The sequence below is a fragment of the Coregonus clupeaformis genome, chromosome 1, assembly GCF_020615455.1.
Source record: "Coregonus clupeaformis isolate EN_2021a chromosome 1, ASM2061545v1, whole genome shotgun sequence".
Taxonomy (NCBI): Eukaryota; Metazoa; Chordata; class Actinopteri; order Salmoniformes; family Salmonidae; genus Coregonus; species Coregonus clupeaformis.
Genome location: NC_059192.1, coordinates 40,031,333 through 40,175,511, shown reverse-complemented (window position 1 = coordinate 40,175,511; position 144,179 = coordinate 40,031,333). Strand labels below are relative to the sequence as shown.

Genomic DNA, 144,179 nt, shown 5'->3' with positions numbered 1-144,179 from the left:
CTGGTCCGGCCTGTTCCTTCTCCTCGCACCAAGCCAGTGGTGCATGTGTCCAGTCCGGCGCGGCCCGTGCCTGTTCCACCGGTGCCTGGTTCGGCACCGGTCAGCTGCTTTACTCCGGAGCCAGAGCAGTCCGCTCCACCGGTGCCCAGTTCTGCTCCAGTCAGCTGCTCCACTCCGGAGCCAGAGCAATCCGCTTCACCGGGGTCCAGTCCAGCTCCGGTCAGCGGCTCCAGTCCGGAGCCAGAGCAGTCCGCTCCACCGGTGCCTGATCCTGGACCAGACAGGACTGGCAAAAAGTGCTCTTCACTGATGAGTAGCGGTTTTATCTCACCAGGGGTGATGGTCGGATTCGCGTTTATCGTCGAAGGAATGAGCGTTACACCGAGGCCTCTACTCTGGAGTGGGATCGATTTGGAGGTGGAGGGTCCGTCATGGTCTGGGGCGGTGTGTCACAGCATCATCGGACTGAGCTTGTTGTCATTGCAGGCAATCTCAACGCTGTGCGTTACAGGGAAGAAATCCTCCTCCCTCATGTGGTACCCTTCCTGCAGGCTCATCCTGACATGACCCTCCAGCATGACAATCCCATCAGCCATACTGCTCGTTCTGTGCGTGATTTGCTGCAAGACAGGAATGTCAGTGTTCTGCAATGGCCAGCGAAGAGCCCGGATCTCAATCCTATTGAGCACGTCTGGGACCTGTTGGATCGAAGGGTGAGGGCTAGGGCCATTCCCCCCAGAAATGTCCGGGTACTTGCAGGTGCCTTGGTGGAAGAGTGGGGTAACATCTCACAGCAAGAACAGGCAAATCTGGTGCAGTCCATGAGGAGGAGACACACTGCAGTACTTAATGCAGCTGGTGGCCACACGAGATACTGACTGTTACTTTTGATTTTGACCCCCCCTTTGTTCAGGGACACATTATTCCATTTCTGTTAGTCACATGTCTGTGGAACTTGTTCAGTTTATGTCTCAGTTGTTGAATCTTGTTATGTTCATACAAATATTTACACATGTTAAGTTTGCTGAAAATAAACGCAGCTGACAGTGAGAGGACGTTTCTTTTTTTGCTGAGTTTATATTTCCCTTGACGTAGTGATGCTGAATGTCAAAAATGGCTCAACTTACCCCACTCTTTCCTATCCATCAACCCATGCAACACACACCCATAAAAACATTTCCCAACATCCCCTGGAAAAACACATCCCTGCTCTTCTGAGACTAAAGCCTAATTTATACCTTATGCAAGTACACAACGCAAGCACGCAATTATCTAATTACAATGTCTGTTCTGCGTACTTGCGTAGCAAACATACTGAAATGTGTGCACCCCTACGCAGGATCACCATTTTGAGTAGTTCATTGAGTTATTGCGTTGCATACTTGCATAAGGTATAAATTAGGCTTCAGCATGAACGCAAGACAGGACATGCATCAGTTCAACTCACACACGTGGGTGCGCACATGCACACACACCAGTGTTTGATACTTATGGTTTCTTTAGAATTCTAAAGCATGACTAAGATATAGGCTATTAACACATTTCTGTCTCTGTTCTTGCTCTCACTAACATCTGCTCTCTGACAGCCATCCTGTTTGGATCTACCCACAGTGGAATGACACCTGTGGACTTTGGGTAAGGTATGGGACCTGTACGGCTTACCGTATTGGGGAATGCATTTTTGTTAACAGTACGGGGTAGCAAAGTAAGATTTATCAGGATTGCATTGTCGACTGCCAACAAGTGTAAAAAAGGATGGGACTTTGGGTTGCTTCCAGAGTCCTAATGTGGAAAGTTGTCATTAGGTCACTGAATGACTTCCTTTCCCTACTAATAGTGCTGCTATCTACAACACAGATCAGAGAGCTGCATGCAGAGGGGAGTATTGTGTATGTGTGTTTGTCTCTGTGTGTGTGTGTAGGGCTATTGCAACAAAACAAAAATCCACTAACCCCAAGGTAAATAGAGAGTTGAGGTTGGTGGGTTGATATTTGAAAGGAGAGTGTGTAAGTGAGTCGTGGTAATGATTTGGGAGGCAAGAGAAGAAAGGGGTCATTGAGATTGTGGTTTAGCATTGAGGGAGGAGGTGGGAGGAGGGAGCCTAGGGGCAAGGGGGGGGGTTGAGGTTATTTGGGGGTGGATGGAAAAAAAGAGGGAGCAGACTGAAAGAGAGGAAAGGGCCAGGGAGCCTTGTCCCTTCCTTCTGGAACCTTCCCCTCCCTCTAACAGAATAGAGAACAGTATGAAATTCTTTAACCCTGTTTAGCACCACAGAAAGAACCAGATATAAATAATGACACTCACAGAGAAATCTGTACTCCCTCTCCCCTTTCCCCCTTTTCTTGTGCCTTTCTCTCTCTCTGGGCAATCAGTACCCTGGTGACAGAGCCATCGTACCACCCATCAATCAGCTCTCTGCCATGAGTGTATGTGTAAGTGTGTGTGTAGCTTCTTCCAGAAGGTTCCCAGTCACCATGTGTTTGTGTGACAGCAGCAATGATGACTTCATCATATGAGACAGGGCTGAGGGGTGTGTGCGTGTGTATGTGTGTTAGGGGGTTGGTGGTGGCAGCAGCATGGGGGGAGGGGGAGGTAGGATGGGGGTATGGGCCTTTAAATCTTATGGGACCTCAAATGCCTTCAAACATTGAGAATATATAAACAACTCACTCTGTTACCTCCAGTTAGGTATGCAGTTAGACAGAGTGTTGCAAAAGATACACAACCAAACATACAATGACCATGTGCTTTTTAAGCATAATTTTTGCTTTAATTAACCTGTTACACTAGTGGAAATTGGCCTATATGGATAGGGCCAAATTGAAATGGTCCTAACAGAAGAACTATAAAAAGCATATGCATGACCATGGTAGCAATTGAAAGAGAACACTGAGATTGTGGAAATGATCAGACCAAAGGTGAGGACACAACAGTTCACCTGACACAAGACTGAATCCAAATATCACACTGTTGATTTTATGTACATTTTACATTTACTGTACTTTTCACAGCATTTGTCAATAACAAGAGCTGAAAACACTCTGGATACATTCAGTAAAATAGTAAGAATATTCATAGACATTTTGGAGTAGGTGCAAGATAAGAAAATATGATTACACGGGTTTGAGTGAGATGTCTAACTGGTGTCTCCAAGTGGCCACACAACTCTCCAAACTGTGCACAGTTCCTAAGTAATTTCAATGCACTTTTATGACTCAAAGAAAGAGCCTTCAAATATAAGGTGCTTTTTTTTTGCGCTCCTAGCTTTGCCATTGAGGAACTGAAGCAAGCACACTTGTAGTTTTTTGTTTGGAACACAGCCCTGTGTCACCACCATCACACAATTACTGTTATTGTTTACGCAATCCAAAAACGTTCCATTATAAATCACAATCTGGGTCAGGTGAGCATTACTTGAAAGCTTATTGTATTGGCAACATGGCTGGCTAAGTTATAAAATGTGATCTTACAGTGTTAGGCTTTTAAAAGGCACTTTAGACAAACAGTTTGCAATTTTGGTGCACATAGACCGGAGTCATGAGTGCATTCAAGTGCGTGTTCCATGGGAAATGTTATTTACAATACAATACAACAAATATAGGCTCATTGGGCCCGAATCCGACTTAGGAAATTACGCCTTTCTTATGCACACCTTTCCTACGTATTTCTCAGTAGTTGGTATTCAGACTTACCTTATGAAGGTGCGTAATGGGCTTTGCAGGTGTGGCTCCCTTGATGCGCTGAATAAATGTAATTCAACACTGAAAACCCTCCCATTTTTCTCGTGGAGTTTTCACTCAATAGGGTTTTTAGTACATTTATCTTAAGCCATCCTTTACATACGGTGTACCTTTAATTAGAATTTTGTCGACAGACTAGAATACATAGAGAGAACGGGTTCAGAAAAAAGACATCAATAGCTAAGTTTCCATCCAATTGGCAACAGATTTTCATTTGGATATTCAAAATTTAGCATAAAAACAATATGCACATTTTCTCACCAGATTGACTTGTTGGGGATAAACGGCTGGGCATGATGATGTAGTGCACATAAAAATACCCTTTACGGTTAAATTCCCATGTACTGGATAAAAAATGCAAGTTAAATGGGTTTCAATCGCATTTTCAACTCTACTGATGTTTTTTTCACAAATTTTTTTTGCATTATATAGCGAGTGTGCCCATTATGGTATTGGCACATGCGCTCTAGCCAATAGCTCGCAGATACATTGCGCGTATAGCCTACATGATGAGTTTATTATTGGCAAAAGAGTTAGATTATTTTTATTTGTCAAACGGCAGCCAAGCATCAATGATCATGTCACCAGGATAAGACCCTCGATATTTATTGGAAAGGAGCACCAAGCTCGCACCTTGCACTTTCACCACCCTGTGACGTTCATCATAATTAATTTAATCTGTATCCTAATAAATTGCATGCCTTCCTGACAAGTCGTAATGGGAGGACCACAAAACATGTCATCGCGTGACTCCAAGTTTACTTCGATATGATAGTTATTATATCAATATTTGCGCATAAAAGCATTTCCACCGATATTTCTTGCATAATTAATTTTACAGACACAAAAAGATCCCACCTTGTGTAGCGTATTTTGTTTTGTTGACATTTGGAAAGTTTACCAACACATTTTCTGTTTCCATCAGGCCTGTCATGACATTTTTTATCCGACATGTACTTTACTCGCATAAAACAATTAGATGGAAACCTGGTTAATGAAAGAATGCCATCTTCGCCATCTTCGTCTCCATTACAGCACCAACTGGTAGATAAATAAATATTCTGATCTTGTAGATTAGTTAGGCCCATTTTAGGATTAGGAATGTACAGTGGGGAAAAAATGTATTTAGTCAGCCACCTATTGTGCAAGTTCTCCCACTTAAAAAGATGAGAGAGGCCTGTAATTTTCATCATAGGTACACGTCAACTATGACAGACAAATTGAGAAAATAAAATCCAGAAAATCACATTGTAGGATTTTTTATGAATTTATTTGCAAATTATGGTGGAAAATAAGTATTTGGTCACCTACAAACAAGCAAGGTTTCTGGCTCTCACAGACCTGTAACTTCTTCTTTAAGAGGCTCCTCTGTCCTCCACTCGTTACCTGTATTAATGGCACCTGTTTGAACTTGTTATCATTATAAAAGACACCTGTCCACAACCTCAAACAGTCACACTCCAAACTCCACTATGGCCAAGACCAAAGAGCTGTCAAAGGACACCAGAAACAAAATTGTAGACCTGCACCAGGCTGGGAAGACTGAATCTGCAATAGGTAAGCAGCTTGGTTTGAAGAAATCAACTGTGGGAGCAATTATTAGGAAATGGAAGACATACAAGACCACTGATAATCTCCCCTCGATCTGGGGCTCCACGCAAGATCTCACCCCGTGGGGTCAAAACGATCACAAGAACGGTGAGCAAAAATCCCAGAACCACACGGGGGGACCTAGTGAATGACCTGCAGAGAGCTGGGACCAAAGTAACAAAGCCTACCATCAGTAACACACTACGCCGCCAGGGACTCAAATCCTGCAGTGCCAGACATGTCCCCCTGCTTAAGCCAGTACATGTCCAGGCCCGTCTGAAGTTTGCTAGAGTGCATTTGGATGATCCAGAAGAGGATTGGGAGAATGTCATATGGTCAGATGAAACCAAAATATAACTTTTTGGTAAAAACTCAACTCGGTCGTGTTTGGAGGACAAAGAATGCTGAGTTGCATCCAAAGAACACCATACCTACTGTGAAGCATGGGGGTGGAAACATCATGCTTTGGGGCTGTTTTTTCTGCAAAGGGACCAGGACGACTGATCCGTGTAAAGGAAAGAATGAATGGGGCCATGTATCGTGAGATTTTGACTGAAAACCTCCTTCCATCAGCAAGGGCATTGAAGATGAAACGTGGCTGGGTCTTTCAGCATGACAATGATCCCAAACACACCGCCCGGGCAACGAAGGAGTGGCTTCGTAAGAAGCATTTCAAGGTCCTGGAGTGGCCTAGCCAGTCTCCAGATCTCAACCCCATAGAAAATCTTTGGAGGGAGTTGAAAGTCACTGTTGCCCAGCGACAGCCCCAAAACATCTAGAGGAGATCTGCATGGAGGAATGGGCCAAAATACCAGCAACAGTGTGTGAAAACCTTGTGAAGACTTACAGAAAACGTTTGACCTGTGTCATTGCCAACAAAGGGTATATAACAAAGTATTGAGAAACTTTTATTGACCAAATACTTATTTTCCACCATAATTTGCAAATAAATTCATAAAAAATCCTACAATGTGATTTTCTGGATTTTTGTCCCTCATTTTGTCTGTCATAGTTGACGTGTACCTATGATGAAAATTACAGGCCTCTCTCATCTTTTTAAGTGGGAGAACTTGCACAATTGGTGGCTGACTAAATACTTGTTTTCCCCACTGTATGTATGAATCATAAAAAAAAAGAGGTTTGGAGAGCCTTTGGTGGTTTGATTCATCCTGAAAGTTATAATATTCAAATTCAATCCATGAAATATTGGAAGGTGGAAAAAAAGTGTACAATAGGGGTTGAACAATAGTCCTATAAATCTACCCTAGTTCTCACTAACAATGGAACTTTATGACAATAAGGTCATTGTGAACCGTGCTCGAAGCTCCAGGTTTAACCTGCTACGTGTGGTCTGAGTTCCATAATGATTCAAATAGGCTACATGTCCCAAATTATTTCACAATGTTAGCCTAATATGATCCACTAATGCTAGCGACCCTTAGGAACAATTTACACGGTCATGACAGAGGAAAGAAAGGGACGCAATACATGTCATGTTGATATGATTTTCAGTTTGCTTCCATATGTCTGGTTTCACATTCGTCTTCAGGGATCATAAGGGAAAATCATCTAAAACAATTGCTATGTGTATTTACAATCCCCTTCTTCAAACGGATTACTAATTTACCTAGCTCTTATCAATAGCTCTTATACATTTAGAAATTACAGTGCATGGAGAATGCTGTTATTTCTATCTGAAAAAAGAAAGTAGATGCTTTTTCCACTTGGAACCGGCAGGTTCGCTCAACCTTATTCATGGTTTCTTCGCGCATAAAGGTGGGGGCATTTAGTCAAGGTCAGAATATGGTTTATCTGTAGACACACCTCCGCCACACCTTCATTTCTTAGCTCTCCACCCCAAACAAATAGCGGGTGAATAGCATGCTATTCTCATGCTTAAGCTCAAGGTCAGAATACGCATAGAAAGAAAAGTGCAAAAAAAAGAATTACGTTCCATTTACGCGCGCTTAACTCGGGTCAGAATCGGGGCCCTTCTGTTCAGGACAACCCAAGGTATAATGTATGTCATCTTTGTAACTGTGGATCAAACATAGCGATCATAAAGGTTGATACTGTAACTGACATGAGTTTTCAAATATGGAAATGTTAAGTGTGCATTTGGACTCATGGGTGTGTGGTTTGCTTGTATGACATCAAACAGTATTTATTATAATCCTCAATGTTTCATCTTTCAGAACACATCGACTCCTCTCAATTTACAGCATTTCCCTCACTCAGACAACAACAAATGTGCAAAAGTATCCCAATTAGAGGGAGGGATGGGGGAATCTTCTTGTTGCGCACAGTGCTCAAGTTTATAACATCTGTCAGTCAAAACCCATACAGCTTTGTGAACCGGAGAACCTGAGCTCTAGCGTCATGTATAGCATGTTACTGTACATCCACTGGGTTCCAATTAAGGCACTTATCAATGACAAAATGTACAATTTTCAATCTGTATACAGGATGACAGGGACTGTGAGTGAAAAGGGCTACATTGTAAAATAACCCTTATGATTTTGTGTGAAATATATAAATATGGTGACCTTTGTAGACTAAATAGGGTACACATATAAATGGCTTTGATCCAAAAATCTGTTTTGAATCAACAACAACAGGCCTCATTGTCTGGCCCTTCAGCTGTTCACAGTTGATTTCCTCTTACTCCCTTCAGTGTTGTTGGTAGAGCGTGTAATAATGGGGTGACTCTGTAATAGTGCTGGGAACAACACAGCGCTTCATGGGCACCATTATGGACACATAAATGGAGAAGCAGCATAAATATGCCCTGTTACACCTATAGGGGGTGGAGGTGAGGGGGTGGGCACAAGCCAAGACAGCCAGGTATTGACTGCTCCTTTCTACCTTTTTAGTGTTTGGAGAACAATAAAAACAAGGAGTTGGCTGAAGCAGACTTACACTGACTAATAACATAGAAATGGTGAAATAGAAAAACACTCACCAAAACAACTTCTAAATCCACTGTAAACAAAGACACAATGACTCTTCTTGTTACAGCTTTAAACAAAAAGTGTCTTTAAGAGTGGTGTTGCAGTGGTGAGTCTCTCTAACCGCAAGTCAAGAAAAGAGCAAGCCCTCCACAGACATCTGAGTGACAGCAACAAGACAGTTGATCACCTGCCGGTGTCTGTGGCTGGGGGACAGCGGTATAATTATGCGCTGGGTTGGGGGGTAGATTCTCCCAGCTCCCAGCCAAGAACATATCTTTCTCTGCCCCCTGAGAAGCTCTCAAACCTGGGGTGGCTCTGGAGAATGCTGGGGTGAAGGCTTTAGACATGGAGGTCTTTTCTCTTTTTCTCTCTTTCTGTCTCAGACCCCTAGTGCTGAACTGAGACCCTAGGCAAATACAGATACGCATAGAAAACTTCTCACTTCCCTAGTGACTGTGTTCACACACACACTCATGTGCACGCATGCACACTCGACGCACACACACTCTGTCCATCTCTCCTGCATGTTTTCCAAGAGTCTAATTAAACCATGTTCCCGGGCTCTACTCCTCTCCTCCTCTATTCTTTCCTTTCCACTCTCTATCTCTTTCTCTCTCTGATTAATGTCTAAGCTCGTTAGCGGTGACTGATTGATCACAGCAACAAACGACTTTGGCCCTAATTCGGTCAAGGACACTGATCTGCCTAACCAATCTACCAATCCAGCTGCAGTGGCAGAACGCTACAGGGTGTGCAGGCTAGCAGGGTCGTTGCTGCAGGGCTGGAACTAATGCATGCACATCCTGTAGCTATACAGGACCATGTAGGATTGAAGAACACACTGGAATACTGTAGTAAGTAGAATAGTAACTTACCTTCTACTTAGTCAGAGCAGGAACGTTTCCTCTATACCAGCAGGCCTCTCATCTAAAGAAAAATGATATTCTGTTAATTGAAGAGGTTTAACATCATATTAATCTTGCAAATGAATACAGAAAATGTGTGTGTGTGCGTATTTTTGTGTGTGTGCGAGAGCGAGAGCGAGAGAAAGAAAGAGTGAGAGATTGTCACGTCCTGACCTATAGAACTCTAGTTTGTTGAGTCAGGGTGTGGAAATCTATGTTAGAAATTCTATGTTGATGTTCTAGTTTTCAATTTAATATGTCTGGCCGGGTATGAGTCCCAATCAGAGGCAGCTGTCGCTCGTTGTCTCTGATTGGGGATCATACTTAGGTAGCCTATTGCGGGATATTGTTCCTGTTAGGCTGGTATGTGTATAGCCCTTTGGACTTCACGTTACGTTGTTTCTTGTTTTGTTGAATGTTTATTTAGTTAATAAACATGTACGCTTTTCACACTGCACCTTGGTCTGACCCGTTTCTCAACGATCGTGACAGAGATTCATTAAATCTGTTCTTAGTATATATAATTATAGCTAAAATGACATCCCCATTTTTCACATAAATGTGTATGTGAAACCCAGTGTGTTTGTGTCATTGAGTTTGAATCTACAGAACCTGGTTGGTGTTTCTGGCGTGGAGAAACCAGTTCCCTTGCAACACTACCTGGTACGACTCTGAGAGAAAGAAACAGAAAGGGTATGAACAAAATGACCCCCCCCAAAAAATCACCAACCATTCAAAGTTATTTGAATGTATTATATTTTTCTAGCAAAGTATTCTAGTGAAAATCTGTTTGAAAAATATGACAATGAGTATCACAGCAGCACTTCTTTGTCTCATGTGTTTTACATTAGAAAGTGTTCACAGCCGGAGGCAGTGGGTGTGTTTGTTTGTATGTGTATGTGGCTCTTTGCCTACTCTCTTATGTGCTCTATGCTTAACCTTTCAGGAAGACTCAACTCAAGCATGAGAAAAACAACCAGCATATGCTTCACTGGTGCTAACACTAAAAGTGCTGCTGTTCACAAATCCCCACCCGCACAGCCGGGAGAGATGTGAGTATGTGGACGGGAAAATGTGTGTGTGTCTCTGACCTTTTAGTCCCCCCAGGCACCACTAAAGCGCATTGGCGGAAGCTATGTGTGTACAGCATATGTTATAGAGAGGGGGGGAAAACGCTCGCTTAGAAAGCTGTCTGCAGGGCTACCAGCAGAGAAAGAGTGGCTCTGAACTTACCTATGGTGTGTGTGTGATCTTTTCTGTGCACTGAGGCATACACTAGCCTTATCCCTGCTAATAGAAATGAACATTCGCCACACCTTTAACATTTAAAGCTAAAGTGTAAAGTTCACTGGATAAAAACATCACAGTGTGTGCGTGTGTATGTGTTCGCCACCAGGGAAAAGCAGTGTTTCAAAAAGGTCAAGGCAACTAAGGTAAAACATTTTCATTCTCTCTGAAATGCCACCAAGACATTAAAATTAGTCATGTTGCTGTACTAAAGTGAATGTCATGTGTAGCAGTAATGAAACATCACAGTCCTTCATGTTGTCATATTTAGTACCACATTTGAAGATGTCCTGCTCTTTCTCTCACTGGTAGTCTAATTTGCGTTTGGCTGAGAGCTGTATTCATTGGGGGTGTGTGTGTGTGAGCTGTTTAAAAGAGCGTAAGCGGCTTGCGACCTGTCACTCCCCTTCCAACCACAAACACACGTCCCTCTCCTACACACCACATCCCCACAATTAACCTGTCACTACTTCTTTAATTCCAGCGACAACACCCTCTCTTCCCTCCCTCCTTTTTCTTTCTCTTCTCCTCGTGGTGGGCAGGAACTGGTGGTGTGCTGGCCTATCTGCGCACACCACACACACTTGTCAGGCTTGCAGGTATGAATATAAGGTGACAACTCCTGTGTGTTGGTAGGCTAGCAGCAGATTAGGGCAATGTGCTTGTCTGTATGTGTGTGTTATTGTATGTTTGTGTGTGTAGTTGGGTTTGGCATGTCCAAATGTGGCCACTTCAACCATGTTAGTGTGACAGGACAGTAATTGAGGGGTTGGGGGTACAGGGAAAGGCGAAGGGGAGGGTGAGAGGTCTGATGTTAATGAAAGCAGCTATCTTTGCTGTCAAGTTAGATAGCAGGACCACCTATCACTGGCCTGTGTGTGTGTGTGAGATCAGTGCTGTCAGGTTATATAGCGTGGCCGACGTTCACTGTCCAATCTGATGGCCTCTTTGCAGGCAGTCAACCTGGTCACTTCATATCAGTGTGAGGGAAGTGTGTGTGTGCACTGGTTAAAAGAACATGTGTGTGTGTGTTGCCATCATTGGGCCCATGGCAGAAGGAGAGATCCATATAGACAGTAAAGCCTGATCTAAATCCTGAAGTGACTGTAGCACTAACTCATATTGCATGTTCAATCTTGTTATCTTATCTCATATTTTTTGGTGAAAATCAGCCCCAAACCCCTCTACCTTCTTCTTATAACTCATAACAACATCCGGACTAGGGCGCTACAGAACACTGAGATATAATCCTTTTTCTGTCGTGGAATAATTTAATAAATTCATATTGCCTCAGCATGTTCCTCTGTTTACAGTCAAATGTTCTTTAAAAACACATTATATATCACCACCTTTGTTAAGAATGACTCTTTTACACCTTAATATGAAAACGGATAATTCTGACTATATAATATATCTTAAATGAAAATGCATTAAAAAAGTTACACTTTAATATTGTTATGCTACAGTGATCTCAGTTTAGTCCAGCCTTTAATCTATACGTAATTGGCAAGCCTAAATAACTTCAGGAGCAAAATTTTCTTAAAAAGTCTGATAATAAATTGCATGGAGTAACGCTGTGTGCAATAATGGTGTTTAACATTATTTAATTTTTTTATGACTACCCCATCTCTGTACCCCATACATACAGTTATCTGTAAGGTCCCTCAGTCAGAATTTCAAGCACAGATTCAACAACGACCAAGGAGGTTTTCCAATGCCTGACAAAGAAGGCCAAATATTGGGTGGGTGGGTGGGTGGGTGGGTGGGTGGGGGGGAAGCAGACATTGAATATCCCTTTGAGCATGGTGAAGTTATTAATTACACTTTGGATGGTGTATCAATACACCCAGTCCCATCCTTCCTAACTCAGTTGATGAAGAGGAAGGAAACCGCTCTGGGATTTCACCATGAGGCTAATGGTGATTTTATACCAGTTAAAGAGTTAAATGGCTGTGATAAGAGAACTGCTGGATCGAATCCTCGAGCTGACAAGGTAAAAATCTGTTGTTCTGCCCCTGAGCAAGGCAGTTAACCCACTGCTCCCTGGGTGCCAATGACATGGACGTTGATTAAGGCAACCCCCCGCACCTCTCTTGATTCAGAGGGGTTGGGTTAAATGCGGAAGACACATTTCAGTTGGATGCATTCAGTTGTATAACTGACTAGGTATCCCCCTTTCCCTTTCCAATACTAACCTAAATGACGGCGTGAAAAGAAGGAAGCCGTTACAGAATTAGAATATTCCAAGAACATGCATCCTGTTTGCAATAAGGCACAAAAGTAATACAGCAAAAAATGTGACAAAGAAATTAACTTTTTGTCCTGAATATAAAGCATTATGTTTGGGGCAAATCCAACAAAACACATCACTGAGTATCACTCTTCATATTTTCAAGCATGGTGGTGGCTGCATAATGTTATGGGTATGCTAATAATCGGCAAGGAATAGGGAGTTTTTTAGGATAAAAAGAAAAGGAATAGAGCTAAGCAAAGGCAAAGTCCTAGAGGAAAACCTGGTTCAATCTGCTTTCCAACAGACACTGGGAAACAAATCAGCATTCAGCAGGACAATAACCTAAAACACAAGGCCAAATATACACTGGAGTTACTTACCAAGACAACATGGAATGTTCCTGAGTGGCCTAGTTACAGTTTTGACTTAAATTGGCTTGAAACTCTATGGCAAGACTTGAAAATCGCTGTCTAGCAATGATCAACAACCAACTTGACAGAGTTTGAAGGATTTTAAAAAGAATAATGGGCAAATATTGCACAATCCAGGTTTGCAAAGCTCTTAGACTTACCCAGAAAGACTCACAGCTGTAATCGCTGCCAAAGGTGATTCTAATTAAGTGATAATACCCGAGAAGCCGGTGTTTGGAGGATATGTTGGCACTGCAATCCAACTACGGCTAACTTACAGTCACGTCGAACAATGCAGCAAGAATAACAACAGTAGCTGCATTTGCATTTGTTTAAGCTGTTTTCTAGTGACATTTATTTGGATACATCAATAACAATGAGCTATTGAAACACGACTTCGCCTGGCATAGAAAATGTGCTCTCTCGTCAGGACACTGTTGTTCTGAGCAGCTAGCCAACAACACAGCTAACACAATCATTTCAAACTGAAGCTGGAAAGACTGCAAACTAGCTGCACTTCGTTTCGTTTGACCTTTTTTCAATTTACATTTCTTTGTATATATCCATAACAATTATACCAGCTGATTCATGAGTTCGACTGGCTGAGAAATGCTGCCTGCCTGTCTGTCTCGTCCCGACTCCTGACACGTTCATTACTATGGGACAGCTGGATATCGAATTTGAATATTGAAACAATGTTGCAAATGTCGAAGAGACAGACAGCAAGGTTTATACAAATCTCCGCTGTTGAAAACTAAATGTTAGTCTGAAAGAAATGTGAGATGCTTTTTACAGTGGAGATCAAGTTTATAAATTGCCTGGCTGGGCTGATGAGACAGTGGATTGCGCAGTCAGATGGAACAGAGTAAATAGGCATTTTAATGTCCTAGATTTAGCCGGTGGTAACTTGTGGAATAGACACCAGCTGGAATGCGGTTTTAACCAATCAGCATTCAGGATTAGAACCACCCGTTGTATAACATGTATTGACTCAGGGGGTTGAATACTTATCTAATCAAAATATGAGTGTTTCATTTTCCATTACAAAAAATTACTATTAAATCCATTTTGATCCCACTTTGTAACACAACAAAATGTGGAAAAAGTAAAGAGGTGTGAATACTTTCTGAAGGCACTGTACACACACACACACACACACACTTATTTCCTCTGACCCTCCTGGACACACACACATGCTAATTTCCCATGACTCTGCAGGACAATATGCTCTCTGTCATTTCCGAGGTCATTATGGCCGGCCTTGCGCTCACCTCACACACCGCATTATGATAATGTAGTCTGATGACTACTCAACTGAACCAGTGGGCCAGAACACATTCACTGTCACGGTATCTGTCTCTGACGAAATACCATAAACAGAATAATCAGAAAGGGTGGATTCCATAAATAGGTTTGATCAAAATAATTATTTATTTTAGTCCACGAAATGGCTTAATCTGGTTCTTTGAAATCGTTCCTAAGAGGCCCAGTTTTACAGAAAAATATGCATTGTGCATTGCTCATGAGTCATTTGAAATGCATTTATAATGGAAGGAAGTGTTACCCAACTTCGGTACTGGCAGCTCTTACCTCTTGCACACACTGGACGGTTCAGAAGCTAGTATCTCAATGCAGGACTTAATGATCTGAGAGATAAAAACACAGAAGACAGTGGGTAATTATGCGGGTAGACGTATTGTAGGCCTATAAACAGGACTTATTTACTATGAAAAGACATGGTTAAATTGTTATTAGATAACTATGAACTGATAGATACACTTGTTCTATGGATACATTTTAAACAAGGACATCTAAACCATTTCTGTATGTATTGTATTGAATTAATTGAAGTAACAAAGACTATCCTTTGTTTTTTGGCATTAATACCATACGTACTGAGTCGATGATGCCCCTGAGGGCTTGGAAACAGACATGAAATACATGCTCCAGGGTGTCTGCTATAGTGGCCAGCTACAGAACACACAACACACACATAAACAGAAGATAAACTTGTTTTACAGCAGATAATCACAGACAAAATTGATTATTGTGTGTGTGTGTGTGTCAGTTATCTCCGTCTTGTTGAACTTTGACTCCACACAGTAAACTATGGCTCAAAGCGTCTGTGCCCTCTGCGCCTGAATGGAGAAAACACACACAGCTCTGATCTGTTAGCACCATCTTTGAATTTAAAGTAGAATTAGCAACGGTTATCGGAATTGTTCAAAGGTTAAAGAAAACTATTCTAATATATGCATCAGTTGGACAATGGGTGAAGATACTTCAAACCTTTTGAATGTTTAAAATCCTTCAGATATTGACTGAATTATAGCACATAAAATATTGTACTGGCATGGACAAATAATGGAGTTCAGGCATTTTACTGAGAATTCAGGTATTCAATTCATTGTTAAAGTTCACTTTCTTTTCTTATAATGCACTCATATATACCTTTTCTTAGTATATTAGGTATGTTTTTTATACTTTGGTGATAAAATAAAGTGCCTTATAAAGATATATATATATTTTTAAATGTGCCTCATTTGCATATATACACTGGGCATATTTGCATATATAAATTAATTAATATAAAGGGGTTGAAAAGGGTTTCAACCACCCAAAATTTGCTCTGTCTAGGCCTATCTGCACTGTCTAGACTGCCTCATTAATTACTGTTGTTGTGATGTTCTTTTGCATAATATAACAAGTGTGTCAAGCGAAGGATACCCACATTGTTTGCAAGATCAGACATAATACCACTATAATCCGAGTGTTGATTTTTAGAAGTAGATTTTTTTTCAGAAACCCTAGACCCACTCCAATTTGTATACCGCCCCAACAGATCCACAGATGATGCAATCTCTATTGCACTCCACATTGCCCTTTCCCACCTGGACAAAAGGAACACCTACGTGAGAATGCTATTCATTGACTACAGCTCAGCGTTCAACACCAAAGTGCCCTCAAAGCTCATCACTAAGCTAAGGACCCTGGGACTAAACACCTCCCTCTGCAACTGGATCCTGGACTTTCTGACGGGCCGCCCCCAGGTGGAAAGGGTAGGTAAAAACACATCTGCCACGCAGATCCTCAACACGGGGGCCCCTCAGGGGTGCGTGCTCAGTCCCCTCCTGTACTCCCTGTTCACCCATGACTGCATGGCCAGGCATGACTCCAACACCATCATTAAGTTTGCCGACGACACAACTTATCCCAACCATCCAAGAACAGTTTGGTGACGACCAATGCCTTTTCCAGCATGATGGAGCACCTTGCCATAAGGCAAAAGTGATAACTAAGTGGCTCGGGGGAACAAAACATCGAAATGTTGGGTCCATGGCCAGGAAACTCCTCAGACCTAAATCCCATTGAGAACTTGTGGTCGATCCTCAAGACGCGGGTGGACAAACAAAAACCCACAAATTCTGACAAACTCCAAGCATTGATTATGCAAGAATGGGCTGCCATCAGTCAGGATGTGGCCCAGAAGTTAATTAACAGCATGCCAGGGCGGATTGCAGAGGTCTTGAAAAAGAAGGGTATATTGACTCTTTGCATAAACTTCATGTAATTGTCAATAAAAGCCTTTGATACTTATGGAATGCTTGTAATTATACTTCAATACCATAGTAACATCTGACAAAAATATCTCATAACACTGAAGCAGCAAACTTTGTGAAGACCAATACTTGTGTCATTCTCAAAACTTTTGACCACGACTGTACGGTTGCTGTGTTCAGTATGTCTGTATGTATTTAGTTAACCACACTAAAGGCAGTGGGGTACTGGCATTGTGCGTTCTCTGGTTATCATTAGTATGTCTCTACAGCAGACATTTCATAAGATGTACGCTCTCAGTCAATGATGGAAGTCATTTCATCTAAATGATGCATGTGTGAGGCTCCTTTACGGGCCGTGTGTGTGTGTTTTCTGTATAAGATAACATTTGCTGACTGTCTGGGACTTCTTTTAGTCTGCTCCTCTGCTATACTCTGTATATAACTGGAAAATTAAGTTGTAATACACTGATAGATGAATTTGTATGTTTAATGTAATGACTAAAATATTCCTCCACGATACTGTATAACTGTGTAAACTGTTAGAGTTATAAGACAATAAAACCACTAACAGGGAAGGGGGGTAGAAACTGTTGGAGACAAACATTCCATAGGAAGGGGGGACCTAGAAACTGTTAAACTTAAACATTCTATACCAGGGGTGTCAAACCTCCGGCCCACGGGCCGGATCAGGCCCGCAAATGGGTTTAATCCGGCCCGCGAGATGATTTTGTAAAGTATAAAAATGCGCTGCAATTTTTCAATAAAATAAACTGCTGTTCCAATTGCGTCCACTGGATGGCGCAATAGCAATTGTGTTAAGCAAGCAAACTGTTTATACCGGGGCAGAGCAAGTAGGTCAAGTCTGTGTTTACTCACAGCCGAGACATCAGTGACGCTGCAGTGAAAGCTAGCTACCTCATTGCTAATGAAATCGCAGTGGCTTCAAAACCATTTAGTGAGGGTGAATTTGTAAAAACATGCATGATGAAGGCAGCTGAGATTGTGTGCCCTGAAAAGCGTCAGGCTTTTGTAAATATCAGCCTGACAAGAAACACAGTTGCAGACAGGATTTCCGATCTTTCAGTGGATTTGGACAGCCAGTTGAAGCAAAAAGTAAAGTCATTTATTGCGTTTTGGGTTGCAATTGATGAAAGCATGGACATTACAGATGTTGCACAACTGGCCATTTTCATCCGCGGAGTTGATGACACATTGACCGTCACCGAGGAGTTCGTGGAGTTGGTGCCGATGACAGATACAACGACAGCAGCTGATATTTTTACCGCACTCGTCGGCGCGCTGGACAGGGTCGGAGTGGACTGGTCCCGCGCTGTCAGCCTGGCTACAGATGGTGCGCCCTCAATGATCGGGAAAAAAGCAGGCGTTGTGACAAAGTTCAGAGAGAAAGTGCAATCTGCAAATGGAGGATGTGATTTTTTGACTTTTCACTGTATTTTGCACCAGGAGGCTTTGTGTTGCAAGTCATTAAAGATGGATAACGTCATGAAGGTGGTCATCCAAACTGTTAATTTCATCCGATCCAGAAGCCTGAATCACTGTCAGTTTGACAGCCTTCTCAGAGAGAAAGACCACATCTATGGCCTGCCATACCACACTGAGGTAAGATGGTTAAGCCGAGGTGCTGAGGCGTTTCTTTGATTTACGAGAAGAAATTGAACAGTGTTAGAATTCCCTTCCGCAGAATGGATGCAGGACCTTACATTTATGGTGGATGTTACAGAGCACCTGAATAACTTGAACAAACAGCTGCAAGGGCGCAACAAAGTTGTCACGCAGTATTATGACAGCATACGTTCTTTCAAGTTGAAGCTGTCATTGTGGGAGACGCAACTTGCCGGTGGTGATGCAGCTCACTTCCCCTGTCTGAAAAATGTGTGCGCGACCCAACATGTGGCAGACATGAAGCGGTTCAAAGATAAAATAACGGGACTGTTACGGGAGTTTGAGCAACGCTTTCAGATTTTTGGTGAACTGGAGAAAGACTTCAACGTTTTTTGCTCGTCATTCACCGTGAATCCCTCTGATCTGCCCGTCAGCATCCAACTTGAAATAATAGACTTGCAGTGTGACTCGGATTTGAAGGGCAAATTTGCCGCAGCTGGCTTGGACACATTTAATCAGAATCTCTTGCCAGGTTACCCCAACTTGACAGCCCTCGCTGCAAAACTGTTGTGCATGTTTGGAACCACATCTTTGTGAACAAGTTCTCTGTAATGAGCATAAATAAAACAAAGCTGCGCTCAAGGCTCACGCACAAGCACTTGAATCACATCCTGAAGTTGGCTGCCACTCAGGATGTGACGCCTGATATTGATGCACTGGTGAAAGCTAAAAGATGCCAGGTATCAGGAGTCAAATAAACTATGCAACCCCACTTAAAGTGCTACATGAGACACCCTGATATAGTTCTGTGATCTGTGATATACTTCTGTGAATCACTGAGGCATTGTGTGTTTGTGTGTTCTTTGTCCTCAGAACTTTCAAATAACTTGAGGTGTTTTATGATTAATAGTGATGTTGTGCTTTTGGACACACTGTCCTCAGGCTCCAGCTTTATGTTTATATGTTTTTATGTTGATGTGCTATTGTTTTTAATTGATTTTATTTTATTTGTATATTTAACCTATTCTTGACTCTGTGGTTCTTGCACTTGTTTGGGGAACAGGATTTCATTCTTTTTATCTACATTTCTGCCTGAGAAATGACCCCCTGATATAGTTCTGTGATCTGTGAAACAGTTCTGTTAATCACTGAGGCATTGTGTGTTTGTGTTCTTTTTCTTTAGAATTTTCAAATAAACTTGACGTGTTTTATGATTAATAGTGATGTTGTGCTTGTACTATTTTGGACACACTGTCCTCAGGCTCCAGCTTTATGTTGTATGTTGATCGTATTAAAACAAAGAAAACAATCTGAAGTTGTTGTTTTTAAGTTATATATACCATGATTTTTCCGGTCCGGACCACTTGGGAATAGATTTTCCTCCATGTGGCCCCTGAGCTAAAATGAGTTTGACACCCCTGTTCTATACTGTGGAAAGTCACAGGCCGCCTAAAGGTGGGCGGAGCAAGTTCCTTTGTGTGAACACATATAAAAAGACTGTGTGGGTTTTTAGCGGGAGAGCGCTCTCTGAATAAAAGGACTGATCAATTGCAGACTGGGAATTTGTTTAATTCTTCGATAACCAGAGCCTTACAACCTCTGGGAATTATTCAAAGCTTAAGTGATAGTTGAGTTCAACCATTGAGATAACAAAATTCTCGTGACATACACACATCACAGTATACTTAGGTGCTGGGTCAGAAACATAAAGGATCATAAACATGACCGAATAAAGGCCTTTCTACACCTCACAGGAAGCTAAAACACACTAATACTTGAGGATTATTCTGAGGTCACTGCTTGGCATTTAAGGCTCCCAAACCCCAGACAGAGAGACAGACAACAACATGGAGACACTGTACCAGGCAATTGGTGGTGTGCGTGCTTGTGTTTTTGTGTGTGTGTGTGTGTGTGTGTGAAGCATTGCCATGCGTGGCATCCCAGGCCACCTCAGGCCTGTGTTAAACTTTCAGGATTAAAGAGGAACGTGTAAAGGCTGGCTAACAGATGTTGGCAGTGGCACAACAATACAAAAGGCACAACAGAGGAAATATATACAAATGTCCATTATTCCTTGCATAGAGAGGCATGTTGCACACCCTTTGGTTTTCTCATATAATTATTCAAACTTTTCATTTATATATTTTATTCTGAGAAAACCAAAGGGTGTGCAACATGCCTCTCTATGCAAGGAATAATGGACAGCATGGAAGGTCGGTGACATTTAAGATTAGGGAGGACGTTATGCTGTATAGCAGCCACATACAGCATCATCACTTTGCTCGTTGTATAATTCCTTCTTGCATCTATGTGCTTTCCTCCTCTCACCTTTTCCCTTCGCTTGTGGACTTCAGTGCACAACACAACAGCTGTCTGTGACCAGGCAAAAAAAAACTCTCCAAGCCAAACCTTTATACCATAACTACTAACTGCTACACAGCCTACATCGTTGTCACCTTATTAACATTATAGTCAACAAACTAGAACTAACGTGTTAGTAAACCCACAATCCAATCCATTTGTACAATCATGTAGTACAGTGTACAGCAAGCAGTTCAGCAGTTACACCAGCAGGCCCCGGTGGCAATAAATTAATAAAACCGAAAGCTTAAGTTCCTCGGTGTCCACATCACTTAGGACTTAATATGATCCTCTCACACCAAAACAGCAGTGAAAAAGGCACGGCAACGCCTCTTCTCCCTCAGGAGGCTGAAATGATTTGACATGGCCCCTCAGATCCTCACAACCGTAAGCTATTTTCTGAAATTAGCTTGCCATTAACTTGTAAATATTGATCTTGTTGTGAGTTTATTTTCTTGTAATAATGAATGACAACTGAATACAGACTTGTCAATAGACGTAGTATAAACCAGCCTTTAGTCTTGAAATCTTTGGTTGTTTAGTACACGACCGTACTCACTGTTTACCACATGGCCTCACATTTTAATCCTGAAAGAGATGGGTGGGGCTAAGGCTTAAGAGGGTGTGAATGATGCTGAATGGGTGTAGACAAAGAAGTGCTCTCCAGTACGAAAACATTCAAGGGCCATTTTCTCAAAAGTGGGGTTACAAGTTTATCAACTTTCAAAGCAGAATTACTTTCCCATTGTTCCTCAATTGTAGTGTATGATATACCATTTTCTAGCTCTGAGTCTCTACTTTCATCCACGGTAAAAAACACAATTTCAAATGTTGCTACATAAGACCAAATTGAGCTGGTCGGTCACATATTGACTGGCTGCATCACTGTTTGGTATGCCTATAGCACTGCCCTCGATCGCATGGCGCTACAGAGGGTTGTGCGGACAGCCCAGTACATCACTGGGGCCGAGCTCCCTGCCATCCATGACCTCTATATCAGGCGGTGTGAAAAGAAGGCCCGGAAAATCGTCAAAGACCCCAACCCCCCAAGACAGACTATTTTCTCTGCTGCCGCATGACAAGAGGTACCGGTGCATCAAGTCTGACACAAACAGGCTCTTGAACAGCTTCTATCCCCAAGCAATATGACTGATAAATAGCTAACAAAATAGCTAAAAGGAATGAGGTTACCTTTTATCTTTATTGAACTTTTATTTCAATTATTGCACTGTCACTCCAACACACACACTAACTCCATCATTTGCTCACTCACACAGAATACACTATATGACCAAAAGTATGTGGACACCTGCTCGTCGAACATCTCATTCCAAAATCATGGGCATTAATATGGAGTTGCTTCCCCCTTTGCTGCTATATCAGCCTCCACTCTTCTGGGAAGGCTTTCAACTAGGTGTTAAAACATTGCTGCGGGGACTTTCTTCCATTCAGCCACAACAGAATTAGTGAGGTCGGGCACTGATGTTGGGTGATTAGGCCTGGCTCTCAGTCGGCGTTCCAATTCATCCCAAAGGTGTTCGATGGGGTTGAGGTCAGGGCTCTGTGCAGGCCAGCTAAATTCTTCCACACCGATCTCCTACAAAACATTTCTGTATGGACCTCACTTGGTGCACGGGGGCAATGCCATGCTGAAACAGCAAAGGGCCCAAACTGTTGCCACAAAGTTGGAAGCACAGAGTCGTCTAGAATATCATTGTATGCTGTAGCGTTAAGATCTCTCTTCACTGGAACTAAAGGGCCTAGGGCGAACCATGAAAAACAGCCCCAGACCATTATTCCTCCTGCACCAAACTTTACAGTTGACATTACGCATTGGGGCAGGTAGCATTCTCCTGGCATCCGCCAAACTCAGATTCCTCCTTTGGCCTGCCAGATGGTTAAGCATGATTCATCACTCCAGAGAACGGGTTTCCACTGCTCCAGAGTCCAATGGAGGCGAGCTTTACACCACTCCAGCCGACGCTTGGCATTGTGATCTTAGGCTTGTGTGCGGCTGCTCAGCTGTTGGAAACCCATTTCATGAAGCTCTCAACGAACAGTTCTTGTGCTGATGTTGCTTCCAGAGGCAGTTTGGAACTCGGTAGTGAGTGTTGCAACCGAGGACAGACCATTTTTACGTGTTACGTGCTGCAGCACTCGCCGGTCCCGTTAGGCCACACAAGGTCACAGAATGGGATAAAAATCGTCTGTCCTCAGTTCGAACACTCACTACCGAGTTCCAAACTGCCTCTGGAAACAACGTCAGCACAACAGCTGTTCGTCGGGAGCTTCATGAAATGGTTTTCCATGGCCGAGCAGCAATGCCAAGCGTCGGCCGGAGTGCTGTAAAGCTTGCCGCCATTGGACTCTGGAGCAGTGGAAACGCGTTCTCTGGAGTGATGAATCACACTTCACCTTCTGGCAGTCCAGCGGACAAATCTGGGTTAGGCGGATGCCAGGAGAATGCTACCTGCCCCAATGCATTGTGCCAACTGTAAAGTTAGGTGGAGGAGGAATAATGGTCTGGGGCTGTTTTTCATTGTTCTGGCTAGGCCCCTTAGTTCCAGTGAAGGGAAATCTTAACGCTACAGCATACAATGACATTCTAGACGATTCTGTGCTTCCAACTTTGTGGCAACAGTTTGGGGAAGGCCCTTTCCTGTTTCAGCATGACAATGCCCCTGTGCACAAAGCAAGGTCCATACAGAAATGGTTTGTCGAGATCGGTGTGGAATAACTTGACTGGCCTACACAGAGCCCTGACCTCAACCCCATCGAACACCTTTGGGATGAATTGGAACGCCGACTGCGAGCAAGGCGTAATCGCCCAACATCAGTGCCCGACCTCACTAATGCTCTTGTGGCTGAATGGAAGCAAGTCCCCGCAGCAATGTTCCAACATCTAGTGGAAAGCCTTCCCAGAAGAGTGGAGGCTGTTATAGCAGCAAATGCCCATGATTTTGGAATGAGATGTTTCGACAAGCAGGTGTCCACATACTTTTGGTCATGTAGTGTATCTTGGCGAAGGATAAATGCTCACTAACAGGGATGTAAGCAAATTTGTGAACACATTTGGGAGAAAAAAAGCTTTTTGTGCGTATGGAAAACTTCCCGAGATCTTTTATTTCAGCTCATGAAGCATGGGACAAACACTTTACATATTGTGTTTGTATTTTTGTTCAGTATATATCAAAGGTTAGAGGACAACTTATAGAAGACATCCATCTACATTTTGGATTGTTCCATTTAGTTTCAAGTGGGTAGCCAACGTGGAAAGTTAAAAACAACACTTTTGTTAATCACTCATATCGATATCAATTAGAAATCAATAGAGCGGGGGCAAACATTTGAATCTGACAATAATTAGTATATCCCTGGTTAGAAGAGAATTTGCTGAAGACAGTCATCCAAATTCTAGAATGTCGGATGGACGTTTTGGGAGGCTGCCGAAACGGGAAAGGAAACAAATCAGTTGCTTTGTTATTTAACTTCAACGAATCACGACCAGCCATAGGATATCAATCGTGACAAGGGATGGCAGTTATTTGAGTGATAGTTTGACTCTCAAATCCATGTATAGGTGTGAGGCCAGAGATTTTTATACAGAGAGCTCCTCGAATGTTCCCTGCTATTTGAATGTATGGCGAATATCAAATCTCAAAACAACTTAACCACGGTAACTAATGGTCACATTAAAGTTAATTCCAGGCTCTCTCCTATTCAATAAATAGAATAAAAAACGATACAAAAAGTTACCATATTATATATAGCATAGGCCACACTCATGTTTTTCGTTTTTTATCGAGGAAATATATGTGATTAAAATAGTTTTAATGACAACAGAAAAGCAGCAGCAGTGAAGTCCACAAAGCATATTGCATGTACAGTAACTAAAAGATACCAAAAACAATTTAGTTCAATCAACGTAACCTAAATATGTGGCTGTCCATGGTTCTGATGTCTGTGTGCATGTGTGAACGCGCACGCACACATGCACACAGAAATCAGAACCATGGAGAAACGCCAAAACCATCCTCTCTTTCATGTTGACGAAATGGTCTATCACTCTGTCATACAGTACACGCTTTTATTTTTTGTTGTATACCATCCTCTCTTTCATGTTGACGAAATGGTCTATCACTCTGTCATACAGTACACGCTTTTATTTTTTGTTGTCCTAGGCTACCTGGCTAAAATGCTGACTAGCTAGCCTAACTTCCATTCATGGGCAACATTATCTAGTTAACATTATCCTTCTACATCTAGCTACATATTGAACTTCCATCCTCTCAGGCCAGGAGCACAACAATGTATGAATTAATGGTTGAATCAGAATCGCCGTTATAATCATTGGCCAGTACGGAGAATTAAGTAAAACCACAAGTCCAAATCCCTATCTCCATCCATTGCTAATTTAGGAAAGGGCCAATTTTAGCTAGCTGGCTAGCTAGCCACAGGAGGGCAACAACACAACCAGAAGCAACAATTCAAGTTTTTCTGTCAATGAGGTATGCTCTCAATGATAGGAGTGGCGCCAAATCCAAGCTGGCTTCCCTTGACACTTAACTTGGTGCGCCAGGACCATTCCCAGTTGAGCTCAACGCTGATTGACTAATTTGTTATACTTTTTTTGTGAAGGGATGCCAGATGCTCGGGCGGCAACAATGTCATACTCGTTTGGACCAGACAGCATCAGATAGACGGCCTACACGTAGAGAGACAGAGGGGCGCTGTTTCGATCGCTTGGATACTTTCTCCTGTGAGATACATTCAGCCTCTTGCGCATTGATGGGAAACTATGAAACACATTTATTTATTTATTTTAATTTTTGGAATTTTTGGGGGGCATCCATGAATACACGGCACTGCAGAAAAGTTACTGGTGGCATAGCCTGTCTCAGGGAGGTTTTGTAGATACACTCTAAAAATTAGAGGTTTAACAAGGGTTCTTCTAAGATCCTCAAAGTTCTTCGAAGAACCTTATGGTTCTTGGCACTGAAAATGGCCCCCAAAAGGTTATTCCAAGAACCCCATAGGAGGTGGGGTTCATCGAGGAACCTCCTTAGTTGGTGGGGGTTCTTGCAGGAACCTAACTGCCCAACTGAAACATTTGGATTTGAAAGGACAGCAGGTGTAGGCACTTAACTGAAAAATGTAAAGATCTCCTCAATTTAAGGTAAGGTTTGTCCCTTGTATAATCTAAATTGATATTGTTTTATGATGATACCATCTGTCTTTTCATATTTGTTCAAATCTTTCTAAAACAGAAAATTGACACAATTCAATGGATATCAATCAACAAAGAGGTAAGAATATGTAGGCTATAATAATATGTTGAAGGCTAGCTGTATTGGGTGCAGATGACTGAACTGCTCATTTTTGTGTCTGTGTCTGCAGAGATACAGACGAGGAGGCGTACAAAGGGATGTCAATTTGTATTGGTATGTTATGCTGATCACATTTACCATCCTACTCCCTTACCTCTTCAATGAATATCCCATAGGCCTCTACATTATGGACTAGGTATGTGTATGAAAACCATTATCAAAACAGTTTTTTTCATTCACATTTACCACAAAAACCAAGGTATGAATACTGTCTTGTGCATGTTTTGTTTATCATCTGTATAATTACAACAACAAAACACATTCACAGACTTCACCCTCCCTACACCTCTGATGAATATAACAGGACACCTGTTCGATCACCATGCACTGAAAATCATTCTGGCTATGGATACAGAGAACATCAATACATTAACATCAACACACCAGAGGATATACCCATTGAACTTGGGGCTCTGCTGGGAGTTTACCTCATATTTGCTTTGCCACAAAAATCATAATAAACACTGACAACTAAAATATTGTTATTGTTGTTATTGTTATGCATATTATTATTATTATTTATATAATAGGGGAGGGGTAGTTCAAAGATTAACCCCAAAAGGTTATTCGAGGATCCATTAAAATGGGTTCTTTGAAGAATTCCCACATTTCCAACAACATCAGGGCTAAAGACACTCGAATGGCAGCTTTCGCCATCTTTCCGGGACAGTTTTGTAGACTAATACCGCAAACCAAGCCCGTCTTTACCTCGGCTTCCTCGCCTCAAGCAGCTCCTGGCGGGGTTGTGGAGGACAGGACTCAGCTTAAGATAGGCACGCAACAGCCAGCATATTTCCCTTTTTCGGTAAAAAAACTAATCATGTGAAAAATAAAAAATTGTCATAATGAATATATCCCGATAAGCCTATACCACGGTTGGAAGTTGAATAGCCTACAAACTATCAACAACATTTCACTATGCTCAAGAAAGTACCATTTTCTCTAGCCTCGTAATGACCAGACTTAATTTGGACTTCAACATTAATTGCCTTGCATAAAAAGTACATAATGAGATCCACAATTATTTTAGTTGCTGCATATCCTTTGAGATGGTGGGGCATTAGATTAGATGGCAAAAAATGGTTTCACATAAAAATAAAAATATTGTTATGCTTGGTGAAAGTTGCAATTAGACCTACATAAATTGATTTGAAATTAAATTAAATTTAAAAAGACGAGGGCACACCAGTTAGCGGCAGTGGCTAGGCACACACCCAGGGGCAAAGATTTAATTGATGCCACAATCACCAATTAGTGTAATCCGGGTGATACCAGTGTTGGAGGAGAGGTGTCCTGACATCTTATTGTTGTCTGGTTAGAGAGAGCAACTTTCTGGTGAAACGCTGTTAATTAACGATTCATCCAAAATGTCTGATAAAACAAGGATGCTGAATTGATTGGATTGTAGCCTATGGATGCAAAAACTTAAGACACATTTCCTACATATTCCATACAATTTATAAATGTCCCTATACACATCATATTTCAATGAAAGTGCATGAAATTAACTAAATAATGATTGGTCTATAGTGAATTAATTTGAGTTTCAGGAAATGCATTAGCTCTGTAGAAGTTACTGTACATTGCATATGAGAGAAACACAAATTGGCCTCTCACTGGGGTGATAATAATGATAGGCTACTGAGGGGCAAAATGTAAAATGTAGCATTATTAAATGCCATCTTATCCACAGGGCAAATACATTATTCATAACATTTAACTGGAAATGTTTTTTTTAAATCTAATGAGCATTTAGTGGATTATTCTGCATCAAGGGTTTAGTTGGGGTAAATGAGTAATCTCTTCCAGGCTGAGGAATTAGTGAAATAACTACCAATAACTACCTACTATTACAATGAGGGATGTCAACATTAACTTGAAATGTTTATTATATTTTTCACTATCCCTCATACATAGGACTTCTGCATACAGTTGGATGTAAATGAATTTTTAAATAGGACCACTTCGAAATATTGTGGCGAGTGTTCTGTGGATTTCAAATATAATTCTTATGCAATTGAACATATATGTATAGTAATCAAGCTTTTTCTTTGAGTTCCATTTTGAGAAAATCATGGCTTTGATTTGTCAAGGCAGAGCGCGCGTGTGTGCGTGCGTGCGTGCGTGTCAGCACGCCTCACTGCACCTGCCGCTGATAGGGATAAGTGTGTGTGAGCGGAGCAGAAAGGCAGTAACGAGGCAGACACTGTCGTGATCACTCGCTCTCAGATGCTAACAGCAACCAAAGGAAGGAAGGAAGGAGAATCGTTATACCGGCCAGAGTGCGCCTGCGGATGACCAGCCTCCTCGCGGACATAACACACTCTACCTCCACGACCAGCCGGTGAGTGATATGCAGGTGCAACACACAGTTTTGGGGTCTCTTGGATTAGTTGTTTTTTTCCTGAAAAGGGAAAGTGTTATTTTTAGCAAAGCCTTATACCAAGACAGGTGTTTGTTTGTGATTTGAAACCTTGTCTTAAAATCGGATGTTTATCGGACATTTTTACTACATTTATTGGAAATAGACCTAAAGCCCAATATAAATGTGTTCTATTTAATGTGTATATTGTAGTGTATTTGATATATCCAGAGGAAATATTCCTTATTCATCAAAAGCCTATTGCCTACACTAAAATGGACAATGTCCAACCCAAGTGAATAGACCAACACCTGTGAATGGACATTGTTTACAACGAAACTGCAGACGCGTGTAGACAGAAGAGGCAGTTGCAGTGCAGATGGGAAGACAATGAAACAAACCGACTGAAAACCTGAGACAAAGGGCGCTAGAAGTCAAACCCATATGCCTGCTCAATGTTTAGGTCAGAGGAAATTTTTCTGAATGACATAATACATCAAGAATTTGCCACAAAAAATATATATTTAAATAAATGTCAGATAATGTTGAATAAAAACCTATCAATGTCATCGCTCTCATAAACCAGGTCACCCGTGATACAAGTCAGTATTCCATGTCTGATGATGTCGGGAGATGACTTGAAAACCGGCCACTAGGGGCAACAGTGAGCACTTATCTTCAAGTAGGTTTGGGTTTTGCAAGGGTGTTGAATGGAGGATGGGCGTAAGCATCTGCCTCTGATTACAAAGGTTGCAAGTTTGAATCCAGTGATATAAAGTTGATTGAGATATTTGTTTTAAGCCTATTCCAAACCTTAACCCTTACCTTAACCATTCAGAGTTAATGCCTAACCTTAAGATTTCGGAGTTAATGCCTAAACTTATCCTTAAACACTTCAAAATTTGACGTTTGTAACAACTTCGAAATTTGACATTTGAGAAACATGGATGAATGTCTAATTCTGATGTGAGACTGTGAGAGCTAGTTGTTGTCATGGGGTTATGAACTCTCAAATATGTGGTTTTAGAAAATAAAAATGATATAAAATTGAGCGTGATTCAAATGTTGGCATAATACAGATATGATTAATTCACCACAAAATATATTCCTATAGGCCTAATTGTATCTGGAGTCTGCACTATTTGCTATGAAAAATTAAGAGATTTCTGATGGAAAACAATTAATATTTTGATAAAATGCATATTTATTCAGAGAAATATAAATAAATTAAAACCTCTATTCATCACTTTTATAATGGTCTCAACAGTAAAGAATTGTAGAATGCACAGTAAAATACCTTAAATGTGTTTTACAGAATAAATGCTGTAGATTGAACTGCATTATAGGTAAAATGCTGAAAAATACAGTTATTAACTGTAATTGGAAACCTCCTGTAGAAATTACTCTAAAATACTGTATTCTTTACAGTGATAGCTTATGCCTACTGTACATTCAAATGTTCAGTTTCAGGTGCCCACATAATAATCACCTACATAATAATTGTTGTAAAACTAACAGCAATGTACCATATTTATTTACAGTAAATATGGTACAGTTAATTGCAATGCACTCTGGGTGATTTCAGGCATAACTGGTAAATGATACCGTCAATTCCAATGAATTGTTGGTTTAACAGTATATTACTTTTAAAAAGTACTGTATTTCAAATTGTACTGTATTCCACCACACATAATACAGTACCCTACTGTCGTTTTGGAGTGCCAAAATCCTTTTGCCCAATAGTGGGTGCATGGTAAAGTGAGTTTCTGGCTCATTAACATATTTTGAGGAGTGCCTTGTAAGAGGCTACATTTGTTGCACCTGTGACTGAAAGTGCTGTATTAGTGCCCCAACAATTAAATGTTTATAGGGACAGATCGGTTTGATGCTTGCTGCCACTCCAATTTGCCATGCCCTTGGTCTATTTGGCCTTGTAGTAACTGCAAGTTTGGAAGCCTTTGTTAAGGCCTCCATAAGTGCAAGTGATTCATACCCACACACATTATATATATATATATACATACATACAGTTGAAGTCGGAAGTTTACATACACTTAGGTTGGAGTCATTAAAACTCGTTTTTCAACCACTCCACAAATTTCTTGTTAACAAACTATAGTTTTGGCAAGTTGGTTAGGACATCGACTTTGTGCATGACACAAGTAATTTTTCCAACAATTGTTTACAGACAGATTATTTCACTTATAATTCACTGTATCACAATTCCAGTGGGTCAGAAGTTTACATACACTATGTTGACTGTGCCTTTAAACAGCTTGGATAATTCCAGAAAATTATGTCATGGCTTTAAAAGCTTCTGATAGGCTAATTGACATCATTTGAGTCAATTGGAGGGGTACCTGTGGATGTATTTTAAGGCCTACCTTCAAACTCATTGCCTCTTTGCTTGACATCATGGGAAAATCAAAAGAAATCAGCCAAGACCACAGAAAAAAGATTGTAGACCTCCACAAGTCTGGTTCATCCTTGGGAGCAATTTCCAAACGCCTGAAGGTACCACGTTCATCTGTACAAACAATAGTGCGCAAGTATAAACACCATGGGACCACACAGCCGTCATACCGCTCAGGAAGGAGACGCGTTCGGTCACCTAGATATGAACGTACTTTGATGTGAAAAGTGCAAATCAATCCCAGAACAACAGCAAAGGACCTTGTGAAGATGCTGGAGGAAACAGGTACAAAAGTATTTATATCCACAGTGAAACGAGTCCAAATCGACAAAACCTGAAAGGCCGCTCAGCAAGGATGAACCCACTGCTCCAAAACCTCCGTAAAAAAGCCAGACTACGGTTTGCAACTGCACATGGGGACAAAGATTGTACTTTTTGGAGAAATGTCCTCTGGTCTGATGAAACAAAAATAGAACTGTTTGGTCATAATGACCATCGTTATGTTTGGAGGAAAAAGGGGGTCGCTTGCAAGCTGAAGAACACCATCCCAACAGTGAAGCACGGGGGTGGCAGCATCATGCTGTGGGTGTGCTTTGCTGCGGGAGGGACAGGTGCACTTCACAAAATAGATGGCAAAATTATGTGGATATATTGAAGAAACATCTCAAGACATCAGTCAGGAAGTTAAAGCTTGGTCGCAAATGGGTCTTTCAAATGGACAATGACCCCAAGCATACTTCCAAAGTTGTGGCAAAATGGTTTAAGGACAACAAAGTCAAGGTATTGGAGTGGCCATCACAAAGCCCTGACCGCAATCCTATAGAACATTTGTGGGCAGAACTGAAAAAGCGTGTGCGAGCAAGAAGGCCTACAAACCTGACTCAGTTACACCAGCTCTGTCAGGAGGAATGGGCCAAAATTCACCCAACTTATTGTGGGAAGCTTGTGGAAGGCTACCCAAAACGTTTGACCCATGTTAAACAATTTAAAGGCAATGCTACCAAATACTAATTGAGTGTGTGTAAACTTCTGACCCACTGGGAATGTGATGAAATAAATAAAAGCTGAAATAAATAATTATTTCTACTATTATTGTGACATTTCACATTCTTAAAATAAAGTGGTGATCCTAACTGACCTAAGACAGGGAATTTTTACTTTTATATTGTGAAAAACTAAGTTTAAATGTATTTGGCTAAGGTGTATGTAAACTTCGGACTTCAACTATATATATATATACACACACTACCGTTCAAAAGTTTGGGGTCAGTTAGAAATGTCCTTGTTGTCATTTTTTTTGTCCATTAAAGTAACATCAAATTGCCAGTTGAGGACCTGTGAGGCGCCTGTTTCTCAAACTAGACACTCTAATGTATTTGTCCTCTTGCTCAATTGTGCACCGGGGCCTCCCACTCCTCTTTCTATTCTGGTTAGAGCCAGTTTGCGCTGTTCTGTGAAGGGAGTAGTACACAGCGTTGTACGAGATCTATCTTCAGTTTCTAGGCAATTTCTCGCATAGAATAGCCTTCATTTCTCAGAACAAGAATAGACTGACGAGTGTCTGAAGAAAGTTATTTGTTTCTGGCCATTTTGAGCCTGTAATCGAACCCACAATTGCTGATGCTCCAGATACTCAACTAGTCTCAAGAAGGCCAGTTTTATTGCTTCTTTAATCAGCACAACAGTTTTCAGCTGTGCTAATATAATTGCAAAATAGTTTTCTAATGATCAATTAGCCTTTTAAAATGATAAACTTTGATTAGCAAACACAACGTGCCATTGGAACACAGGACTGATGGTTGCTGATAATGGGCCTCTGTACGCCTATGTAGATATTCCATTAAAAATCTGCAGTTTCCAGCTACAATAGCCATTTACAACATTAACAATGTCTACACTGTATTTCTGATCAATTTTATGTTATTTTAATGGACAAAAAAATTGCTTTTCTTTCAAAAACAAGGACATTTCTAAGTGACCCCAAACTTTTGAACGGTTGTGTGTGTATTTATGTATGCATGTATGCATGCATGCATACATACATACATATATATATATATATATATATATATATACAGACAGACAGACAGACAGACAGACAGACACATATAATTGATATGCTGTAATATGAAAACACATTAAACATTTTATATACACTGCTCAAAAAAATAAAGGGAACACTTAAAACAACACAATGTAACTCCAAGTCAATCACACTTCTGTTAAATCAAACTGTCCACTTAGGAAGCAACACTGATTGACAATAAATTTCACATGCTGTTGTGCAAATGGAATAGACAACAGGTGAAAATTATAGGCAATTAGCAAGACACCCCCAATAAAGGACTGGTTTTGCAGGTGGTGACCACAGACCACTTCTCAGTTCCTATGCTTCCTGGCTGATGTTTTGGTCACTTTTGAATGCTGGCGGTGCTTTCACTCTAGTGGTAGCATGAGACGGAGTCTACAACCCACACAAGTGGCTCAGGTAGTGCAGCTCATCCAGGATGGCACATCAATGCGGGCTGTGGCAAGAAGGTTTGCTGTGTCTGTCAGCGTAGTGTCCAGAGCATGGAGGCGCTACCAGGAGACAGGCCAGTACATCAGGAGATGTGGAGGAGGCCGTAGGAGGGCAACAACCCAGCAGCAGGACTGCTACCTCCACCTTTGTGCAAGGAGGAGCAGGAGGAGCACTGCCAGAGCCCTGCAATATGACCTCCAGCAGGCCACAAATGTGCATGTGTCTTCTCAAACGGTCAGAAACAGACTCCATGAGGGTGGTATGAGGGCCCGACATCCAGAGGTGGGGGTTGTGCTTACAGCCCAACACTGTGCAGGACGTTTGGCATTTGCCAGAGAACACCAAGATTGGCAAATTCGCCACTGGCGCCCTGTGCTCTTCACAGATGAAAGCAGGTTCACACTGAGCACATGTGACAGACGTGACAGAGTCTGGAGACGCCGTGGAGAATGTTCTGCTGCCTGCAACATCCTCCAGCATGACCGGTTTGGCGGTGGGTCAGTCATGGTGTGGGGTGGCATTTCTTTGGGGGGCCGCACAGCCCTCCATGTGCTCGCCAGAGGTAGCCTGACTGCCATTAGGTACCGAGATGAGATCCTCAGACCCCTTGAGACTATATGCTGGTACGGTTGGCCCTGGGTTCCTCCTAATGCAAGACAATGCTAGACCTCATGTGGCTGGAGTGTGTCAGCAGTTCCTGCAAGAGGAAGGCATTGATGCTATGGACTGGCCCGCCCGTTCCCCAGACCTGAATCCAATTGAGCACATCTGGGACATCATGTCTCGCTCCATCCACCAACGCCACGTTGCACCACAGACTGTCCAGGAGTTGGCAGATGCTTTAGTCCAGGTCTGGGAGGAGATCCCTCAGGAGACCATCCGCCACCTCATCAGGAGCATGCCCAGGCGTTGTAGGGAGGTCATACAGGCACGTGGAGGCCACACACACTACTGAGCCTCATTTTGACTTGTTTTAAGGACATTACATCAAAGTTGGATCAGCCTGTAGTGTGGTTTTCCACTTTAATTTTGAGGGTGACTCCAAATCCAGACCTCCATGGGTTGATACATTTGATTTCCATTGATAATTTTTTTGTGATTTTGTTGTCAGCACATTCAACTATGTAAAGAAAAAAGTATTTAAAAGATTATTTCATTCATTCAGATCTAAGATGTGTTCCCTTCATTTTTTTGAGCAGTGTATATTTGATACGCTGTAATATGAAAACACATTACCTAGCAGCCAACCTGCTCACACTAATCCCATGCAATTAGAGTAAAATACTGTAAAAAATAAACCCGCCTCCCCTCAATGAATTTAATTCATTCATACATTCATTAATTCATTACAATTACTGAAAGAAAAATTACAGTAAGTTTTGGTACCGTAAAACTGATAATGGTAACATGCTGTACTGTGCATTTACAGCATTATACTGGCAGCATATTACTGTAATTATATAATACAGCTGTGTTGCTGTAATGATTACAGTTGTCTTACTGTAAAACATTTTACAGCATTCCTGCTGTAAAGCAAAATAACAGTATTTAGGGAAAAGTTTTACACTGTATTTATATCGGCCTACTAATTTGGGATCATGCATGTTTCAGCCTAATATATTAATTTATTATAATATAAGAATGCAATACATTTTAACAACTCTTTCGCAAAAGCATCATCATATTCAAAATCTCGATTCATCACCTTTAAAATGTCCTACACTTTGGAATAACAATCATTTTAATAATGTATTATTAACGTATATCATCTTCCTACAGACAAACCATGGACCATAATTTTTTACCTCATTCCCTCTGGACCAGTGAGGGTAAATTCCTCCACCCCCACGCGACAGTCCTCTACTCCAGCGTACATGTCACATGCAATATCCCTGCTGGGGCACAGTTCGGCCCGTGCATCCTTCAGAACACGTTCTATGACACCATCGCCTTTATAGCGCTAAAATCCTGCGACAAGAGAAGCAAATCATACGTGTTCAGGGTAAGTTAATTTTATATTTAATAACACAATTTGGCTTGCAAGCTGGGATACCACGCAGAGACATAAGGATGCCACACAGAGACTCATAGGCTAAATCAAAATCTTCTTAAAAAATATAAACAACAAAATGGCTTGTTCTACAATTAGATATTTTTGTTGATATAGACATTCAGTCATCCATATACCAGTGGGAAATGATTGACCAGCCATTACATTTACACCTTTACAAATTCCAATCAATTCAATGTTTTCACCATGATTGAGGAGAGGCGATACTCATTTAAATATTGACAATGATGTCTCTATGAATGAATATTCATAATTATTTCTCTGAACAGGTGGACCCAGAGGCTATGCGGAGCTCTGCTCTCGTGCTGTCCTGGCTGCGGCTGGTGCAGGCAGCACGTGACCGGGAGGAGCAGAACACCGAAGCGTTCCTGAAGGGAGGCCAGCTGTATTTCCGGACCACCAGGGACATCCATCAGGAAGAGGAATTGTTGGTGTGGTATGACCAGGAGCTGTCACATCTACTGGGCTTCACTGACATCTCAACCAGAGGACATAATGCCGGTGAGAGAAATAGAGAAACTTGGGAAAGTGCTATAGAAATACAGCTCTTTATCAGCACCCTAACCAAAAAGATCCTATCCTGTAGGATTTTATCTTATAGGATTCAATACAAGAATCCAATGGAAGAATCCTATCAGATTTTGGAACCAGTCCTATTGGAATCCTATGGGATTCTATCCCATAGGACTGGTTACAAAATCTGCTAGGGTTTTTCTATTGGATTCTTGTATTGAAATCTTATTCAATAAAATCCCATAGGAATCCAATAGGACTGGTTGCAAAATCTGGTACGATTTGTCTATTGAATTATTGTATTGGAATCCTATAAGATAAAATTCTATAGTATCCCATAGGAGTCCAATAGGACTGGTTCCAAAATCTGGTACGATTTGTCTATTGAATTATTGTATTGGAATCCTATAAGACAAAATCCTATAGTATCCCATAGGAGTCCAATAGGACTGGTTTCAAAATCTGATAGGATTGAATCACTCCCATATTGTGCTGTTATGTTGAAGAGGTTGAGAACCTCAGGGAATTATTACTGGTGTGAGTAGGCGAAGAGATGAAGATTGTGCTCTGTAGAGACATGGGAGAGAGACTGTTCCTCAGTTTACTGGTCTGATTGCAGTTTAACATAAATGTTCAGGTTTCTGTGCCATATTTAGCTGTGAGATTGTCTAATAAAGCTCCATATTACATTATTTTAGCGCTAAGTTCCTGTACGTGGACTGTATGTGTTACTACATTACACAACCTCACGTTTTGACCACAGATTAGTGATGTTAGTATAAACATTTATAGTAATCACTACACAAAATGGATTGCTTAAAACAGATCAATATCATTGGTTTTGTACCGTTGATTCTGTCATACGCGCCGGCGGTCGAATTCTACTATCATTTTCAAACTCAAATGGCAGGGAAAATTCGGGGCGCACGCTCTATAAAACTTGCTTGCATCACACCAATACATACATTTGAGAGTCAAACTATCACTCAAATAACAGCCGACCCTTGTCACTATTGATATCCAATGGCGGGTCGTGATTCGTTGAAGTTAAATAACAAAGCAACTGATTTGTTTCCTTACCCGTTTTAGCAGCCTTACACAACTTCCATCCGACATTCTAGAATTTAGATGATTTTCTTCAGCAAATTCTCTTCTAACCATTGCTATTCAAATTATTCTCAGATTAAGTGTGGCCTTTGAATAGTGTTAGTTTAAACAGTGCATACACACCAAATGTCTGCCACTGCTCTATAGATTTCAAATGTATATGAGTGATTAACAAAATAGTGTTGCGTTTAGCTTTCTGTGTTGGCGACCCACTTGAAACAAAATGCAACAATCCAAAATGTAGCTGGCTGTCTTCTACAAGTTGTCCTCTAACCAGTGATATACATATTATTCCCAGATATTTGTTGTTGTTGTGAGGTTAGTTTGAACAGGATGTGCAACCCGACTCCCCCCTCTTGTTCTATTGATTTCAACATGACATCAATATGAGTGATTGATTGACAAATAAGTGTTGTGTTGTGTTTCCGTTTCGGTAACCCCCAAATCAAAATGCATCACTCCAAAATGTAGCTGGTTGTCTTTAGCAGATTCTTCTCTAACAAGAGTTGCAAACAATATTTCCAATTTCACATGTGGTTTTTGAGTTGTGTTAGTTTCAACAGTGCATGCAACCTGATTTCCCCCTAATCAATATGAGTGATTAATTGCCACTTGTCAAAGCAACAGGTGGGGAGCTGAACTTGGTAGTTAATTAACACTGCAAGACCTGCTAGCTGTGATGTCATCAATCACTCTTAAAGGGACAGCTTTCTTAAAGGTGAATAAAACAGAAATTAATATAGAACTGTTGTTTCCGATCAACAAAAATATTGTTATTAATGTTGTTGTATTGTACTGGAACTTATGACAACAATTTATAATTTATTGGGTTCAATTTAGAAAAAAAGTTCTAACAGGATTCTGATTGGGGTGACAAAATCCTACAAGAATGATCAAAACCTATAGGATCCAATCGGACTACATTTGATTTCCAATAGGAAAGAAAGTACTCCAATAGGATTCTGATAGAGGTGACACAAAACCCTATAGGAATGTGAGAATCCTATAGGATTCTATTGGAAAAACAATTAATCCTATAGGATATTTTGACAAGGGCATCCGCATCTTTTTCATGATCATCCTCAAAAGATAGGCCTACTAATGTTACCCTTGTTGTTTTGTTGTTTCAGAATTTGTCAGGAGTTTTGTTGTAGCCTGTGCGTAAATGCGTAATGGAACTGACAAAATGAAGAGACGTACTGAAAATGTTCAAACATATGTGGACTATTGTTATTTATTTACATTATGTCTGACTTCATTTTGCAACAATGTGTTTTGTAATATACATATTAACTAACAAAATGTATATATCTTCACAGAGCTCAAATGCGCAAAATGTAACCAGGTCTTCAAGAACGAGCATCCCTACTTGGCCCACTGCCGCTTCCTGTGCGCGCAGGTGAAGAATGACATGCCGAGCAGAGAGGCCTACGAACACAAACACATGGAAATAAAGCGGCAACACCGCATCACAGACTTCCACAACATCGCCAGGGATCTGGAACGTAAAAAATCCAGCGCCAGCGAGGAAGCAGAGATTTCTCTGCGGAAAAGGAAGCACCAGGAGACGGATTACCCCCGATGGAGGAAACCGGTGTTACTGGAGAAAACCAATATCTTGAATGACAACATCACACAGATAACCAGAGACTACCACCTCATTGCGCCAGAGTCAACTGGCTCTGCCTTGAAACTGAAGGCGGAGAAGTACCATCTCAAAAGGGACCGAGTGGAATGTAAAAATAGTGCGTTTACAGAAGTAGGAGCAGCGAAAATTAGTTTCATACACGAACAAGAAAAACCAACAGATTCTGAGACAGTGATGGAGATGAGCTCTGGTTTGAACTCAAACAGCAGTGTGTTTTCATTCGTTCTGCGCAGTGGACAGGAGGAGCAGAAAAGTGCTTTCTGTAAACCCAGTAAAAGGACTTCTTCTAACCGCTCTACAGCTCACCCATCCAACACACCTGCCCCATCGAACTGCCTAGAGGACGTGAGAGACATTTTTACCTCAAAGACTGTTCTGGGATACAACAATTTGTTGGCATCTAATATGTTGAATGGTGATTTACCTGGCGCACAGACCCTACCCACACCGGTTACTGGCAACGCTTTTCCCTACCCTCCAGAGCACTGGTCCAGGAGCATTGGAGCCCAACTACAAAGCACGTCATCGATTCTTCCTCCAACATTTAGCTCCTTTGGGGTGTCAGTGCAGAACTGGTGCGCCAAGTGTAACCTCTCCTTCCGCATGACTTCAGACCTGGTGTTCCACATGCGCTCCCACCACAAGAATGAGTTTGCGGCGGAGTCCCAGGTGAGGAGGCGAGAGGAGAAACTCACCTGCCCTATCTGCCACGAGTTCTTCCGGGAACGGCACCACCTGTCACGCCACATGACGTCTCACAATTAAAGCCTATTGGACATGTGAAAACGGGTATTTAATGAAAACGACATCGGACATTCTGTATGTAATTACAAGAGTAGACCTGAGTAATTAAACATTTAATGACAATTTGAAGTCACGAACAGCTGAATGTAGGAATATTGTTGATCATTGTCCTGTTGTGTAGGTTGGAAAATTACATATGTCTGAACTGTGCCTTGTGAAACTCACGGTCGACTGGAGAGAGACTGAAGGTCGCTTAATTGCAGCTCTTGCTATAGACCCTTTATTGTTAAACATGTTTTCAATGTCTGTTGCTCATTGTTTGACTGGACATACAGTATTACCAGAGCTTGTACAGAGATGTGTAGATTCATTTAGCTGTTTTTGATGAAAAACATCAAAACCAAACTCTACTAGCACTGTGTCTTTATACTTAGGCCTACATAAAGACATTTTGTGTGAAACATATGGACCTTGTATTACTTGACCCACTAGATTCACTGGGGTCACCCATACATGTGACCACATAGGCCCACAACCTGAACTATTTCAACCATTTCATTTTCATGACCTGAAAGGGGACATGCATTGCTGAATAAAGATATTATATTTCACCTAACAGATGAAAATGACTGCAAATAACACAGTGTATAATAATATGGAAACATTTATATATTTGAAAAACCATTTTAGCAAGCTGTTGAGCGTTTGAGACGGCATTGCCTTTAGTGGTCCTCTGTAGCTCAATTGGTAGAGCATGGCGCTTGTAATGCCAGGGTAGTGGGTTCGATCCCCGGGACCACCCATATGTAAAAATGTATGCACACATGACTGTAAGTCGCTTTGGATAAAAGCTAAATGGCATATTATTATTATTATTATTATTATTATTATTCCCTTCTATTCCAACAGGTGGCATCAGACACCAATGTTCCTCAAACGCAGCGGCCAGTGAGTTAAGTAGTTCAATCCCATTCCAAGATACTTGTTGGCCTTTTCAACTTGTTTAATGAAGGCGGGTAATGACTCCAATGAGGCCAAGTGGGGATAGTACCAAAACCAACAATAAAATTGTTATACAGTATTAGGCCATTCATTATAGTTGTAAAAAACCCATTCCACCTGGACCATCACTCACAATAGTCTGACTCATGTCTTTATTTGTCACTCATCAAGCTTATAATCTAGAATTTACATGCTGACAGCGAGAGCAGCTCTTAATCAATCACTTAATCTGTTAATTAGCACAATATCTGGTTAATCATGCTGAACATTAAACACTGAACCTAATGGCTGGTTACGGTAGCCCTAAGGGGCAAATTAATTATTTGTCTGGACCCTGAAGACAAATAGAACCAATATTGAATGGCACACAAGGTCAACTCTTTGGCAATTTCTCACATTGACAAAGCTGGAAAGATTACATTCTTATCAGTTTTACTAGATGGAACTCACCTCTAGAGTGCGATCTTTCCACATGATTGAACAGGCCCAACAGGCCCAATTCCATTTCAGTAACATTTCAACCTGCCCAAGTCCCTTTCCCCTGCCGTAAGTGTTCACAGATCTGAAAGAAGAGTGATGTCTCCAGGGTGGAGCTTTACATTTTTACATTTTAGTCATTTAGCAGACGCTCTTATCCAGAACAACTTACAGTTAGTGAGCGCATACATTTTTCACACTGGCCCCCAGTGGGAATCGAACCCACAACCCTGGAATTGCAAGGACCATGCTCTACCAACTGAGCTACAGGAGGCCTGTTGCTGACACCTATCTAGTCACTTTACATAGGCCTAGTGAACTGAACACCATAGGGTAGGCATAGAGGTTAGGGGTTGAAATGGAAGCATCACTTTGTAGTGATTCATTTTAAGAAAGAAAGCCTTTTGTTTTACCAAAGTGACCTGATGATATCTTGTTGCAGAGATATAACTTGTTTTGAGTCTTCATAACAGCTGATGAAAAACATACAGTACCAGTCAAGGGTTTTTCTTTATTCAGTCAAACAATGATAGTTCTGTTTCAGACATTATAGAATAAATGTGAATGTGATTATATAAACCGACACAATATTAGTCCTCCTAATTAACAAAACGACGATTCACCTCGGGTTCTCATCACCTGCGGAAAGAGCCGTTTCAGGCGAGCACAGAAAATCCTCTGTCATCTCATAATAGCTGCCTTCATATCCTCCATTAATTGAGCCGCCTCCATTTGGAAACCCAAATATTGCCCTTGGTCCTCCCGGCTAAACTGCACTTTATTTATAAAACAGGAGTACTGTAGTTTTTCCTTGAACTGAGGCTTTGAACCCCCCCCATTATTTTATATGCACAAATGGTCTAGTGTGAAAAGATGATTGCCCAAATTATTCTCAGCATGATTTAAAAGTAGGGTACAGGGAATTTAGAGAACTCCTTCAAGTTGAATCCCGGGGCGCAACTTTCACTGGGGACTGGGGGGACATGACCCCCCACATTCTGAAATTGCATGTTTGTCCCCCCCCAGTTTTATCATTGCACTGTGATACAAAACGTGGCTCCGGTGTGCTTTAGAACCATGCGGACGCCTCAGAGCGGTCAGGTAGGCTGTTTTCGTTTCAGCCGGCTGGATATAGGACTGCACAGACACCACAGAGCAGAGTGTGCGGACAGGCTGTGTGAAGATAGAGCTTCTGAAAGGCTGGCGTATAGGACCAGCATGGGAGAGATGAACAGAGGCAGCTGCTGCCTGTGTTAAGCTTCAACTCAGAGTTGTAAAAACAAGCAGAGTAGAAACTGGCTACTCTTTAGTTGACTGATCTAGCTGGCAAAGTATATGCTGTTTCACAGAAAGAAAATGTTTATTCCCAGTGCTGAGCTAGTAGTGTAACTGACATGTTACATCCCTTCTTGACTGAAGTGAATGAACTACTAGCAGCTAGTTATTACATTTTAGACTTTTTAGCAGACGCTCTTATCCAGAGCGACTTATAGTTAGTGAGTGCATACATTTTCATACTGGCCCCCCGTGGGAATCAAACCCACAACCCTGGCGTTGCCAGCGCCAGTTCAGCTCTAGCTAGCCTGTAGCTACAGTATCTGTCAGGTAGCACTATCTAACAGCTGTTGTGTGTATGAAAATGTTTTGTAGCCTTTGTTTTATACAGTTTCAACAAAAGTACATTTGATGATGTAGCATTGTACCATTAGCTAGCAGAGCTAGCCAAAAGTTGGCTAACTTTAGCGAGCTAGCTAGCTCACTAACTTTAGCTATTATTTTTGCCTCAATCGCACCTAAAGTGAAGCAAACGATTAAACAAACTATTCTGACGTTTTTTCAGCGCAATGTCAGTTTTTATTAGTAAGTATAGCAATGCAACGTTATTGATCTGTCAGTTTCCCTAGCTAATTCCCTACTTTTCACACTGACACGGTATCAACAGCTCTACAGGCTTCACTGTCATGGTGCACAGTCAGTACACAACACTATGCTCATCATGTCTTAGCAGGATCAGATGGTGACAGGTGTCAGATACATCACTTTATTTTCTCTGTGCAGCAAACACTGGACAAGCAAGAAGCTTCATAGATTGAAACTATTTTAAGGCAGTCTGACAAACTTCTCAAGTTGATTTCCAAACTGTATCAAGGGTTGATAGAGGCTTTTCCCGATGACACAAAACATGTAAAACAAAAATGTGAGGAAGACCTGGGAGACGCTATTGATGATGCTGAATGGATACAGATATGTTAGAATGCCCAGTCATGTTCATATAATCTCAGACATAAATTACTGCAGTTTAAGACCATCCATAGAATTTACTATTTGCCAGTGAAACTGAACATCATGCACACAGAAATGCAATTATTCTGCTGGAGGTGTAAAACACAAAAAGGGACATATTTGCATATGTTATGATCTTGTGAAGGTAGGCTGAATTCTGGCAAAGAGTATGTACTTTTACCTCAGCAGGTCTACAGATTCTCCCTTCTCCCTGTTTTTGTTTGCTTGGAAATGTTGATACTGGAGACTGTTATCAGAAGAAACTGTGTAACTTAGAATTTATAGTGGCTAAGAAATGCATTCCCATTAATTGGAAGGTTGGTTATCCTCCCACAATGGATGGAAGAAATTTAAAGTTATGTATCACTAGATTTGATTTATTACAAGATTAAGGATATACTGTGCAACTTTCATAAGGTCTGGATGCCTTATATGGAATACAGTATGACAAAAGGAGTCTGTATTGAAAACATGCCCACGTCAGGGGAGATACCTATTTAGGCAATCCCTAGCTGCTGGGCTGCTCAGTCCTGGCCCTGGGGTTCTGACGTACTGTTGGTTGACACTTTGGCATTGGCCTAACACACATGAAACCAACAATTAATGTTTCACTAAGATCCTAAAGCTGAGTGGGGTGTGTTGGGTTGGGGCACTGCAGGGCGGTGGACCCCTAGGGACAGGACAGGGTGACCCAGCTATATTGTGTGCAGGTAAAAAGAGCTCTACAGTACTATTAGGCCTATGATATGAATTATATGGAAGGTGTACTGTTTCTGTGTGTTTAATGTGTAGGTGTATGTGTGTTTTTATAAGACTTTTGTTTTCCAAACCTTTGCTTGAGACATTTAAAAAAAGATGGGAAGGAAGTTGTGTTGGGGAGAGAGTTGAGTTATTGACTAGACTGGTGGGGGTTGGGCTTGCAGGTGGCTCGGGCTGGCTGGGCGGTCTGGCTGAAATTTGATGTAGAGGATGTCTTAATAAAGACAAAAGTATTTTAACTTTGTAAGAGTTGTTCATTTGTTAGGCTATTGGTTAAAGGTGCAACACTACTGATTATGGAATTATCATTGATCTAGTTCAGTATTATCAATCACTTAAACATATTTAATAATGATCTCTTACCTAGCTTGATGAATGGGCATTTTTGCTTACTTTATGTTGTTCTAAATAGAGGTGGCTAGAAAGGCCATGGGTCATATAAGATTGTGTAGAAATGCAGGAAATGAGCTTTAGATGCCCCCAACAATGGGAGGACCCCCAGACCCCCCACCAAGTTATGTCCCCCCCCACTTCTAAAACCAAAGTTGCACCCCTGGATCTCACTACTACCCTGATTGAACTCATCAGTCTGTCAACTTAGGGAATGTCAAGGCTACTGTTTGTGGTGTCAAGATCATGAACCTTTAAAAAGTAGATTCGCCTAGAAAAGATAGCAGAAGCTATCATGTCAGATACGCACAAACAAGGCATGCGCATGAACGAACAACACAACAAAATGTACCTTTTGAAAACAAAGTTGCAAACTTTAGAAGAGAAATTGGACCAGCAAGAAAACCGAATGAGACGTAACAACATGAGAATATTGTATTTACTAGAAGACAAGGAAAAAGGGACCTTTACAGTTATGAGGTCAAACTGATATCAGAGTAACTTGAGGTGGGTATATCACCAGTTGATCTGGAACGATGCAATAGGATCGGCGTAAAACAGAAGAACGCTAAATACCCATGCAGAGTAATCTTCAAACAATGGAACAATCAGACCAAAGTCAACATTCTGAAGTCACAAGCGGGAAAGGAGATTAGAATCCAAGGCTAGACAATTCGATTAGTCCAGGACCTGTCTGCAAAGCTGAGAAAGAAACGTAAAGAATGCCTGCCAATCAGACAGTCACTGGAGGAAAATGGGATCAAATCTCAACTCTGCCTCCCAGCAGTGCTGTGGGTATGGAAGGGAACGCAAAGGATGGAATTCACAAGCGCTGATGAAGCCTTAATCAAGCTGCAAAAAACCTTTCCAGTCGATGGCCCCAGGTAACTGTTCTGCTCTATGAGGTAATGATAGAAGTAGCCGATGCCAACGGGCTACATGGACACTTATAAGACAATTCAAAAGGGGAAATATAACATGTACAGCGCCTTCAGAAAGTATTCAGACCCCTTGACTTTTTCCACATTTTGTTTAGGTTACAGCCTTATTATAACATGTATTACATTGTTTTTTCTCTCATCAATCTACACACAATAGCCCATAATGACAAAGCAAAAATACGTTTTTAGAAATGTTTGCTAATTTATAAACAAAACAAAATTTCACATTTACATAAGTATTCAGACCCTTTACTCAGTACTTTGTTGAAGCACCTTTGGCAGCGATTACAGCCTCAAGTCTTCTTGGGTATGACGCTACAAGCTTGGCACACCTGTGTTTGGGGAGTTTCTCCCATTCTTCTTTGCAAATCATCTCAAGCTCTGTCAGGTTGGATGGGGAGCGTTGCTGCACAGCTATTTTCTGGTCTCTTCAGATATGTTTGATCAAGTCCGGGCTCTGGCTGGGCCACTCAAGGACATTCAGAGACTTGTCCCGATGCCACTCCTGCGTTGTCTTGGCTGTGTGCTTAGGATCGTTGTCCTGTTGGAAGCTGAACCTTCGCCCCAGTCTGAGGTCCTGAGCACTCTGGAGCAGGTTTTCATCAAGTATCTCTCTGTACGTTGCTCCGTTCATCTTTCCCTCGATCCTGACTAGTCTCCCAGTCCCTGCCACTGAAAAACATCCCCACAGCATGATGCTGCCACCACCATGCTTCACCGTAGGGATAGTACCAGGTTACCTCCAGACGTGTCGCTTGGCATTCAGGCCAAAGAGTTCAATCTTCGTTTCATCAGACCAGAGAATATTGTTTCTCATGGTCTGTGAGTCTTTAGGTGCCTTTTGGCAAACTCCAAGCGGGCTGTCATGTGCCTTTTATTGAGGAGTGGCGTCCGTCTGGCCACTCTACCATAAAGGCCTGATTGGTGGAGTGCTGCAGAGATGGTTGTCTTTCTGTAAGGTTCTCCCATCTCCACAGAGGAACTCTAGAGCTCTGTCAGAATGACCATCGGGTTCTTGGTCACCTCCCTGACCAAGGCCCTTCTCCCCCGACTGCTCAGTTTGGCCTGGCGGACAGCTCTAGGAAGAGTCTTAGTGGTTCCAAACTTCTTCCATTTAAGAATGATGGAGGCCACTGTGTTCTTGGGGACCTTCAATGCTGCAGAAATGTTTTGGTAACCTTCCCCAGATCTGTACCTCGACACAATCCTGTCTCGGAGCTCTACGGACAATTCCTTCGACCTCATGGCTTGGTTTTTGCTCTGACATGTACTGTCAACTGTGGGACCTTATATAGACAGGTGTGTGCATTTCCAAATCATGTCCAATCAATTGAATTTACCACAGGTGGACTCCAATCAAGTTGTAGAAACATCTCATGGATGATCAATGGAAACAGGATGCACCTGAGCTCAATTTCGAGTCTCATAGCAAAGGGTCTGAATACTTATGTAAATAAGGTATTTCTGTTTTTTATTTGTAATACATTTGCAAAAATTTATAAAAACCAGTTTTTCCTTTGTCATTATGGGGTGTTGTGTGTAGATTGATGAGGAAAAAAAAGAATTTAATACATTTTAGAATAAGGCTGTAATCTAACAAAATGTGGAAAAAGTCAAGGGGACTGAATACTTTCCGAAGGTACTGTATATCAATAACTGTTCTGTGGATGTGTCTGTGTATGTGTGGGTGTGTGTGGCTGTGTGTATATGAATGGATATGTGAGAGAGGTGTGAGGGAGGGTGAATATGTGTAGCAGGGTGGGAGAGAATGGGCATGTGTGGATGCATAGTCTGTATACTGAGTGTACAAAACATTAAGAACACCTGCACTTTCCATGACATACTGACCTGGTGATTCCAGGTGAAAGCTATGATCCCTTATTGATGTCACCTGTTAAATCCACTTCAATCAGTGTAGATGAAGGGATGGAGACAGGTTAAATAAGGATGTTTAAGCCTTGAGACAATTGAGACATGGATTGTGTATGTGTGCCATTCGGAGGGTGAATGGGCAAGACAAAATATGTAAGTGCCTTTGAACAGGTTATTGGTAATAGGTGCCAGGCATACCGGTTTGTGTCAAGAACTGCAACGCTGCTGTGTTTTTCACGCCCTTGTGTATCAAGAATGGTCCACCACCCAAAGGACATCCAGCCAATTTGACACAACTGTGGGAAGCATTGGAGTCAACATGGGACAGCATCTCTGTGGAACGCTTTCGACTCCTTGTAGAGTCCATGCCCTGACGAATTGAGGCTGTTCTGAGGGCAACTCAATATTAGGAAGGTGTTGTTCATGTTTTGTACACTCAGTGTATGTTGTATGTGAATGAATGAGAATGGACGAGTAAGTCAATGTATTGATGGATGTAAATGGGTTTGAGATGAAGGGAGAGTGGGAAAAGATGGGAGGTTGGGACAAGTGGCCTCATGGGTGGAATGTTCTGAATAGTATTTTTCATAGTTTCATAATTAATAAACATTTTAAAAAACCTGCCGAAAATCCATTGGTTTTGTTGTTTTTCAGTCTTCTGTGATTTATATAAAGAGGTAACATTGTGGTACAAACTTAAAATTGAATACATTTCAACTCTATATCTGACATTATACAGTTGTCTTATTTTTCTGAAGCCCATAACCATGTGTGTGAGATGTATACTTTTGTTTCAAAGTAGATATGTTTAAGACTACCAGGAATCACTTTGTGTGACCCTGATTTAGCCCACTGCAGTAAAAGGTTAATAACAATTTTTAAAGCTTCTGTGAAAATCTATATAAATCAGAATTAAATAACAGTTGGATTGATCCTACCGCCTTCTTAGACTCAATAACCCTGAAGCAACTATCAGCAGACAAAAAATAATCAGTAAAAATAAAAATCACCCCCCAAAAAAATATTATACCCTGTAAAACCATTCGCGCGGAGAAAAGCACCAGGTATGGACAGCTTTCCCAATTCTATTTGACATTCTGGGACAAAGTAGCGCCCTTATTTACAAATAATCAGTGCTTCTGAGTTCCATGTATCAAACAGTTATTTAACTTATATTAAAACCAGGAAAATAGCCCCGTGTAGCTCAGTTGGTAGAGCATGGTGTTTGCAACGCCAGGGTTGTGGGTTCGATTCCCACGGGGGTCCAGTATGAAAAAATTAATACAAATAAAATGTATGCACTCACTAACTGTAAGTTGCTCTGGATAACAGCGTCTGCTAAATGACTAAAATGTAAAATCTGGAGAGTCCCCTGCAGATTACAGACCCATAAGTTTAGAAAATTGTGACAATAAAATAATAACAAAACTCATAAGCAACAGAATGGCAAAAGTCTTGCCAGACTTGATACATATTAATCAAACAGGGTTAATAAAAAATTTACTCTTATAAACAAATACAAGAACATGTTTCAGTATACTACAATACGCTAAACAACTAAATGTAGATTTATCAATAATGTCTGTTAATGCCAAAAAGGCTTTTGACCGTCTTGAATGGCCTGTTCTATCAAAAACATTGGAATCCTTCAACTTTCCAGCTGAAATAATACAATTCATTAAAATATTATCTAAATATCCTAAAGCAAACATATACACAAATAATACATTATCTGATTAAATTTCTTTAGAAAGGGACACGAGACAGAGATGTCCTCTCTCCCCCTTCCTGTTTGCACTGGTAATTGAACCGCTTGCAGAAAGAATTTGACAGGACCCAAACATAACAGGTATCAGTATTGGTAAACATGACTATAAACTAAACTTATTTGCCGACGATCTCTTGATATACCCGACTAATATTGAAAAGTCAATGCCCCCTTGTTAAAAATATTTTCAGAATACTCTAAAATCTTAGGATATAAAATATACGTGGAAGAAAATGAAATAATGGCAATAGGAAAAAGAAAAATAATAACTCATGATCTACAGCAATCCTTTAAGTGGACCACAAAAAATATTAAATACTTAGGATGCTTAATAAGTGACAACAAACAACAAATATATAAAGTTAATTTATCCCATTACTCAACAACATGAAAGCAGATCTAATTAAATGGAACAGCCTTCCCATAAATCTTACAGGTAGAATAAACCTCTTTAGAATTTATTTTCAGTAATACCAATTACCCCACTGAAGACATTCTTTTAAAAAGTATAGTTGGCCATAACAGACTTTATATGGGCAAATAAAACTCCTAGAATAAATAGGAAAGTTCTTACAACTCGCTATCCAAGGCTTTTACAATATATTGTTAAATGCACTAAAGAGGAGCAATGGGTACATATTGAAGATGCGCATGTTCATCCCCAGAATCTTTTCAAGTGTCTGTTTTCAAAGGATGGAGCTAAGAACATTAACAACTTCATAGTTAAGAACACTATAACAATATGGAAGAAAAAATAATAATTCTACAAGAACCAATATCACTCTCTAAAAACACACCCCTATGGAACATTTCTTGGATAGCTTTTCAGAATTCACAGACAAATTAGCCCACAGGGAAAACTAAAGGCATAGAAACCGTAAACGACTTGGTAATATGAAATATATACAATTATTTCCATGACAGAATTAAAAGGCAATTTTGGACTGACAAATGTAGACATTTTCAAATACATGCAACTTAAAAGTTTTACATCACAAAATTTCGATCTGGTATCTTTTGGATATCAGAGCAATGTTGAGAAACTTCTACTTGAGTCAGAAAAGGATACTCTTATGATAGGTAAGATTTACAAAACCTTGCAGAAAGCCTATCCAACTGACAATCTCTTAGAAAAAAATATAAACTATTGGAACCAAGACTTAAGAATAACTGATATTGGCACAAGATGGAGGGAGTGTTGGAACATAACTAACTAAATTATAGTTAAAGAAAATGTATGCTTATTCCAGTATAAACTAATGTACAGAGTTTATTAGACAAGAGACTAAATCAGTGACTCAATGATTCTTGCCTTCTGGGAGTGCTATAAAGTCCAAAAGTTAGAAAGTTGTCTGTCAGAAGTTTTACAATATAAATGTACTTTTAATCTGTCTTTCTACATAGAGTGGGAAAAAAAAGGATTTAGTCAGCTACCAATTGTGCAAGTTCTCCCACTTAAAAAGATGAGAGAGGCCTGTAATTTTTCATCATAGGTACACGTCAACTATGACAGACAAATTGAGAAAAAAAATCCAGAAAATCACATTGTAGGATTTTTAATGAATTTATTTGCAAATTATGGTGGAAAATAAGTATTTGGTCATCTACAAACAAGCAAGATTTCTGGCTCTCACAGACCTGTAACTTCTTCTTTAAGAGGCTCCTCTGTCCTCCACTCGTTACCTGTATTAATGGCACCTGTTTGAACTTGTTATCAGTATAAAAGACACCTGTCCACAACCTCAAACAGTTACACTCCAAACTCCACTATGGCCAAGACCAAAGAGCTGTCAAAGGACACCAGAAACAAAATTGTAGACCTGCACCAGGCTGGGAAGACTGAATCTGCAATAGGTAAGCAGCTTGGTTTGAAGAAATCAACTGTGGGAGCAATTATTAGGAAATGGAAGACATACAAGACCACTGATAATCTCCCTCGATCTGGGGCTTAACGCAAGATCTCACCCTGTGGGGTCAAAATGATCACAAGAACGGTGAGCACAAATCAAAGAACCACACGGGGGGACCTAGTCAATGACCTGCAGAGAGCTGGGACCAAAGTAACAAAGCCTACCATCAGTAACACACTACGCCGCCAGGGACTCAAATCCTGCAGTGCCAGACGTGTCCCCCTGCTTAAGCCAGTACATGTCCAGGCCCGTCTGAAGTTTGCTAGAGTGCATTTGGATGATCCAGAAGAGGATTGGGAGAATGCCATATGGTCAGATGAAACCAAAATATAACTTTTTGGTAAAAACTCAACTCGGTCGTGTTTGGAGGACAAAGAATGCTGAGTTGCATCCAAAGAACACCATACCTACTGTGAAGCATGGGGGTGGAAACATCATGCTTTGGGGCTGTTTTTCTGCAAAGGGACCAGGACGACTGATCCGTGTAAAGGAAAGAATGAATGGGGCCATGTATCGTGAGATTTTGAGTGGAAACCTCCTTCCATCAGCAAGGGCATTGAAGATGAAACGTGGCTGGGTCTTTCAGCATGACAATGATCCCAAACACACCGCCCGGGCAACGAAGGAGTGGCTTCGAAAGAAGCATTTCAAGGTCCTGGAGTGGCCTAGCCAGTCTCCAGATCTCAACCCCATAGAAAATCTTTGGAGGGAGTTGAAAGTCCGTGTTGCCCAGCGACAGCCCCAAAACATCACTGCTCTAGAGGAGATCTGCATGGAGGAATGGGCCAAAATACCAGCAACAGGGTGTGAAAACCTTGTTAAGACTTACAGAAAACTTTTGACCTGTGTCATTGCCAACAAAGGGTATATAACAAAGTATTGCAAAACTTTTGTTAATGACCAAATACTTATTTTCCACCATAATTTGCAAATAAATTCGTTAAAAATCCTACAATGTGATTTTCTGGATTTTTTTCTCATTTTGTCTGTCATAGTTGACGTGTACCTATGATGAAAATTACAGGTCTCTCTCATCTTTTTAAGTGGGAGAACTTGCACAATTGGTGGCTGACTAAATACTTTTTTTCCCCACTGTATTTCAAGACATGGCATATGAGGGTGCGGTGAGATACCCAATGAGTTGGACTGTACTTTTTTCATCAATCATTTTGAAAAAACTTTTGCTTAAAAACTAGAAATCAAATGACCCTCCATTGTTAACACAGTGGATTAATCAAATGCATTATTTGGGCTACAGAGAGAGGAAGAATTGTGCAGTTTGAAGCTACAGTGCCTTCAGAAACTATTCACACCGCTTGACTTTTTCCACATTCTATGTTACAGCCTGAATTTATTAAGTCAAAAAAAAATGTCACTGGCCTACACACAATACCCCATAATGTTTAAGTGGAATTATGTTTTTTCAAAATGTTTACAAATTAATTAAAAATGAAAAGCTGAAATGTCTTGAGTCAATACGTATTCAACCCCTTTTTTATGGCAAGCCTAAATAAGTTCAGGAGTAAAAATGTGCTTAACAAGTCACATAATAACTTGAATGGACTCACTCTGATTGCAATAATGGTGTTTAACATGATTTTTGAATGACTACATAATTTCTGTACCACACACATACAGTTCTGTAAGGTCCCTCAACCGAGGAGTGAATTTCAAGCACAGATTCAACCACAAAGCCCAGGGAGATTTTCCAATGCCTCGCAAAAAGGGCACCTATTGATAGATGAGTAAAAAAAAAAAAAAAGTTGACATTTAATATCTCTTTGAGCATGGTGAAGTTATTAATTACACTGGATGGTGTATCAATACAACCAGTCACTGCAAAGATACAGGCGTCCTTCCTAACTCAATTGCCGAAGAGGAAGGAAATCGCTCAGGGATTTCACCATGAGAACAATGGTGACTTTAAAACAGTTACAGAGTTGAATGGCTGTAATAGGAGAAAACTGAGGATGGATTAAAAACATTGTAGTTTCTCTACAATACTAACCTAATTGACAGAGTGAAAAGAAGGAAGCCTGTACAGATAAAAACATATTCCAAAACATGCATTCTGTTTGCAACAAGGCATGCACTAAAGTAATACTTTAGAGCTTGAAGAATTTAGAAAAGATAATGAGCAAATGTTGCACAATCCAGGTGTGGAAAGCTCTTAGAGACTTACCCAGAAAGACTCCCAGCTGTAATCGCTGCCAAAGGTGCTTCTACAAAGTATTGACTCAGGGGTGTGAATACTTATGTAAATAAGATATTTCTGTATTTATTTTTCAATAAATTTGCAAACATTTCTAAAAACATGTTTTCACTTTGTCATTATGGGCAGTGCTTAATTTGTAAATCGGAAGGTGCCGGAACAGAAATTGAGCGCTAGAGTGGGGTGAGCTGGGGAGTTCTGAGGTTCCGGAATGCATGAAAAAAAACCCGAACCCTTATAATAAAGCATTGCATGCATATCATCGCATTTGCTAGTGGCATAGAGCAGTAGAGTAGAGGCACTTACAGAAGTTGCACACATGGAGAACATTTTTAGTAGCCTAGGGTCTGGGAAAAATGTGGCCTTTTATGAATGCATTTCATGCAATTCTACTTCATTTTACATGACTGGAGACTTTGGCAGAATCTTTTTTTATACCGCACAAATGATGGAAATGGCAGGCTTCTTTGACACTGACAAACTGAAAATCTGAGATAAATAAAAAACGACCTTGTCTTGAATCCATCAATAGCCTAGGCCTACAGTGGCTTGCGAAAGTATTCACCCCCCTTGGCATTTTTCCTATTTTGTTGCCTTACAACCTAGAATTTTTGGGGGGTTTGTATCATTTGATTTACACAACATGCCTACCACTTTGAAGATGCAAAATAATTTTTTTGTGAAACAAACAAGAAATAAGACAAAAAAACAGAAAACTTGAGCGTGCATAACTATTCACCCCCCAAAAGTCAATACTATGTAGAGCCACCTTTGGCAGCAATTACAGCTGCCAGTCTCTATGGGTATGTCTCTATAAGCTTGGCACATCTAGCCACTGGGATTTTTGACCATTCTTCAAGGCAAAACTGCTCCAACTCCTTCAAGTTGGATGGGTTCCGCTAGTGTACAGCAATCTTTAAGTCATACCACAGATTCTCAATTGGATTGAGGTCTGGGCTTTGACTAGGCCATTCTAAGACATTTAAATGTTTCCCCTGAAACCACTCAAGTGTTGCTTTAGCAGTATGCTTAGGGTCATTGTCCTGCTGGAAGGTGAACCTCCGTCCCAGTCTCAAATCTCTGGAAGACTGAAACAGGTTTCCCTCAAGAATTTCCTTGTATTTAGCGCCATCATCATTCCTTCAATTCTGACCAGTTTCCCAGTCCCTGCCGATGAAAAACATCCCCATAGCATGATGCTGCCTCCACCATGCTTCACTGTGGGGATGGTGTTCTCGGGGTGATGAGAGGTGTTGGGTTTGCGCCAGACATAGCGTTTTCCTTGATGGCCAAAAAGCTCAATTTTAGTCTCATCTGACCAGAGTACCTTCTTCCATATGTTTGGGGAGTTCCCACATGCCTTTTGGCGAACACCAAATGTGTTTGCTTATTTCTTTCTTTAAGCAATGGCTTTTTTCTGGCCACTCATCCGTAAAGCCCAGCTCTGTGAAGTGTACGGCTTAAAGTGGTCCCATGGACAGATACTCCAATCTCCGCTGTGGAGCTTTTCAGCTCCTTCAGGGTTATCTTTGGTCTCTTTGTTGCCTCTCTGATGAATACCTTCCTTGCCTGGTCTGTGAGTTTTGGTGGGCGGCCCTCTCTTGGCAGGTTTGTTGTGGTGCCATATACTTTCAATTTTTTTATAATGGATTTAATAGTGCTCCGTGGGATGTTCAAAGTTTCTGATATTTTTTTATAACCCAACCTTGATCTGTACTTCTCCACAACTTTGTCCCTGACCTGTTTGCAGAGCTACTTGGTCTTCATGGTGCCGCTTGCTTGGTGGTGCCCCTTGCTTAGTGGTGTTGCAGACTCTGGGGCCTTTCAAAACAGGTGTATATATACTGAGATCATGTGACAGATCATGTGACAGTTAGATTGCACACAGGTGGACTTTATCCTCTCTGCCACGTTCCACTTCCTGTTCGACTGGCGACCGCGGCCAAGCGCCTGGTTCTGCAAACGCTACAAAACCCCGGCCTGTCGATCTTTACTCCTCCACCCTGCTTCCTCCATCCACCTCCTGCTTCGCTCTGACCCCTCTGGGTCAGAGGTCAATCCAGGGTCTCAGGGGTCGTTACTAGGCAACGTGACCTTTCACCCCCACCGCAGAGGGTCGTGGCAGATGAAGGACGTGACCGCGGCGATAAAGGAGGCCAGGGAAAAGGGCAGCCATTTTGTGTCAGTGGAGGTGGACTTTGGGCTGCAGTACCACAGAAAACCAGAGGACACGCTGTCTGGGGCCAGCCTACCTTATTTGTTGGTGTAAGCTGACGACCAGGAGCTAGATGAGCCCAACAGTTTGGCACAGACTTTACAGAGGTATGACCCTGAGGCGGAGGAAGAGTCTCCTCACAGTTCTCTTCTTCACGCTAAACCGGGGTCAAAGGATCATGTGAGAAGGGAGGTACCATCCCTCCCATACTACATCCAGAACAACGAACTGCCAGAGGTGGAGTTCAAGCCTAGCAGATCCATGAAAGAGGACCCGTTTGAAACTGCCTACCATGCCCTGAAACCCATCAAGCCTCTCTGATTAATGTCCTCCTTGCCTGGTCCGTGAGTTTGGCGGCGGCCCTCTCTTGGCAGGTTTGTTGTAGTGCCATATTCTTTCCATTTTTTTTATAATGGATTTAATGGTGCTCCGTGGGATGTTCAAAGTTTCTGATATTTTTTTATAACCCAACCCTGATCTGTACTTCTCCACAACTTTGTCCCTGAACTGTTTGGAGAGCTCCTTGGTCTTCATGGTGCCGCTTGCTTGGTGGTGCCACTTGCTTAGTGGTGTTGTAGACTCTGGGGCCTTTCAGAACTGGTGTATATATACTGAGATCATGTGACAGTTAGATTGCACACAGGTGGACTTTATTTAACTAATTATGTGACTTCTGAAGGTAATTGGTTGCACCAGATCTTATTTAGGGGCTTCATAGCAAAGGGGGTGAATACATAGGCACGCACCACTTTTCCATTATTTATTATTTCGAATTTTTTGAACAAGTTATTTTTTTCATTTCACTTCACCAATTTGGACTATTTTGTGTATATCTATTACATGAAATCCAAATAAAAATCCATTTAAATTACAGGTTGTAATGCAACAAAATAGGAAAAACGCCAAGGGGGAAGAATACTTTTGCAAGGCACTGTACGTGTGTGGAGATACATATTGTAGGTTACAATATGAGAAGGAAATTATAGTCCTAAAAATGCTTTCCAGTTTCACTGACTCACCCAATGATGCGCAGCTCACTTGCTGGTGATATCCGATGTGCTCATGCCAAAAGCCTATCTCTCTCACTCTCTCTTTTGTAATACAATATTTGGAAGTTGATCAAATATTTTGGTAGCCTACATCATAGCCTTTTCTTTTCAGCAGGAGCCAGTTACTTTACAACATGTGTTGGAATCAACTCTTAGAATATTAGGCAGGGCCGAAAATCTACTTTTTCAAATTACGTTTTTTTGTGGGGGCAGGAGAATTTATGAAGAGGCAACTTAAATGAACTTTGATCTATTATGTGAAAAGTTAAAATAATTGTTCATGCCACTGAGACGTAGTGGATCCGGCCAAATAGGTTCCGGAACAAAACAGTCCAAAACGGAGAGGTGCCATCCGGCAGGATCCGGCTCAAATTAAGCCCTGATGATGGAGTATTGTGTGTAGATGGGTGAGCATATATATATATATATATTTCATCCATTTTGAATTCAGGCTGTAAGACAACTAAATGTGGAATAAGTCAAGGGCTATGAATACTTTCTGAAGGCACTCTATATGGCATGAAGTATTGCACTGGAGATGTCCAGGGATGAGCAATTAGAAAGTGTTATGATGAGACTGGCAGGGTTATGGTGGGAACATGTGGGTCTGAGCAAGTGTGAGGTCATTAATATTTGTGGAAATGTGTGCATGTAAATGTTGAGTTGTCTATTGTTTTTGTCTATGTATGTTTTTGTATTGTAAAAAAAGTAAATAATTATAAAAAAAAAAAAAATTAATAAAAAGTGAACCACTTTCGTACACTGAATTTGAGCACTGAAAAACTTTAAACTCTATATTACATGACCAGTAGGTGGCATGTCGCTATAGCTCTGTACCAATATAACACCTGTGATTAGAAAGTACAGTAAGTAGGATAGCCTATCTCAGGCTAAACCAATCCAAATGGTTCACGGCAGATAGCCTGTTTACTTTGTGAAGGCCTCAGGGACTCAATGACAGACTGACCAACAAGCTCTCACAGTCTCACGTCAGAATTAGACGTTCATCCATGTTTCTCAAACATCAAATTTGAAAGTGTTTGGTTACTTCTCTGTATCGTTCCAAGGTTAAGTTTATGCATTAACTCTGAATTCTTAAGGTTAGGCATTAATTCTGAATGGTTAAGGTAACGGTTAAGGTTTGGGAGGGCTTAAAACAAAAACATCAAAACAACTTTATATCACTGGATGCAAACATGTAACCTTTGGACACAGAGGCAGATGCTTACGCCCATCCGCCATCCCCATGCACAACGCTTACATTAAGGTAACAGCACTCACTGTTGCCCCTAGTGGCCGGTTTCCACGTTATCTCCTGACGTCCTCAGATAATGGATGGACGTCAAATACTGACTTGTATCATGGGTGACCTACCTGGAATGACAAGTGTCTCAGTTCAAGAGGGGTGACATCGTCCATAAGGGAAAAAGGCCATTGAGGGGAGCATCCTGCACTCGGATGTAGTCTCTTGAAATGTGCCTCTTGAAAGTGGCACAGATGGGCAGCTAGGGGAAGTGCACTGCTCCTTCTTTTGAAATTCAAGTGGATGACATCCTAATTGCCGCCTGGTTGTTTCCTGTGTCCGCCAGTGATCCATAGTGACATCAGTCTCTCTCTCTCTCTCTCTCTCTCTCTCTCTCTCTCTCTCTCTCTCTCTCTCTCTCTCTCTCTCTCTCTCTCTCTCTCTCTCTCTCTCTCTCTCTCTCTCGCTCTCTCTCTCTCTCTCTCTCACTCACTCACTCACTCACTCACTCACTCACTCACTCATCACTCACTCACTCACTCACTCACTCACTCACTCACTCACTCACTCACTCACTCACTCACTCACTCCTCACTCATTTACTCACTCTCACACACACACACACACACACACACCAGGCAGGACAACAACATTCAGCAGTAGAAACAACATTCAGCAGTAGATTTGAGGCACCTGAGGGCAGCTGGGTTAAAATGGGTTCACCTTAGAACAAGAAGTTCACCCTCTCAGAGTTGTGGGTAAATGCAATATACCGGATGTTCAATATTTGTGAACCCCCTGACATAACTTCTAAGTGAAACATTTTAGCATTTTCGTTGAAGGATTAGTCAATCTCTCCACCTTCATTTAATAGTGGCATAAAATAGCACTTTTCTAAGACAAAGTTTGAGCCCTTTGGGCAGCTGGAGGCAGCCATGTTTCAAAATGGTCTCTTCATTGGAGCATGTTAAAGCAACCAGCCAGGGCCCGGTTTCCCGATAGCGATGGAATGTAGGCTTACGAGTGTTTCCTACAATGGCCGAAGATGTAACATGCATTTCCCAAAACTCCACGCAGAGAGAAAGTTTGCTAAGTGCGTCGTTGAGGCATGCGCATGTGTCAATACTAATAGGATCGAAAGAAAGGCGGCACTGCTCTCGGGTCAGCTTTCTCCATTAAATGTTACCTTAACATTTGAATTATTCCACAATACCGACGATGGATCGGCGCCTAGAGAGATGTTATGACTGCAAATATTGAGGTGGCTTATTCTAAAGCTTACCCTAATGCACTAAATCAAGATTTGGCTAAATTGGACAGTAGCCAAATAGCTAAATAAAATTAAATTGAATTAACATGAAATTGATTTCAATATGATTGAAATATATATACTTTTCTGTAGGTATGCTATATATCTTTTAATGCAGTTTTCATTTGAAGCATATTTTTATCCTTCACTTGTTTGTAACAACTGCAAAGACATTGGCAACCTTGTATTTGTAGCCAACTGTGTTGTGATGTTATCGGTTGTCACGGAGAGACGGAAAAACACTGTGATTCTAAGTTTAGCGGAGATCTTCTGTGTATAAAATGATGCTGGACGGTAAAAAATCATCTAACGACGCAAAGATGAACGGAGCTAAGTACAGAGAGATCCTTGATGAAAACCTGCTCCAGAGCACTCAGGACCTCAGACTGGGGTGAAGGTTCACCTTCCAACAGGACAACGACCATAAGCACACAGCCAAGACAACGCAGGAGTGGCTTCGGAACAAGTCTCTGAATGTCCTTGAGTGGCCCACAAGAGGCCGGACTTGAACCCAATCGAACATCTCTGGAGAGAACTGAAAATAGCTGTGCAGCGACGCTCCCAATCCAACCTGACAGAGCTTGACATGATCTGCAGAGAGGAATGGGAGAAACTCCCGCAAATACAGGTGAGCCAAGCTTGTAGCGTCATACCCAAGAAGACTTGAGGCTGTAATCGCTGCCAAAGGTGCTTCAACAAAGTACTGAGTAAAGAGTCTGAATACTTATGTAAATGTGATATTTCAGTTTTTTATTTTGTATAAATTAGCAAACATTTCTAAATACCTGTTTTTGGTTTTTTATTATGGGGTATTGTGTGTAGTTTGATGAGGGGGAAAAATGATGTAATACATTTTAGAATAAGGCTGTAGCGTAACAAAATGTGGACAAAGTCAAGGGGTCTGAATACTTTCCGAATGCGCTGTATATAGCTAGCTAAAAACTAGGCTAGGTTAAAGATTCCACTAGCAGGTAGCGACCTACACTAGCAGGTTCCACCTAATCATTACCGTCACAATAAACGTAAACGGTAGGCAACAGTCATATAATATAATTGGCTTAACAGCCAATGTGTATTATTTAACATTAATATTAAAATAATACTCACTTATAGGAATGGGTAATTGTTTACAAGTTGCTAGCTATCCCATAAAGCCATGACCGAAAACCACATATTTTCATCTTCTGTGGTTTGGTAACTGCCTGTTCTTCGACAGACTCTGGCTGGACTTAAGACGACGCAAAGTTTGGAAAATGTAAAAGTATGTGGTGTCCGTCTCGCAATGGAGCCTTCAACCGCAAGGGGGCCTTGCGATTCCACCACATTGTGGACATCCCCATTGCAATGCACGACATCCGGCGCAATGTAATGGACTGCTTGTGGGTAATGTGAACAAGGCTTCGATTACGAGCGTTTTCAAGTGCAACGTTAATAACGATGGTTTTGGGAAACAGCTCAGAGATTTAACGATGCTCCTACAAAAGTTCTAAAGATTAACTTAGCCTTAAGGTGTTTTTGGGAAAACCGGGCCCAGGCCAGTGGCCTTGAAATTTTTGCATCTCTGCCAAAGAAGTTGATACTTTAATATTTTTTGTACCATGTTTATAACTGGCTTCCAAACATTATTGTCACCATTCAACATAATCTCACCACATGATGATTTAAAAACAATAACATATTCTATTGACACATTTGGATTAAATTAATTTTTATTCTAGGTCTTATAATTTAATACACATTTACAAAAATACAGCAGTTTCTAAAATATAATAATAATAATAATAATAATAATAATAATAATAATAATAATAATAATAATGATATGGTAACCAAGACAAATTAATTTCAAAATATAATATTGAAATATAGAAACATATTTCTTGTTTCTTCCACTTACATAGCAGGCTTGAAAATATTATTAAGGAGGATACAAAAAACAAATGAATTCCAGATCTTTACTATTCACTTGAGGGTAGTTTTAGTAGAACCAAACTTTTTAAAATCATTTTTACAACATAACACAAACGTCCCTCAAACAAATACTTATGATATGTACAGAGTATGCATAGCCTTATAGTGTCACTAAAATGCATCTGTATAGCATTCTGTGTATTTAATACATACTGTGTAAGCTGCATATATTGAACACTGTCTTTTACCGTCATTCTAGCTTGAGTGACCAATGTGTCTGGGCCAATAAAACATTTAAAACATGAACACAAAACATGATCTCCATCCCTTTGACATCCTTTTGTGCATTGTTCGGATAGAGGAAAGTATAGGTATGTAGAGTGCATTCGGAAAGTATTCAGACCCCTTGACTTTTTCCAAATTTTGTTACATTACAGCCTTAATCTAAAATTGATTACATTGTTTTATTTTCCTCATCAATCTACACACAATACCCCATAATGACAATGCAAAAACAGGTTTAGACTTTTTTGCAAATGTATAAAAAATTCAAAACTGAAATATTACATTTACATAAGTATTCAGACCCTTTACTCAGTACTTTGTTAAAGCACCTTTGGCAGCGATTACAGTTTGGCCGGGCTGCCAGCTCTAGGAAGAGTCTTGGTGGTTCCAAAACTTCTTCCATTTAAGAATGATGGAGGCCACTGTGTTCTTGGGGACCTTCAATGGTGCAGAAATTTTTTGGTACCCTTCCCCAGACAATTCCTTCAACCTCATGGCTTGGTTTTTGCTCTGTCATGCACTGTCAACTGTGGGACCTTATATAGACAGGTGTGCCTTTCCAAATCATGTCCAATCAATTGAATTTACCACAGGTGGAGTCCAATCAAGTTGTAGAAACATCTCAAGGATGTATGAAAAATGTATGCACTCACTAAAACTGTAAGTCGCTCTGGATAAGAGCGTCTGCTAAATGACTAAAATGCAAATGTAATGATCAATGGAAACAGGATGCACCTGAGCTCAATTTCGAGTCTCATAGCAAAGGGTGTCAATACTTATGTAATTAAGATATTTCCGTTTTTTTATTTTAATAAATGTGCAAAAATGTCTAAAAACCAGTTTTTGCTTTGTCATTATGGGGTATTGTGTATTGGGTATTGTGTGCATTTTTATTTAATTAATTTTAGAATAAGGCTGTAACGTAACAAAATGTGGAAAAAGTCAAGGGATCTGAATATTTTCCGATTGCACTGTATGTACATTTTTAGTGAATGAGGATTCAGGGTCCTGTTCAGTAGGCATAAAACATAAAGAATAGTCCAAAACCGGGAGGTACTATCTGAACGTGTCCAATAAGAAACCCTGGTTTTCATTTTCTGTTGCAAAAACTTTTTCTGTGGTGTGCCCTAATGAAGATGACCCAGGACTCTGTCTATTAAAACAAGAATGATCAGTGCCGCAAAAACAAAACAAACAAATCGCCAGTCAAGCAGCCCTGGTTTTGAGCTTAACAATTAGAATTCCAGTTGTTTGGAGAGAGAGATGGGGGGGGGGGAGAGAGAAGCGATGCTGTTCTGTGGAGATATGGTAGATGTGGAGGATATGGTAGATGTGGAGGATATGGTAGATGTGGAGGATATGGTAGATGTGGAGGATATGGTAGATGTGGAGGATATGGTAGATGTGGAGGATATGGTAGATGTGGAGGATATGGTAGACGTGGAGGATATTGTGGTGGTCTGTCTGCTGCTACCGGAGGACTTGACGGGTGCTGCCAAAAGCAGATAATGTGCCTCTTCAACACCTCTTCACATTCAACTATCGTTCTCTCAGTGTCAAAGCCTGAGGGATACAAGGGACCAACAGACGGACAGACACCTCAACTAATTTGTTCTTTTACAAATATATCTCTGCCTTTTACTTCCCTTTTTTGTCCTTTGAAATTCAGTCCATCCTGTTTTGCCTGGCTTTTTCCCGCTCTGTCTTCTGGGCCTATCTGCAGGCACAGCTCTCCACAGACATGCTGGGGTAGACCTTGAGCACCAGATTACCCCCCTCATCATGGTAGAGAACCCCCAGAGGGCTCATCTTCTCTGGGACACAGCAGGGCTCTGGGACCCCTGGAACTATCCCAACCGCACGGACTATACTCTGGATGGTCGCATGGTTAGAGGGATACAGCACCTAGGAGAGAGATGGAAGGGTGGGTGAAGTAGAGAAAGAGGGAGAGAGAGAGGTTACAACATTTACTGGCAATGCCGATAATAATTCAACTGGAAAAATTCCGTTAAGGTTATTCTGTATTTCAAAAAAGGAAAAGTGGTCTTGATAAAAGCTGTCTATGATTTAGAAGCACAATGGTTCATTCATTTAATAAAGTGCAAGTAGGAAAACATGATACAGTAGTACAATTAAGTACATTTAAGTGTGTCCGCAATGGCCAGTAATGTATCTGCTGATTTATACTATTTCCTAAATGTTGTAGACATAACATCAGACTATGAGCAATGGAGCAGTTCTGAATTGGAAACCATAAAAACATTCTCGGCTGTCGTGCTCACTTTAAAGTAAGTGTGAGGTTATCCTCTCTGCTCTATCGTAGCTTTGTTTTGTTCTCTAACATTGACCATGTTTATTGGGACTAGGCTTTAGCTCAGAGCGCTAATAAAGACCAGATTTGACCCAGGTTCAGATTTGACACAGGTTTGTCACAGTCTTTACCTTGGGCATGGGGAATCCACAGGTGCCAGCGCAGTAGTAGGCATCAAATGCTTTGGGCGCCAGGACCCACTCACTCCAGCCGATGTCTGCAAAGTCTACCCTGAGTGTCCTCCTAGAACAGCTCCTAACCTGGGGCTTCGAGCCCCACTGTCTCCTTCTCGCCTTACGCAAGGTCCGCTCATCAAAACTCAGCATTGGAGACTTACTTCCATTCCCTATATCACTCTTTCCATCCCTCCTTCCCTCGCTGTTGTCTTGCGACCGACTACCTCCATCGCTGCTCTTTTTTGGGGTCCTCTCATCCAAGCTCAGGACCGGTGATTGACTCCCTCCATCCCTCTCTCCATCTTTCACTTCTTCCCCCTTCCTCCTCCTCTCCTTCCTCCCAAGCTTGGGCTTGATGTGTTTCAGGGCATGGTAGGCAGTTTCAAACGGGTCCTCTTTCATGGATCTGCTAGGCTTGAACTCCACCTCTGGCAGTTCGTTGTTCTGGATGGAGTATGGGAGGGATGGTACCTCCCTTCTCACATGATCCTTTGACCCCGGTTTAGCGTGAAGAAGAGAACTGTGAGGAGACTCTTCCTCCGCCTCAGGGTCATACCTCTGTAAAGTCTGTGCCAAACTGTTGGGCTCATCTAGCTCCTGGTCGTCAGCATACACCAACAAATAAGGTAGGCTGGCCCCAGACAGCGTGTCCTCTGGTTTTCTGTGGTACTGCAGCCCAAAGTCCACCTCCACCGACACAAAATGGCTGCCCTTTTCCCTGGCCTCCTTTATCGACGCGGTCACGTCCTTCATCTGCCACGACCCTCTGCGGTGAGGGTGAAAGGTCACGCTGCCTAGCAACGACCCCTGAGACCCTGGATTGATCTCTGACCCAGAGGGGTCAGAGCGAAGCAGGAGGTGGATGGAGGAAGCAGGGTGGAGGCGTAGAGATCGACAGGCCGGGGTTTTGTAGCGTTTGCAGAACCAGGCGCTTGGCCGCGGTCGCCAGTCGAACAGGAAGTGGAACGTGGCAGAGAGGATGATCTCAAAGTCCTGGAGAGATGTCAGGTTCAGATGGTACATCGTCTTCTGGTCAGACGAGTCTACAGGGGGAGAAATCAGTTACTTCAGAGAGTGTGTTTAACAGTTACCCAGGAGAGAGCAGGCAGAGGCACAGTGATTCCCTATAGTGGGAAGAAACCTTGAGTGGAACCATACACTGGAAAGGGAACCCATCAGTCTCTGGCTTTTATAGGAGAGTATAAAAAGGGGAAGAGTTAGGAAAATGTGGGGGGGGTTGCGGGGGGAGAGAGAGATGAATTGGAGTGACTAAAGAGATACAGTGCCTTGCAAAAGTATTCCTCCCCCTTGGCGATTTTCCTATTTTGTTGCATTACAACCTGTAATTTAAATGGATTTTTATTTGGATTTCATGTAATGGACATACACAAAATAGTCCAAATTGGTGAAGTGAAATGAAGAAAATCACTTTTTTCAGAAAATTCTAAAAAATAAATAACGGAAAAGTGGTGCGTGCATATGTATTCACCCCCTTTGCTATGAAGCCCCTAAATAAGATCTGGTGCAACCAATTACCTTCAGAAGTCACATAATTAGTTAAGTAAAGTCCACCTGTGTGCAATCTAAGTGTCACATGATCTGTCACATGATCTCAGTATATATACACCTGTTCTGAAAGGCCCCAGAGTCTGCAACACCACTAAGCAAGGGGCACCACCAAGCAAGCGGCACCATGAAGACCAAGGAGCTCTCCAAACAGGTCAGGGACAAAGTTGTGGAGAAGTACAGATCAAGGTTGGGTTATAAAAAAATATCAGAAACTTTAAACATCCCACGGAGCACCATTAAATCCATTATTAAAAAATTGAAAGAATATAGCACCACAACAAACCTGCCAAGAGAGGGCCGCCCACCAAAACTCACGGACCAGGCAAGGAAGGCATTAATCAGAGAGGCAACAAAGAGACCAAAGATAACCCTGAAGGTGCTGCAAAGCTCCACAGCGGAGATTGGAGCATCTGTCCATAGGACCACTTTAAGCCGTACACTCCACAGAGCTGGGCTTTACAGAAGAGTGGCCAGAAAAAAGCCATTGCTTAAAGAAAGAAATAAGCAAACACATTTGGTGTTCGCCAAAAGGCATGTGGGAGACTCCCCAAACATATGGAAGAAGGTACTCTGGTCAGATGAGACTAAAATTGAGCTTTTTGGCAATCAAGGAAAACGCAATACTGGCGCAAACCCGACACCTCTCATCACCCCGAGAACACCATCCCCACAGTGAAGCATGGTGGTGGCAGCATCATGCTGTGGGGATGTTTTTCATCGGCAGGGACTGGGAAACTGGTCAGAATTGAAGGAATGATGGATGGCGCTAAATACAGGGAAATTTGAGACTGGGACGGAGGTTCACCTTCCAGCAGGACAATGACCCTAAGCATACTGCTAAAGCAACACTCAAGTGGTTTAAGGGGAAACATTTAAATGTCTTGAAATGGCCTAGTCAAAGCCAAGACCTCAATCCAATTGAGAATCTGTGGTATGATTTAAAGATTGCTGTACACCAGCGGAACCCATCCAACTTAAAGGAGCTGGAGCAGTTTTGCCTTGAAGAATGGGCAGAAATCCCAGTGGCTAGATATGCCAAGCTTATAGAGACATATCCCAAGAGACTTGCAGCTGTAATTTCTTCAAAAGGTGGCTCTACAAAGTATTGATTTTTTGGGGGGGGTGAATAGTTATGCACGCTCAAGTGTTCCGTTTTTTTGTCTTATTTCTTGTTTGTTTCACAAAAAAAATTATTTTGCATCTTCAAAGTGGTAGGCATGTTGTGTAAATCAAATGATACAAACCCCCCCAAAATCAATTTTAATTCCAGGTTGTAAGGCAACAAAATAGGAAAAATGCCAAAGGGGGTGAATACTTTCGCAAGCCATTGTATACACATTTTCGTTGTCAAAACTCCCTTAACATCTCTCCATAGAGTACATGGCTTCTGCAGGAAAAACACAACATGTGTTATAATGATATGCTATCTTAGAACAGAATTTTGAGTGAATGGCGGTCTGTTTTGTTCTATAAACAGGACAATGAAGCATAGCCTTCATACTCCAGCCCAGGATACAGTGGCCTCTTTAGGGAAATAGAGCGTTCTTGATATGGCACGTTATTGGTGTCCCCGTCTCCTAGTTACCTCATAGTTTTCACAGCCGGCAGCAGCTGCGCTTGACTTGGGGGCGAATCCTACACACATTCTTGCGCATTTTGTGCTTCAGCGGCAGCAGGGCTATACTGCAGCTGACGCCACACAGACAGATCTGCCCCTGAGTGCTGTCCTAAAAAGCAGTCATTGGCAGACGGTTCCAAAACAATCCTACCTATTTGGGCAGCCTGGTCTCATAGACTAGACATATCATATTAAATGTAAATCCGGACACACAAATTAGTATGATATGTTATGGTTAGTATGGTTATATAAGACAGATGGTTACTCAAGGCAAAGGTTGACCTTAACCCCTAACCCCTAGCCTAGCTAACATTAGCCAGTTAGCTAACGTTAGACACATAGCCACCTAGCTAGAATTCGCAACATATCATACATTTTTAAAATTTCGTAACATATTGTATGTTAGGCAAATTCGTAACATACAATACCATTTGTAATTGGTAACATATCATATGAAATGGGTGATGGACATTCACAAATGAATACATAGGGTACTAGGGGGTAAATAGCCTCATTGGGTAACTGGCCCCGCCCTGTAATTCACATTACAGGGGGGGCAGTTACCCAGGTACTTTTAAAAAACGCCCCTTTTCTAAAAACAACATTTCATGAAATAACTAAAAAAGTGTAAACTGTAGCCATTTATTTCCCTTTATAGTTTATTTACCTAAGCATGACCTTCATCCACATACACATTTTTCCCAAACATTGCTTTTTTGTGTCAGCAATTAGACATTGTTCTTAGGGGGGTCTAGTTACCCCCTAGTACCCTACCATATGAAAGGTAACATATCACACTAAATTAGAATAATACGGGAGGGAGGTGGGCGGCAGTAGCCTACATTAGCCTACATTGATGTTATTGAAAAACATAACAGAACATGGGGTTCTTATATAATAATAACCATCACCATAACTTGGTAAACGAAAAAGACACAGCCAATCCAAGTTGCGTTTCTCCCCGTGCCAATCTCATCAGCACCGAGGAAAGTTCCTTACTCTCTCTAAGAACAGACATACCGTATGTCCGCAACTCTCATTTGTGAGTCTCAAGAAATGAGGAACCGTATCAGCGTTGAGGATAACACTAATTTATCTACATACATTTTTCTGTCCAGCATCTGAACAATTAAGTTGGATGTGCGATGATGTTATGTCCAGCATCTGAACAATTAAGTTGGATGTGCGAATTTCCCTTTTTTCAATGTTCATCATAGACAGCTATAGTCCTTCCACATCCACACTCACCTTGGCTGGCTCTGAAACTCCTGACAGTGTTTCCCTCTACGAGTTGGTTCAGTTCTCTGTTGTATTTCTCATACAGCCTGTGCATGTGCTGTGAGACCACGTCGTGATCTGCGCTGTCCCGGTCAAACTCCGTACCATCTCTGACCTGTCCCTGCACGCTCCTTGGGTTTCGGCTTGCGGTCCGACCCTCCAAAGCTCCAAGACAACTACCCAGCAATAGAAAAAACATGTGAGCTGAAAACTCGAACCAGACTGCCATTTCAGAATCATACGCAAGATTCAAGGGAGAAAACGTGCATCCGAGGAACGACTTGGTATTAAGGTGACTGGAATCCAAGGTTATGTGCCCAGAGAGTTTTCCACCTCGCGTCCGCTTTCACTGCTCTTTCTTGGGTAGCACTGTCACTCATGCACAGCAGACCGTGTGGATGTTGGAAGTTAGTTTAGCCTACTCTCTGTAGAGTTCTGCCACTTTTACACTTGTTTTTCCTTTACAGCCAGAGGTGAGAGGGGTAACGAGATAACTCACTCACTACAGTTCCAGTTCGCAATGCCCGAAAGAACTCACTCACTACAGTTCCAGTTCATAATGCCACAAGTCTCCCTCTCTCTCTAGTTCATAATGCCCCAAGTCTCTCTCTCTCTCTCTCTCTCTCTCTCTCTCTCTCTCGCTCTCTCTCTCTCTCTCTCTCTCTCTCTCTCTCTCTCTCTCACACACCCTCTCTCTCTTTCACACACACCCTCACACACACACAGCCTGCAAATTGGTCCATTTGAAAACAAACATTTCAATCTAAAAAATGTAACAATCCAAATACAGGTACCTGCCAAAATGATAGAAACAATTGAGTAAATGAGGGATATGAAGATGTCATCAAAGCAAATGGTGGCTATTTGAAGACTCTCAAATATAAAATATATTTTGATTTGTTTAACACTTTTCTGGTTACTAGATGATTCCATATGTGTTATTTCATATTTTTGTTGTCTTCACTATTATTATACAATGTAAAAAATAGTAAAAATAAAGAAAAATCCTTGAATGAGTAGGTGTGTCCTAACTTTTGACTGGTAGTGTATACAGTACCAGTCAAAAGTTTGGACACACCTACTCATTCCAGGGTTTTCTTTATTTTTACTATTTTCTACATTGTATAATAATAGTGAAGACTTTAAAACTATGAAATAACACTTATGGAATCATGTAGTAACCAAAAAAGTGTTAAAGAAATAAAAATATATTTTATATTTGAGATTCTTCAAATAGCCACCCTTTGCCTTGATGACAGCTTGGCACATTCTTGGCATTCTCTCAACCAGCTTCACCTAGAATGATTTTCCAACAATGTTGTTCCCACATATACTGAGCACTTGTTGGCAATTTTTTCTTCACTCTGCGGTCTGACTCATCCCAAACCATCTCAATAGGGTTGAGGTCGGGGGATTGTGGAGGCGAGGTCATCTGATGCAGCACTCCATTACTCTCCTTCTTGGTAAAATAGCCTTTACACAGCCTGGAGGTGTGTTGGGTCATTGTCCTGTTGAAAAACAAATGATAGTCCCACTAAGCCCAAACCAGATGGGATGGTGTATCGCTGCAGAATGCTGTGGTAGCCATGCTGGTTAAGTGTGCCTTGAATTCTAAATAAATCACAGACAATGTCACCAGCAAAGCACACCCCACACCATCACACCTCCTCCTCCATGCTTTACGGTGGGAAATACAAATGCAGAGATCATCCGTTCACCCACACCGCATCTCACAAAGACACGGCGGTTGGAACCAAAAATCTCAAATTTGAACTCCAGACCAAAGGACAAATTTACACCAGTCTAATGTCCATTGCTCATGTTTCTAGGCCCAAGCAGGTCTCTTCTTATTATTGGTGTCCTTTAGTAGTGGTTTCTTTGCAGCAATTCGACCATGAAGGCCTGATTCACACAGTCTCCTCCGAACAGTTGATGTTGAGATGTGTCTGTTACTTGAACTCTGTGAAGCATTTATTTGGGCTGCAATTTTTGAGGCTGGTAACTCTAATGAACTTATCCTCTGCAGCAGAAGACTCTGGGTCTTCCATTCCTGTGGCAGTCCTCATGAGAGCCAGTTTCATCATAGCGCTTGATGGTTTATGCGACTGCACTTGAAGAAACTTTCAAAGTTCTTGAAATGTTCCGTATTGACTGACCTTCATGTCATAAAGTAATGATGGACTGTCGTTTCTCTTTGCTTATTTGAGCTGTTCTTGCCGTAATATGGACTTGGTCTTTTACCAAATAGGGCTATCTTCTGTATACCCCACCCCTTCCTTGTCACAACACAACTGATTGGCTCAAATGCATTAAGAAGGAAATACATTCCACAAATTGACTTTTAAGAAGTCACACCTGTTAATTGAAATCCATTCCAGGTGACTACCTCATGAAGCTGGTTGAGAGAATTCGAGGAGTGTGCAAAGCTGTCATCAAGGCAAAGGGTGGCTATTTGAAGAATCTCAAATATAAAATATATTTTGATTTGTTTAACACTTTTTTGGTTACTACATGATTCCTTATGTGTTATTTCATAGTTTTGATGTCTTCACTATTATTCTACAATGTAAAAAATTGTAAAAATAAAGAAAAACCCTTGAATGAGTAGGTGTGTCCAAACTTTTGACTGGTAGTGTATATATATATATATATATATATATATATATATATACACACAGTATATATATACATAGATTTTATGTTGGGGAAGCCTGGCTTCCCTTGGCCTCCATGAATATACGCCACTGCAGGCCATTATTTTGGCTACCATGGCTATGCACCCCAATTGATGACAATGCCCCCATCCACAGGGTACAAGTAGTCACTAAATGGTTTGATGAGCATGAAAACGATGTAAACCATATGCCAACCCAATTGAACACTTATGGGTGATTCTGGAGCAGCGCCTGAGACCGTGTTTTCCACCACCATCAACAAAACACCAAATTATGTAATTTGTCATGGAAGAATGCTGTCGCATTCCTCCAATAGAAATACAGACACTTGTAGAATCTATTCCAAGGTGCATTGAAGATGTTCTGGCTCATGTTGGCCCAACACCCTATTAAGACACTTTATGTTAGTGTTTCCTTAATTTTGTCAGACAGTTACTTGTATGTTTTTGATAAAACTGGACAATGATGTTGGTGTTTTATTGAAGTTTGTCAAAAGTGTGATCATAACAAACATATCAAACATTGTTAAATTATGTTGTCAACATTCATGCTTCAAATAGCATCACAACATTGTCTCCAATAACGTATTTTGACAGCAACTCAGTCACACATGATTAGTGAACTACACCTACAAATATAGGAGCGAGCAGCTATGAACGGTGTTCACAGGATGACAGAAAGGACACAAGATCAGTTGGATAACAAAGCAAGCACTCTATCATGTAGAAACTATCTTCTTTTATGTGCAATCAGTGAAAGCATTACCATATTTATCTCTCAATACCACAAGGAACACGCAAGTGAAGTTTATCTAGTGCTGTAGGTTGGTTATCTTTCTTAAAGTAATTCCTTAATGTATTGAGTTATATACCAATTCTGGGGTCAATTTGACTAATGTTAAAGTTGCACTGCGTAACTATGTGTGTACAGCTGTTTTTGGAGACCCTTCTGGCAAGAATGCAGGATATTTTCTAGATTTTAACACAATTTCCCAGAAATCCCTGCTCTCATGGGTAGTCGGCTGGGAATGATGTAGCATCAACATTCTCTCTGAACAGTCTAGGCTGCAGGGAATTTGAGTCTGAAAGTGGATGCAATAACAGCTACAGACAAGATTGAAAAGAAGATAAATCGATTCCATTGTACAATGTCTTCAGAACAGGTAAAAACATTATACACTGGGTATAATTCTTCATTTATACATTGTAATAAAAAGTATTAATGTTGCCAGAAAGGTAGTAATGTTACATTGACATGTAATAACGTTGTAGCTACCGTGAATTTCTCTGCCTGGTAAAAGATTAGATAGCTATCCAAGCTAGCTAGCTAACCTGGTAGCTACATTAGCTATCACAATGGAAAAAAGCAGTTTAAAACAATGCATTTTGACTAGCATAGCTTTGCATTCACAGAGCATTACTTTGGCTTTGGCATGCACCGGTAGTCCTTTGCCCTTCTGACAATAGTACTGGGTATGGCTCCTTGGATTCTCAAGAGCTGTATGGTAGTCCTTATCTAGCTATTAGCTAGCAATTTCTTTCAAACAGACCTTTGTGAGACCTTTGTGAAATAGATAACCGGTGATAAATGTGCACCAATGTCAAACAAATTGGTATGAGTGTGATGTAGTAGCCTGATCATAGATTACACATTCAATTGTATATTTATCAAGAACAACAACTGCATTTTATTTGGTATCTACAGGTGGTTATTTCATTAGCTACATTGGTTATCAATATGTTGTGTATTGATTTTAGAAATGTGCTACTCAACCCTTCTGCATGAAAACCATTATCAGTTACATAATAGACCATGTACTGAACATTACAATACATTACAAACATTGTTGTTTACATGTGTTTCTTTTGTAGGATTCCAGTTTTGATAGGATTCATGTCCACATTCAGGGGAAGATATCCCAGGTTCTCCAGACATCCCAGACTGTGGACAGACCTGCTGGTGCACCTACCTAAATTGCAGTCAGGGCCCGGACAGATGTGTGAGCAGGTTTTTTGCCTGGAGGAGAGGATTTTGCGGCTTGTCCGGTATATCAGAAATGACATTTTGGCATTGGCTGATCTGCAGGATCCAGGCACCGATCACAAGGAATACAGACATGCATCATAAAGACAGTATGTTGTTTGGTATTATTGAGCCCTGGGACAAGAACAGAGTACTGATCCCTAGGGTGTAGAGCTCTCATGTCCTCACTCCAGAAGACAGCACAGTAAATCAACTTCTGGCGCCATCACATTTACAGTCCAGCAGTACCATCAGAGACAGCTCCATGTTCACAGACTGCTAAATACTTCAATCCAAAGACTCTGCACGTTACAACACACAACTGCTGCCATTTCACCACTGCACTATTCTATTTATTTATTACCTAGTATGTTTACATAACAGTTAAACACTTTCCATGACTACACTGTACTTCATTCTTCATTTGGATCCCAATTAGGAAATATATTCCATTTGGTAATATCTTTGTAAAAAAAAACTTGTGTGATTTTTTCCCCATCGGTCTGGGTGATATCAGTTCAGTACTTTATCAGAATGTTTTCCTTACACTGTGCTTCTGTTACATGTATTTTGTGAATGTTACAGAGGATACCTTGTATTCTTGTTTATCTCCATAATAAACCTTTATTTGACCTGATCTGTGTAATCTGACCGACTTGTTTTGGACTGTATTTACACCAGGGTAGTCCTTCCGCCCTTCTGGATATGTACCTTCCTGTAGGTCTGCTAATTTGAAGTGAAAACCATCAGGAGCATAGATATTCAGGAAAAGAGAACAGTTTAGTAAATAATTCTAAAACCATTTCAAAATTACAATAATGATGCCTATATGCTAGATAAAGAATGCACAAATATTGTTTCTTACACAAGTTTATTTTTGCCTAACACAAACTTCCCTTATTAGCATATAATTTATGTTTGGTTCGACAACATTTCTGAGTACTCTGTAGGTTTTCACACTTTCCCAGGAACCACCAAGTCTGACATAAGGGAAAGCTCCTTCCCCGCTCAAAAGTGTGCTAACTGCACCCTGTGTTGCTTGTCGACATCTCCTCGAAGTTGTAGCAGCTCAGCTGTTGTTGGTGGTGGCACTTCAGGGAGTCTTGGTTCATCTGATCTCAGGGTCATTCTCCTTGGTAGCTCCAATTGAGATCCCAGTCTTCTCAACACTGCTCTCTGAAGTTCTGGGATGTAGGTGTAGTCCTTTGTCGTTTTCAATGCGTAGACACTCCACAACAGTTCTGTAGCAATTAGGTTTGTGCAGTAGGACTAGTACATTATCACAGCATATTGGCTATATGCCTGGTCTGCCAATATTGTTCTTCTCAGACCATATTATATTTAAAAACTTGAGCTTTAATAACAAAATATATCAGTTGGTGTAGCACTTGCGAGGCACAGCTGAGCATAAATTGAAATGATTAGCAAATTATTTGCTTTTTTATTTTACTGGACTGATGGTACCTGTATCTGATGGTCATGGTGCTTTCAAGACAACTGGGAACTCTGGAAAGAAACTAGGTCAAATCATGCCGTCAGTGATCTTCAGGTTGGAAAGTCAGAGCCCTAGAAAGATGCCTGAGTTTCGGACTTGGAATTCAGAGTTGGATGACCATTCAAAACTATTTTTCACAGTCTGATCATTTCTTTCCGAGTTCCCAGTTGTCTTGAACGCACTGAAGTCGGAAGTCGAAGGATTTCCGAGTTCCCAGTTGTTTTAAACACAGCATTAGTCTCAGTGGTGGGAGGGAGAGAGCAGCAGAGGGTCCGCCTCTCACGGTCCCTGCTCTCTCCTTCCTTTCCTCCACTGACCAGAGAGTGGGGACACCGTCTTCCACATGATGGCGAAACTCATTGCATCTGCCTCATGCACAAATTCATGTTGTTCCTATGACCAGAGAAAGTGAAATATTCCTTGATATTAAAACAGACATGACTAGCTGCTAATAATAATAAAAACGCAGGGCTGAACACAGGGTGAGAGTGGAATTAGGAAGAAGCGTGTTTTGTAATAGTGTTGAATAAAAACAGTATTGACAGTGCTGAATAAAAACTTAAGACATTAACTCGCTCATAAAAACAGCAGCTCTTTGCTGTATTCTTTGACAGTCTCTCTCTGGTCATGGTTTTAAAAGTTATGAAATCTCACATGGGCTATTATCAAACTTTGCTGTGGCCGGGTCATGGAAGCTGTAGGCACGGTGATATGAGCTATCCAATTGGCCAGGGCAGTAAGCGGGGTAGGCGGAGTTTGTCTTTTCAGACAAATTAAATGGTTCAAAATGGGAACACTTTGCCTAAGCGATGCGCAGGGCTTCTGAATCACGTGCACCAACCGCCAACAGCGCAACACGAATAAAAAGGACTGCAAGCCTTTATGCTTTTATCGTTGGCTTTTCTACAGAAATTACCACTGTTGTTGAGTCTCCTGTAACTGAAAGATAGATTCATATTTGGTGAGTATTTTGTCTATAGAATTTCATTACTATCAGTGCAGAACTGTAGTGTTGACATCTGTTGAAAATATAATAGCAATGTATTATATTGTAATGAGTTCTAATAATGGAATTTTTTTGGTTTAACATCATACAAATCTTTTTCACAACCGAGAGGACAACTAACATTTACATATTGTTGCCCTCCGCATTCTCCAAGATTGGACGATGTTTATGATGGTTACAAGTGTTGCCAGTAGGGTTCCAGCCTCATAGACTGGATGAGGGAAAGCAAACCACATACATGAGTATGTGGTTCTGGAAGGACTCCAGCTCAGATGTAGACCTAGATCAGGGATGGGCAATTCCCGCTCCTGTCACACTTTCCCCCAGCCCTTTAGCTATCACACCTGATTAAACTAATTGTATTCTAAACTGAAGACCATGATTAGTTGATCATTGGAGTCAGGTGTGTCAACTGGGGCTGGGGCAAAAGTGTGTCACCAAGCAAGACCCCGAGGACTGGAGTTGACCATCCCTGACCTAGATAGACAAAAAATCAAACATGCTCCATCAATCCCAATCCTAATCTGGAATACGATTTTAGCATTTGACAACTATGCCAGAATTGCCTTTGATGACCATCAATCTTATATTTTCCAGGGTAAATACATTCAGTTTAGGATGAAGGGAGTTAGTCTTTTTTGGATAATTGGAGAAGGAGTCTATTAGGCAGAATGAAGAATTCATGTTTCCAGTCATTCAATATAATGTCATTTTACAGTCTTATACTCAATACATGTGTAGCTTTTGGGCTAGGACTGTCTACATCTCAGCCAGACAGCTCAAATGGGGAATAACATAGTAATATCTCTGTGCAGTATGCTAATCTATTGGGATAGACATTTTAATTCTAGTTGGTATACTCCACATTAGCGTTTCAAATGTTCCCAAATAAAATATCCACTTTTCAGACCACATAATAGGGCAACAATATGTGATTATACAGATATACTAATCACAATATTTCACATTGGCCATCTACATAATTTAAATCTAACATTAATTTGCATTAGACAAAGTCCACTTGATAAATAGTTATTGCTCTAGTATCCTATGGTGGCACTGACATGTATATCTGGTGCAGTCATCTAAAATTGCAGTGACTTTATATTCACACAGCTTCAATTGATACATAAGGTTTACTTACATACCAAAGTTCATGGCCCCATGTCCATCGGTTCAGTTCTTATAGCCCTGGTTTTATATGGTGCCATCTAGTGGTGTAGCCAACTTTGAATGCAGCAATTTCACATTCTCAGATTCATTAGAGGCCATTTCAGTCTATATACAAAATCTGGAGTCAATCTGATTTATGGTTCATGAGAATACGTTTTCAAAAGTATTTTTTAGCATTAGCATATGTGCTAACGTGCATCTATACGTACCGTGCGACCATATTTGAATGAAGCAGCTATTTTTTCTCAAAACCATGGAGTGAATCTGACATATGGTTCCTGAGAAGAAGATGATTGCAGATGATTTTGAGCATTAGCGTTACATATGCAAATAATTAGTTGTTGATATGCTGAACAAAAATATAAACCCAACATGCAATAATTTCAAAGCTTTTACTGAGTTACAGTTCATATAGGGAAATCAGTCAATTTAAATAAATTCATTAGGCCCTAATCTATGGATTTCACAAGACTGGGAATACCGATATGCATCTGTTCGTCAGAGATACATAAAAAAAAAAGGTAGGGCCGTTGATCCGACAACCAGTCAGTATCTGGTGTGACCACCATTTGCCTCATGTAATGCGACACATCTCCTTCGCATAGTGTTGATCAGGCTGTTGATTGTGGTCTATGGAATGTTGTCCCACTCCTCTTCAATGGCTGTGCGAAGTTGCTGGATATTGGCGGGAACTGGAACAAGGTGTCGTACATGTCGATCCAGAGCATCCCAAACATGCTCAATGGGTGGCATGTCTGATGAGTATGCAGGCCATGGAAGAACTGGGAAATGTTCAGCTTCCAGGAATTGTGTACCAGATCCTTGCAACATGGGGCCGTGCATTATTATGCTGATAAATGGCACGACAATGGGCCTCAGGATCTCGTCACGGTATCTCTGTGCATTCAAATTGCCATCGATAAAATGGAATTGTGTTCGTTGTCCCTAGCTTATGCCTGCCCATACCATAACACCACAGCCACCATGGGTCACTCTGTTCACAATGTTGACATCAGCAAACTGCTCGCCCACACGACGCCATACACGTGGTCTGTGGTTGTGAGGCCGGTTGGACATACTACCAAATTCTCTAAAATGATGTTAGAGGCGGTATATGGTAGAGAAATTAACGTTAAATTCTCTGGCAACAGCTCTGATGGATATTCCTGCAGTCAGCATGCCAATTGCACGCTCCCTCAAAACTTGAGACATCTGTGGCATTGTGTTGTGTGACAAAACTGCACATTTTAGAGGCCTTTTATTGTCCCCAGCACAAGGTGTAATGATCATGCTGTTTAATCAACTTCTTGATATGTCACACAGGGGGATGGATTATCTTGGCAAAGAAGAAATGCTCACTAACTCCTGAGTGGCGCAGTGGTCTAAGGCACTGCATCGCAGTGCTAACTGTGCCACTAGATCCTGGTTCGAATCCAGGCTCTGTCGCAGCCGGCCGCGACCGGGAGATTCATGGGCGGCGCACAATTGGCCCAGCGTCGTCCAGGGTAGGGGAGGGAATGGCCGGCAGGGATGTAGCTCAGTTGATAGAGCATGGCGTTTGCAACGCCAGGGTTGTGGGTTTGTTTCCCACGGGGGGCCAGTATAAAAAAAATATGTAGTCGCTCTGGATAAGAGCGTCTGCTAAATGACTAAAATGTAAATGTAAATGTAAACAAATGTGTGCCCAAAATATGAGAGAAAAAGTTTTTTTGTGTGTATGGAAAATTTCTGGGATCTTTTATTTCAGCTCATGAAACATGGGACCAAGTGGCGTTTATATTTTTGTTTGTGTAGTTTCCTTTTAAATTTTTTTATATATCAACACAACACTGTGGAGTGGATTTACAGTGGTTTAAATGAACACGTAAAATCAGATTTTTGATATGTCAATAACTCAGCAAATCTTTTGACCAATCCCTTAGCTTTTCTCAAAGTAAGTTAAGACATGTACCATGGGCCATTCCAAATTTGGTTCCATTTGGTCCTATGGTTCATGAGAACAAGATGTTTGATGTTTTTTGTGCTAATATGCATCTACTTGATATAATGTGGCCATCTTTGAATGCATCAACATTCTTTTCTCAAACTCTTTAGGGACTATTGTGATGAGTCCAAAGACCATATTTTGTTATGAGAAGAATACTTTAAATGATTATTTTAAACATTAGTGTTACATAGTCAAGAAAGTGAATTGTTAATAGTTTCCTTATTTTTTTAAATATCAATGCCAAACTTAACAAGGTTCATCATGGTAACGTCTTTGATGACCCTAAATAGCTTCAAGTTGATAGGCCATTGCGGAGTGGTTATACAAAGGATTTAAACAGACACATAAAATGTACAGTAGTTGGTGTCTGATTGGTGTTATTTGGACTTATGGTTCATGAGAAGTTTTTCAAAGGTTTTCCAAAATTTCCAAGATGGAGGGAAATCTATCCTGATGGAGGTACTGGTTGTTGAGAGGCGTGGTTTATGAAGCTCTGTAGGCTGAAGCTAGGAGACCATTGTGACTGTCAAGTTTTTCTATGATGTGAACTAATGAATAGGTCTCTTAGAAAAAAATATAAACTATTGAAACCAAGACATTAAAATGAACTGATGTTGGCACAAGATGGAGGGAAAGTTGGAGCATAACTAACGAAATTACAGATAGCAAAAATGTCCTCTTAATCCAGTATAAACAAATGTATAGAATGTATTATACAAGAGACAAAATTCACAAATTCTACAGCACAACGGCAGTCATGTCTTAAGTGTAAAACTAATAATGACTCAATAATCCATGCTTTCTGGGAATGCTATGAAGTCCAAAAGTTATGGGTGGAACTAGAAAGTTGGCTGTCAGAAGTATTACGATGTAAACTTACTTTTAATACGTCTGTCTGCATATTTTAAGACATGGCATATGGGGTGTAGTGAGATACCCAGTGGGCTGGACAATTCTCTTCTCATCACTCATCTTGAAATAACGTATACTAAAAACTAAAAACTCTATCATACTGCCATATTAACACAATGGAAAAATGTAATGATTTATTATTGAAATATTGAAATAGCATGGATGACCGAGAAAAACGAATTGGTACAATTTAAGGCCAAGTGGCAAACAATAATGCAGGCACTAGGGATGGGGGTGTGAGCATGTCTGGGCAGATGAGATGTAGTCATTGTATGTGTGCGTCTGTTTTGTTGTTCGTATGTATAGATTTGTATCTGGAGTAAAACATTATTTTTTTAAAGGAACAATAAAATATTTAAAAAATGCATATGTCTTGTAAACGTGTTCAGTGCTGCTGCTTTAAAAGTGGTGAGGCGGCACCACACCAGACTGAAAATCCAATCAAAATCCAATCCAATCGAATGAAAGTTTATTGGTCTCGTACACAGTTTTGCAGATGTTTTCACAGGTGCAGCGAAATGCTTATTTTTCTAGCTCTAACAATGCAGCAATATCTAGCAATACAATAACAATACACACATATTCCAAAAAAAAAACAGTCTGATGGCCTGGAGATAGAAGCTGTTTATCAGTCTCTCTGACCCAGCTTTGATACACCTGTACTGTCTCCGCCTTCTAGATAGTAGCGGGGTGAACAGGCCATGGCTCGGGTGGTTGAGGTCCTTGATGATCTTCTTGGCCTTCCTGTGACACCGGGTGCTGTAGATGTCTTGGAGGGCAAGCGGTGTGCCCCCAATTAATGCGTTGGGCTGACCGCACTGCCCTCTGGAGAGCCCTGCTGCTGCGGGCGGAGCAGTTGCCGTACCAGGCGGTGATAGAGCCCCACAGAATGCTCTCGATGGTGCATCTGTAGAAGTTTGTGACGGTCTCAGGGGCCAAGCCTAATTTCTTCAGCCTCCTGAGGTTGAAGAGGCGCTGTTGCGCCTTCTTCACCATCCTGTCGGTGTGAAGGGACCATCTTAGGTCCTCAGTGATGTGCCCCTGTGGGGCCCCCGTGCTGAGGATCAGCGTGGCGGAGGTATTGTTGACTACCTTCACCACCTGGGGTCAGCCCGTCAGGAAGTCTAGGACCCAGTTGCACAGGGAGACCTGCGGTATGGAAATTGTAGTGGGTCTAGGGTGTCGGGTAAGGTGGAGATTATATGATCCTTAACTAGCCTATCAAAGCACTTCATGATGACAGAAGTGAGTGCTATGGGGTGATAGTCATTTAGTTCAGTTACCTTCGCTTTCTTGGGTACAGGAACAATGGTGGACATCTTGCAGCAAATGGGGACAACAGACTGGAATAGGGAGAGTTTGAATATGTCCGTTAACACTCCAGCCAGCTGGTCTGCACATGCTCTGAGGATGCGACTTGCATGTCTTATTCACGTTGGCCACGGAGAGTCCCTGCAACATGCGTCTCATGTCTGAGCCATTGAATTGCGACTGCACTTTGTCCCTGTACTGTCATTTTGCCTCTTTGATTGCCTTATGGAGGTCATAGCTGGTCTGTTTGTACACGTCCACATTCCCAGTCACCTTGCCGTGGTTAAATGCAGTGGTTGGTGCTTTCAGCTTTGCAGGAATTCTGCCATCTATCCACGGTTTTTGGTTTGGATAAGTTCTAATCATCACAGTAGGAACATCCTCTATGCAATTCCTGATGAACCCAGTAACTGACTCAGTCTATACTTCCATACTACCCGTAACATATCCCAGTCCACTTGATCAAAACGGATATTGAACAATCCTTACCACATCCTGCTTAACGCTTTGACGTGTACGAGCACACAGGTGTGATAATTCTACAGGGGTCCCTGCAGCGTATGCTCAAACCTGTGTGATTAGAACACTTAATTACATGTTTAGTTACGATTGAAGCAACAGTCAGCGTTTGAGCTGGTCACTGTTTTTTTCACAGAACATTTTTGCACAAACACAGTCTTTACAATTTTATGTCCTCAATGTGACCAGTTTATTTTTGGATGCAATTTTCAGACATTCACAGAAGTAGCAACAGCATATCACAATTCTCATCCAAATCGGAAATTGTAGGTCCTAGCGCAAACTGTAGAAAAGAGTGAGCTAACACAAGCAGTCATATTTAGCTACCTCTCGGCTGACAGAAACCATAATATGAATTAGCTAATAGCAATTACTATTTACAATTCATCACATCATGGGTGAGCTCACCACTCATCTAAATAATTGAGTAAAACACTTTCTAAAAGTCAAAAGTAATCCGACTGTGGGTAGTTTGTGCACTCCGTCATGTTATTTTTTTGTGTGAACCAAAGATAAGAAGAGGTGACAAGATGAGTTGGGTCTGTTTGCAGTATGCATGTTGAAGAGGGTGTTTCATCTACCATCATTCACTTCACATCATTCACTTACGGAAGTTTACTAGAAGTGAACCATCCATTTACGTGACACCCAGAATGCATTGTATGATGTCAACAAACATAGTTGGCAATTAGCTTAGCATTAGCTCAACATAATCAGTACAACCTTCCAAAAAGTATTTCACACACATCATATGTGTCCATTACAAAACATGCAAGAATCAGAATGCATGATTTGTCACCAGCACTTGTATTACCACACAAACCATTTTCTGATAAGTGGCATGTGCAGGCATTCAATCACGTAACCTCTGACACTCACTCTGAGCCATTCAGTATTGTTGTTTATGTATATAGCTAGTGGGCTAAGCTGTACCATTAGCAAAGTCTTTCAAAATTCTGACAATGAGTCTGACTATGAAAGTGAGGAATCAGATTCTAACAGTGACAGTGGGGAGTTGCCCCCGAACCTTGTGGCCATTGAGAATCCTTAATCTGAGGACCCCTTGCACACCGACAAAGTCCCAGGTCTCTCTGAAGACGCTGGTGGTGACGAAGGCAGACCAACAGTGGGTGAAGTACAGAAGGTCTGTGGTAGCTGGAAGGCCGCCAGCCATTTCACCCCTGCTGGCCCTGCTGTTGCCTTTGATGAGTCCCAGTCTGGAGTGCAAAGCCCCTTGCCATATCCCTTTGAGGCAGAGTGCTCCAAGCTGTTTCTGACTGGATATGCGCTAATGTCTGCATACTTGACCTGGGGAAACACTGGGGAAGTCCTTGGGTGCTCATTGAAGAGAGATGTTTGTCCGACTCATATAGCTAATCCTCGGTTTACATTAGCATAGCATGCCTCAAACGTAAATTGTCCACCACAGTGAAATGGGCTACTTCTATGTGAATTAATGAGGAGGCGGAATGCACCTCATTTCAAACTGTTGTTTGAAAATAAAACTGTTGTATGAAAATCATTAGAAATTGACAAGTTGAAACATAGCCTATAGATAGTTAGCAGGCGGCGTGCCTTGGTTTGAGGGCAGTTGGGTTAACTGTCCTGTTGCGTAACAATCACATTTTGGAACAGTGAGCACATTCTGACATCACGCGCATAAAAAAACTCATGCGGGGAGGACCGTTAGAGATATTTAGAACTAATGAAAGGTTACGTTTCTGCCAATAAGCGGGGAGGAGCAGGATGGAGGTGTGGTCTGATTTGCTAAAAGGAGGGCAGGGGAGGGCCTTGTAGCCGTCCCGGAAGGGAGAGTAACAATGGTCAAGTGTGTTCTCTCTGCGTGTAGCACAGCGTGTGTTGATAGAATTTTGGGAGCGTTTTCCTCAGATTTGATTTATTTAGTCCCCAGCTACAATGAATGCAGCCTCAGGATATGCGGTTTCCAGTTTGCAAAAGTCCAGTGTAGTTCCTTGAGAGCGGTTGCGGTGTCAGCTTGGGGGGGAATGTACACGGCAGTGAGAATAACCAAATACAATTCTTCTCGGGAGGTAAGGCGGTCGGCATTTGATGGTGAGGTATACCAGATCAGGAGAACAAAAGGACTTGAGTTCCTGTACGTTACCGCATTCACACCATGAGTTGGTAATCATGAGACATACACCTCCAACTCTGTTTTTCCCGGAGAGTTCTTTCTTCCTGTACGTGTGATGAACTGAGAACCCCGCTGGCTGTATGGACAGGGATAATATATAGGGAGAGAGCCATGATTCCATAAAACAGAGTATGTTACAGTCCCTTATGTCTCTCTGGAAGGAGATCCTCACCCTGAGCTTGTCTACTTTGTTGTCTAGGGACAGAACGTTAGCGAGTAATATACTCGGAAGCGGTGGATGGTTTGCTCGTCACCTGAGCCTGACTAAGACCCATGCCCAGACAGACAGATGGCTCAGATCCTAAATCTAATCCACAGCTCTAGGGACATGTGTTTTGTTGTTTTTGAGTGTGTGAGTGTCTGTGAGAATGAGAGTGACTGCTGTGGCGAGTTTGCCTCAATCAGTGCCAGCTTTCTTTTCCCCTATTTGCTGACTTGTCTGAAACTCTTTCAAAGAGAAATATGGAGAGAAAAATGTTTTTGATATCTGAAAAAGCCCATCATTTGGAACAATACCCATTGAAATGACAAACTAGCCTTTACTCAAACCTGTTCTGGAATTTTTCTGGGAATTATAACTTTCAACTACATTTCGAAACCGTAAAAATAACAACTGGACCGCAATGACTGCATCATGATGCCATGTAAAGTCGTTATAATGCTATTTTTAAACATTATACTGTGAAAATCCCTGCTCTCCTCCCTGCTCCTCTTACCTCCTCTCCTCCTCCTCATCTTCCTCTCCTCCCTTCCTCCTCCTTTTCCTCCTCTTCATCATTTACTAAAGTATTTTTAGTGTTTTTTATCAGGGTCCAGGTCATCATCTCTCAAAGGCTTAGGCCACTGCTCTAACCCTAACATCCATAACACTAGGCTTAGACTGTATATGTACTGTAAATCAGAGTAGAGATATAGATGTAGAGAAAGAGAGAGCCGAGAGAGCAGAGTGAGAGTGTGAAAAAAGAGAGAGGTAAAGAGAAAAAGATAGAGCAAGGGAGGGAGTTTGGGAGAGAAAGAGGTTAAGAGGTATGGGAAGCCACTGCCAGGTTATTGGGGTCAGGGTGAATACTCTCAGGGAGTTAAAGTCCTGATGGAGGACTGAGCGCGAACTTACTTTAACCTCTGACCCCCAGTAAGTAGGACGCAGAGGGGCATTATCTACCATAATACTCCCTGACTGTCACCAGGACAGAACAGGATTATCAGTATAACTGGTCCTCTCTGATGATCCTGGAACAAACTGACCAACGTCCTGTTGAAAAGCATCCTTCTCTACTCGCATCCTTGAAGTAATCACTGATCCAACATGACTAGATTGTTGTAAGCAGGCTTTCCATTGCATTGTTTTCACTAGTTATGTTATGTCAGATCAGTGACCACTTCAAAGATGGGAGGAAAGAAGGATGCATCCCAATAATATTCAAACAGGGCTCAAATAATCAGCCAACTGACTGACCAATAGATATATTGATTGTCAATCGTTCGATCTGTCTACAGATCAATGTCCATTCATTTCAGTTGCATATTGTGGGTTTAAATCATAGATCCAGGGCTTGTTTTTAACCATCTGCCTGTAGGTAGTGTTACAGGCCTGCGGTGTGTTCTGGTATTTTCTCAATGGAGGTCCTCTTGTAGGGGGTTCCAAACCAAACAACTGCCTGGGTCTGCTCTGTGTGAGGGCATGGGAGATTGTGAGGTGGGTGGTGTGAGTGAGTGAGGAGTGTGAGAGGGGTTTTGCATGTGTGGGTGCAACTTTGCTGGGGGTGTATATGTGCAGTGTGCTGTACAGTATGTGTGTGTTTGTTTAATATTGGGGTTTGTTCTGGAAACTCTCCCGGTGTAACACCTTTGTATGGCGTCAGAGTGAGGAACTGTTTCCAGGGGTCTGTAGTGGGGGTAGTGTGTGTGTGTGTGTTTATACATTTTACATTTACATTTTAGTCATTTAGCAGACGCTCTTATCCAGAGCGACTTACAGGAGCAATTAGGGTTAAGTGCCTTGCTCAAGGGCACATTAACGTCGTGTGTTTATGTGTGTGTGTGTGACACCCAAAGAGGTGCATTGGTGTTGCGTTACTTGCGTTGGTGTGTGTGTTCTGATATTTACATTTTATAGGTGCTGTAAGTAAATTGACTCACTTACAGGAATATTTTATGAGTGGACAAACAATGAGTCAACAGTAAAGGACCACAGAGGACACTGACTCATAGAGAGGCTAGAAGAGAGAAACTTCAGGTCGAAACCTAAAATGGTCACTGCTGATGTGAACGCTCACTTATGTTTCTAAATCCTAATACTCTCTCTCTCTCTCTCTCTCTCTCTCTCTCTCTCTCCCTTTCTCTCTCTGTCTGTCCCTCTCCCTCTCTCTCTCTCCCTCCCTCTCTCTCTCTCTCTCTCTCTCTCTCTAACATGTGCATTCCATTAATACCTCAGGGTGCCTGCCTCTCTGTCCTGCTGTTGTCCCAGCAGTGAAACTGATACCAAAACAACTAGGGGACCAGCACAACCACCGTGTTTTAGCATTTAGTAGTCATGGCTCTATTTAATACTGTACGTTTCCCAGCCTCTGTTCTGGACCTGGGGACTGTGAAGAGACCTCTGACTGCATGTGTGGTACCGATGAGTGTCCGAACTGTGTGACAACTGCTTGAACGGTACCTTTAACCCATCAACACCAATACTGATGCAGTCAATCTCTCCTCAACTTTGAGCCAGGAGAGATTGACATGCATACCACTGACATTCACCCTCCATGTGCATGTAAGTGCAATGCGTGCTGCTCTGTTCTAGACCTACTGCAATTTTCCTATGTCCTTCTTTGCTGCACATGACCACACAACTGGGCAGTAGTCCAGGTGCGACAAAACTAGGGCCTGTAGGACCTGCCTGGTTGATTTAGATGTCAAGAAAGCAGAGCAACACCTTATTATGGACAGACCTCTTCCCATTTTAGCAATCATTGAGTCTATGTGTTTTGACCAAGACAGCTTGCTAACTAGGGTTACACACAGCAGTTTAGTCTCCTCAACTGGCTGAATTGCCACATTATTCAATAATAGATCTAGATGAGGTTTAGGGTTGAGTGAGTGATTGGTCCCAAAAACGATGCTTTTAGTTTTTGAGATATTTAGCATCAGCGTATCGCTAGTTACCCATTCTTGAACTGACTGAAGCTCTATGTTAAGGGTGTCAGTTATTTATTTTACTGTTGTAGCTGACGTGTATACGGTTGAGTCGTCAGAGTACATAGGCACACAAGCTTTATTCAAGGTCAGTGGAAGGTCATTAGTAAAAACAGAAAACAATAATGGCCCAAGCCGGCTGCCCTACAGTACACCACACAAACAAATTTGCATTAGAGAGGAAACTGTCTATCCGTGAAAAGGCAGAGGATGTAAATCAATAACGCCTAAGTTTTTTCAGCAATAGGTTATGATCAATGCTATCAAAAGCTGCATTTTAATCTAACAAAACAACTACCACAATCTTCTTATTATCAATTTCTTTCAGCCAATCATCAGTCATTTGTGTCAGTGCCGAGCATGTTGAGTGCCCTTCCCTATAAGCCCGCTGAAAGTCTGTTGTTCATTTGTTTTCTGTAAAATAACATTGTATTCGGTCAAACACAATTATTTCCAACAGTTTGCTAAGCACCGCTAACAGGCTGATTGGTCAGCTGTTTTAACCATTAAAGGGTGCTTTGCTATTCTTGGGCAGTGGAATGACCTTTGCCTCCCTCCAGGCCTGAGGGCACACACCGTCTTCTAGGCTTAAATTGAAGATGTGGGAAACAGGAGTCACAATGTATTCCGCTACTTCAGCAATTTACCATTCAGGTTGTCGGTACCAGGTGACTTGTCCTTATTTATAGATAGCAAAAAAATTATCACCTCTTCCACACCAACTTTGCGGAACTCAAAACTACAGTGCTTGTCTTTCGTTATTTGGTCCGTTATGCATGAATTTGAAGGCTCAGCGTTTGTTGTTTGCATGTCATGCCTAATCTTGTCAACAAAAAAGTTATTAAAGTGGTTGGCAATATCAAAGGGTTTTGTTATGAACAAGCCATCTAGCTCATTGTAGGACGGAGCTGAGTTTGCCTTTTTGCCTAGAATTTAATTTAAGGTACTCGAGCTATCATTCTTTACATAATTTATCTTTGATCCATAGTATAGTTTCTTCTTCTTTTTGTTTAGTTTAGTTACGTGATTTATAAATGTACTGTATGTTTGCCAATCTGCTGTGCTGTCAGACTTATTTTGCTATTCCCATTAAAACTGATATGACCACGAACAGGGGACCAGGACGCACGCATGCACACACACACACACACACACACACACACACACACACACACACACACACACACACACACACACACACACACACGTGGTCGTAGCGGGAGACTATGCTACCTAGAAAGAGAAAGGCTTCTTGTGTTGAAGTGTGGAGGGAAAACGCTGAAATTGACTTTAATTACAAGGGCTCTCCGTGTGATGGCCTTGCTTATGTGTGTGATTCCCTGGCACCCTTGGAAAAAAAACTCAAAGTGCCACATACTGTGCCTTCGGAAAGTATTCAGACTCCTTGACTTCCTACATTTTCTCATATTACAGCCTTATTCTAAAATTGATTAAATAGTTTTTTTCCCTCATCAATCTACACACAATATAATGACAAAGCAAAAACAGTTTTTTTGACATTTTTGCTAACATATTAAAAATTTAAAACGGAAATATCACATTTACATAAGTATTCAGACCCTTTACTCAGTCCTTTGTTGAAGCTCCTTTGGCAGCGATTACAGCATCGATTCTTCTTGGGTATGACGCTAGAAGCTTGGCACACCTGTATTTGGGGAGTTTCTCCCATTCTTCTCTGCAGATCCTCTCAAGCTCTGTCAGGTTGGATGGGGAGTGTTGCTGCACAGCTATTTTCAGGTCTCCAGAGGTGTTCGATCGGGTTCAAGGACATTCAAGGACACTGGGCCACTCAAGGACATTCAGAGACTTGTCCCGAAGCCACTCCTGTGTTGTCTTGGCTATGTGCTTAGGGTCATTGTCCTGTTGGAAAGTGAACCTTCACCCCAGTCTGAGGTCCTGAGTGCTCTGGAGCAGGTTTTCATCAAGGATCTCTCTGTACTTAGCTCCGTTCATCTTTGCGTCGTTAGATGATTTTTTACCGTCCAGCATCATTTTATACACAGAAGATCTCCGCTAAACTTAGAATCACAGTGTTTTTCCGTCTCTCCGTGACAACCGATAACATCACAACAAAGTTGGCTACAAATACAAGGTTGCCAATGTCTTTGCAGTTGTTACAAACAAGTGAAGGATAAAAATATGCTTCAAATGAAAACTGCATTAAAAGATATATAGCATACCTACAGAAAAGTCTATATATTTCAATGATATTGAAATCAATTTCATGTTAATTCAATTGAATTTTATTTAGCTATTTGGCTACTGTCCAATTTAGCCAAATCTTGATTTAGTGCATTAGGGTATGCTTTAGAATAAGCCACCTCAATATTTGCAGTCATAACATCTCTCTAGGCGCCGATCCATCGTTGGTATTGTGGAATAATTCAAATGTTAAGGTAACATTTAATGGAGAATTGTCCTGTTGGAAGGTGAACCTTCGCCCCAGTCTGAGGTCCTGTGCGCTCTGGAGCAGGTTTTCATAAAGGATCTCTCTGTACTTTGCTCCGTTCATCTTTGCCTCGATCCTGACTAGTCTCCCAGTCCCTGCCGCTGAAAAACATTCCCACAACGTGATGCTGCCACCACCATGCTTCACCGTAGGGATGGTGCCAGGTTTCCTCCAGACGTGACGCTTGGCATTCAGGCTAAAGAGTTCAAGTTGTAGAAACATATCAAGGATGATCAATGGAAACAGGATGCACCTGAGCTCAATTTCGAGTCTCATAGCAAAGGGGCTGAATACTTATGTAAATAAGGTATTTCTTACTCTTATTTTTTATTTTTTGCAAACATTAAAAAAAAAACTATTTTCGCTTTGTCATTATGAGGTGTTGCGTGTAGATTGCTGAGGATTTTTTTTGTTTTAATCCATTTTAGAATAAGGCTGTAACATAACAAAATGTGGAAAAAGTAAAGGGGTCTGAATACTTTCCGAAGGAATGCAGACCCAAGAGACAGATTCCGACATCTGTCAAATATAATACTTCCCCCCCAAAAAACAAATCCTCCTCCAAATATGGTATTTTACAGTTAATACCGTCAATGGCACTCACACACACAAAGTCGAAAAAAATAAAAAGTAATGAGGAAATCTTGATGCAAGAGTGTGTGTGCATACCTCAGTGTTAACATTAGTCCTGTTTAATTGGAGTGTGTCTCTAATCTGTCAGTTTAGTCATGGATAAATTCTGTCTATATTGGCCAGATGGATGTTGAAGAATAAATACTCTTAGGGTGTTTCTCAATATGATCCACACTTCCATGCTCTGAGTGCGTTCTTTGAGGGCATTCTGTTGAGTACATTCTTATTAGGAATGCATACATTTAACATTTCAGAAGCTCTGCACACTCCCATGCTACAGCATTACCTTTGACATTTTAGAGTAAATTGCGTCATCAACATGTCGGCTGTTCATCTACGCTCGACTTTCCTGGATCACGACTACCCTCTGTAACTAATGTTATATGTCAAACATTTGTAGATATGAACATCTGATTGTGTTTAATATTGCACTATTGTCAGTAAAGCAATTGAGACTGTTAATCCGTTTATGATTTGTATTATTTATCTAGCTAGCTAACTTTAGCAAGAGACGACTCGTGTTTACATTATATACATTAGCTTGCAACATATTTAACATAACGTTAACATAGCTAGAACATTAGCATAGATAATGACCATCATTGTCTAGCTGCTAGCAAAAGGTAGCCGTATTGACAGTTAGCCCTATTGACTTACGATAGGGTTGCAATCTAAGCACACTACAGTCGGTATTGTAGGCAGGTAAACATGCCAAAATTAACACAGAATGTATTTATTAACGTATCAAGAACACGGTAGTATACATATTGAGAAACACCCTTATTGTGCTTTATGTCACACACACACAAACACACACACACACACAAACACACACACAAACTTGTGCTTTGTGTCTCCGACTGACTGAGATGGACTCTCATGGACTCTCACACAAATACCTTTAGTTGTAAATGTATTTTGAGTGTCCCATACGCCTGTGACATGCGTGGGATTGGGTTTTAATATTTTACTGTGAGAGGCATCAAAAACATGAGATTTGTCACTTCCTCTGCTCTCTCCACATCATGTTTTTACAAATTTGGTTTCTGAGCAGTGGAGGACGCAGACAGAAGAGTGAGTTTTACTAGAATGTGATATGCTTTGTATGTGTCTGTGTGAGTGTGTATGCCAGTGTGTGTGTGTGTGTGTGTGTGTGTGTGCCTGCAGTTATTAACGCTTCATAAATGCACTTCCAAATGCTTATAACATTAAACCTTGTTATTTTTATTGATTGTATTATTATTTGATTGTATGTGTGTATGTTGCAGGGCTTATGCTAAAAAGAGACCTGGGTCTCAATGTGACTCTCTGTTACACCGGGAGCATTTCCAGGTAAAAGTAAATAAATGTTAAAATGGTCAGTGGTGTTACAGTTAACAGTAAGGTATCCTTACTTTGTTGCCTGCCCATTATTTTAAACATTTTAGTCTCCAATATAGTCCTGTAGCAGAGTCCTGTAGCAGAGTCATCATCCTAAACAAATAACGTCCTGTAAAGAGGTTGTTCATGTTGAGATACAGCAGGCATGCTGTAAGGTCAGGGCCTATATCACTCCTCGCCTCACCTCAACCCAGCCTCCGCTACACTCGCCGCCTTAGAATAGCGTTGGTCAATCTCACAGGAATGCAGATCAACATTAACAATAACATCAACCTTTTGTTAACGACTTAATGGTTTTAGACCAATGAGCTGAATGAGTTTCCTGTCCATTATTAACTCCATTCATAAAACAGAGGGGAGGCATCAACAAAAGACCCAGGACAGCAGGACTCCCTCTGTGGAGGTTGATTAACTTAGTCAATGAATGACTGGATACCACACTGAGCTCTTGTGACTACACCGGTACAGTACAGTGTCCATATTAGGACAGCCTGACTTTGGGGCTCTCTTAATATGGACACTGTACAACACACCGCTCCTCCACTCTGCTGACATAATCTATTTAGTGGATTATATGGTGTACCTATTACAGACATAAAGATACCCACAGTGGTTGGCTACAGTCTGAGTATTAGATCAGTCTATCATCTATAACTATCCGTCTGTCTCATGTCTCTGTTGCTCTTTCTTCCAGATACTGACAATATTTCACCGACTGAATGAATGTGTAAACAGTTTGCCATACCCTCTTTCTCACCTCCTCTCCCTCCTCAGTTAACCTGGGAGATGGTGTGTTTTCATTGGCTATGGCCTCTAAAGAAACTTACTCAGACACACACAGGTAAGGAAATGTGGGGAATATGTCTAGACACTTGTGGTTGGCCTGGTTAGCGAGGCTGTGTGTGTGTGCTTGTGTATGTTGTGTGTGTGTGCATGCATACAGTGGGGGAAAAAAGTATTTAGTCAGCCACCAATTGTGCAAGTTCTCCCACTTAAAAAGATGAGAAAGGCCTGTAATTTTCATCATAGGTACACGTCAACTATGACAGACAAAATGAGAAAAACATTTCCAGAAAATCACATTGTAGGATTTTTAATGAATTTATTTGCAAATTATGGTGAAAAATAAGTATTTGGTCAATAACAAAAGTTTCTCAATACTTTGTTATATACCCTTTGTTGGCAATGACACAGGTCAAACGTTTTCTGTAAGTCTTCACAAGGTTTTCACACACTGTTGCTGGTATTTTGGCCCATTCCTCCATGCAGATCTCCTCTAGAGCAGTGATGTTTTGGGGCTGTCGCTGGGCAACACAGACTTTCAACTCCCTCCAAAGATTTTCTATGGGGTTGAGATCTGGAGACTGGCTAGGCCACTCCAGGACCTTGAAATGCTTCTTACGAAGCCACTCCTTCGTTGCCCAGGCGGTGTGTTTGGGATCATTGTCATGCTGAAAGACCCAGCCACGTTTCATCTTCAATGCCCTTGCTGATGGAAGGAGGTTTTCACTCAAAATCCCATGATACATGGCCCCATTCATTCTTTCCTTTACACGGATCAGTCGTCCTGGTCCTTTGCAGAAAAACAGCCCCAAAGCATGATATTTCCACCCCCATGCTTCACAGTAGGTATGGTGTTCTTTGGATGCAACTCAGCATTCTTTGTCCTCCAAACACGACGAGTTGAGTTTTTACCAAAAAGTTCTATTTTGGTTTGACCATATGACATTCTCCCAATCCTCTTCTGGATCATCCAAATGCACTCTAGCAAACTTCAGACGGGCCTGGACATGTACTTCAGACGGGCCGGGACACGTCTGGCACTGCAGGATTTGAGTCCCTGGCGGCGTAGTGTGTTACTGATGGTAGGCTTTGTTACTTTGGTCCCAGCTCTCTGCAGGTCATTCACTAGGTCCCCCCGTGTGGTTCTGGGATTTTTGCTCACCGTTCTTGTGATCATTTTGACCCCACAGGGTGAGATCTTGGGTGGAGCCCCAGATCGAGGGAGATTATCAGTGGTCTTGTATGTCTTCCATTTCCTAATAATTGCTCCCACAGTTGATTTCTTCAAACCAAGCTGCTTACCTATTGCAGATTCAGTCTTCCCAGCCTGGTGCAGGTCTACAATTTTGTTTCTGGTGTCCTTTGACAGCTCTTTGGTCTTGGCCATAGTGGAGTTTGGAGTGTGACTGTTTGAGGTTGTGGACAGGTGTCTTTTATACTGATAACAAGTTCAAACAGGTGCCATTAATACAGGTAACGAGTGGAGGACAGAGGAGCCCCTTAAAGAAGAAGTTACAGGTCTGTGAGAGCCAGAAATCTTGCTTGTTTGTAGGTGACCAAATACTTATTTTCCACCATAATTTGCAAATAAATTCATTAAAAATCCTACAATGTGATTTTCTGGATTTTTTTCCCTCAATTTGTCTGTCATAGTTGACGTGTACCTATGATGACAATTACAGGCCTCTCTCATCTTTTTAAGTGGGAGAACATGCACAATTGGTGGCTGACTAAATACTTGTTTTCCCCACTGTATGTGTGTGGAGAATCAGGAGCGATCTTTGGTGATAGCTCGTATCTAGAGAGAGTTTAAAGTTTGGGTAATGGTGAATTTTCAGCATATATTTTTATGGCTCCAGCTAGATGGACCTTAGCTCTCTGAGTCTGTATTTGAAATAAACATTATTTATGTCAGGTATTACATTGTATGTAGCAGACAGAGGCTGTTAACCTTTCCTGTTGGCTTGTAAACTGAACACCAGTCGAGTTTCTGAAATGAATGGACTTCCCCCTGACATAGTGGGAACAGAGGGCTAGCCGTATCAGTATGTGCGTGTCTGCGTTTGTGAGTGTGTGTGTACCCGTCTGACTCCCCTCTTCAACAGCACCTAATAAAGGTGAGCCTTTAACGCAAACAAAGTCAACGCCAGCCCCACTCCTCACTGGTCACACATTAGTGAGAGGTCCCTCAGACCTAAGATAGATATAGAGACAGACAGACAGACAGACAGACAGAGTTCTGAATGGGAGACTAGTGATATCATGGTTGGTAAGGAAAGGCCTGGAGCAAAGAACAATATTCTCTCCAACCACACTGTTAAAATTAAGTGTTTTGTAACACTAAACTAGTGGCAACTGAACTGCGACCAACGTTAAGGAGGCTAAACCTTAACTTTACTGGAGTTTTGAAACACATGAGTGTAAGGGGTTATGAGACAGATTTAAGGTGTACTGAAACATTAATGGAGTGTTGTAACACCACTTCATCAAGAGTTGTGCAACACCTTGCAAGAGACTCAGAGCACTAACCCGGAAAAGGTTGAAAATACTATTATGGTGTTTCGAATCCTGTCTAATGCAGAATTCACACCCCTTGACCTTTTTCACATTTTGTTGTGTTACAACCTGAATTTAAAAATGATTAAATTGAGATTTTGTGTCACTGATCTACATATAATACACCATAATGTCACAGAGAATTTTTGTTTTTAGACATAAAAAAAAATACAAATACAAATGAAAAGCTGGAATGTCTTGAGTCAATAAGCATTAAACCCCTTTGTTATGAATACGTTCAGGAGTAAAGATGTTGCTTAACAAGTCACATAATAAGTTGCATGGATTCACTCTGTGTGCAATAATAGTGGATAACATGATTTTGGAATGGTGATATCACCATTACTACTCCATCTCTGTAACCCACAAATATAATTATCTGTAAGGTCCCTCAGTCGAGTAGTGAATTTCAAGCACAGATTCAACCACAAGAACAGGGAGGTTTTCCAAATCCTCGCAAAGAAGGGCACCTATTGATAGATGGTAAAAAAAGAAGCAGATACTGAATATCCCTTTGAGCATAGGGAAGTTATCAATTCTGCTTTGGATGGTGTGTCAATACAAAGATACAGGCATCCTTCCTAACTCAGTTGCCAGAGAGGAAGGAAACTGCTCAGGTATTTCACCATGAGGCCAATGGTGATTTTAAAACAGTTACAGAGTTGAATGGCTGTGATAGGAGAACACTGAGGATGGATCAACAACATTGTAGTTACTCCACAATACTAACCTGCATGACAGAGTGAAATAAGGAAGCTTGTACAGAAGAAAAATATTCCAAAACATGTATCCTGTTTGCAATAAGGTGGCAAATAATTACTTTTTTTGTCCTGAATACAAGCGTTATGTTTGGGGCAAATCCAACACAACAAATCACTGAAGACCACTCTTCATATTTTCAAGCATGGTGTTGTCTGCATCATGTTATGGAGTAGGGAGTTTTTTGGAGGGGATAAAGAAATGTAATAGAGCTAAGCACAGGCAACATCCTAGAAGAAAACCCTGATTCAGTCTGCTTTCCAACAGACATTGGGAGATAAATTCACCTTTCAGCAGGACAATAACCTAAAACACGAGGCCAAATATAGTTGCTTACCAAGAGTTGCTTACCAAGAAGACATTCCTGAGTGGCCTAGTTACAGTTTTGACTTAAATCAGCTTGAAAATCTATGGCAAGACTTAAAAATGTCTGTCTAGCAATGGTCAACAACCAACTTCACAGAGCTTGAAGAATAAAAATAATAATAATGGGCAAATATTTTACAATCCAGGTGTGCAAGGCTCTAAGAGACTTACCCAAAAAGACTCACAGCTGTAATCGCTGCCAAAGGTGATTCTAACATGTATTGACTCAGGGGGTTGAATACTTATTTTATTTTTTATTTAACCTTTATTTAATCAGGGAGTCATACTGAGACCAAGGTGTATTTTACAGATGAGCCCTGAATTACATAAATTACAGAAAATACACATACAAAGAAAGAAAAAACATGGTCATAACAAACAAACACATTCATCAGTAATCAGGTCCTCAATCAGCCTTCTGAATTGCCCTAGAGGCACCAAAACATCAAATTTAAGAACACTTTGAAGATTTCTTGCACCTTATTTGTGGAACAAACTAAAAGCTGATTTACCTAACTCAGTAGAGACCAAAGGAATTTCCAGAGTTAACCATCCCTGAGACCGGGTGTGGTAACTCGTACGTCTAAAGTTTAGTAAAGATGTTAGGTACAGTGGGACTTTTTGTAAAAGGGCTTTATGAATGAAAACATAGCAATGTATCAACCTACGTGACATCAAAGAGGGTCAACCAACTTTCTGGTAGAGAATGCAGTGATGAGTACTAAAATTGTTGCCCGTAATACAGCGCAGTGCGCTATGATAAACTGCATCTAACGGCAGTTAATAAAGTGGCAGTTACGTTCATATAGATGATGTCGCCATAGTCTAGGACCGATAGGAACATTGACTGAATAATCTGCTTTCTACTATTTAGTGAGAGGCAGGACCTATTTCTATAGAAAAAGCCAATTTTTATTCTCAGCTTCTTAACTAACTCATCAATATGCTTTTTAAAAGACAGCTTTTCATCTATCCAGATGCCCAGATATTTATAAGCAGGGACACGATCAATATGGACACCATCCGAAGTCCATATCCTTAAATCATCAGAGTTATCTTTATGTGCGCTAGAGAACAACATATACTTAGAATTATCTGCATTCAATACTAATTTCAGGTCAATAAAGTTTTTCTGTAATACAATGAAGGCAGACTGATCCGCTGCACCAGCAGTGGGATGACACCGGCCTCGGGGACAAGCACAGGGACACGGTGCAGGTCGGTCAGGGCACCGACGGTGAAAATCCCTGGTCAGCGAAGTGTCCAGAATGTCCACCGCAGGAACCCAGCACCACTCCTCTGGGCCGTACCCCTCCCAGTCGACGAGGTACTGGAGATGCCCCGCCCGACGCCTCGAATCCAGGACTTCTCGGACCGAGTACACCGGACCTCCCTCAATGTCCAGAGGAGGAGGCGGGGCGTCACTGGGTCCAGCCTCAGCGAGGGGACCAGGCACCTCTGGCCTGAGGAGAGACACATGAAAAGTCGGGTTGATGCGGTAATCAACAGGGAGTTGCAAACGGTACGTTACCTCATTAACCCTCCTCAAGACTTTAAACGGCCCCACAAACCGCGGGCTCAGCTTCCGGCAGGGCAAGCGGCGGGGCAGGTTCCTGGGTGGAGAGCCAGACACGGTCGCCTGGAGAGAAAACAGGCGCCTCACTGCTGTGAAGGTCGGCCTGTTCCTTGTGCCGACGCACGGCCCGCTGGAGACGAGTGTGCGCAGCGTTCCAGATCTCAGCACGCCGAAACCACTCGTCCACCGCAGGGGCCTCGGTCTGGCTCGGATGCCAAGGTGCCAGAGCCGGCTGATACCCCAACACGCACTGGAAAGAAGTGAGGTTAGTGGAGGACTGGCGGAGGGAATTCTGAGCGTACTCAGCCCAAGGTAGAAAATCCGCCCACTCCCCCGGCCGGTCCTGAGAGTAACACCTTAGGAACCTACCCACTTCCTGATTGACTCTCTCCACCTGCCCATTAGCTTGAGGACGGTACCCGGAGGTGAGACTGATCGTGACCCCCAGGCATTCCATGAACTCTCTCCATATGCGTGAGGTGAACTGACGACCACGGTCTGACACAATGTCCTCTGGGATCCCGTAGTGCCAGAAGACATGTGTAAAAAGTGCCTCCGCAGTTCGCATGGCCGACGGGAGCCCAGGCAGAGGCTGTGTGCAATAATAGTGGATAACATGATTTTGGAATGGTGATATCACCATTACTACTCCATCTCTGTAACCCACAAATATAATTATCTGTAAGGTCCCTCAGTCGAGTAGTGAATTTCAAGCACAGATTCAACCACAAGAACAGGGAGGTTTTCCAAATCCTCGCAAAGAAGGGCACCTATTGATAGATGGTAAAAAAAGAAGCAGATACTGAATATCCCTTTGAGCATAGGGAAGTTATCAATTCTGCTTTGGATGGTGTGTCAATACAAAGATACAGGCATCCTTCCTAACTCAGTTGCCAGAGAGGAAGGAAACTGCTCAGGTATTTCACCATGAGGCCAATGGTGATTTTAAAACAGTTACAGAGTTGAATGGCTGTGATAGGAGAACACTGAGGATGGATCAACAACATTGTAGTTACTCCACAATACTAACCTGCATGACAGAGTGAAATAAGGAAGCTTGTACAGAAGAAAAATATTCCAAAACATGTATCCTGTTTGCAATAAGGTGGCAAATAATTACTTTTTTTGTCCTGAATACAAGCGTTATGTTTGGGGCAAATCCAACACAACAAATCACTGAAGACCACTCTTCATATTTTCAAGCATGGTGTTGTCTGCATCATGTTATGGAGTAGGGAGTTTTTTGGAGGGGATAAAGAAATGTAATAGAGCTAAGCACAGGCAACATCCTAGAAGAAAACCTGATTCAGTCTGCTTTCCAACAGACATTGGGAGATAAATTCACCTTTCAGCAGGACAATAACCTAAAACACGAGGCCAAATATAGTTGCTTACCAAGAGTTGCTTACCAAGAAGACATTCCTGAGTGGCCTAGTTACAGTTTTGACTTAAATCAGCTTGAAAATCTATGGCAAGACTTAAAAATGTCTGTCTAGCAATGGTCAACAACCAACTTCACAGAGCTTGAAGAATAAAAATAATAATAATGGGCAAATATTTTACAATCCAGGTGTGCAAGGCTCTAAGAGACTTACCCAAAAAGACTCACAGCTGTAATCGCTGCCAAAGGTGATTCTAACATGTATTGACTCAGGGGGTTGAATACTTATTTTATTTTTTATTTAACCTTTATTTAATCAGGGAGTCATACTGAGACCAAGGTGTATTTTACAGATGAGCCCTGAATTACATAAATTACAGAAAATACACATACAAAGAAAGAAAAACATGGTCATAACAAACAAACACATTCATCAGTAATCAGGTCCTCAATCAGCCTTCTGAATTGCCCTAGAGGCACCAAAACATCAAATTTAAGAACACTTTGAAGATTTCTTGCACCTTATTTGTGGAACAAACTAAAAGCTGATTTACCTAACTCAGTAGAGACCAAAGGAATTTCCAGAGTTAACCATCCCTGAGACCGGGTGTGGTAACTCGTACGTCTAAAGTTTAGTAAAGATGTTAGGTACAGTGGGACTTTTTGTAAAAGGGCTTTATGAATGAAAACATAGCAATGTATCAACCTACGTGACATCAAAGAGGGTCAACCAACTTTCTGGTAGAGAATGCAGTGATGAGTACTAAAATTGTTGCCCGTAATACAGCGCAGTGCGCTATGATAAACTGCATCTAACGGCAGTTAATAAAGTGGCAGTTACGTTCATATAGATGATGTCGCCATAGTCTAGGACCGATAGGAACATTGACTGAATAATCTGCTTTCTACTATTTAGTGAGAGGCAGGACCTATTTCTATAGAAAAAGCCAATTTTTATTCTCAGCTTCTTAACTAACTCATCAATATGCTTTTTAAAAGACAGCTTTTCATCTATCCAGATGCCCAGATATTTATAAGCAGGGACACGATCAATATGGACACCATCCGAAGTCCATATCCTTAAATCATCAGAGTTATCTTTATGTGCGCTAGAGAACAACATATACTTAGAATTATCTGCATTCAATACTAATTTCAGGTCAATAAAGTTTTTCTGTAATACAATGAAGGCAGACTGATCCGCTGCACCAGCAGTGGGATGACACCGGCCTCGGGGACAAGCACAGGGACACGGTGCAGGTCGGTCAGGGCACCGACGGTGAAAATCCCTGGTCAGCGAAGTGTCCAGAATGTCCACCGCAGGAACCCAGCACCACTCCTCTGGGCCGTACCCCTCCCAGTCGACGAGGTACTGGAGATGCCCCGCCCGACGCCTCGAATCCAGGACTTCTCGGACCGAGTACACCGGACCTCCCTCAATGTCCAGAGGAGGAGGCGGGCGTCACTGGGTCCAGCCTCAGCGAGGGGACCAGGCACCTCTGGCCTGAGGAGAGACACATGAAAAGTCGGGTTGATGCGGTAATCAACAGGGAGTTGCAAACGGTAACGTTACCTCATTAACCCTCCTCAAGACTTTAAACGGCCCCACAAACCGCGGGCTCAGCTTCCGGCAGGGCAAGCGGCGGGGCAGGTTCCTGGGTGGAGAGCCAGACACGGTCGCCTGGAGAGAAAACAGGCGCCTCACTGCTGTGAAGGTCGGCCTGTTCCTTGTGCCGACGCACGGCCCGCTGGAGACGAGTGTGCGCAGCGTTCCAGATCTCAGCACGCCGAAACCACTCGTCCACCGCAGGGGCCTCGGTCTGGCTCGGATGCCAAGGTGCCAGAGCCGGCTGATACCCCAACACGCACTGGAAAGAAGTGAGGTTAGTGGAGGACTGGCGGAGGGAATTCTGAGCGTACTCAGCCCAAGGTAGAAAATCCGCCCACTCCCCGGCCGGTCCTGAGAGTAACACCTTAGGAACCTACCCACTTCCTGATTGACTCTCTCCACCTGCCCATTAGCTTGAGGACGGTACCCGGAGGTGAGACTGATCGTGACCCCCAGGCATTCCATGAACTCTCTCCATATGCGTGAGGTGAACTGACGACCACGGTCTGACACAATGTCCTCTGGGATCCCGTAGTGCCAGAAGACATGTGTAAAAAGTGCCTCCGCAGTTCGCATGGCCGACGGGAGCCCAGGCAGAGGAAGGAGGCGACAAGCTTTGAAAAACCGGTCCACACTGACGAGAACGGTGGTGTTCCCCTGAGAGGGGGGAAGGTCAGTGACAAAGTCCACCCAGAGGTGAGACTTTCCATAAGGGAGGTGTCTGGGTGTCTTAGACTGGGCACCGATGGAGCAGGAAGAGACGTAAACCCGGACGTCCCTAGCCAAGGTGGGCCACCAAAACTTCTCAGTCAGGCAGGCGATGGTACGGCCTGTCCCAGCATGACCCGTCACAGGCACCGTGTGCACCCAGGAAAGGAGGCGGTCCCGCACACCCGTGGGCACGTAGGCGCAGTTCTCCGGGGCACTATGCAGGTGCGGGTTCCGTACGCAGGGCCTGCCGTATGTCGGCGTCCACATTCCACACCACTGGCGCGATGATATGGAACGGAGGGACGATGGGGGTCTCCTCTCCCTGTCTTTCCTCTGCGTCATAGAGGCAAGACAGGGCGTCTGCCTTCACGTTCTTCGAGCCTGGCCTATAGGAAAGCGTGAATTGGAACCTGTTGAAGAATAGAGCCCACCTGGCCTGTCTCGGGTTTAGCCTCTTTGCTGCCCTGATGTACTCCAGGTTGCGCTGGTCCGTCCACACCAGGAAAGGGTGTTTGGACCCCTCCAGCCAGTGCCTCCACACCTTCAGAGCCTTCTTGACTGCCAATAGTTCCCGGTCCACTACGTCGTAGTTCCTCTGGGCAGGGCTCAGCTGCTTGGAGTAGAAGGCGCAGGGCCGCAGTTTTGGAGGGGTTCCGGTGCGCTGGGACAGCTCTGCCCCGACTCCTACTTCAGAAGCATCCACCTTGACGATAAAGGGGAGTGAGGGGTCGTGATGTGCCAGCACGGGAGCAGTTGTGAAGTGTGCCTTCAGCGTCTCAAACACCCTCTCTGCCTCCGCCGTCCAACAAAGCCACTGGGGACCTCCTCTCAGCAGGGAGGTAAGACGCACGACCACCATGCTGAAGCCCCGGATGAACCTCTGGAAATAATTGTCGAACCCCAGGAATCGCTGGACTTCTTTCACGGAGTTGGGGATGGGCCATGACCTGACTGCGCTGATGCATTTTTCTCTGGGCTACCTGGGCTACCTCCCTATGTGGATATGAGGTAGCCCAAAAAGGACACGGACCGCTGGAAACATAGAGATTATGCTCCAACAGTCTTCCCAGCACAGACCTGACTAACGAGACATGCTGGGCTCGGTCAGCAGAATAGACCAAAATGTCATCTATATAAACTTCTACACCCCGTCCCAGCATGTCCCGAAACACTTCATTAATAAAGGCCTGGAAGACTGAAGGAGCATTAGACAGGCCAAAGGTCATTACGAGATACTCGTAATGCCCTGTGGTCGTGGAAAATGACGTTTTCCATTCGTCGCCTGCACGAATGCGCACCAGATTGTAGGCGCTCCTCAAGTCCAGTTTCGTGAAGTACTGCGACCAGTGCATTTGTTCGATGATGGTTGGGATGAGGGGTAAAGGATAGCTGAACTTAACGGTGGCTTTGTTCAGTGTTCGATAATCAATGCAGGGGCGCAGTCCCCCATCTTTCTTCTTGACAAAAAATAAGCTTGAGGAGGCTGACGACATAGAGGGGCGGATAAAACCCTGCTGGAGACTCTCCTGTACGTAGGTCTCCATGGCCTCGGTCTCCCTGTAGGAGAGGGGATAGACGTGTCCTCTCGGGGGGACTGCATCAGACAGCAGGTTAATGGCACAGTCCCAAGGGTGATTAGGAGGCAGGCGTGTAGCCTGGGTCTTAGAGAAAACCCATTCCAGATCATGGTTTTCCTCCGGTAAATCCACTTGGTTGGTGTGGTCGGGACTTTCCACCGTAGTGGTGTTGACCGACACCGCGAGACACCTCCCCTGACACTCCTGCAACCAACCCAGATTCCTCCTATGCTCTCCCTCGGGAAAACGTGCAGAGCCCACCTCCATCGTCTCTGGCCACGGAGCAGGTGTAGCCATGGACTCTGGATTCCGCACAGGTTTTCGTCGGGACCGCAGGAGGTTGTCCAACTGGATCGCCATGCTGATAAGCTGGTCGAGTGACAGGTTGTCATCACGACCGGCCAACTCCATCTGTGCCTCCTCCTGCAGTCTGCTGCGGAAAACGGTGACCAGAACCGACTCGTTCCATCCGGTGGAGGGCGAACTCCGAGGCGGTCCAAGATCCCTGGCGTAGTCGGAGAAGACGCGCACCCTCCTGTCGGCCCTCCACAGGATGATCAAACACCGAGCGGAAGAGGACTCGACCTCGGGTCCGCCCGTTTCCCAGAACCCAGTCCAGGGCCCTTCCGGTCAGTGCCAAGATGACTGTGGCAACCCTGTCTCTCCCGGAGACAGCCTCGGTGTAGCGAGCGAGGTACAGGTTGCATTGCAGAAGGAATCCCTTGCATCTCACTGGCGTGACGTCAATGCGCTCCGGGAGGGACAGGGGTATTCCGTGGACCGGCTCAGATGGGACGGAGGCTGGTAGTGGTCGTGTTGGGGCTGGTGCTGGAACCGGTACTGGAGACTGGATGGACTGCACTTTCCCCTCCAAACGCTGTCCATTGCGCTGCCGAGTCTGGAGAGACAGTCCTCGTGATGCTGGACTGTCTCTACAATGGTTGTCAGCTCTGCCTTTCCCACTGTCTCCATTTGTATGGGTTGATTATTCTGTCATGTTGTATAATGATTAGAAGACGGGCACAGGAATACGTATTAGGGGTTTTATTACTCCACCCAACACAAACACGTGTATATACAGTGAGGGAAAAAAGTATTTGATCCCCTGCTGATTTTGTATGTTTGCCCACTGACAAAGAAATGATCAGCCTATAATTTTAATGGTAGATTTATTTGAACAGTGAGAGACAGAATAACAACAAAGAAATCCAGAAAAACGCATGTCAAAAATGTTATAAATTGATTTGCATTTTAATGATGGAAATAAGTATTTGACCCCTCTGCAAAACATGACTTAGTACTTGGTGGCAAAACCCTTGTTGGCAATCACAGAGGTCAGACGTTTCTTGTAGTTGGCCACCAGGTTTGCACACATGTCAGGAGGGATTCTGTCCCAGGATTTTGCAGATCTTCTCCAAGTCATTAAGGTTTCGAGGCTGACGTTTGGCAACTCGAACCTTCAGCTCCCTCCACAGATTTTCTATGGGATTAAGGTCTGGAGACTGGCTAGGCCACTCCAGGACCTTAATGTGCTTCTTCTTGAGCCACTCCTTTGTTGCCTTGGCCGTGTGTTTTGGGTCATTGTCATGCTGGAATACCCATCCACGACCCATTTTCAATGCCCTGGCTGAGGGAAGGAGGTTCTCACCCAAGATTTGACGGTACATGGCCCCGTCCATCGTCCCTTTGATGCGGTGAAGTTGTCCTGTCCCTTTAGCAGAAAAACACCCCCAAAGCATAATGTTTCCACCTCCATTTTTTATGGTGGGGATGGTGTTCTTGGGGTCATAGGCAGCATTCCTCCTCCTCCAAACATGGCGAGTTGAGTGGATGCCAAAGAGCTCAATTTTGGTCTCATCTGATCACAACACTTTCACCCAGTTCTCCTCTGAATCATTCAGATGTTCATTGGCAAACTTCAGACGGGCATGTGTATGTGCTTTCTTGAGCAGGGGGACCTTGCGGGCGCTGCAGGATTTCAGTCCTTCACGGCGTAGTGTGTTACCAATTGTTTTCTTGGTGACTATGGTCCCAGCTGCCTTGAGATCATTGACAAGATCTTCCAGTGTAGTTCTGGGCTGATTCCTCACCGTTCTCATGATCATTGCAACTCCACGAGGTGAGATCTTGCATGGAGCCCCAGGCCGAGGGAGATTGAAAGTTATTTTGTGTTTTTTCCATTTGCGAATAATCGCACCAACTGTTGTCACCTTCTCACCAAGCTGCTTGGCGATGGTCATGTAGACCATTCCAGCCTTGTGTAGGTCTACAATCTTGTCCCTGACATTCTTGGAGAGCTCTTTGGTCTTGGCCATGGTGGAGAGTTTGGAATCTGATTGATTGATTGCTTCTGTGGACAGGTGTCTTTTATACAGGTAACAAACTGAGATTAGGAGCACTCCCTTTAAGAGTGTGCTCCTAATCTCAGCTCGTTACCTGTATAAAAGACACCTGGGAGCCAGAAATCTTTCTGATTGAGAGGGGGTCAAACACTTATTTCCCTCATTAAAATGCAAATGAATTTATAACATTTTTGACATGCGTTTTTCTGGATTTTTTTGTTGTTATTCTGTCTCTCACTGTTCAAATAAACCTACCATTAAAATTATAGACTGATACTTTCTTTGTCAGTGGGCAAATGTACAAAATCAGCAGGGGATCAAATACTTTTTTCCCTCACTGTATTTGTTGAGTGAGCTGAGACTTTGCCAAGGTCCCTGGCCAACCACGTGAGAGCAGAGTAGACTGAGCATTTGACACATTTTTAGTATATTAGCCCACACAGCTACAAGGATGAACTTTTACGCTAGGTTTAGGACCTCATATCGAAGCTTATAGAGACCCCAACTGATGTATAGAACAATCTTTAAATGATCTACTTTGGTTTAGATACAAGCATCATGAAACCTCTAACACAATAAATTAATTTGGTGAAAATACATTTTTTGGACCTAACTTGCTTACCCCTTTTTGCATGTTGTTTCTTCCTTCACAGACTCCATGAAATGATGACCTCTTCCTTAATATTTTGTGAAATTATACATTTTGTGTATGATTTCCTAGAAACAAAGGTGGCTCAACTTACCCCTTTGGCTCAACTTACTCCACTCTCCCCTACTTATCTCAAGTCTGAATCGGCCCAGGTGCTGAACGTAAAAACAGTTTAGTCTTGAAGACTCGCTGAGTGGACTAAGGCAGTGGTTTGACAAGCAGGAGACTGGGGTTCACGTCCACCTTCTCACAGGAGACCAGTGATGAAGACCCGCTTTATACGTTACCTCATGTTACCTGCTATAACTTACATAGCCCTAAACATTTTGATTGGAACATCATTTATAATCTCACAAAGGGCCTGGCAACTGTAGCCTATAATTAGTGCCCTAGGAAAATTATTTGATTCCCAGTGTCTTCTTTAAAATGTTAATTAAAATATTGTCTGAAAATCATCATTAATAAAAATGTATGATATAAACCATTAGCATTTCAAAACCATTTGATTGCATTAGAGACCGTTTGCCCAAAAATGCTTTTTGTGTTGTGATGCTGCCTTTTACATGCACTGAAAAACCAACAATGGTTTTCACAAGACTCTCTTAAAAACACCAATATTCAGATTGAACAACCACTTTCTGTGATTCAAAGTACTTCTATTCTGTTTTATATACATTCAGTGTATTATAACACTTGAGTTTACATTCAAACATCTTCCAAATACCATGATCTCAGGTTGGGTGCACTACTTTTCATGGTTTCACTACACAATGATGGTGTTTTGAGTCTTTCTATTTTAACAGCACAGTCATTTGAGGGAGAATGGAAATAGCTAATTTTGTTGGAACTCATAGTCAAGTATACATGCTATATACTTCAAGTATAGCAAACATATCAAGTCTGAGCCACTTACAAATACTAAATGAAATGTATTCAAGATTAAAGTTACCACTTTATTTTAAAAGAGCCAATAGTAAAATGCTTGATCTGTGCATGTGCCATGTGTTTCTTCTCAGATATAGACATAAGGTAGGCAGATAGAGCTGTGAAGTGAATGATGATTGTCTTGATGACAGTGACAGCATCACAGTGAGACATATCGTACCCGAGAGGTTAGCAGACCAAGAGGGAGAGTCTGGACACAGACATCAAGATGTCTAGCATTACACACAGAGGCCTGCTTGTTCCAGGGTTGGACCCCTCACAACTTGCTCCTGTGCCAGAGGATGGCTTTTTCTCCTGGGGGTGACTAACGCTGAGTGACAGCCAGACACAGATCAAAGCTGGTCCTGGGCGATCCTGGACCCACCATGGAGGGGAGGGAGCAAGTGGGAAGAGGGGTGAGGTTATGTGGGGTAGACGGAGAGCAGCGCTGGGTCTTGACTCTGGGTCTGGCTCTGGGTCTTGATCTGGGTTTTTCACAATATAATGCTGACCCAAACCGTACTGTGCTGGCTCTGACATTTTATTTTCACATTGTCCTTTCCAGCACAGTAGTAAATATGGTGGATACTTAACCAGCACAGAACAGCATAGCTTGGCTTGGATCGGGTTGGTTTGGCTCAGTAGTGTGAAAAAGGTATGAATCTGGTAGATAGTGCTGGGTCTAGGCCAGGGAGCAGACAGCATGGGTGAACTTTATTGGCTTTATCAGCTGTCTCACCCCTGAGAGGGACAATAGGCTCTCTGCTGCAGTCCGCCAGCACTACTGCCAGATTATCATTGCTGCAGCCCTCCACCAGGGCCAAATCATCCCATCATTCAATTATCTCATCATTCTATTATCTCTCTAGCCTTCTATAGCCCAGTGGGCCTCATGCCTCAGTCACATGGAGCCATGGAGACCAGAAACTATTAGGTGAGTGGTCTAGTTTAACAGATGCCATCTGTAAATTCTGGCAAACGCCAGATGGGCTGGACAATTTTTTGGTTGAGTGTGCTGGTCGAAATTGAAACACAAAAATAGTGGGACTATCATTTGTTTTTCAACAGGACAATGACCTAACACACCTCCAGGCTGTGTAAGGGCTATTTTACCAAGAAGGAGAGTGATGGAGTGCTGCATCAGATGACCTGGCCTCCACAATCCCCTGACCTCAACCCAATTGAGATGGTTTGGGATGAGTCGGACCGCAGAGTGAAGGAAAAGCAGCTAACAAATGCTCAGCATATGTGGGAACTCAAATATAAAATATATTTTGATTTGTTTAACACTTTTTTGGTTACTACATGATTCCATATGTGTTATTTCATAGTTTTGATGTCTTCACTATTATTCTACAATGTAAAAAATAGTAAGAAAAAAATAAAATAAATTGAATGAGTATGTTTGACCCAAATTTGACTGTATATATAGAATTATTAAATGAAAAAGGTTACATGGCCGGCGGCCCATTGGCCTGTTCTATTTTTTTTAAAAGATTTTTGCAAAATGTCTCTGTTATACTAATCTATAATGAGCCTGGCTGATCAATGGGCAACGGCTGGTCCCCCTACTAAGATGGGCTGTCCCGGTTTTCTGATAGGCTGAGCTTAGGTCACGCAAACTCACATTCAAAGTCAAACGCAACATCAGCCTAGAGACCTGCTCCGACTCTGTTATCAGTTAGACAGCCAATATCATGGATTGTACAAAATGAAAAGGGTGACTATAAACGTAGAAAGAGCACATTCTACATTGTCACCTCACTCAAAACGTCCTATTTTTTGGGTGGCTAAAACCATGATTTGGTCAAACAGTAAAGAGCATTATCCTCATGATTCCTGTAATGAAAGTGTGTGCCCTGCCACTGTACCTGTTTTGCTGGGGCCTGCTGCTGTATGCGCGAGCCACTCTCCTATCCCCCTACGCGCTGGCAAGAACATTTTATTTTGATCGTATAACATTTCAAAATGTTATTGCAGGAAAAACACAGCTTTGGAAGCTTCGTCCCCTTGTCCCAGTCAAAGAGATTAGGGCCTCAGCTTTCTGTAGGTATAATTTTTATTTCTCAACTGTTAACATTTAGCTCAATAGTAACTATTTTACAACCAAGATATTTGATATGGCTTTGAGACATGGAGCGGCGCTCACACGAAATGTGCACAGGCCATTGTGAGGGCATAGGCCAGGGGTCTCAAACTCATTCCATGGAGCGCATAGCGTCTGCTGGTTTTGGGGTTTTCCTTTCAATTAAGACCTAGACAACCAGGTTAGAGGAGTTCCTTACTAATCAGTGACCTTAATTCATCAATCAAGTACAAGGGAGGAGTGAAAACCTGCAGACACTCGACCCTCCGTGGAATGAGTTTGACACGTGGCATAGGCCTATAGTTCTCATTGGTAGTAGCCTACAACTGCAAGTTTTTTTTAGGACATTCAATTTACTGTTGGATGAATACATGGCTATTTGCAGTGGGCATTATATTTAGAGTTAGCCTATGATAGTTAGTGCAGATAAAGATGTTTGTAATTCATCTCTAATGAACAAAATAAAAATCAGGAAATTCTGGAGTCCTATTTTGACAGTAAAATATAGCAACTATAGTCTAATTGGCAACCCAAAATTCCTGACAATTACTGGATTAGGTTGCACAAAATATCTTGAGTCATGCATTCCTGCTTGGACGTGTTAGATTAAACAACTTATTATTCACTTCTTAATAAAGCACAATGAATGACTGTAAAAGTTGGTGGCAGCAGTGACACCAGGGGAAAATGTTAGTCTGGAGCCATGTAATAGTAATCAACACTTAGGGTAGGTGTTGATTCAACGGGAACACGTATGCCAAGCACTCATTTGCAACATAGCCTAAGCCGTTAGCTTGACTTTTATAACATATAAGGCTTAAGCAGACAGGCAGAAAACAAAGGAAGCACAGTGACAGCAGAGAAGACATTGAGACAGATAGACAGCACAACAGGGAGGCAAACAAAAAAGCTAGAGCAGAGGCACAGTTATAGTGGTGAGAGATATCTCCAGTGCTGTTTTAACAAATTGTATTTGTTTTAAACATGAGCTGGTTAAAAAAGAGGAGGGAGGACCATGTCTCGCCAGTCACAAGTACAGAAATGGTTGAGAAACTGTATTGCCATTGTCAGCACTACTGTCTGTGTCTAAGTAGGGTGTGTAGGGTCAGAGTGCAGGGTGTACAGTGCCTACAGAAAGTATTCATAACCCTTGACCTATTCCACATTTTCCTGCTGAAAGGTGAATTAATCTCCCAGTGTTTGGTGGAAAGCAGACTGAACCAGGTTTTCCTCTAGGATTTTGCCTGTGCATAGCTCCATTCCATTAATTTTTTATCCTGAAACTCCCCAGTCCTTAACGATTACAAGCATACCCATAACATGATGCAGCCACCACTATGCTTGAAAATATGGAGAGTGGTACTCAGTAATGTGTTGTATTGGATTTGCACCAAACATAACACTTTGTATTCAGGACAGAAAGTGAATTGCTTTGCGAATTGTTTTGCAGTATTACTTTAGTGCCTTGTTGCAAACAGGATGCATGTTTTGGAATATTTGTATTCTGTACAGGCTTCCTTCATTTCACTGTCAGTTAGGTTAGTATTTTGGAGTAACTACAATGTTGTTGATCCATCCTCAGTTTTCTCCTATCACAGCCATTAAACTCTATATGTTTTAAAGTCACCATTGGCCTCATGGTGAAATCCCTGAGCGGTTTCCTTCCTCTCCGGCAACTGAGGTAAGAAGGATGCCTGTATCTTTGTAGTGACTGGGTGTATTGATACACCATCCAAAGTGTAATTAATAACTTCACCATGCTCAGAGGGATATATTTGGTCTTTTTTTTTTTTTTTTTACCCATCTACCAATAGGTGCCCTTTTTTGCGAGGGATTGGAAAGCCTCCCTGGTTAAATCTGTGTTTGAAATTCACTGCTCGACTGAGGGACCTTAAAATGATCTGTATGTGTGGGGTACAGAGATGAGGTAGTCATTCAAAAATCATGTTAAACACTATTATTGCACACAGAGTGAGTCTATGCAACTTATTATGTGACTTGTTAAGCACATTTTTATTCCTGAATTTATTTAGGCTTGCCATAACAAAGGGGTTGAATACTTACTGACTCAAAACATTTCAGCTTTAAATTTTGTATTAATTTGTAAAAGTTTCGTTAAACATAATTCCACTTTCACATTATGGGATACTGTGTGTAGGCCAGTGACCAAAAATCTCAATTTAATCCATTTTAAATTCAGGCTGTAACACAACAAAATATGGAAGAAGTCAAGAGGTCTGAATACTTTCTGAAGGCTCTGTACGTGTGGGGATGGGGTGATTGTGTATGGTTGGTGGCCAGCCGGGTGAGTGATAGGTGGAATAGTGAGTTGGCGGCGCGCGCAGCGGTGTGGGCTGGTGTGGATAAAATGCCAGGGACGAATTCTTGTCCCAGTCTGCCCCTGACCTAACCCCTAGCCTACACCTAGCCCATATCCTACTCCTCTCTCTTACCATAATCCTTGCTCTTACCCAGGGGTGTAAAGGGTACTGAAATATCCTACTCAAGTAGTGGTACTTTTACTTTATTGAAACTACTGGTGTAAAAAAAACGACTCAAGTAAAAAGTTGCTAATTTAAAAAGTACTCAGAGTAAAAGTAATTGAATTACTTTTAAAATAAGAACATTGACCTTGATAATTAGCTAATTTCTCTATGGTACGTACAATTTATTTTTAAGAGTCTTACCCTACTCCTAGCTCTTAAATGTAAATGTATACCAAAACTTGGTATATTTGGAAAGAAGACATCTGGGAGATTATGAGGAAATGATCAGAAGATAGATATGAGTAACATAGTTCAGAATACACAAGATCAAGCACACACAAAATAAGATTTTGTTAGTTTTTTTATTTTGAAAGTCATCTTTCATTGACAGCTATAAGTGAATTATTGACTACAAGAGCTGTAAACACATCAGATGGCTTCCACAACATGTGAACAATATCAGAAAAAAAGGGATTGATAGACCTAACAACTAGAAATGGGCAGATGTTTTAGTAAGTGGTGTCAGGTGTGGTCACGGGACATTTCCAAGTGTCTGAGCCAGGTAGCAATAGTTCGCATTACGCATTGTCCCACCCAGATCAACTGCATATTCCTGGAAAGCTTATCTCATTGGCTACAAGACTGTCAAGGTGCCATAGTAGCCATTCCCCTGTGTAATGGATGCCTACAGCGCGTAAGCAGGCAACATCATATTTCTGATGCGATGTTGCCACTAAGTCATACATCATCAGATAACATTGGAAATAGGCTAGATTTGTTCCTACCAACCTAATGATTAATTTGATACCCCTAATGTAGCTATAGCTCAAACACAGACCAAGTCAAAGCTTACCTTGTAAGATATTTGCTGTTTGGTGAAAACGTTCTGTAAAATAAACATTTTGACTCTCGGGCTGGTGATCAATAACGGTAGGTCACAGGCAGACAAATAAGATATCCTCATGATCTGTGGAGTCCGGCTTTCGGTGTGCATCAGCATATTCTGTGTTTATTTTGTTTATGCTTCACAACACTAACCGGAATGTAGGTAGAAGCCATCTTGAAATGAGGTCATCGGCTCGGCATGCCCTTATAAATTCGTATGCCCATATATGGTAGTAAGACACACCAAAGCTTTGAAGGCAACGATCAATAGCAAAGATACTCAGCTTTCCGCAGACACCCTGCTTGTGCAGATAGGGGCTACCGTTCTCGTACCAGACTGAATTGAATAAAAAATATCAAATAGGGTCCCCAAATATGGGGACTTTACATTTAAAGGGGAATGTAAACACTTTAGGAAGTAAATCTAAGCAAAGGGATGTATTCAATCCACTAATACTAAACATGTGCATTTAACATAAAAATATCTCTATATTTAGTATTTTGATCGTATATAAGGTTTATTTCAGCTATGGTCAGCGCCATTTTAAATTGCCATAGTAACGTGTTATAGGAGGGGGTCGCAGTTCCGGAGCGACCCACTAGGTGTCATCCTCCGACAACCTTAGGAACCTCCTCACTCACAGTCGGGACTAATCATCATCCTATTGGTGTCACCTGTGTCTATCAGTTCACCTGTGTATTTATGTCCTCACTTCCCTGTGTTCCCTTGCTCAGTTTTCTCTGCTAGTTTCTCTATGTCCAGCAGTACTACTCAGTGTCTGATCGGAGATCTATGTACAGGTACTTGAGAAGTGTTCTCCCTGTTTCGTTATTTGTTTCAGTCTTAGGTAGTATTTCGTATTTTGGCTTCGGGACCACCAGCAAAGATCCTTGTTTCACCATATCTGCCTACTGCCTACTGTATATCCTGCACCGCACCTGGGTCACACCTCACCCCAAACCTTACAGAAAACTGAGCCAATATGGACCCAGCGGAGGCAGCACAGTATCGGAGCACATTGGCAACACAGGGAGCTATGCTGAACCAACACGACCGCAGCCTGCAGCAGATCACCGAGAATCTCAGCCAGCTGAAGATCGCCGTGCAGCCGACCAGCCCCGGCAGCCGGCGGAGCGGAAGCGGCGTCCCCAGTCTTGCCTGCGAAATCGCGAGAACCCTGCCTACCACCTCTGGAGAAGTATGACGGACGTCCAGAGGGCAGCAGGGAATTCCTCAGCCAGTGTTCCCTGGTGGCCTACATCATCACTCTGTTGACGGGTCGGGCCATTTCCTGGGCTAACGCACAGGGTGACCGTTCGGGGGCGGACTACTCCGTGGAGTTCCGGACCCGGGTTCAAGAGGCAGGATGGGAGGAGGCCGCCCTGGTCATCCTTTATGCCCAGGGGCTATCGGAGGGGATGAAGGACAAACTCTCCTTCAGGGAGCTGCCTGAGCGACTGGACGGCCTCGTTGAACTCTCGGTGCGGGTAGACAATCAGCGTCGTGAGAGGGCGCATGAGAGAGGGATGACGCAAGGCGCGCCTCCGTGTTCCCCTATCAACCCGGAGGCTTTCCACCATTTCAGGGAGGAGACTCCTCAGGAGGAGGCTATGCAGCTGGGGGCGGCGCGCTTGTCCAGGATGGAGAGGCAGAGGCGTCTGCTCCAGGGACGTTGCCTGTACTGCGGCCAGGCATGTCACCAATGCGACTCATGCCCAGATAAGCCGGGAAACGGGAGGGCTCGCTAGTATCTTGAGGGGTGCTAGCGAGCCGGAACCGAAACCCCAACTCCAGAGACTCCCGGATTTTTCTCCCCGTCAGGGTTTAGTGGGCCCGCACTGCGCATCCCCGTACGTCCCCGGGTGGCGGGGGGGCTATGGGAGGATATCCAGTTTTTCATTGTGGACTCTCCGGAGTGTCCCATCGTCCTCAGACACCCCTTACTGGTCGCCCACAAACCGCGGATAGACAGGTCCACGGGGCGGCTCATCCTGGAGGGAGGCTCCGCCCCCATCCTGATCCGGTCTCCACCGACCACTCATCAGCCCAAACCAACGTCCCAGACCACCTACCAGTCCTCACCTCTACCCCAGGTCCCGCACTCCGAACCGCCTACCGCCCTAGCGGCGGTTGCCACCGGGAGGACGGCGGCTACAGACTCCGTCACCAGCCCAGATCTGGCAGGCGTTCCCCAGGAGTATTGGGATCTGGGGGAGGTGTTTAGTAAGAGGCGTGCCAAGGGCCTACCTCCTCACAGGCCTTACGACTGCGCTATTGATCTCTTGCCGGGCACCATGCCCACACGAGGGCGATTGTTTTCCTTGTCCTGGCCGGGGGAGAATATCGAACAGGCACTCGTCGAGGCACTTGTCGAGGGTCATAGCTGTCCCTCTATCTCACCTATGGGCACGGGCTTCTTCTTCGTGGGAAAAAGGATGGTGGGCAGCGGTCGTGCATTGATTACCGGGCCCTCAACGACATCACGGTTAAGAACCGCTACCCACTCCCCCTGATGACGACGGCATTTGAGTCGTTGCAGGGAGCCCGGGTCTTCACCAAGCTGGACTTACGTAATGCCTACAATCTGGTGAGGATTCGGGAGGGGGACAAGTGGATGACGGCTTTTAACACACCCAGTGGGCATTACGAGTACCAAGTCATGCCGTTCAGCCTAGCCAACGCGCCTGCGGTGTTCCAGGCATTGGTCAATGACATGCTCCGGGACCTCCTCGACTACAGCGTCTTTGTGTATTTGGATGACATCCTAATATTTTCAAAGGACATGAGTGAACACCAGCAGCACGTTCGGCAGGTCCTCCAATGCCTCCTCCGTCACCAGCTCTACATCAAGACGGAGAAGTGTGTGTTCCACACAGAGACAGTCTCCTTTCTGGGGTTCATCGTCACCCAGGGGGACCTACGGATGGACCCAGCCAAGGTCAGCGCGGTACTGGATTGGCCCCAGCCCTCATCCCTCAAGCAACTACAATGGTTTTTAGGGTTCTCTAATTTTTATAGGCGATTTAATCGCAATTTTAGCTCCCTAGCCGCTCCCCTGACAGCCCTCACCCAGACGAGCGTACGCTCCTTCACCTGGACCCCGGAAGCGGGGAATGCATTTGATGCGCTTAAGCGGCGCTTTACATCAGCCACGGTCCTCGGGCATCCTGATCCATCCCTGCCGTTCATTGCGGAGGTGGATGCTTCAGAAATTGCGGTGGGAGCAATCCTGTCCCAGTAGTTCCTCACAGATGGTAAGACTCACCCCTGCACGTTTTTTTCCCGTCGGCTGTCCCCGGCGGAGCGGAATTACGACATGGGGAACAGTGAGCTGCTACCGGTCAAGCTCGCCCTGGGGGAGTGGAGGCATTGGCTAGAGGGGGCCGCCCATCCATTCGTCGTATGGACTGACCACAATAACATTCAGGGGGCCAAGAGGATCAACTCGCACCAGGCCAGGTGGGCGTTGTTCTTCACCAGGTTCCGGTTCACCATCTCATACCGTCCAGGGTCGAAGAACACCAAGCCTGACGCGCTCTCCCGGCAGTTCGACCCTGTGGACCTGGTGGAGAGGGACGACCCCATTGTCCCCAACGTCCTGATTGCTGCCCCAGTTTCGTGGGGAAAAACACCCCCAAAGCATAATGTTTCCACCTCCATGTTTGATGGTGGGGATGGTGTTCTTGGGGTCATAGGCAGCATTACTTCTCCTCCAAACACGGTGAGTTGAGTTGATGCCAAAGAGCTCCATTTTGGTCTCATCTGACCACAACACTTTCACCCAGTTTTCCTCTGAATCATTCAGATGTTCATTGGCAAACTTCAGACGGGCATGTATATGTGCTTTCTTGAGCAGGAGGACCTTGCGAGCGCTGCAGGATTTCAGTCCTTCACGGCGTAGTGTGTTACCTATTGTTTTCTTGGTGACTATGGTCCCAGCTGCCATGAGATCATTGACAAGATCCTCCCGTGTAGTTCTGGGCTGATTCCTCACCGTTCTCATGATCATTGCAACTCCACAAGGTGAGATCTTGCATGGAGCCCCAGGCCGAGGGAGATTGACAGTTATTTTGTGTTTCTTCCATTTGCGAATAATCGCACCAACTGTTGTCACCTTCTCACCAAGCTGCTTGGCGATGGTCTTGTAGCCCATTCCAGCCTTGTGTAGGTCTACAATCCTGTCCCTGACATCCTTGGAGAGCTCTTTGGTCTTGACCATGGTGGAGAGTTTGGAATCTGATTGATTGATTGCTTCTGTGGACAGGTGTCTTTTATACAGGTAACAAGATGAGATTAGGAGCACTCCCTTTAAGAGTGTGCTCCTAATCTCAGCTCGTTACCTGTATAAAAGACACCTGGGAGCCAGAAATCATCTGTTTGAGAGGGGGTCAAATACTTATTTCCCTCATTAAAATGCAAATCAATTTATAACATTTTTGACATGCGTTTTTCTGGATTTTTTTTATTGTTATTCTGTCTCTCACTGTTCAAATAAACCTACCATTAAAATTATAGACTGATCATTTCTTTGTCAGTGGGCAAACGGACAAAATCAGCAGGGGATCAAATACTTTTTTCCCTCACTGTACAAGCAAATCCATGTTATTTCTAAGGCTATTGTTTATTTCAAGACACAATCTTGTCATCCCAGAGGCCATTTTGGATATAAAATGGACAATATACAGTATATGCAGTGATTCTTGAATATACCTATATCCTAATAGATGCCTTCATTGATTTCTACCAACAGGAAAGAATGGTTAGTACAGCATGCCAAACTGACCCCTGGGTGCCAGAGTGTTCCTATGCTGCGGTGGAGAAGAGGTCCACCAGGACCATCACTAAAGAGCTCGAGGCCCAGCTAGATTGCGCTCACAACCATCAGTATACAACCGAGTCCTGCCCCTATAAGCCACAGATGGAGCTGACGGAGAGTGAGAGTGAGATCAGTGAAGACCAGAACTCGCTGTATGAATCTGAGAGCTCAGAATCACAATCATCACAGTGCGAGCCAAGATATACTATCGAAGAGTGTGTGCAAGATCCAAAATACATAGTCTTTGAGAGCAAGCTGAAGGAGTTGTTCAATGTCTGCCATGAGCCAGGATGTCGAGCAGGTGTCATCAGTTCATCCCTGAAAAGAGCCATTCTTTTACATTCTGGCTACAATTGGTGACAGTCCACTAATCGTATCTGGAGACGCACAGTGTGATTCGCCAGGCCATTGTGCCTCCTTTGGCACTTACACCATCCTGGACTCTGCTTCCCACCTGGTCCTTGCCCAGCAGACTGTGCATGTGACTGAAGAACAGCTACTGGTTAGAGACGGAAGGATTAGAGAGATGCCTGCAACACATTGAGGTAAGCTATAGCCTAACCTATACTTTGTAGCTAGCCTAAGGGTTGTAAGTGTGTATTTGGTGGATGTATGAAGAGGACATTATTACTAACAGGCCCATGGATGCAGTATTGAAAACCTGGCCACTGACAGGCATCCAAGTGTGAGGGTGCACTTGAGGGTCTCACATGCTGATATCTGGCCTGTGGCACATTGCCAAAGGTGTGAGGAAACAGCTGGTGGCCATCGGAAAGCCAGAGGTACTGTCATATATTTTATAGTAAAATCAGAACTAAACTGCCATGGGTGAGGGGCTAAAAGAAAAGTGGATCATCGCAGTTCACCACATCACAAATTAACACCAGTGGGTCACTGGAGACACACTGAACTGCTGTGCGCACCCCCTTAAAACCTTGTTTTTGTTTTATGTGCATTCCTATGTGAATAACTACAACCAATTGATTTAATAAAATCAGTAACAGTATAATTGTAGTAGCCTACTTATTAATCTCTAGTTACATTGATTAGATATTTTCTCTTGGGGATGGTCGCAAGACTCCAAGTGGCTGCCTTGGACCACAATTATTCGGTGGACAGACAGCAGGCTACAACAAAGGAGGGAGTGCTCCGTTTCTCCAAGGCTGCCAGGGCGTTTGTGGTGAAACCCATCAAGGAGGAGAAGACATGGTGTTTCCGGTCTGAGCTCCTACATGGCATCGTTGACTGCTATGCCAATGTTAAGTGTATTATATTATGTCAGATGTTGGCATATAGAGAGAAATTACCTAAAATAATTTGTGTAACTTAGATCTGGCTCTAGGACCATCCCAGCGGACTCTCCTGAGTGCCCAAAGAGAGAGAGTGGCGGTCACTTTGGGGGAGCGGGCTGGTGTTCCGAAAATGGAGAAGGAGCAGGCCATTCAACTGCGAATTCAAAGATACACCCATCCATGACAGGAATCGGAGTGGAATTTTTTTCCCACTGATTTTTTTACACATTTCAACGAACATGCTACCTTGTCCCAAACCTGCTGTTTCGACTCTCTCTCTCTGCCTCTCTCCCGGACCTGCTGTCTCGACCTATGAATTGGACATGGTGAACCTGTTGTTATAGTGGACAAGCTAACTAATACTATTTTTTACATAAGGCACAGGTATTAGGCCTATGTCTTGAAAGAAATTACAACATGCTAGATTTACTAAATGAACTGGTTTTATTAAAACTCAAATCCTATGTAAATGCTACTTGCTTCTGGGTATGCGTGCCTTATGGAAGAAACAACACATGCATGGATGACACGCCGTTCACCTCGTCCAATTCTCCTTTGTGCCCATAAGGTGAACTGCCGATAAGCTGCCAGCCTGTATGCTCTGCAAACAAAATCATAATAAAAGTTAGTCTGATACCGAAACTAAATCACAATGAGCACGTCCCATTATTGGTTAGAATGAGATTTCATGAATCATGATCCTGTCTGCGATTCGAACTTCGGTCGTCTAATCAAAAGGTGAATGCGTTACCATCGTGCCAAACAGCGCTTGTGATAAACATTGTTATAGGTTACTTATTATATATATTGAGCACCATTACTGATGTTAGCTTTAAACAATTTATAGTCAAGCAAAATTTAAGCAATTATATAACTGGTATACTGGCTGCTGACTGGTCGAGTAACCTCTTCTGCCAGGAAGTCCTTCATAAGGATTAGTGACACGTCCAATACATCGCCATCCAGACAGACTGACAGGAACCTCTGACTGGATGTAATACAGCCGCCATCCGCTGGGATTTTGTGCTGTATCACCACCACCATCTCTCTACAACACACATACTCATACTCTCTAGCCATTATCTGGCAGCATCCGCACTCACACCAGATTGTGTCACAAGGCCGACCCTCTAGCTGAGGTGTTTCAAGCGGCATATCTGTGTTTTTACTGCAACGAGAACGAACTCTATGATCTGGGGCAACGATCGGCTCAAACATGAACGACTTCAGAAGGTTTTTTGGCTCCCTAACTAACGTTATTTCATCCTCTGTTATAAACTCACTCTCAGACTCGGAGCTACTCTTGGTAAATTCAGCCATTTTTGGGAGTTCCAAAATGTTCTCTCCTGCCAGTGACGCAACAATGCCAATATGGCGACTTACAGTTACATTTTACATTTTAGTCATTTTAGCAGATGCTCTTATCCAGAGCGACTTACAGTTAGTGAGTGCATACATTATCTTTTTATTTTTCATACTGGCCCCCCGTGGGAGTTAGCTGGCGTTCTAAATCCTAGTGTTTCCATTCCCATTTAAGAGGGCCTGTCATGCCAAATAGTGTCCCCCAGCCAAATGGTGTCCCCCTCTGCGTCACAATGGGATTCGATTAGTTCTAGCTTCTGTTGCTAGGGCTGTTGCTAGAACTTGCAAAATTCTGACCGGATTACGTAATGAACCAAAGCGTCCGTTGCTATGCTTGTTGCTTGGCTTTATTTTAACTCTCCAAGGACGGTGTTTTTGACGGTGACAACCTGCTGACTACCTGCTGCTTCAGAGGACAGAAAAGACTGGAAAGAGAACACTCTTTCTTTACCATATATTTGTCTTTATATAAGTAAATATTGTTAAATGGGAAGAAATAATTTAAGCTGTTTTTAGATTGACGTTGCTAGCTACTGTACTTATTTACCTCAGCCTGCCTAGTCAGCTAGGGGGGAAGAGAGGAAGAAAGTGAGAAAGAAAGGATAAAAGTGAGTGAGGGAGAGAGAGGTGGGAAGAGAGTGGAAGAAAGAGAGAAAGACAGTATTGCAAATGTACTTAGACATGAGTATTTCAACAACTCTTCTCTTCCAACTTGTTAGGCAATCATATCTACCTACGGGAGAAGGATGGCCAGCCACACAGGAGGGTGATTTTTACTAAGGAGGAGAAGGAGGCCGTGCTGACCGAGATGCATGCTGGCCATTTTGGAGTGAAGCGCATGATTGCCAAAATCAACCTACGCTTCTTCTGACGAGGAATTGTCAAGGAGGTGGACAGCTGGGCAAGTGAAATAACGTTTTGTTTATCAATCACATTCTATTATCTCTGAAATGATTATGATTTCAATGAATGTCATATCAGAGAGCACACAATGTTTCAATTTGTCACTTTTTGCTTAAAGGTCAGTACCCTGTCTAGCCTGCCAGAAGTTTGAGAGGGTGAAGACTGTGGCACCAGAGTTGAAGCCTATCAAAGTTGTTTCACCATGGCACATGATCGGTAAGTGTCCCAATTCAAATTTTGCCCTGATAAGTTGTTTTGTAATGGTTGCTTTATTTGACCACAGCACAGTTTAATATTATAGAATGTGTGTGTGTGTGTCAGTATCCTTACAAATATGAAAATGTGCATACTGTATGACACAGATACGGGTAAGAATAAAGTAATCTTCTCTCTAACACCTTAAATGTTAGGGGTGGACCAGTAAAGGTCAGTAAAGGAAGAGTACGTGCTTAACTCTAAATTCCCTTCTGTAACCCATTAAAAAGGGTGCTTGTAACCAAAAATAGATTTTCCATTTTGGATGATACCCATCAAGGACGAGACTGGCGAGGCCACCTCCAATGCGATGGTGGACATCTTCAACACCCACAGTTCTCCTGAGGTCATCTTGAGTGACCGAGGTAATGAACGCTGGAACAAGGTACGGATGTTATAAGTTATATTCTGTCACCAATGGTTTGTTTTATTTATTTTTTACAATTTGTTTTTGTTTTTCTATGGTACATTATCAGACATATTTCAATATCTTACATTGTCAGTAGATATCGCTTTCCTACTCCCTCCTCCAGGTTTGATGAATGGACCAACCAGACCCTCAAGACTGCCATGGGCAAGTCCCTTGATTGGTACCAGGAAGGGTGGCAGAACAACCTGAAGGTAATTCTCTTTGCACACAACAGCAGCATCCAGGCCTCCACCGAGTATGGACGGGAGCCGCAGCTGTTGACTGAGGTAAACAATGCAATTGTATATACAATTATTGCATATACTGTAGTCTTTCAAATTTGTGATTGACTTAGTGGTTGTTTGTCTATTGCTATTTTTGTATAACGTACTTTCAGATCACTGAAACCCCACCTGATGTGGTAGAAGTTGTCCAACAAGATCAGAACGTCTTCGAGGATCACTTTCAGGCACGGACTGAGAAGGATGTGGAGGTTTTTGACAAGGTAAAAATGATTGTCCATTGTTAATTTATTTTCTGGCCCTCCAAGAGATATGTAAGAAATGTATTTGTAATATGAAATATAATTGCATTATTCCTGTTATCAATCAAGGTGAGACAACATGGACAGGGTGCAGGAGAAACAGAAGGAGAGCTACCGGAGCAGAATCAAGAAGGGGACCAAGTGCTACGACATCCGGGCTAATTACTTGGTTTGGAAGAAGGACGAAAGGAAGGCGAGACCTAGGAAACCTCGCTGCTCTTTTGCTCCTAGCTGGGGTCACCATTTGTTAAAGTGAATATAAAAAAATCTCAGATAATAACTATTTGCATTTGCACAAAAAATTACCTGAAGCTAGTTTTAGTTTCCCTAACACTGATATATTTATCTTTGTCTTCCTAGGGTTACCTCGGTGGAAGCCAACAATCTTCTACAGTTTGAGCAGTTGGACGGTCGACCACTTAAAGCACTGACGCCCTACACTTCAGTGAAGCCCAATAGACAAAGTATGTTAAGCTTTGGTTGACATTTGAGAAAGCAAGAAAAGGTAGTTATGCTGAGTTTATAAAAATTTACCTCTTCAATTTACCTCTCCAAATCATCAACCATCGACTTTCCGAGCCCCCCAGGAGGTATCCCATCCACCAGAACCAGTGAGTTTGGATCAGTCTGATTCTCTGTGCTCTGAGTCGGTGGGGGACCAGCTTGAGGTAGGCTATACCTTTTAAAAGTGTTGAAAAGTACATATCTCCCATTTATAACACTGCACTAATCCATCAAATCTTCTCAAAGTAAAGTGTAACCAGTGTGTTCGCTTGTTTGCGTCTCTGTCTCCTACCCTGTTCACTTTAACTCTGCTCCTGTTCTCCAGGACCTAGGGGTTCTGCCCAACACCCAGACGTGGATCCACCTGATGTCCTCCATTATCAACCACCCTCCAACTTTTCATTACATCATCTACAGCTACTGTTGTTGTCATGTTGTCGTTATCTGCCAATAACGTTTTTTTGCATCATACTGGGCACATAATATGTGAGATACACATATTAACTAAAAACACTAGCACTGCAAACACTCAGAACAAAGAGAGCAGCAGTGCCTGGACTTTGCAGTCTCCCTCTTCAAGTCCCTCTTCAGAGACTGGCTGCCTGTTGAGAGCAAGTGACAGGCAGAACCTCCCACCCACACAGCAACCACCTCCTCTATATTCCACACACCAGAATTCAGTATTTTAGTCTATGATTGCCATGTGTGTACAAAAAATCTGTGAAAATAAATTCATGACACAACTGTACCAAAAATTATCAAAGTTTATGTATTAAAATCTTAAATATTGCCAGGTTGGTTTTCACAGCTGTTTCACAAGATGTTCATTATTGTAAGTTGTAAGGTATCCTTTGAGGGTATTTACAGTGGGGAAAAAAAGTATTTAGTCAGCCACCAATTGTGCAAGTTCTCCCACTTAAAAAGATGAGAGAGGCCTGTAATTTTCATCATAGGTACACGTCAACTATGACAGACAAATTGAGGAAAAGAAATCCAGAAAATCACATTGTAGGATTTTTTATGAATTTATTTGCAAATTATGGTGGAAAATAAGTATTTGGTCACCTACAAACAAGCAAGATTTCTGGCTCTCACAGACCTGTAACTTCTTCTTTAAGAGGCTCCTCTGTCCTCCACTCGTTACCTGTATTAATGGCACCTGTTTGAACTTGTTATCAGTATAAAATACACCTGTCCACAATCTCAAACAGTCACACTCCAAACTCCACTATGGCCAAGACCAAAGAGCTGTCAAAGGACACCAGAAACAAAATTGTAGACCTGCACCAGGCTGGGAAGACTGAATCTCCAATAGGTAAGCAGCTTGGTTTGAAGAAATCAACTGTGGGAACAATTATTAGGAAATGGAAGACATACAAGACCACTGATAATCTCCCTCGATCTGGGGCTCAACGCAAGATCTCACCCCGTGGGGTCAAAATGATCACAAGAACGGTGAGCAAAAATCCCAGAACCACACGGGGGGACCTAGTGAATGACCTGCAGAGAGCTGGGACCAAAGTAACAAAGCCTACCATCAGTAACACACTACGCCGCCAGGGACTCAAATCCTGCAGTGCCAGACGTGTCCCCCTGCTTAAGCCAGTACATGTCCAGGCCCATCTGAAGTTTGCTAGAGTGCATTTGGATGATCCAGAAGAGGATTGGGAGAATGTCATATGGTCAGATGAAACCAAAATAGAACTTTTTGGTAAAAACTCAACTCGTCGTGTTTGGAGGACAAAGAATGCTGAGTTGCATCCAAAGAACACCATACCTACTGTGAAGCATGGGGGTGGAAACATCATGCTTTGGGGCTGTTTTTCTGCAAAGAGACCAGGACGACTGATCCGTGTAAAGGAAAGAATGAATGGGGCCATGTATTGTGAGATTTTGAGTGAAAACCTCCTTCCATCAGCAAGGGCATTAAAGATGAAACGTGGCTGGGTCTTTCAGCATGACAATGATCCCAAACACACCGCCCGGGCAACGAAGGAGTGGCTTCGTAAGAAGCATTTTAAGGTCCTGGAGTGGCCTAGCCTGTGTCCAGATCTCAACCCCATAGAAAATCTTTGGAGGGAGTTGAAAGTCTGTGTTGCCCAGCGACAGCCCCAAAACATCACTGCTCTAGAGGAGATCTGCATGGAGGAATACCAGCAACAGTGTGTGAAAACCTTGTGAAGACTTACAGAAAACGTTTGACCTGTGTCATTGCCAACAAAGGGTATATAACAAAGTATTGAGAAACTTTTGTTATTGACCAAATACTTATTTTCCACCATAATTTGCAAATAAATTCATTAAAAATCCTACAATGTGATTTTCTGGAGAAAAAAAATCTCAATTCGTCTTTTTTAGTTGACGTGTACCTATGATGAAAATTACAGGCCTCTCTCATATTTTTAAGTGGGAGAACTTGCACAATTGGTGGCTGACTAAATACTTTTTTTCCCCACTGTATTTGTTCCACATTATTCATTGTTGTATCCTAGGACCTACAATAGATACATATACAGTACCAGTCTAAAGTTTGGACACACCTACTCATTCAAGGGTTTTTCTTTATTTTTTTACTATTTTCTACATTGTAGAATAATAGTGAAGACATCAAAACTATTAAATAACACATAAGGAATCATGTAGTAACCAAAAAAGTGTTAAACAAATCAAAATATATTTTATGTTTCAGATTCTTCAAATAGCCACCCTTTGCCTTGATGACAGCTTTGCACACTCTAAGTAGAAACCTATAGGGTTCTTCAGTTTGTCCCCATAGGGGAACCCTTTTTGGTGCTAGGTAGAACACTTTGCAGAGGGTTCAATCTAGAACCCTCTATGAAGGATTCTTAGGACCCTCTAATGGTTCTACCAAGAACCCTTTTATTATCTAAAGGTTCTTCCTAGAACCCTATAAGAATGGTTCCACCAACCTTATTAGCTGTTACATTAAACTCTTTATGACAATACATTACATATCACAAGGCCTTTCTTTGAGAGTTATACCCTAACACAGTGGTGTTAGGAAACTCCTTGTTTAGAGGCCACATCAGGCCTGAAAGTTACATTATGCTTGAAAAGTGATATGTAATTCCTATTGAAATCCAGCCAGAGTGAGCATATCCAATAAATTTAACTTTTAATCACCCACAACCTACATTCAGAATGACTGCCAGGGTAGGGAAAATCCACTACTTAGAGTACCTAAACAATCTAAACTGGAACAACCATCTCAGTAATGGGTGCAATAAGTCCAACTTCTAACAGATTGGATTAGTTTACAAAAATGTATTTTATTCATCTTTGTGTAGAATAAGATTAATCAACCAATAAATGTACATGCAAAAATACAGATATTGAAACAAACTATTCTGAAAATCAACCAGAAATAGAGCATGCTGGGAAATATGATAATGATGGGTGTGTTTTTGTGTGTTTTACTACACAGAGTAAAATTGACACTATCACACTCAACTCTGGTTATTAAGACCAACAGGCAACACTGGGGTTCTTATACACCACTGAGTGTTAAGTGACTTTAACTCCTGAATCCACACTAGAAATGTTGTACTGAAAAAGCCACACTAGGTAAAACTGGCCAATTTGCTGTATACCATACAATACACTGCTGGTTCACTCATACTCCATTCTATTCTCCTACTCTCTGCTCATCTAGATCACCGGAAATATTCATTTGAAAGACAGAAATCATGGCAAAGATAAACTATGATGTTCAAGTTTAAACGCTGAGGTTAACATTAATGCTCAGGCACTATTTAAAAGAAAGAAAAAAATTACAATAGAAAATCGTATTTAGATTCAGAAGGGTTTTATGTAGAACCCTTCTTGTCTTCCAAAGAATCATCAAAGAACCATTTCTTCCTTAAACGGTTCTTATGATGTTAAAGGTTCTAGGTAGAACCCTTTTTCTAAGAGTGTATCCTCAGAGTAGTTTCAGGTCAAGGGTAATAATAACCCTCTAAGCCAGGGATATAATGAAAGCTGAGTTTTATGGAATGTTTATATTTGTACCACTAAGTAAAATATAGCATGTATTTACACAGTGTGTGCATGTGTGTGAAATATAACATGCAATGATATATCCTGAAAGCATAGTTTCCTCCCCAGCTACCCATACTGAGCTGGATGACTTACACAGCCAAGGTAAATGCTACGCTTGGCCTGAACACATGCGCTTAGACTCACTCTACCTTTCTCTCTTTCATTCTATCGTAAAGAGGAGAAATACACTAACACTAATTATTCCCAAGAAACACACAACAGTTCTTCAATATGTTTGAAGACTGTTGTAGAACCTGATGTTGGTATACCTGAGTAAGACTGCTGTATTTGAGGAGATAAATCCAACGTTTACCTCTAGTGAGGATAAGGATCAAAACAGCACAAACAGATCTGGAACAAGGCCAGAGGATCAGTGTTCTGGGTGTATGAAACAACAAGGAAATAAAGACTTTTGAGTGAATCACTTGAAAGTGAAGGCAAATTGAAGGGGAACATTCACTTCTGATGTTTTAGGCAAACGGACACAGACCTTCCAATGTTGGGCCATAGTAAAAGTAATCATAAGAAAAGACAAATCCTAGGTAATCCGTATTGTAAGGTCTTGATGGCTCTGTGGCACTTGGAGTCATAAAACGAACCCTAACGCCAAGAGGCATGCATAAGGAAAAGCCCTTGATGTGACGGATGGACAGATGGGAGAGAGAGTGAGGGAAAGATGTATGGATAGAGGGAGAGAGAGGGGGGGGGGAGAGTTAGAGACAGGGAAAAGGGAGAGGGAGAAAGAGAGGGTCAAAAAGAGAGGAAGAGAGAGAAGGAAAGGGGGAGAGGAATAGAGAGAGGGATAGAGGAGGAGAGATGGATGGAGAGAACAGCACTGCAGGCTGATAGTGTTTAACTCCAGTCGCCACCTTGCTAATACATACCTGAACAGGCTAGGACAAACACCAGGAAGGCAACCAATTAACTAACTAACTAACTAACTAACTAACCAACCGCTCTCTCTAACACACACGTCCACACACACAGAATTACAGATGCATCTGTATCAATGCCAAACTGTCCTGAATCAAACCTAGAACATGAGGCTATAAGCCATATCTAGAACATTAAAACATTTTCTCTTATGAAACAAACACTTCATAACAGTTAACTTACAGCTCAGAAGCTATCACCATTAGTTATGTTGACGGTGAGTGTAAGTAGGACCATTTAACAGTTTTCCAAGCAATCACTGTGTACCAGTCAAGTTCAGGGGCCAACGTGGATCCATTTAGAATGTAAACAGGAAATAGAATCATCCATCATGGACGTGCATGTGTGAACCTTTGTTTGGAAGTTGCCCTTGACCTCATAACCCCATTACTACATAAGCTAGCCTATGTCCAAAGTGTTTAAAGCATATGCGCACACACACGCATGCATGTCACACATAGACACACACCATTTTTTCATTATTCAATCGTTCAAAAGGAATTCTTATTTTTGTCTATATAAAATGTCCCTTTTATGGAGGTATTCACTATGAATATTTCCTTGTTTTCATTATTGCATTTGATCTGGCGTTCATCAAAATGTGTTTCCCGCAAATCCTCTGGTAAAAATCACAGATGCGTGGTGTGACCGCGGTGGCCTGCGGTCTGCTGCTAGTTCTTAAGGGGTGAAACTCCAAAGAACAACCTTGTTTTTTGAGAACCATTTATGAAACCCTAAACCATAACCACACTCTATCCTTTCAAAGTGCTTTCGTATGCCTCGTGACAAAACCTTATGATTTCCTTATTCTCTGTGTTCTAAGTGAAGAGTTCTCTTCATCCACTTCATCCATCTCATTAAGTCGGTTCAGTTCTTCACTCCAGTCAAATAGTTCAGTGAAGCTCTAAAGAGTCTTGTTATAATTTCAGCTCCGGACTGCAACAATAAGCCTGTTTTTATTATTGTGGCTGGCTGTTGGGCCTGTGCTTGAAATAGAATCAGAAGTGTCAGTGTAAAACCAGGGCTGCGTCCAAAATGGCACCCTATACGCTATACAGCACACTACTATTGATCAGAGCCCTATGGGGCCTGGTCAAAAGTAGTGCACTATATAGAGAGTAGGGTGCCATTTGGGACATAGCCCTGGAGATCAGAAGTGTCTGTGAGGGAATCAGAGCTCTGAAACTAGATCCAGTTGATGGTTCTATGTCTGTGTGATGCCTGCCTCTATGGTCAACCACATTGACCAGTATAGAAGAGTTCCATCTGTTTCTCCAGCAAACTGTCTCAGCGTCTGTTCTGGGCTGTTACATATGGATTATGAGGTAGAATACATCGGTACTGTTGTGTGGATTGAAACATACATCTGGCTTTGAGACAGTAGGACATATCCTGCATATGCATAGGCCTGGTCTCTGGACTGGGAAGTAAAGTGTTTGATACACCACAGGACAAGTTGTCATGAAGCTGCCTCCAATAACAGAGTATAAAGCCCACTGTCTTTGGTGGTGGATAGAAAGTAATTCAAGTTTTTAGGTCTGGGTCTGGAATTAAATACATTGGAGAGTAAAGAAGATGAGGAGAGGAGAGAATGTAGAAAATCAAGTGGAAGTGAAGATGAGTGTGATGTACAGTGTGGGAAAAAAATATTTGATCCCCTGCTGATTTTGTATATTTGCCCACTGACAAAGAAATGATCAGTCTATAATTTTAATGGTAGGTTTATTTGAACAGTGAGAGACAGAATAACAACAAAATAATCCAGAAAAACGCATGTCGAAAATATTATGAATTTATTTGCATTTTAATGAGGGAAATAAGTATTTGACCCCCTCTCAATCAGAAATATTTCTGGCTCCCAGGTGTCTTTTATACAGGTAACGAGCTGAGATTAGGAGCACACTCTTAAATGGAGTGCTCCTAATCTTGGCTTGTTACCTGTATAAAAGACACCTGTCCACAGAAGCAATCAATCAATCAATCAGATTCCAAACTCTCCACCATGGCCAAGACCAAAGAGCTCTCCAAGGATGTCAGGGACAAGATTGTAGACCTACACAAGGCTGGAATGGGCTACAAGACCATCGCCAAGCAGCTTGGTGAGAAGGTGACAACAGTTGGTGCGATTATTCGCAAATGGAAGAAACACAAAATAACTGTCAATCTCCCTCAGCCTGGGGCTCCATGCAAGATCTCACCTTGTGGAGTTGCAATGATCATGAGAACGGTGAGGAATCAGCCCAGATCTACACGGGAGGATCTTGTCAATGATCTCAAGGCAGCTGGGACCATAGTCACCAAGAAAACAATAGGTAACACACTACGTCGAGAAGGACTGAAATCCTGCAGCGCCCGCAAGGTCCCCCTGCTCAAGAAAGCACATATACATGCCCGTCTGAAGATTGCCAATGAACATCTGAATGATTCAGAGGAGAACTGGGTGAAAGTGTTGTGGTCAGATGAGACCAAAATGGAGCTCTTTGGCATCAACTCAACTCGCCGTGCTTGGAGGAGGAGGAATGCTGCCTATGACCCCAAGAACACCATCCCCACCGTCAAACATGGAGGTGGAACATTATGCTTTGGGGGTGTTTTTCTGCTAAGGGGACAGGACAACTTCACCGCATCAAAGGGACGATGGACAGGGCCATGTACCGTCAAATCTTGGGTGAGAACCTCCTTCCCTCAGCCAGGGCATTGAAAATGGGTCGTGGATGGGTATTCCAGCATGACAATGACCCAAAACACACGGCCAAGGCAACAAAGGAGTGGCTCAAGAAGAAGCACATTAAGGTCCTGGAGTGGCCTAGCCAGTCTCCAGACCTTAATCCCATAGAAAATCTGTGGAGGGAGCTGAAGGTTCGAGTTGCCAAACGTCAGCCTCAAAACCTTAATGACTTGGAGAAGATCTGCAAAGAGGAGTGGGACAAAATCCCTCCTGAGATGTGTGCAAACCTGGTGGCCAACTACAAGAAACGTCTGACCTCTGTGATTGCCAACAAGGGTTTTGCCACCAAGTACTAAGTCATGTTTTGCAGAGGGGTCAACTGCTTATTTCCCTCATTAAAATGCTAATCAATTCATAACATTTTTGACATGTGTTTTTCTGGATTTCTTTGTTGTTATTCTGTCTCTCACTGTTCAAATAAACCTACCATTAACAATATAGACTGATCATGTCTTTGTCAGTGGGCAAACGTACAAAATCAGCAGGGGATCAAATACTTAATTCCCTCACTGTATGGCTAGATCACTGTGGTTCGCTCCTCTCAGAGTTCTTTACAAACCCACCATGGCAGAACACCAGCTATTGGATGCGACTTAAACAAGTTCTCCAATCACGGACTGATTTGATGAGATCAGAGAAGGTGCTTCTCGCTGTCAGACTGGCCATGTTTACTCCATTCAAACTGTTCAAATTGAACACACACATGCACACACGTACGCACACACACTCACAAAGCGCTTCACAACGAAAATCCCTGTCCACCATGGTTGTATCGAACAGGCATCACACTTCGATTAGGGACAGCTCTTAATGATTTGTAGAAGAGTGTTTCACTGTTAATCATTTTATTTTTTGCCAGGGTTATTATTGCCTAAAATATATTTGGCCCTATAACCTGCATTCCATCGAACGCGGTTTATGCTTTTTGATTCATGCTGTTATTTTAAGCAAACAGTACTTTACTGTAAATGGCTCTAATATTGCTATTTTTATAGTTGGGGGACCATTTTACCTGCTTCTAACATTGGGGTGGACATGTCCCCCTCGGCTCCTACGCCCTTGCCATTTACCACCAAAAATGAGTGGAAGTCCAGTGGCGGGCAGTGGAAGAAGATGGAGCTAGGTGAAATTTGGCCGACATTCAGCACATTTTCTTGCTGATTAAACATTTGATCTCAATACTGTTTTCTGTTCCCAAAACAAGAATCTGTTACGAACAGAGTGCACTAAGTTTTGTAGACTTGACCATTTGCCAAGGTTTTTTAAAATTACGTTGTTTAGAAGGAGCGCAAGGGCGAAACAAGTTATTGCACACGCGCACTTCACAGAGTGGGCGTTCCCTAACGAAAATATGCAAATACATGCTAAAACATGCCAATAGGATTTCGTTAGCTCGTGCTTGGCTCTGCCCACTACCTTGCTTGTTCTGCCCGCTGTCCTTATTTGCTCCCATTGTAAACTATGCAGATTATGTATCTTGGCTTATTTATCAATTTCTTTGGTTATAGCATCCCATTCCTTTCATATGGATTGAAGACTGGCTCAGCTAGCAAGCAAACCAGCAAGGTAGCTTATTTTTGGATACATTTGAATTTCATGAATACTGATCATACAACCACACAACTCCTTAGCTAAAGTGGGGTCTGAAATTATTGACAACCTTTTTAAAGATGAGCAAAAATGACTGTATAAAATCAATAATTCAAATACTGAGCTACAGTATATTCTATGCTTAAAAATAGGGAAATAGAGAGAGAGCGTGATGAGTCCAGGGTATTGGTGTTGAATCACCAGCCCCAGTTGGCACTGATAGAGCTGTCTATGGTGCTGACCCACCTTGGCCTCTCTAGCCCTCTGGAGCTGACCAAGGTCCTGCTCCTTCCTTTGTAGCTCCCTGCTGGCCCCCGGGTTGCCACAATACTAATACGATTGCTCAGAGAAAGAGATTTTGTTAACCTCTTAAGGATCAGACCCTTCTTTTCAATTTCCGCCTAAAATGACATACCCAAATCTATCTGCCTGTAGCTCAGGACCTGAAGCAAGGATATGCATATTCTTGATACTATTTGAAAAGAAACACTTTGAAGTTTGTGGGAATTTGAAATGAATGTAGGAAAACGTAACACAATAGATCTGGTAAAAGATAAAACAAACATTTTCTATTTCTATTTTTGTTGCATCATCTTTGAAATGAAAAATATTTTTTTGTATCAAGACTCCCAGGTGTCCCTCACGAGTTAGCCCAAAAGTACCCAAGTGGCCTCCAAGTGGTAGAACTGGTCCACTGATACATTTTCAAGTACATAGCTATAGAGAACATACAAAAATGCTATGGTAATAAAAAGTTTACACACTCCCAGGAATGTCATACATGATGGATCATTAGCTTCCCTTCATAAAAGGTACTAAAAGGAGATGCGACGAGAATGCTGATCCAATGCCTCCCAACACAGAAGTTAACTATTTAAGATAAGGGCCAAGTTAGCAGCCAACACTGATCTAATGTCATAAGTGAACACACAACAAACCACACACAAAGTGAAAAAATTAACTATTTACACACTATTTACAATTACAGTACTTAGAACACCCACAGTCCTCTACACAAGAGGGGACAGAAAGTGCTGCAGTGGACTTTGTGCCATAGTCAGCAAGCTCCTGGATGAGCAGCTCTCTGAAGGCTAGCTGTGTCATGGGGGTCTGCCCACAGCTCTTTGCATTCATCCTCCAGAAGGAAATGACTTTCACCACAGCAATTTCAATGAAGTGGGCTAGGAGTGGAGCAAGAGACCGCAGCAGGGATCAGACTGGATGAACCAGTTTCTACATTTGAATGAGTGGGGGATGGACGACTTGAATGTGGTGGTTCCCTAAGGTAATCTGAGTCATTGGCACTATTGAAAAAAATTACTTTATTTACTTTATTTTAGCAGGGGGTGAGCCCTGCATCAATACGTTTACAGATGAGCCCTGCATCAATACATCAAATAAACAACACATCTATAAACATATATAGAGTATGGGGTACACAATCACTATAATTATATATGCGTACCAATAGTAAATAAGACACTCGAAAGCCATAGCATGTCATAGTCAACATAAAATACACAGTCTATGCTAATACATTGCATATTGTAGGTTTATATATATATATATATATATATATATATATATATATATATATATATATATATATATATATATATATATATATATATATATATGTATATACATATATATACACAGTTGAAGTCGGAAGTTTACATACACTTAGGTTGGAGTCAATAAAACTCGTTTTTCAACCACTCCACAAATGTCTTGTTAATTAACTATAGTTTTGGCAATTCGGACAGGACTTCTACTTTGAGCATGACACAAGTCATTTTCCCAACAATTGTTTACAGACAGATTATTTCACTTTTAATTCACTGTTTCACAATTCCAGTGAGTCAGAGGTTTACATACACTAAATTGACTGTGCCTTTAAACAGCTTGGAAAATTCCAGAAAATTATGTCATGGCTTTAGAAGCTTCTGATAGGCTAATTTACATCATTTGAGTCAATTGGAGGTGTACCTGTGGATGTATTTCAAGGCCTACCTTCAAACTCAGTGCCTCTTTGCTTGACATCATGGGAAAATCAAAAGAAATCAGCCAAGACCTCAGAAAAAAAATGGTAGACCTCCACAAGTCTGGTTCATCCTTGGGAGCATTTCCAAACGCCTTAAGGCACCACGTTCATCTGTATAAACAATAGTACGCAAGTATAAACACCATGGGACGACGCGGGTGTCATACTGCTCAGGAAGGAGACGCGTTCTGTCTCCTAGAGATTAATGTACTTTGGTGCGAAAAGTGCAAATATATCCCAGAACAACAGCAAAGGACCTTGTGAAGATGCTGGAAGAAACAGGTACAAAAGTATCTATATCCACAGTAAAAAGAGTCCTATATCGACATAACCTGAAAGGCCACTCAGCAAGGAAGAAGCCACTGCTCCAAAACTGCCATAAAAAATCCAGACTACGGTTTGCAACTGCATATGGGGACAAAGATCGTTCTTTTTGGAGAAATGTCCTCTGGTCTGATTAAACAAAAATAGAACTGTTTGGCGATAATGACCATCGTTATGTTTGGAGGAAAAAAGGGGGCAGCTTGCAAGCCGAAGAACACCATCCCAACAGTGAAGCACGGGGTGGCAGCATCATGCTGTGGGGGTGCTTTACTGCAGGAGGGACTGGTGCACTTCACAAAATAGATGGCATCATGAGGAAGGAAAATTATGTGGATATATTGAAGCAACATCTCAAGACATCAGTCAGGAAGTTAAAGCTTAGTCGCAAATGGGTCTTCCAAATGGACAATGATCCCAAGCATACTTCCAAAGTTGTGGCAAAATGGCTTAAGGACAACAAAGTCAAGGTATTGGAGTGGCTATGACAAAGCCCTGACCTCAATCCTATAGAAAATGTGTGGGCAGAACTGAAAAAGCGTGTGCTAGCAAGGAGGCCTACAAACCTGACTCAGATACACCATCTCTGTCAGGAGGAATGGGCCAAAATTCACCCAATTTATTGTGGGAAGCTTGTAGAAGGCTACCCGAAACATTTGACCCAAGTTAAACAATTTAAAGGCAATGCTACCAAATACTAATTTAGTGTATGTAAACTTCTGACCGACTGGGAATGTGTTGAAAGAAATAAAAGCTGAAATAAATCATTCTCTGTACTATTATTCTGACATTTCACATTCTTAAAATAAAGTGGTGTAACTAACTGACCTAAGACAGGGAACTTTTACTAGGATTAAATGTCAGGAATTGTGAAAATCCGAGTTTAAATGTATTTGGCTAAGGTGTATGTAATCCTCCGACTTCAACTGTATATACAGTGGGGAGAACAAGTATTTGATACACTGCCGATTTTGCAGGTTTTCCTACTTACAAAGCATGTAGAGGTCTGTAATTTTTATCATAGGTACACTTCAACTGTGAGAGACGGAATCTAAAACAAAAATCCAGAAAATCACATTGTATGATTTTTAAGTAATTCATTTGCATTTTATTGCATGACATAAGTATTTGATCACCTACCAACCAGTAAGAATTCCGGCTCTCACAGACCTGTTAGTTTTTCATTAAGAAGCCCTCCTGTTCTACACTCTTTACCTGTATTAACTGCACCTGTTTGAACTCGTTACCTGTATAAAAGACACCTGTCCACACACTCAATCAAACAGACTCCAACCTCTCCACAATGGCCAAGACCAGAGAGCTGTGTAAGGACATCAGGGATAAAATTGTAGACCTGCACAAGGCTGAGATGGGCTACAGGATAATAGGCAAGCAGCTTGGTGAGAAGGCAACAACTGTTGGCGCAATTATTAGAAAATGGAAGAAGTTCAAGATGACGGTCAATCACCCTCGGTCTTGGGCTCCATGCAAGATCTCACCTCGTGGGGCATCAATGATCATGAGGAAGGTGAGGGATCAGCCCAGAACTACACGGCAGGACCTGGTCAATGACCTGAAGAGAGCTGGGACCACAGTCTCAAAGAAAACCATTAGTAACACACTACGCCGTCATGGATTAAAATCCTGCAGCGCACGCAAGGTCCCCCTGCTCAAGCCAGCGCATGTCCAGGCCCGTCTGAAGTTTGCCAATGACCATCTGGATGATCCAGAGGAGGAATGGGAGAAGGTCATGTGGTCTGATGAGACAAAAATAGAGCTTTTTGGTCTAAACTCCACTCGCCGTGTTTGGAGGAAGAAGAAGGATGAGTACAACCCCAAGAACACCATCCCAACCGTGAACCATAGAGGTGGAAACATCATTCTTTGGGGATGCTTTTCTGCAAAGGGGACAGGACGACTGCACCGTATTGAGGGGAGGATGGATGGGGCCATGTATCGCGAGATCTTGGCCAACAACCTCCTCCCCTCAGTAAGAGCATTGAAGATGGGTCGTGGCTGGGTCTTCCAGCATGACAACGACCCGAAACACACAGCCAGGGCAACTAAGGAGTGGCTCTGTAAGAAGCATCTCAAGGTCCTGGATTAGCCTAGCCAGTCTCCAGACCTGAACCCAATAGAACATCTTTGGAGGGAGCTGAAAGTCTGTATTGCCCAGCGACAGCCCCGAAACCTGAAGGATCTGGAGAAGGTCTGAATGGAGGAGTGGGCCAAAATCCCTGCTGTAGTGTGTGCAAACCTGGTCAAGACCTACAGGAAACATATGCAGTAAGATGGCCTTTATGCACTTACACGCTCCCCACGCCAGCTATTTCCAGCTGGAATAGATTGGAATAGTTATATATTTGATATTCATACACTTTCCCACCAGATTTGTACTTGGTACGAAACTAGATCACGACACAGATACATCAAGTACCCTTTGTATGTCTGTAACCTCTTTAAGGAATACCTGGGATAGGATCAAGTAATCCTTCTACCCCACCCCCCAAAAACATAATTTTTTATAGTTGTAAAGTGGTTATCCCACTGGCTATAAGGTGAATGCACCAATTTGTAAGTCGCTCTGGATAAGAGCGTCTGCTAAATGACATAAATGTAAATGTAAAAAAAATTATATGATCTCTGCAATTGCAAACAAAGGTTTCTGTACCAAATATTAAGTTCTGCTTTTTTGATGTATCAAATACTTATGTCATGCAAGAAAATGCAAATGAATTACTTAAAAATCATACAATGTTATTTTCTGGATTTTTGTTTTAGATTCCGTCTCTCACAGTTAAAGTGTACCTATGATAAAAAATTACAGACCTCTACATGCTTTGTAAGTAGGAAAACCTGCAAAATCGGCAGTGTATCAAATACTTGTTCTCCCCACTGTATATAAATATATATATATATATATATATATATATATATATATATATATATACAGTGCTATGAAAAAGTATTTGCCCCCTTTCTAATTTTCTCTACTTTTGCATATTTGTGATACTGAATGTTATCAGATCTTCAACCAAAACCTAATATTAGATAAAGGGAACATAAGTGAACAAATAACACAACAATTAATATTTATTTAATAAACAAAGTTATGCAACACCCAATTCCCCTGTGTGAAAAAGTAATTGCCCCCTTACACTCAATAACTGGTTGTGCCACCTTTAGCTGCAATGACTCCAACCAAATGCTTCCTGTAGTTGTTGATCAGTCTCTCACGTCGCTGTGGAGGAATTTTGGCCCACTCTTCCATGCAGAACTGCTTTAACTCAGTGACGTGTGGGTTTTCAAGCATGAACTCCTCGTTTCAAGTCCTGCCACAACATCTCAATTGGGATTAGGTCTGGACTTTGACTAGGCCATTCCAAAACTTCCAATTTGTTGCTTTTTAGCTATTTTCATGTAGACTTGATTGTGTGTTTTGGATCATTGTCTTGCTGCATGACCCAGCTGCGCTTCATCTTCAGCTCACAGACGGATGGTCTGACATTCTCCTGTAGAATTCTCTGATACAGAGCAGAATTCATGGTTCCTTCTATTAAGGCAAGTCGTCCAGCTCCTGAGGCAGCAAAGCATCCCCAAACCATCACACCACCACCACCATGCTTGACCTTTGGTATGATGTTCTTACTGTGGAATGCAGAGTTTGGTTTTCGCCAGGCATTACTGGAACCATGTCCTCCAAAAAGTTATACTTTTGAATAATCGATCCATAGAACGTTCTTCCAAGAGTCTTGATGATCATCCAGGTGCTTTTCGGCAAACTTTTTGGACGAGATGGGTCCCATTATGCCTGGTGAAAACCAAACACTGCATTTGTTTGATTTTATCAAACAAAACTACGCTGGATTTTATCTCTGGGACGCTCAGGATGACAAATCAGAGCAAGATTACTGAATGTAAGTACATTATTTACCTTCAGATGTGAATGTATCAAACCTGTCACTGTGATAAAAGTGTTTTGTTGTTGTGCACTATCTTCAAACAATGGCATGGTACTTTTCCGCAGTAATACCTTCTGTAAATTGGACACTGCAGTTAGAATAACAATAATTTAAGCTTTCTGCCCATATAAGACATGTATATATCCGTGAAAATGTGCTTTTGTTTACAACATCATTGTAGTCACATTATCCGTTTTGAGCAACAACTGTCCCGATTTCGGGACACCCATCCAGTAGAGGTTATACAATTAATACCATTTTTATTGACACCCCTGTTATCAATACCTTTCAATACCTCATCTTGCGAGGATAATTGCACTGAGCCTTTTTCAAACAAAAATGATGAGTTGGAGAACACATTGGGAGGGATCTTAGACCATTCCTCCATACAGAATCCTTCCAGATCCTTGATATCCTTCGTCTAGACCGGCGGCGTCGAGCGCCGGAGCGGGAGTGACATAGATGGTCTTATACAGAGCATAGTAACAGTAGTGAGTGCATACATTTTCATACTGGTACCCCGTGGGAGTTGAACCCACAACCCTAGCGTTGCAAGCGCCATGCTCTACCAACTGAGCCACCTAGATGACCAACCAAGTACAATACAGTAATGTACATTTACATAAAGTTATTTTATCAAGAAAAATATTTCATTTGATGTGGATGTTTTGTGTCTTTGCCAATAACTTTGCACCTTTTGATGTACATGTTTGAGGACGGGGTTTTGTTCTTTCTGTATTCCATTAGAATGACAATCTCAGAGAAAGGGACAGGGCAACAACTCTTACAATTCCAACTATTGAATCCTGCAAGATACTGTTCTTAATTATACAATTCCCTTTTTGGCCAAAGTGGAGATGATAAACAACATGTTTTTGCCAGCGCTACAGAGGTCTATATAGGTCCGCTAATACTAGTAAAGACTTTTGTGAAAACAAATATTTTTCTTAAAATATTATATTTTACTATAATTGTTTTTCCTTCTGATTTTTTCAGGGGGTGCTGCAGCACCCTCAGCACCCCTACTTCCCGCGGCTATGGGTCAGTGGAGATCTTCACAATTTATATAATAATCTGTGCAGAATCTTAAACAGCATTGATAATTTGCACCACGTACTTTAATAATCTCAAATGCAATCCAGGTCATTTCGTTGTGCTATTAGATGAAGCCAGCGATACCGCATTAAGTTTTTGTATAAATAAACAAAACAACTGACATTGTTTTCCCATTAGAATTGAGTTGTGCTTTTAAATGGTTTAAAGTGCTGGGATACACATTTAGGTGACAACTAAACCAAAGATCAGACATTGATTTTACATTGGAATATGTGACTCGTTTCAGGAAACTATGTCGCGCGTCACTACTTCACAGGAGAGGCATTTGAATGTAAACTTTTTTTTAAATAATTTTTTTTTGGCCAGAAATGCTTTCTGGAACGTGAACTTTCATGTGCCTCAATAACAAACTTGTATGCCATCTGTAAATATGAATACAATTGTTAAATTACGAGCCTAGTTGGTTTAGCCATGATTGGCTGAGATAATGGATGGGCTGGACATGCCGAGAGATGAGTTCGGATTGGTCTGCCATGTAGCACGCTTCTGTCTATAACATGAGCTGGTCAGTATGTGTAGCTAATCCTTTCTAACGCAGCTTTTTTGAAAGATATCACAAAGTAGAACTGCAAAAGTGTTGCTCTCCACTTTCTGGAGGACCGAGTTTTGAAATCAGTGGAATGCCCGTGGAATTAGAGTATGATAGCTAAGGAGATGGTGAAAATTCTGGCGTTTGATTGAAAATATGCAGAGGGAGTCGAAAAGAGAACACACAGATGGCTGTTGTATAAAACACCTGTCTCCGGATTACATCTTCAAACTAAAGGGCAACCATGGCATCCGTGACAGAGAGGGAGAAGAATCCATCCATGTATACAGGTAAGATAGTCTAGCTAGCTACATTTTCAGATATTATACGTATCTTATTTAGTCAGAAAGTCATTTCAAGTTAAAGTGTACTGTTAGCTAGCTAGCTAACATTCGCTGGCTGGCTCGCTAGCTAACGTTACGTATATGATCTGTGTAGTAGCATTATTCGTGTCTCAGAGCCATTTGCATTGCTAGTTATAGCCTAATGTTAGCTAGCTAACATTGAACCTGGTTGGTTAGCTACCTGCAGATTCATGCAGGGTAGTAACGTTATGAGTTGGGATTCTGGTTCATTGTTTAGCTAGCAAGCTAGCTACATGTCTTAACAAGACTCCACTATGCAAGTAAAATATATATATATATTTTTGACTACACCTTCTGTATCCTGTGCATGTGACAAATAAACTTTGATTTTATTTGATATAGTATGTGTTTACCAGAGACCGTAATGTGAAGAACATGACCTGCATCAAAGTCAAATTAGGATATAACGAGCCAGTGTCCAAGTTCTAAAATGCTCTGGTAGAATGCCCTGCTTTTATTTAGTCACACTCACAACCGTAAGCTATTTTCTGTAATTGGCTCGCCATTAATGATCTTGTTGTAAGTTTATTTTCCTGTAATAATGAAGACAAATGAGTGAAGACGTTGTCAGCTATTTGATATGGTCATTATTTGAACTAGCTAGCCAGCTAACTTAACATTAGCTAGCTAGCTAACAAGCTAGAAATGAACCAAAAAATTGTTTAGAAAGTTGCTTTTAGTTGCCTGGTTTGCTAGATTGACATATACTAAATTCCTTTTTAAACGGGTGGGCTTATTGGAGTTAAAATCCACTAGTTGTGCTTTTCCGGACCACCAGGCTGCTAATGTCATGCAGCCTGTAGTTTTTGTGTTCATAATTTTTCATAACGACAACGACAAGTTTGATGTCGGACGACAATAGAATGTTCATGATGTCACTGCGACAACTGTCGATAGACGTAGTATAAACCAGCCTTTAGTCTTGAAATCTTTGGTTGTTTAGTACATGGCCTCACATGTGAATCCTTAAAGAGATGGGTGGGACTAAGGCTTAAGAGGATGTGAACGATGCTGAATGGGTGTAGACAAAGAAGAGCTCTTCAGTAGGTTTACCAAAACATTCAAGGGCCATTTTCTCGAAAGTGAGGTTACAAGTTTATCAACTTTCAAACCAGGATTACTTTCCCTTTGTTCCTCAACTGTAGTGTATGATATACCATTTTCTAGCTCGGAGTCTCTACTTTTATCCAATGTAAAAAACACAATTTGAAATTATGCTACATAAGACCGAATCGAGCTGGTCGGTCATTATATGGTTGTGCTTTTAGATGGTTGAAAGCATAGTGATAACACAATGGGAATTCAACAAACTTTTGGCTGTCTTTTTAAGTGGGTGAAAATAAGTTGTAATCTCATTGATCAACATATCAATCAAATATTACCCAAATACATTTGTCATGCTAATAAAGCATTTATGAATGGAATTCACTATGGAAGAGAGAAAAACTCATGACCCATAGTTAATTTGAATTACTCCAAACCAAGAGGTTCTCTCTCTATTCTTCCATGTCGAGATGCTGCTGAGTAGAGGCTCTTTAACTGGTCCAGTCTCACAGCCTGCCCTGCTGAGCCTCTATAAAAACTACAAAACCTCACTACACAGTGCAGCCTGATTTATCCTCGCCTCTGCTCCCTTTTACACACACGCATACACTCTCTCTCTCTTTCTGTCTGTTTCTCTCTGTTTGTCTCTCTCGCGCTCTCTGTCTCTCTCTCTCTCTCTCTCTGTCTCTCTCTTCCACTCCACTACAGGTCAGCATGGCGGAGTAGATAAAGAAATGATTTGCGACGCACACACACACACACACAGATACATACACACAGATACACACACACACACACACACACACACACACACACACACACACACACACACACACACACACACACACACACACACACACAAACACACACACACACAATTCTCACCAGCTGGCATTCTCAGCCTTGTGAAGAAGCAGGCTTTGTGGATGAGAGGAGGACATGCTGGGTATGGTCTAAACACACCCACTGGGCGTTGGGAGAGAGGGGCCAGAGCTGGAGGACTAGAGCCAGTACTACAATCTTGTGGGCAGTTACAGAGAGGTTTAGGGGGTCAGTACGTATGTGTGTATGCATGCGTGTGGTGGGGGGTGTGGGTGGGGGTGAGGTTTGACAGACTTATATAACACGGGTTCTCTTCCACATCCCAGAGCAAAGCCAAATAAACAGTCAGCCGAGCCAAATGTGAGAATGTTTAAAGAAAGGCCTTTATATGTTATCCACAGATAAAAGAACACATAACATGTCAGAGCAGAAAGCATAATAAACTCACTGCAGGATGAAGGCTGCGCTGGGGAAAACACAGCATGTACACTTGCGGGGGTCTTCACTGTGTGTGTGCATTAGTTTGTGTGTGGTTTATGCAAGAGTATGTGTGTGTTTGAGTACTGTGCATATGTGTGTGAAGAGTGTTTATGGTGCATGTCTCTCATCCCGCAGTGTCAGAGCATCGACAGACAGGAGACAGCAGATGATTGATGAGTCCTGGTCGACTTTGGTGGGATTACTGTTGTGGTTGCTGTAGCAAGGTTAATAGTGTGGAGCTTTGAACTGGGGGATAATTGTTGTCAGATGTGGAGGCTTTACCACAGGTGTGGCAACCTGACTCAGACCCAGTGTGTGTGTCCAATGGCACCCTATTGACCATGGCTCTGGTCACAATTTGTACACTATATAAAGAATAGGTAGACAGTGGGTCTGACAGTAGCCTACTGTTCTCTATAAGCAAGTTTGGAAGTAGCCAGTCCCGTTCTATTACACTCGACTACTACAGCAATTTGATTGATTTTAAAACAACAAACTGTAATCTCTCTCTCTCTCTTTGACTCTCTATCTCCCACTGTTTCTCCTCTGTCTGTTTTTCATTCTCTCTCCCCCCAGCTTTCTCTCTCCCTCCATCTACCGCTTTCCAATACAGGGTCAGAGTCTGTTCTTCCCTCCACCTCCAGTCTCTCTCCCTTGCTCCTAAAACCTGCTATATTTGCCATGAAGTGAAATCAAATTGCAGGGGTTAGTTTTCCATCGTTAAAACGGCCACATTGTTTAACAGCCATCCCATTTCTGGGGTCTTTACCTGGTGAACAGCAGAATCATATATATCAGTTGAACAACTGAAACATGTTGTCACAGAGGATCACACTGCAGGTACAGCAAAGACATTAAACATATTAACAACTCACGCACGCAAGCGTGCACACACACCCACACACGTATGCACACACACACACACACACACACACACTGAAGTGGTATCGAGTTACTAACCAGATAATTAATCATGGTTGTAGTTAAAAGCAGTAGCCATCTCCTTAGTCCATAACTTCAGTGAGTCAGATACTTGCTAAATACACACACAGACAGCTGTGTGTGTGCCTCAGATCCAGGGCTCCTTCAGAAGGCTACAGATCAAACAGAACTAGCGAAGGCAGCGTGCGTTTTTCTCTACTCTCCTTGTATTTGATGTCATAATAACATAATTGATGCATAATACCCACTGCAATCCAGCACAGGTTTTTCTTTGTCCAAGAGATGCAGAAATGAGTAAGTAGCTGTGTGTGTGTGTGTTGTGCGTAGGAACTAGCTAGACATCGAGGAAAGCCCTATGAGGTGTTTGCACACATGGAATCCCCCTACAACTTCTGCCAGCTTGTTACATTTTCCAGCGGTGTAAAATAAACACCGTTTTTTTTTAAACACACACACACAAACACCCTTGACTCTGCTCGAGTCTGTACGAACCTTTCACAAGGATTGGAAACGGAATTTGTCATGAATTTGTTTTCTTATGGACATCATGTTCCAATGGCAGCCTGTGTTTTTATTATTGTAGAGAGAGAGAGAGAGAGAGAGAGAGAGAGAGAGAGAGAGAGAGAGAGAGAGAGCAGACACAAAGAGAGAACGAGGAGAGAGACAGATAGAAGTGCACATAGACAATAGGTCAGGGGTGAATCACACCAGGAGGAATTAAGAGAATTTGGAGACTCTGAAAGCTCCAATGTGACTGAGAGTAAATTAAAGCCCCCCGCGTGTTTTTTACTGCTCCTTTATAAGGTCACAGGCCATGTTTTATAAGGCGTGGTGGTCACGGTTGAGTTACGGTACTGTGGTCACAGTACCGTAAGATGTGATGATTGATGCTGGGTAATGATGATCTCCTGCCGAACTCCCGTCCTGACCGCTAAAGTTCACTAATTGTTTACTACACTGAAATATTCTCTCTTTCCCCCCTCGCACAGAGTAGGACAGGAGTTGAGACCCAGCGGCTGAGGGCTATGTCCTTCTAGATTAAATAACCTGGGGTTGAATGAGTAATACGAATTTGAATTAGAAACACTGTCATCAATTATTGTTGGTCATACAAACAGATCTGAAACCAGGCTAAGGCCAGAGGAGGTGAGACGGAGAACAGTTAGGTTCTTGGATCATGCATCAGTGTTGGGAGGTTTCAATTCAATCAGTCTATTGACTGTATTTCGTCTATTTAGTCCATGTCTGTGAAGAGTACGCATGCTTGGAGTGGACATGAAGGGACATAGAAGTCTGACTCCTATTACCTTTTTTTATTTTAAAGGCGTCACATCTTGTGAGGTGCTTGGGGACAGTCCACTGGGTCTACTCTTTCTGTACGAAATGAGGTGTATCTATTTCAATGTCAGCTTTACATTTATGTGACTTCAGAGCAGGCAAATTACACATTCAGCGGTGGAATGTCAGATGTAGGACATTTTTACGTTTTTCCCGCTAACTGTCAAACCAGGGACAATGCTCTATTGGTCTGGTTTGAAATAAT

General features: G+C 42.2%; 2 protein-coding genes and 2 long non-coding RNA genes across 4 annotated transcripts; 3 read left to right on the top strand and 1 right to left on the bottom strand.

Moving 5' to 3' along the window:
• The first annotated feature begins 28,240 nt into the window (after positions 1–28,240).
• Positions 28,241–40,152, top strand: LOC121582580 (PR domain zinc finger protein 8-like). Its single transcript, XM_041898483.1, has 4 exons — positions 28,241–28,391; positions 35,123–35,345; positions 35,684–35,915; positions 38,354–40,152. The coding sequence occupies exons 1-4, from the start codon at positions 28,342–28,344 to the stop codon at positions 39,445–39,447; spliced, it is 1,599 nt and encodes a 532-aa protein (XP_041754417.1). The 5' UTR covers positions 28,241–28,341; the 3' UTR covers positions 39,448–40,152.
• Positions 40,153–61,962: 21,810 nt separating this feature from the next.
• LOC121582575 (growth/differentiation factor 10-like) lies at positions 61,963–68,567 on the bottom strand. Its single transcript, XM_041898470.1, has 3 exons — positions 67,975–68,567; positions 63,495–64,582; positions 61,963–62,957 (listed from the first exon to the last, which is right to left on the bottom strand). The coding sequence occupies exons 1-3, from the start codon at positions 68,231–68,233 to the stop codon at positions 62,766–62,768; spliced, it is 1,539 nt and encodes a 512-aa protein (XP_041754404.1). The 5' UTR covers positions 68,234–68,567; the 3' UTR covers positions 61,963–62,765.
• Positions 68,568–71,707: 3,140 nt separating this feature from the next.
• On the top strand, positions 71,708–73,338 carry LOC121582570. Its single transcript, XR_006003376.1, has 2 exons — positions 71,708–71,841; positions 72,551–73,338. It is a non-coding gene; the product is annotated as an uncharacterized LOC121582570 (long non-coding RNA).
• Positions 73,339–75,032: 1,694 nt separating this feature from the next.
• On the top strand, positions 75,033–119,982 carry LOC121582568. The gene is made up of 3 exons (XR_006003374.1): positions 75,033–75,157; positions 116,367–116,977; positions 119,806–119,982. It is a non-coding gene; the product is annotated as an uncharacterized LOC121582568 (long non-coding RNA).
• Positions 119,983–144,179: the final 24,197 nt, after the last annotated feature.

What these genes read in the sequence shown, in the direction of transcription:
- LOC121582580 (XM_041898483.1), top strand. Translation starts at nt 28,342, where the DNA reads ATGACCAGCCTCCTCGCGGACATAACACACTCTACCTCCACGACCAGC. An exon ending in TCTACCTCCACGACCAGCCG is followed by an intron (nt 28,392 to 35,122) that starts GTGAGTGATATG and finishes ATCTTCCTACAG; the next exon opens with ACAAACCATGGACCATAATT. An exon ending in GCAAATCATACGTGTTCAGG is followed by an intron (nt 35,346 to 35,683) that starts GTAAGTTAATTT and finishes TTCTCTGAACAG; the next exon opens with GTGGACCCAGAGGCTATGCG.
- LOC121582575 (XM_041898470.1), bottom strand. Translation starts at nt 68,233, where the DNA reads ATGGCAGTCTGGTTCGAGTTTTCAGCTCACATGTTTTTTCTATTGCTG. An exon ending in GAGTTTCAGAGCCAGCCAAG is followed by an intron (nt 64,583 to 67,974) that starts GTGAGTGTGGAT and finishes CTCCCCCTGTAG; the next exon opens with ACTCGTCTGACCAGAAGACG. An exon ending in GTGGATTCCCCATGCCCAAG is followed by an intron (nt 62,958 to 63,494) that starts GTAAAGACTGTG and finishes TCTCTCTCCTAG; the next exon opens with GTGCTGTATCCCTCTAACCA.